The 144,179-nt window shown below is 37.4% G+C and overlaps 1 protein-coding gene and 1 pseudogene across 3 annotated transcripts; one reads left to right on the top strand and one right to left on the bottom strand.

Annotated features, from left to right (window-relative positions):
• Positions 1-8,749: 8,749 nt before the first annotated feature.
• HPGDS (hematopoietic prostaglandin D synthase) lies at positions 8,750-74,315 on the bottom strand. Of its 3 annotated transcripts, XM_054688229.1 has the most exons (7): positions 74,285-74,312; positions 63,055-63,135; positions 62,164-62,305; positions 53,955-54,047; positions 51,270-51,379; positions 35,359-35,457; positions 8,750-9,034 (listed from the first exon to the last, which is right to left on the bottom strand). In XM_054688229.1, exons 2-7 carry the CDS (start codon positions 63,112-63,114, stop codon positions 8,870-8,872), a joined length of 669 nt encoding a protein of 222 aa, XP_054544204.1. In that variant the 5' UTR covers positions 63,115-63,135; positions 74,285-74,312; the 3' UTR covers positions 8,750-8,869. The 3 variants fall into 3 exon arrangements, with proteins under 3 accessions (XP_054544204.1, XP_037385551.1, XP_037385552.1); XM_037529654.1 differs by lacking the exon at positions 63,055-63,135 and having other exon boundaries at positions 74,285-74,315; XM_037529655.1 differs by lacking the exons at positions 63,055-63,135; positions 74,285-74,312 and adding an exon at positions 65,245-65,277.
• LOC119260365 (TSC22 domain family protein 1-like) lies at positions 66,947-67,446 on the top strand (annotated as a pseudogene).
• Positions 74,316-144,179: the final 69,864 nt, after the last annotated feature.

The following is a 144,179-nucleotide window of genomic DNA, read 5'->3' on the forward strand; positions in this document are numbered from 1 at the left end:
TGGGCTTTTTGTTTTGGGGAGGTTTTTGATTACCATTTCAATTTCGCTGCTTGTAATTGGTCTGTTTAGGTGTTCTATTTCTTCTTTATCTAGCTTTGGGTGATTGTAGAGTTGTAGGAATTTGTCCATCTCCTCTAGATTGTTGAACTTGTTTCCATATAACTGTTCATAGTAGTTACTGATTATTCTTTTGATTTCTGCTGTGTCCGTTGTGATTTCTCCTCTTTCATTTATGATCCTGTGTATTTGTGCTTTCTCCCTTTTTTCCTTTGTGAGCCTGGCTAGGGGTTTGTCTATTTTATTTATTTTTCAAAGAACCAGCTCTTGGTTTCATTGATCTTTTGGATTGTTTTTTTTAGTTTCAATTTCATTTATTTCTGCTTTGGTTTTTATTATTTCTTTTCTTCTACTGGTTTTGGGGTTTTTTTGTTGTTCTTTTTCTAGATCTTTGAGCTTCGAGATTAGGTTGTTTCTTTGAGTTCTTTCTTGTTTTTTGATGTGAGCTTCTATTGCTATATATTTTCCTCTTATTACTGCTTTTGCTGCATCCCATACATTTAGGATATTGGTGTCCTCCTTGTCATTCAATTCAAAGAATTTTTTAATTTCTTCTTTGATCTCCTCGTTAGTCCAGTGGTCTTCCAGTAGTGTGGTTTTTAATCTCCATGAGTTAGGAAAGTTCCTTGCCTTCTTTTTATGGTTTACTTCTAGTTTGATGCCTTCGTGGTCAGAAAAGATGGTTGGTATGATTTCAATCTTGGTGTATCTGTTGATGTTTGTCTTGTGCCCCAGTATGTGATCGATCCTGGAGAATGATCTGTGTGCGCTTGAGAAAAATGTGTACTCCGTTTTTTTTTGGGTTCAGTGTTCTATAGATGTCTGTTAAGCCCAAATGCTCTAGGTCCTTATTTAGAGCTTTAGTTTCTTTACTTATTTTTTGTCTTGTTGATCTATCCATTGTTGATAGTGGTGTGTTGAAGTCTCCCACTACGTATGTGTTTTCTCTGATGTCTGTTTTCAGAGAGGACAACAGTTGTCTGATATATTTTGGTGCTCCTTCGTTTGGTGAATATATGTTAATGAGTGTTATTTCTTCTTGAAGTATTGTCCCCTTGATCATAATGTAGTGACCGTTGGGCTCTTTTTATTTTTTTTGAGTTTGAAGTCTGTTTTATCTGATATAAGTATAGCTGTTCCTGCTTTTTTTTGGTCCATTTGCTTGTAGGATTGTTTTCCATCCTTTAACTTTGAGCCCATTTTTATCTTTTGTAGCTAAATGTGTTTCCTGGAGACAGCAAAAGGTTGGGTTTTGTTTCTTAATCCAGGCTGCAACTCTGTGTCTTTTTATTGAAGAGTTTAGTCCATTTACATTTAGAGTTAATATTGATATGTTAGCATCTGTATTTGCCATTTTTTTTGTCTTTCCTTTGATTTTATTTATTTATTCTTTTAATAACTTTTTTTTTTTGGTCTTCTTTCGTTGTTATTCGTCCCTCTGAGGTTCTGGCTTTAGGACTCCTGTAGTATTTTTTTTTGGAGTGGGGGTTTAGTTGTAATGAAATTCCGGAGTTTCTGTTTGTCTGGGAAGGTCCATATTCTTTCTTCAAAGAGGAAGGAGAGCTTTGCGGGATAGAGTATTCTTGGTTGGCATCTGTTTTCTTGGAGTCTGTTGACTATGTCCCTCCACTCTCTCCTTGCCCGTAGTGTTTCTTCAGAGAAGTCTGATGTCAGCCTGATTGGTTTTCCTTTGAATGTTATGTGTTTCTTCCCTCTTGTCAGCTTCATTATTTTTTCCTTGTCCTGGATTCTTGGGAGTTTTACTATTATGTGTCTTGCTGTATTTTTTTTCCTTCGTCATGGAAGTTTGGTGTTCTTCTTGCTTCTTGTATATCAATTTTCAGCTCCTTCTTCGCATTTTGGAAGTTCTCTTCAATTATATCCATGAATATTTTCTCTGTTCCTACATCTCTCTCCTCTCCTTCTGGAATTCCTATAACTCTTATATTTCCTTTCCTCATGGAGTCAGATAGTTCCCGAAGTCTTTCTTCATTCTTTTTCCTTCGTACTTCTCTTTCCTTTTCTGTTTTGGTTCTTTTTATTTCTGTGTCTTCAAGAGTACTTATTCGTTCTTCCATTTCATCTATTCTGCTTTCATTGCTTTTCCTAGAGTTCTTTAGTTCCTCCATTAATTCTTTGATCGCCTGCATTTCTTTTACTTCCCTCTTTAGGGACTCAATTTCATTCTTCTGACCATTGTTTTCCCTCTTTAGGGACTCAATTTTCTTCTTCTGATCATTGTTTTCCTTTATGACTTCTATCACTTTTTTAATCATGGCAATTTTAAATTCTCTTTCTGGAAGGCTCAGAAGTTCTTCCAAGTTGCTGTTGTTGCAATCTGGGGAGTGGTTTTCTTTTTGTGGTGTGCTTCTTTCCTGAGGAGTTGTTAGGTTGCGTGTGGTTCTTCTACTCCCTACTGTCTGTTTTCTAATTTGTCGTATGCGTTGGGACACTGTGTTGCTCGGACTGGCTGGCATCTTGGGTGAACCTCTCCGCTCCCCTCTGGCTCCTCCAGGAGCCATCTCTGGCTTCTGGGGGAGCTTTCTGCTGGTTTTAGGCAGTCTTTACTGAATAAATGTCCCTGTTCTAAAATGGCGAAGCGGGATGCAGTCCCTGCGCCTCCGGTTTCAGGCACACTCTTCTGCGCGCCTGGTCTGCCCCGGCTGTGGGTGCTCGCTCCCTCTGTGGGCTCAGACTGCTGGTCGGAAGGGGCCTGGCGTGGGCTAACTTCCCAGCTGGCCACTGGGTCCTCCAGAAGCCTTCTGCCCTTTTCAAGCAGTCTTAAGAAATTTCCTGTGCTATGGGGTGTTAGTGACTTTTTTTTCTGGTCGCTAGGTGGCGCAGAGATCTCTCCTATTGTCCTTGGGGGGCTGTTTTTTCGCCTCCCCACCCCGTGGGACAGGGAACAGAGCGGGAATGGTAGGGTAAACCTCAACGGCTTTGGGGTGCTGTGTCTGCCTTGTGCCCCACCGTCGTGGAGAACCCACACCCCGAATTTCATGCCCCAGGTCTCAGTTCCAAAGCCCTCAGGTCCAGGACGCGGGCTGTAGCCCAGTTCAGTGGCGCGGGAATGGCGCCTTTTGCACAGCTCCAGTGCCTGGGCGCCTGGTTCCTGCTCACTCAGTGAGGGACTTTCACCCCCGTGAGGAGGGCCTCCGCGCATCTCCCTGCAAGCCTAGGTCGCAGGCGCGGGGACCTGGGCAGCCGCGATCCGCACGCCAAGCGTGCGGCTTTCCCGCGCAAGCTTACCGGCAGCCGGGCGGTGTGCGCGTCTCCCGGGGTCTTTGTTCTTCTCTAATGGCGCCCGGAGCCGTTCGCTCACCGCCGCGGTGAATCCTGCAGGGTTCTCCACAGCTCCCGTTCACGGGGTGTGGTGGCTGCAATAGTTCCTTTCCACTCACAGTCCCGCTTGCTGCGTCGTTTGTTCTTGTTGGCCGTTTTGGTTTGTTGTTTTCCTCCTCTCTGCCGGTCGGAGAGTGCCGACTCTGTGGGCGGGGGAGGGGAGCAGGGTTCTGCGCTTTCCTCCCTTCTAGTCCTCTTTTATGGCCACTTTCTTCTTCGGGTAGTTTGCTGGAGTCACCCGTTTATCTTCCGTGTCCCGGTTCTCACTGGGACCTGCCGCTTTTCCTCCCTATTAACTTTTTTTAATGGGAGATCTTACTCACAGCGTCTCCTCGCCGCCATGTTGCTCCTCACCCCCTAGATTCATTTTAAATATACGGACAAATTTCATACTCTTTTCAATAAAGGCTGGAGCAGTCTACATTAGTAGTATAGGAATGTTCCTTTTTCTTGACAACCTCAATAACACTTGTTGTTACTGGTCTTTTGATATGGTCGTTCTTACTATGTGAGGTGGTGTCACATTGTCCTGTTGATTTATATTTCCCTGATGATAAGTGATGATGAGTATTTGTTAATGTGTTGGGCAGTTATATGGCTTGTTTAGAGAAGTGCCTATTTGTCTCTTCTGCCCATTTTTTGATTGGGTTATTTGTTTTTTTTGCTGAATTGCATGAGTTATCTTGGTTATCAGGTTTTTGTCATATGTATTGTGTGCAAATACTTCCTTCCACTTACAGGGTGTCTGTGTGTTTCAGTGACAGTTTCTTTCTCTTTGCAGAAGCTTTTTAGTTTAATAAAGTCCCAATGTGTACATTGGCTTGTTTTTCTTGCTTTTGGACACAAATCCACAAAGACATCACTGAAACCTATATTGTGCAGTGTTTTGCTGTGTTTTCTACTTTGTCTTTTATGGTTTCAGGCCTTACATCTGAATCTTTTATCCATTTTGAGTTAATTTTGTGTATGATGTGAAATAGTGATCCAATTTCATTATATTGCAAGTGGCTGTCCAGTTTTCCCAACAGTTATTTAAGATGTTTATCTTTCTCCAGTGTGTGTTCTTGGCTCCTTTGTTGTAGATCAACTGTCATATAATTATGGGCTCACAGTTCTATTTCATTGGTCTCTGTTCTTGTTCTTGTAAAATACCATTTTACTCATTATAATTATGTAGTATAGTTTGAACTCTGGCAGTGTGATACTGCTATTTGCAGATTTTTGTCAGGATAGGTTTGGCTACTCAGGCTCTTTTGAGATTCCATATTAAATTCAGTAATGTTTGTTATATTTCTTGGGAGATTGCCATTGAAACTTCAATAAGGATTGTACCAAATCTGTACATTGCTTTGTGTAAAATGGCTTTTTTAACAATGTTAATTCTTGCAATCCACGGGCAGGGGATATCCTTACATTTCTTTGTGTGTTCTCTTTCTTTTAACGTCTTAATGTTTTCCTGTACAGGTCTTTCACCTTATTTGCTCAATACAAGTCTAGGTATTTTTGTTTTCATTACTTCTTCTAGCTAATGATTTATATGTTGGATCACAGCTGGTCATAATGAATTGATTTAGTAACCTGCCTATGCTGAACTGACTTACTGTATCAATTAATTTTTGTAGTGGAGTCTTTATAGTTTTGTATGTATACTATCATGTGATTTGCAAAGAGCAATAGTTTTACTTCTTTTTTCCCAATTTGGATTCCTTTTATATCTTTCTCTTGTTTAATTACTTTAACTGGGACTTCTAATATTATGTTGAATATTGGTGTTAAAGAGCACATTCTTTTCCCTGATCTTTGTGGAAAATCTTTCAGTGTTTTAGCATTGAGAATGATGTTTGCTGTTGGTTTATCATATAGGGTCTTTATTATGTTGAGAAATGTTCCATCCATCCAAGTTTTTTGAGGGTTTTGTCATAAGGGTATTTTGAATCTTATCAAATGCTTTCTCAGCATCTATTAACATGATCTCTTGAGTTTTAGCTTTCCTTTTGTTGATTTGGTGAATTACATTGATTTATTCTCAGATTTGAAACATATGTGTATTCCTGGAGTAAATCTGAGTTGACTATGGAATATGATATTTTTATTGCAATGTCATATTTGGTTTGCTAAGAATTTGTTAAGGATATTTGCATCTATGTTTATCAGGGAAATAGGTCTATCATTCACTTTCTGTGTGTTGTCTTTGTCTGGTTTTGGTATTCTGATTCCAGCAAATGGATTTGAAAGTATTCATTCTTTCTCAGTTTTTTAGAAGCACTTGATAAGGACAGGTATTATTTCATTGTTGAGGTTTGGTAAAACTCACTAGTGAAACCATCTGGTGGGGACATTTTTTGTGTGTGAAACTTTTGATTACTGTTTCAATTTCCTTATATATCGTTGTCTATTTGGGTTTTCTATTTCTTCCTGATTAATCCCCTGATGACTGTATATTTCTAAAAATTTGCCCATCTCTTCTTGATTATTCAACTTACTAGCATACAAATAGTCATGGGATTCTCTCATATCCTCTGTGTTCCTTGGATGGCTGTTGTAACTTTTGAATTTTTTCTTTGACTTCTTCTTTAACACATTTGTACTTCACTAGTGAGTTCTTTAGTTTCCAAATAATAGAGTTTTTTTTCTGCTTGCTTTTTTTTTTTTTTTTTTGGATCTAGTTTGCTAACATTGTGATCAGAAAAGATACTTGCTATGGTTTCAATCTTCATGGTTTGAATGACACATTTTTTGTGATAGAATATCTTGTCTATTGTGGAGAATGCCATGAGAAGAATGTTTATTCAACTTTTTTGGCTTATAGTGCTCTATAAATTTGCCTATTAAGCAGAAGTGGTCTAAATCTTTGTTTAAGGTTATTGTTTAAGTGCTTATTTTTCTGTTGATCTGTCCATTGGTTAATGCGGGTGTTGAAGTAGCCAACCATTGTTGTGTTACCATAAATGTATGTTTTCAGACTGAAGAATAATTGCCTATGTATTCTGATACTCCTTCATTCAATAATATATATTAATGAATGTTATGTCTTCCTCACTACTTTGTGATTTTGATTAATGAGTTCAGTTCATTTACATTTCGGGAGATTATTGATATATGAGAATTTGCTAATGCAATTTTGTTCTTAGTTTTCTGGTTCTATCCATTTCCTTATTCATTTATATATATATTATAATGTTCCTTATTCATTTATATATATATTATAACATTATATATATATATAATGTTCCTCTTTTCTACTTGGAGATCTATTTAGGAGATCAAGTGTTGACAAACTTCTTCAGCTACTGCTTGTCTAAGGCTTTTATTTCTCTTTAATATCTGAGAGAATAGCTTGTAGCATATAACATTCTTGAGTGGTGGATTCTATCTTTAAGTATTTTTAATATGCCTTCTATTCTCTCCTTCCATTTACAAAGGTAGTGGTACCTTTGTAGATTGTCTGCCCCTTCCATTTAGCCACCTTCAATAATCCTTCTATGTCATCAACTTTTGGAAGATTTATAAGTATATGTCTTAGTGTAGGTCTTGCTACATTTGTGTCCTCAGTTTATCTTTTTACATCCTGAATCTCCATTATTTCCTTATTTAAATCTTCATTTTCCATCTTCTCATTAATTTTATTTTTCAGAATATTTAGAAAGAATATTTTTATTCTTTTGTTTTTATAAATTTTCTTGTGTGCCTTTAATCAGGTTTCCTGAGTTTTCTTCCTTTTCTGGAGATTTGTTCTCTCTCTGGTAAAATATTCCCTTGAGGACAAAGGGTGCTGTGTAGTATATTTTTCCATCTACCCATTTTATAACTTTCACAACTCCAATTGTTGACCTTGTGTTTTAGGGAGAACTAAACTACAAATTAGTAGCTGCTGTGTCTGGGGATTAGGTAGAGGCCTGTAAGGATTTGTAACTAGTAAAAATGATATGTGGGGCAGCTTTTGCCTCTGGTATCACTGGCAGCCTTCCTCTATTTTTCCACACCCACCTCTTTATAGTCTGAGAGCCAGGCATTCAGCAACACTTCACAGGATGGGCTCAAATAGGGATAAGAAATGGCCAGCAACATTCTAAACTGTCGTCTTCTCTGGGAACTCTTCTCACACATATCTCTTGAGAGTTAGGAGTTCACTTCCACACTAAACAACCTCCCTCCCCTGTACTAGCACTGGAGGGTAAGTTTGAATTGTTTATTCATACCTTGCAGGAACCTGTCTCCAGGCATCTCTCTCTAGAGGTATAGAGTTGAATTCCTTTAACTTCTTTTCTATGGCTGTCGGGATTAGTCTCCTTTCTTTAGGAGGCATTCTTGTTTTGCCCCAAGTCATAGGATCCTTTGAGGCCAATGCTTTTTTTTGGATTACTTTAGATAATTCTCCCAGGAGAGAAACAGGGTACTTTCTTTTTTGCCATCTTCAAAGTCAGTATCTGAGCATTTGAATTTCTTTTGTGACACAAAATTTTGTCTTTATTTTTTTCAAGATTTATGTAATTATGCATACAAGAGCTAGAGTGCAGGCCAGAGATGCTGGAGGGGGTGCATGAGAGGATTCACCAGAGACAGAGTGGGGAGAATAACAGACAGATTGACTGAAATACACTGCTGAGGGGAGCAGCAGGAGAGACAGGAGAGGTCTGCTGCACCATGTGGGTCACCAACCTGGCTGGACATCTAATTCATGCTGCAGTGGCTGCAGATATCTTCATGGTGCTGATGCTTAACCCCTTGCACCACCAGCGAGGCCCAAATTTTGTCTTTAGACTGCCCTGATTATATGAGTATTTTACAATGATGTTCACTTATAATCTATTATCATTCACAGTCGCAAATGATAAGAAAATATGATCCTTGCCCTCTGGAGCCTTTTGAATACTTAGTTCTTCCATTTGTGTTCAGTTTGAATTTCACTCTAGTGTTATCACTAGATGCACTTTCATCATTGTTAGTGAGTTCCCTTTTTTCAAATATCCATTTTTATAAAATGTCAAGTGGGTTTATCCCTGAGAAACAAGTATGTAATCCAACAACTCAGTTTGCTGTCTTTGCATGAATAACATATTTATCTGTTATATACATAGCAGCAAATTTGTATTTTATACAATTAATTGCAGAAATATAGCAAGGCAACTGAAGTCGAAACCATATCTTTGTGGGGAAAACATGTTGTTACTTATGCATACCATTGTGTCTGAAATTCACACATGTTCGAACAGGTGCAAAGTGAGACCTGCATATATTGTAAACGTTTTTCCTTATTTGTAGATGATGGGAAAATATTCTGAAAAAAAAAAAAGATACTAGAAACTAAATGCTATTTTTCTGTTTATTTTTTTAAACAGAATATGGCAAAGATGAAACTCTTGATGCAAATAGGGAGGGAAGCATGAGTTATGTGGAAGGTTGGGATAACTGTATTTTCTGATGGGAGGAGGTTTGAAGAATCACAAAGTTAGGAGGCAGCAGGTATCACTTAGAGTTTGGTTTGGGGCCTTCGTTGTATCCAGTCAGCAATGGCCGGAATGGCTTGAACATTCTTCTGTAACATCACCAGCCTTGGATGGATGTCCAACAAGTCAGGTTTATAGACCAAAAGTGTGGTACTACAAATTTCCCAGTAGAAATCTGCCCAAGTTACCTGGTTCAAAAAAAAATTTTTTTTTTTCATTTGAACATGAAAGGTGTTATATTTTAATCTAACAATAATTTTAAATTGAGAATTTTTTGTTATTACAATATCAAAATGTGTGCATAATAGAAAATTACAGGTAACCCGTAGTCCAAACACCAAAAAGTTATAATATATTTTATGCAGAAGCTTTTTAGTTATTTATGTTAATTTTTTAAATTTTTTTATTTTTACACAATACGATAAGTTACAATTTAATAGCAACAGGGAATGTAGGTGTGTGGGCATGTTTTTACTAAAGTGGAATCTTACAGTGTGTATTTTTTTTGTAAATTGGTTCAAGCTCTACCTCTCTGGGACAATATTTTCCTTTTATCTAGTAGTCAATGAACACTTTTCAAAAAAATCTCCTTTATAAGACAAAGTAGAATTCATTCCAGGACCATGAATTTCATCTGTTTTGTCCTTTCTTTTAATTCAGAGCAACATTTTTTTCAAGCCATTGAATTATTGAAGACTCTATGCTAGCCCTACTGAATGCCTTATCTTCAGGATGTGTGATTATTTCATATTGTTTACTATGTTCCTTTATACGACAGAGTATAGGGATAGAGTGCAAGATCTCTCTAGAGAGTTCACAGTTTCAAGTTTAATATTTTGGGCTAAGACACATTATATTGCATCTCATTAGAAAACACATATGTCAATAAGTATGTAGCTGGTCAGATTGACCACAGTATTAGGCTAAGGATAGCCTAATTCTACCATATACACTTGTTTTTGTTTTGTTTTGTTTTTTACCCTCCATGACAAGAATCTAATGTGGATGACGTTGGTTTGGCTCCTTATTAGTATCAATTCAAGAGTGAAGTTTAAATATGGATTATGCTTAGTTTTATTTTTGCATAGAATTTGAAAAAGCTGATTGCTACCATTTCATTAACTTACTAAACATCTGTCAGTCATCCCATATTGGTTAAAGGATTCAGTGTTCAGTCAACAAACACATAAGGAGCACTCACTCAGAACTATGAACTAGGTGCTGTGACTAAGGAGCAAAATGTGCAGTGAGTCCCTTCTGTGATGCAACTTTTGTGCTAGAAGCAAGGAGACAATCTTGTAAATTGATAAGGATAATGAAGAAAATGTGAAGTGATGAGAGTAACTCTCAGGTGGCCAGGGAGGGAACATCTTTCAGAGGAGATATTTCAGGTGCTATACCATTTTCCATTTCCATCAATAATGAATAGAAGTTCCCATTGTGCCACATTCTCCCTAACATTTGTTATCAGTGTTTTGGATTTGCCACTTTAATAACTATGCAGTGGTTTCTCCTTATTATTATTTGTAATTCCCTAGGCTCAAATGATAAAAAGCATCCAACCATGCAGCAATCTGGGGGTTAAGCGTTCCAAGTGGTGGAAACAGCAGGTGTGAGTGACTGTATGGGAGGAGCAAACAAAACACCAGTGTGTTCAGAACATTGTCAAGGAGTGAACGCTCAATGTGTTCATTTTTGGCACAAACAGATGGGGTTAGGAGATTGTTTACAAAGGAATTTTAATAGAAAACAAAACAAGAAACTTTTCAGTCCTTAGATTCAATCAACAGAACACAGGAACATTTTAGGAAAGGCTTTTAGGGACCCAACCCCCTGACTGGATATGAATGAGGTGTGTCGAGTTTAGTACAAAGATGTAGCAAGGGAGGAGCACAGGAGGACTGAGGTGATGGTGCACGGGTGAATTGGTGAAGGAAACTCTATGGGGACTACACCTGAGGGGGTGGGGGAAAGCAAATATTGTTTAAATATGAACAATGATGTAAAAAATAAAAAAAAAATAATAAAATTTTTAAAAAAGATTATTTCAACATAGCAATGAGTAATATCATCAAACCTGGAGAGAATTATGTGGGTTGGCATTACTTGTAATTCATGCTATCTTCAAAATCATTAGTTTGTTATAGTTTAAAAAAAGTCATTTGTCTTACAAAGAGTGGCGATCCTTACCTACCCTAAATCAGGTATAAATTTTATTTTCTTGGTAAGACCACTTCATTGGTGGTGGTGTGCTTCTCTATCAGTCCCTAATAGTAATATTATTAATTATCAATATCAATTAATATTAATAAATAATTCATAATTATTAATATCGGAGCTGATATGAATGATTAGTGATAGTCAATACCTATGTCCATTCACTGATTGGGGTTAGGAAATGGCAATTGTTTCTTTTAATCTTTTCTTATTACTCATTAACTGGAATATTTTTAAGAAGACAAACTGTCCATTAATTTGTGTTATCCTAGGGTATAATTAGTATAGGAAAGGCCAGATAATTGCTTTATTCAAACCTTCAGCTTTTTTTGTGTTTGTTTTTACATTCCTGGATTACTAATTTGGCTCCATACTATCTACTGAAAGTGCCCAATGAAGCTTTGGTTGGGGTGTGTGTGTGTGTGTGGGTGTGTGTGTGTGGGTGTGTGTGTGTGTGGGTGCGTGGGTGTGAGTGAGTGAGAGAGCACCTTATATTGTGGTGGTGGTAGTTGTCATAAACTCATGTATTCATTCATTTTGATTTGTTTCAATCCATTGCAGTTAATATTACTGATGCTCAAATTGTCCCATCTTTGAGCAGGGGAAGCCTCTTCAGGTTAACTTCAGAGTTCTTTTGACTGTCTTTGATAATTTATTTGCTTCTGGTATAACAAGGTACTCCCTGTTCATCTTTTACATTTCCTGTCCCACATTGAGAATGAGCCATTTCTCCAAGAATCCCTGATCCATTGTAATGTTTAGAGACCATAATTTGAGTCCTTATTGTAGCCAGAACAACTGGATTGACCATCGTTTCAAGAAAATAAAAAGATAGGATTCTTTTTTAATCTTAAGATAAAATACATTATGAGTTTATGTTACTATCTCTAGGTCACAGTCAGGATTGGGCTGTTTATTGAACCTCACTGATTTTACAGCTCCATCTTCTTTCTCCCATGCTGAAGATCCTGGTTCTTAATGACAACCATGTAATTTCTTATTGCTTTCCCCCAAAATATAGTTATATTACTATCAGAAAAACAATACAACTATACCCAGTCGGTACCACAACACTATCACCACTACATAAAACTGTATATGATTTTTTAGTTTTTATCCTGAGTGTACATCTGTAATAAGATGTTTAGTCAAATTATTGTTTTTATTGGTAATGTTTTTCAAATAGTTCTTCACTAACAAAGGACACAGATACTTTTCTATGTACTCTGCATCAATATGACACAGGTTCATCCGTTTCACTTTGCTTTTGTTTCATTGTGATTGCTTTTTAAAATGATTTTTGATGTCCTTTTATTTATATAAAACATTGCAGTTGATGGTTCCAAAGCTAATCTACAACAAGAGGTTTATTCAAAGAAGTTTAGCTTTTACTCCTGTTCTTACTTATTTATTTCCTCCCTATGGTGAAATCTTTTTCAAAGAGTTTAATAAATTTTTGGCATATCCTTTTATTTAAAAATATATGTAGTATGTAATAAATGTGTATGTACATTTGCTATATATAATGTATGTAGAATATTTATTAAGGTACATATCTATCTGCTTGTATTTACCTTTTTTAATTTTAATTTTGGGATTACATTTTTACCCTTTCACATGTGCAAATGTTCCACTCACATTTTACCAAACCAAACATGGCAATATCCCCTCTACTTCCCTCCCCAACCGCCTTCCCTCCCCTGTTCCTTCTGGTAACCATTAAATTCTTTCACCGAGTTCAAGATTTACTCCTACTGTATTTTACCTGCGTATGTTTTTGGTTATTTATATTCCACACATGAGTGAGACCATCTGATATCACCCCTTCACTTTCTTTTTTATTTATTTATTTATTTAATCTTATTTAATTTTATTTTTATATTCCCCATACAATTGCAATCCTCTTATTTTGACCCAATCCCTCCCCTCCCCGCACCCCAACCCTCATAGAGTGTCTCTGGTTCATAGTTTTTGTTGATTTGATTTTCACTTTCTTATAGTTATTCACTTTCCTGGTGCCTTATTTAAGTTTTCTAGATTCCTGATATGAGTGAGACCATCCGGTATTTTTCTTTTTCTTTCTGGCTTATTTTGCTGAGCATGATCCCTTCCAGCGTCATCCATGTTGCTGCAAATTGCATTTATCTTTTTTGAATGCTGAGTAATATTCCATGGTGTATATGTACCACATCTTCTTGATCCAGTCATCTATTTTTGGGCATTTGGGCTGTTTCCAAAGCTTAGCTATTGTAAATAGTGCTGCTATAAACATAGGGGAGCAGGTGCACTTTGGAGTTGATGTTTCTGTGTCCTTTGGGTAAATACCTAGGAGTGGAATTGCTGGATCATATGGAAGCTCTATGTTTAGTAGGTCCAGAAATCTCCACACAGCTCTCCATAGTGGTTGGACCAGTTTGCACTCCCACCAACAGTGCAGGAGAGTTCCTTTTTCTCCACAACCTCGCCAACAATTGTTGTTGCTAGTTTTTTTAATATGTGCCATTCTCACTGGTGTAAGATGGTATCTCATGGTAGTTTTGATTTGCATTTCCCTGATTACAAGTGATGTTGAACTTTTTTTTATATGCCTGTTGGCCATGTGCATTTCCTCTTCAGAGAAGTTTCTTTTTAGCTCTTCTGCCCATTTTTTGACAGAATAATTTTCTTTGTTGTTATTGAGTCTCATCAGCTCTTTGCAGATTTTTGTGATCAGTCCTTTATCATTAGTGTGGTGTGCAGAAATGTTCTCCCAGTAGGTGGGGTTTCTCTCTGCTTTGGTTATTGTCTCTTTTGCTGTGCAGAAGCTCTTTAATTTGATATAGTCCCAGCTGTTGATCTTTGCCTTCACTATCACTGCTTTGGGTGATGTGTCTGTAAAGATGTCTTTGATGTGCGTATCACGTAATGTTTCGCCTATATTTCCTCCTGTGTATGTTATGGTTTCAGGCCTTATGTCTAGTTCTTTAATCCATTTTGAGTTGGTTTTTGTGTATGGTGTGAGGTAGTAGTCAAGCTTCATTCTTTTGCATGTAGCAACCCAGTTTTCCCAGCACCATTTATTGAACAAACTTTCTTTGCTCCAATGCATAGTCTTTGCTCCTTTGTCAAAGATTAGTTGACCATAAATCTGTGGGTTTATTTCTGGATTTTCTATTCGATTCCATTGGTCTGTATGTCTGTTCTTGTTCCAATACCATGCAGTTTTGAGGATTATAGCTTTGTAGTATAGTTTGAAGTCTGGGAGTGTGATGCCTCCATTCCCTACTTTTTTTCAGGAGAGCTTTGGCTATTCAGGGTTTTTTGTGATTCCATATGAATTTCATCAATAATTGTTCAATTTCTTTGAAGAATGACATTGAAATTTTGATTGGAATAGCATTGAATCTGTATATTGCTTTTGGTAGGATGGCCATTTAATGATGCTTATTTTTCCAATCCATGAGCAGGGGATGTCTTTCCATTTCTTTGTGTCTTCTTCTATTTCTTTTAACAGTGTTTTATAGTTTTCTTTGTATAGGTCCTTTACCTCTTCTGTTAGCTTTATTCCCAAGTATTTGATTTTTTTTTGTTTTGATAATAAAAGGGATGTTTTTTTTAATTTCTTCTTCAGAATTATTGTTTGTGTATAGGAAGGCTACTGACTTTTCGTGTTGATTTTGTATCCTGCCATTTTACTGAACTGATTGATGGGTTGAATTAGTTTTTCTGTGGAGTTTTTGGGGTTCTCTATGTATATTATATCATCTGCAAATAGTGATAGTTTGACTTCTTCTTTTCCTATTTGGATTCCTTGTATGTCTTTCTCTTGTCTTATTGCTCTGGCTAGGACTTCCAGTATTATATTGAAAAGCAGTGGTGAGAGTGGACATCCTTGTCTTGTTCCAGATCTTAATGGAATTGCTTTCAGCTTTTCACCATTGAGAATGATACTGGCTGTTGGCTTGTCATAGATGGCCTTTATGATGTTGAGGTATGTTCCTTGTATCCCAAGAATTTCAAGGGCTTTTATCATGAATGGGTGTTGCACTTTGTCGAAAGCTTTCTCAGCATCTATTGATATTATCATATGGTTTTTATATTTCTTTTTGTTGATGTGTTGGATAACGTTGATTGATTTTCGGATGTTAAACCATCCTTGTGTCCCTGGAATGAATCCAACTTGTTCGTGGTGAATTATCTTATGGATACATTGTTGGATTCTGATAGCTAAAATTTTATTGGGGAATTTTGCATCAGTGTTCATTAGGGAGATTGGCCTGTAGTTTTCCTTTTTTGTGTTGTCCTTATTCAGTTTTGATATTAGTGTAATATTGGCTTCATAGAACATGTTTGGTATTGTCCCTTCCTTCTCAATTTTTTGGAAGAGTTTGTGAAGGATAGGCACTAATTCATCTCTGAATGTTTGGTAGAATTCATTTGTAAATCCATCAGGTCCTGGGCTTTTGTTTTTGGGGAGGTTTTTGATTACCATTTCAATTTCGCTGCTTGTAATTGGTCTGTTTAGGTGTTCTATTTCTTCTTTATCTAGCTTTGGGTGATTGTAAAGTTGTAGGAATTTGTCCATCTCCTCTAGATTGTTGAACTTGTTTTCATATAACTGTTCATAGTAGTTACTGATTATTCTTTTGATTTCTGCTGTGTCCGTTGTGATTTCTCCTCTTTCATTGATGATCCTGTTTATTTGTGCTTTCTCCCTTTTTTCCTTTGTGAGCCTGGCTAGGGGTTTGTCTATTTTATTGATTTTTTCAAAGAACCAGCTCTTGGTTTCATTGATCTTTTGGATTGCTTTTTTAGTTTCAATTTCATTTATTTCTGCTTTGGTTTTTATTATTTCTTTTCTTCTACTGGTTTTGGGGTTTTTTTTTGTTCTTTTTCTAGATCTTTGAGCTTCTAGATTAGGTTTTTTCTTTGAGTTCTTTCTTGTTTCTTGATGTGAACCTCTATTGCTATATCTTTTCCTCTTATTACTGCTTTTGCTGCATCCCATACATTTAGGAAATTGGTGTCCTCCTTGTCATTCAATTCAAAGAATTTTTAAATTTCTTCTTTGATCTCCTCGTTAGCCCAGTGGTCTTCCAGTAGTGTGGGCTTCAATCTCCTGAGGTAGCAGAGTACCTTGCCTTCTTTTTATGGTTTATTTCTAGTTTGATGCCTTGATGGTCAGGAAAGATGGTTGGTATGATTTCAATCTTGGGGTATCTGTTGTTTGTCTCGTGTCCCAGTATGTGATCGATCCTGGAGAATGATCCGTGTGCGCTTGAGAAAAACGTGTACTCAGATTTTTTTGGGTTTAGTGTTCTATAGATGTCTGTTAAGCCCAAGCGCTCTAGGTCCTTATTTAGAGCTTTAGTTTCTTTACTTATTTTTTGTCTCGTTGATCTATCCATTGTTGATAGTGGTATGTTGAAGTCGCCCACTACGTATGTGTTTTCTCTGATGTCTGTTTTCAGAGATGACAATAGCTGTCTGATATATTTTGGTGCTCCTTCATTTGGTGACTATATGTTAATGAGTGTTATTTCTTCTTGAAGTATTGTCCCCTTGATCATAATGTAGTGATCGTTGGGGTCTCTTTTTATCTTTTTGAGTTTGAAATCTGTTTTATCTGATATAAGTATAGCTGTTCCTGCTTTTTTTTTGCTCCATTTGCTTGTAGGATTGTTTTCCATCCTTTAACTTTGAGTCAAGTTTTATCTTTTTTAGCTAAATATGTTTCCTGGAGACAGCAAAAGGTTGGGTTTTGTTTCTTAATCCAGCCTGCAACTCTGTGTCTTTTTATTGAAGAGTTTAGTCCATTTACATTTAGAGTTAATATTGATATGCTAGCATCTGTATTTGCCATTGTGTTTGTCTTTTCTTTGATTTTATTTATTTATTCTTTTAATAACTTTTTTTTTTTGGGCCTTCTTTTGTTTTTATTCATCCCTCTGAGGTTCTGGCTTTAGGACTCCTTGTAGTATTTTGGAGTTTAGTTGTAATGAAATTCCAGAGTTTCTGTTTGTCTGGGAAGGCCCTTATTCTTTCTTCATAGAGGAAGGAGAACTTTGCCGGATAGAGTATTCTTGGTTGGCATCTGTTTTCTTGGAGTCTGTTAACATGTCCCTCCACTCTCTCCTTGCCCGTAGTTTTTCTTCAGAGAAGTCTGATGTCAGCCTGATTGGTTTTCCTTTGAATGTTATCTGTTTCTTCCCTCTTGTCAGCTTCATTATTTTTTCCTTGTCTTGGATTCTTGGGAGCTTTACTATTATGTGTCTTGCTGTATTTTCCCTTTCGTCATGGAAGTCTGGTGTTCTTCTTGCTTCTTGTATATCAATTTTCAGCTCCTTTTTCACGTTTGGGAAGTTCTCTTCAATTATTTCCTTGAATATTTTCTCTGTTCCTACATCTTTCTCCTATCCTTCTGGGATTCCTATAACTCTTATATTTCCTTTTCCCATGGAGTCAGATAGTTCCCGAAGTCTTTTTTCTTCTTCCTTCGTACTTCTCTTTCCTTTTCTGTTTTGGTTCTTTTTATTTCTGTGTCTTCAAGAGTACTTATTCGTTCTTCCATTTCATCTATTCTGCTTTCATTGCTTTTCCCAGAGTTTAGCGCTTCCATTAATTCTTTGATCTCCTGCATTTCTTTTACTTCCCTCTTTAGGGACTCAATTTCATTCTTCTGATCATTGATTATTTTTCCCTTATCATTGTTTTCCTTTATGACTTCTGTCAGTTTTTTAATCATGGCAATTTTAAATTCTCTTTCTGGAAGGCTCAGAAGTTCTTCCAAGTAACTGTTATTGCAATCTGTGGGGTGGTTTTCTTTTTGTTGTGTGCTTTTTTCCTGAGGAGTTACTGGGTTGCGTGTGGTTTTTCTACTCCTTACTGTCTGTTTTCTAATTTTCTGTATGCATTGGTACACTGTATTGCTGGTATTGGCCAGCATCTTGGGCAAACTTCCCAGCTCACCTCTGGCTCCTCTGGGAGCCTTCTGCCAGTTTCAAGCAGTCTTTACTGAGGAAAGGTCCCTGTTCTAAAATGCTGATGTGGGGGACGCGCTCCCCTGCATGCCACGTCTGCCCCGGCGGTGGTGGGTGCTGCTCCCCTCTGGGCTCGGACTGCAGGCCAGAAGGGGCCTGACGTGGGCTAGCCTCCCAGCTCACCTCTGGCTCCTCAGGGAGCCTTTTGCGGTTTCAAACAGTCTCCACCAAAGGTCCCTGCTCCAAATTCCAACGCGGGAACTCGCTCCCCTGCATGCCCGGTCTGCCCCAGTGGTGGGTGCCGCTCCCCTCTGGGCTCGGACTGCAGGCCAGAAGGGGCCTGGCATGGGCGAGCCTCCCAGCTCACCTCTAGCTCCTCTGGGAGCCTTCTGCTGGTTTCAAACTGTCTCCACCAAAGAAAGGACCCTGCTCCAAAATGGCGATGCTGGGGATGCGCTCCCCTGAACGCCCGGTCTGCCCTGGTGGTGGGTGCCACTCCCCTCTGGGCTCGGACTGCAGGCCAGTAGGGGCCTGGGGTGGGCGAACTTCCCAGCTCACCTCTGGCTCCTCTGGGAGTCCTCTGCCAGCTTCAAGCAGTCTCCACCAAAGAAAGGTACCCCTTCACTTTCTGACTTACTACACTTAACACAATACCACGGGGTCCATCCATTTTGCCCCAAAAGCAACTATTTCATCATTTTCAATTTTGTGTAGTATTCTATTGAATACATATTCCATAATTTCTTTCCCCATTCATCTGTTGAAGGGCACTTAGGTTGATTTCATGACTTGGCAGTTTGGACACTGTTGCTATGTACATAGACATACATAAATCTTTCTGTATTAGAGGTTTCATATTTTTAGGATAAATATCTAATAGAGGTATTGCCTGATTATATGGAATTTCCATTTTTATTTTCTTAAGAAATCTCCATATATTTTCCCAAAGAGATTGCTCCAACTTGCTTTCGCATCAACAGCGGATGAGAATTCCTTTTCACCACAGACTCACTCAACAACTGTTAAATTGTTGAATCCATTCTTTTATGTATGGGCCATTCTCACAGTAGTTAGATGGCATCTCATTTGTTTTTTAAACTTAAATTAGTTTTCTTTTAAATGAAGTAATTTTTCCTTTCATCATTATTTATTTTAGATAGTATATGATTTCTCCTCTCAGGTGTGGTTACTGTAGTTCTCCCACCCATAATCCATTGTGTTCTCCCCCCAGTTGTTTTTATTCCTTCCTCACCTCCTGAGTACCTCAGACTATGGTCAGTTTTTAAGCTTTGTCTTTGTCTAATGCTTTGTTTGGTTTCCACATACAAGAGAAACCATGCTGTATCTATCTTTTTCCTCCTGACTTATTTCATATAGCAAAAGCTCCATCCATGCTGCTGCAAATGACAGTTTATCTGTTTTTTTAATCACTAAGTAGTATTCCATTGTGTATACATACCATATCTTTTAGATTCATTCATCTGTTTTAATTTGCATTTCTCATCTATTAAGTGACATGGAACAATATTTCACATAGCTGGAGGCCACCTGAATGTCTTCTTTAGAAAAGTTTCTATAGAGTACACTGGTCAGTTTTTTGATTGGATTGTTTTTTGTTGTTGGATTGTATAAAAACATTGTAAATTTTGCTGATTAACCCCTTGTCAGAGCTTGCTGTGCAAACATTCTTTCCCATTCTTCAGGTTGCCCTTTTTGGTGTGTGATGGTTTCGTTTGAGGTACAAAAGTTTTTAGTATAATGTGGTCCCACTGGTTTATTTCTGCTCTCATCCCAAAAATATCTTTGTGTTAGATGCCCTGGAGTGTTTTCTCTATGTTTCTTTCAAGTCCTTTATAGTTTTGGTTCTTTAATCCATTTTGAATTAATTTTTGTGTACGGAGTTAAGTATTTATCTAATTTCATTTCTTTTTAAGTGTCTATAATGATTCTCATGACCGTTTTTAAAAAGACTGTCTTTTCTCCATTATATGGCTGTAACTCCAGTGTCAAAAATTAACTGTCCATATTTGTGTGGGTTTATCTCTGGACTTTCTAGTCTAGTCCATTGATCTGAGTTTCTGTTCTCGTTCCAGTACCATACTGTTTTGATTACTGTTGATGTTGAAATCAGAAAATTTGATGCCTCTATTTTACTTCTTTTCTCAAGATTGTTTTAGTTCTTCAGGGCTTTTTGTGGTTCCATATAAATTTTATAATTGTCCCATTTCCTTCAAAAAAGGCACTGGTATTAATAAGTATTGCATTGAATCTATAAATTGCTTTTGATTATATGTCCATTTTAATGATGTTATTTCCAGGGACTATCTTTCCATTTCTTTGTGTTTTATTTCCTGTGACAGAGTTATATAGTTTTCAGTATATAAATCCCTAATCTTGTGAAGTTTACTCCTTGGTATTTCATGCTTGTTGGACTGACTATAAATGGAATAGTATTCCTTACTTCCCTTTCTTATAATATGTTATTTGCAAATAGAAATGCAACTGATTTTTGTGGATTGATTTTGTATCCTGCTATTTGACTGTATTTATTTATTAGTTAATTAGTTTTTGGGTAGAGTCTGGGTTCTCTAAGAATATCACTGAATAATGACAATTTCACTTCCACTTTCCAATTCGGATTTTTTTTTTCTTAATGCTTCAGCTAGAACTTCCAGTGGAACTTCAGCTTAATGCTTCAGCTTAATGCTTCAGCTAGAACTTCCAGTGGAACAATAGTGATGATCGTGGACATCCTATCTTGTCTGGATCTTAGTGGAATTTTCAGTTTTTCACCATTGAGTATGATGTTGGCTGTAGTTTGTCATTTATGACTTTTATGATATTTAAATAAGTTTCATTTTTTCCATTTTGCTGACTTATTGGATGTTGAATCTTGTTTAATGCTTTTCACCATCTATTGAGATGATCACATGGTTTTTAATCTTCCTTTTTTTTGAGTGATGACTGGCATTTTTGAAATGTATATGTAAAACCAGCCTTGCAACCCTAGGATGAAAAGTACTTGTCATGGTGGATGATTCCTTTCATATCATGCTGTATTCAGTTTGCTAAGATTTGGGTGAGGATTTTTGCATGTATATTCACTGGAGATATTTTCTTTCTTTGTATTGTCTTTGGTTGTAGAATCGGGAATCTTGGCTTCTTAGAATGTGCTGGGGAGTTTGCCTCCCTCTTTGATTTTTTAGAAGAATGTGAGTAAAATAGGCTTCTTCATAAAGGTTTGGTAGAATTGACTGGAGAAATCATCCGGTCCTGGGCTTTTGTTTTTAGGGAGACTTTTTTTTTTTTCAGTTTTATACCAAGATATTTATTTTATTTTATTATTATTTTATTTTATTTAAATTTTATTTTTATATTCCCCATACAATTACAACCCCCTTATTTTTACCCCAATAACTCCTTTCCCCGCCCCCCAACCCCATAGAGTGTCTCTGGTTCATAGTTGTTTGTTGATTTTGATACTTTCTTTCTTATAATTATTCTTTTTCCTGGTCCCTTGTTTAAGTTTTCTAGATTCCTGCTATGAATGAGACCATCCGGTATTTTTCTTTTTCTTTCTGGCTTATTTTGCTGAGCATGATCCCTTCCAGCTCCATCCATGTTGTTGCAAATTGCATGTGTTTATCTTTTTTGAATGCTGATGTTCCATGGTGTATGTGTACCACATCTTCTTGATCCAGTCATCTATTTTTGGGGCATTTGGGTTGTTTCCAAAGCTTAGCTATTGTAAATAGTGCTGCTATAAACATAGGGGTGCAGGTGCTCTTTGGAATTGATGTTTCTGTGTCCTTTGGGTAAATACCTAGGAGTGGAATTGCTGGATCATATGGAAGCTCTATGTTTAGTAGGTCCAGAAATCTCCACACAGCTCTCCATAGTGGTTGGACCAGTTTGCACTCCCACCAACAGTGCAGGAGAGTTCCTTTTTCTCCACAATCTCACCAACATTTGTTGTTGCTAGATTTTTTAATATGTGCCATTCTCACTGGTGTAAGATGGTATCTCATTGTAGTTTTGATTTTCATTTCTCTGATTACAAGTGATGTTGAACATTTTTTTATATGCCTGTTGGCCATGTGCATTTCCTCTTCAGAGAAGTTTCTTTTTAGCTCTTCTGCCCATGTTTTGACTGGATTATTCTCTTTGTTTTTGTTGAGTCTCCTCAGCTCTTTGTAGATTTTTGTGATCAGTCCTTTATCATTAGTGTGGTGTGCAAAAATGTGCTCCCAGTAGGTGGGGTTTCACTCTGCTTTGGTTATTGTCTCTTTTGCTGTGCAGAAGCTCTTTAATTTGATGTAGTCCCAGCTGTTGATCTTTGTCTCCATTGTCACTGCTTTGGGTGATGTGTCTGTAAAGATGTCTTTGATGTGCATATCATGTAGTGTTTCGCCTATATTTCCTTCTATGTATTTTATGGTTTCAGGTCTTATGTCTAGTTCTTTAATCCATTTTGAGTTGGTTTTTGTGCATGGTGTGAGGTAGTAGTCAAGCTTCATTCTTTTACATGTAGCGACCCAGTTTTCCCAGCACCATTTATTGAACAAACTTTCTTTGCTCCTATGCATAGTCATTGCTCCTTTGTCAAAGATGAGTTGACCATAAATCTGTAGGTTTATTTCTGGATTTTCTATTCGATTCCATTGATCTGTGTGTCTGTTCTTGTTCTAATACCATGCAGTTTTGATGATTATGGCTTTGTAGTATAGTTTGACGTCTGGGCATGTGATGCCTCCATTCCCTTCTATATTTTTCAGAAGAGCTTTGGCTATTCAGGGTTTTTGGTGATTCCATATGAATTTCATCAATAATTTTTCTATTTTTTTGAAGAATGACATTGAAATTTTTATTGAAATAGCACTGAATCTGTATATTGCTTTTGGTAGGATGGCCATTTTAATAATGTTTATTCTTCCAATCCATGAGCAGGGGATGTCTTTCCATTTCTTTGTCTCTTTTTCTATTTCTTTTAACAGTGTTTTATAGTTTTCTTTGTATAGGTCCTTTACCTCTTTTGTTAGATTTATTCCCAAATATTTGATTTTTTTTTGTTTTGATAATAAAAGGGATGGATTTTTTATTTCTTCTTCTTCAGATTTATTGTTTGTGTATAGGAATTCTACTGATTTTTGTGTGTTGATTTTGTATCCTGCCACTTTACTGAACTGATTGATGAGTTGAATTAGTTTTTCTGTGGAGTTTTTGGGGTTCTCTATATATATTATCGTATCATCTGCAAATAGTGATAGTTTGACTTCTTCTTTTCCTATTTGGATTCCTTGTATGTCTTTCTCTTGTCTAATTGCTATGGCTAGGACTTCCAGTATTATAATGAAAAGCAGTGGTGAGTATGGACATCCTTGTCGTGTTTCAGATCTTAATGGAAATGCTTTCAGCTTTTCACCATTAAGAATGATACTGAGGGGGCGGAGCAACATGACGGTGAGGAGACGCTGCCAGTAAGATCTCCCATTAAAAAAAGTTAATAGGGAGGAAAAGCGGCAGGTCCCAGTGAGAACTGGGACACGGAAGATAAACGGGTGACGCCAGCAAACTGCCCGAAGAAGAAAGTTGCCATAAAAGAGGACCAGAAGGGAGGGAAGCGCAGAACCCTGCTCCCCTCCCCCGCCCACAGAGGCGGCACTCTCCGACCCGCAGAGAGGAGGAAAACAACAAACCAAAACAGCCAACAAGAACAAACGACGCAGCAAGCGGGACTGTGAGTGGAAAGGAACTATTGCAGCCACCACACCCCGTGAACGGGAGCTGTGGAGAATTCTGCAGGATTCGCCGCGGCGGTGAGCTCCAGACGCCATTAAAGAGAGACCCCGCCCCCGGGGAGGAGGCCAGCACCAGCACACAGCCCCGGGCCGCCCGGTAAGCCTGCGCAGAAAAGCAGACGTGGATCGGGATCGGGATTGCGGGGAAAGGCGGAGCGGAAACGGGATTGCCCGGAAAAGCAGAGCGGTTGAAAAAGCAGTGCGGTTGAAAAGCAAACGTGGATCCGGATCGGATCGCAACTGCCCAGGTCCCCGCGCCTGCGACCTAGGCTTGCGGGGAGACTCGCGGAGGCCCTCACCGTGTGAGCAGGAACCAGGCGCCCAGGCACAGGAGCGGGATTCAAAAGGCGCTATTCCCGCGCCACTGAACTGGGCTACAGCCCGCGTCCTGGAACTGAGGGCTTTGGAACTGAGACCCGGGGCACGAAATTAGGGGCGTGCGTTCCCCACGACGGTGGGGCACAAGGCAGACACAGCACCCCAAAGCCGTTGAGGTGTACCCTACCATCCCCGCTCAGTTCCCTGTCCCACGGGGTGGATAATCAGCTCCCCAAGGGCTCTAGGAGAGATCTCTGGCACCACCTAGTGACTTGAAACCAGCAGAGGCTCCTGAAGGAGCTAGTGGCCAGCTGGGGAGTTAGCCCACGCCGGGCCCCTTCCAACCAGTAGTCTGAGCCCACAGGGGGAGCGAGCACCCACAGCCGGGGCAGACCAGGCGCGCAGAAGAGTGTGCCTGAGACTGGACGCGCAGGGAGTGTGTCCCACGTCACCATTTTAGAACAGGGACATTTCTTCAGTAAAGACTACCTACAGAAGGCTTCCTCAGGAGCCAGATGTGAGCGGGGGAAGTTCGCCCACGCCAGACCCCCTCTGGCCTGCAGTCCAAGCCCAGAGGGGGAGCAGGAACCCACCGCCGGGGCAGACCAGGCACACAGGGGAGTGTGTCCCCACATCGGCATTTTAGAACAGGGACCTTTCTCCAGTAAAAACTGCTTGAAACTGACAGATGACTCCTGGAGGAACCAGAGGGGAGCGGAGAAGCTCACCCAAGATGCCGGCCAGTCCCAACAACACAGTATCCCAACGCATATGGCAAATTAGAAAACAGACAGTAGGGAGGAGAAGAACCACACGCAACCTAGCTACTCCCCAGGGAAAAAGCACACCACAAAAAGAAAACCAGCCCCCAGATTGCAACGACAGTAACTTGGAAGAACTTCTGAGCCTTCCAGAAAGAGAATTTAAAATTGCCGTGATTAAAAAACTGACAGAAGTCATAAAGGAAAACAATGATAAGGGAAAAATAATCAACGATCAGAAGAATGAAATTGAGTCCCTAAAGAGGGAAATAAAAGAAATGCAGGAGATCAAAGAATTAATGGAAGAACTAAAGAATTCTGGGAAAAGCAATGAAAGCAGAATAGATGAAATGGAAGAACGAATAAGTTCTCTTGAAGACACAGAAATAAAAAGAACCAAAACAGGAAAGGAAAGAGAAGTACGAAGGAAAAAGAACGAAGAAAGACTACGGGAACTAACTGACTCCATGAGGAAAGGAAATATAAGAGTTATAGGAATACCAGAAGGAGAGGATAGAGAAGTAGGAACAGAGAAAATTTTCAAAGAGATAATTGAAGAGAACTTCCCAAATGTGAAGAAGGAGCTGAAAATTGATATACAAGAAGCAAGAAGAACACCAAACTTCCACGACGAAAGGAAAAATACAGCAAGACACATAATAGTAAAGCTCCCAAGAATCCAGGACAAGGAAAAAATAATGAAGCTGGCAAGAGGGAAGAAACAGATAACATTCAAAGGAAAGCCAATCAGGCTGACATCAGACTTCTCCAAAGAAACACTACAGGCAAGGAGAGAGTGGAGGGACATAGTCAACAGACTCCAAGAAAACAGATGCCAACCAAGAATACTCTATCCCGCAAAGCTCTCCTTCCTCTTTGAAGAAAGAATATGGACCTCTCAGACAAACAGAAACTCTGGAATTTCATTACAACTAAACCCCCACTCCAAAAAATACTACAAGGAGTCCTAAAGCCAGAACCTCAGAGGGATGAATAACAATGAAAGAAGGCCAAAAAAAAAAAAAGGTTATTAAAAGAATAAATAAAATCAAAGGAAAGACAAACACAATGGCAAATACAGATGTTAACATATCAATATTAACTCTAAATGTAAATGGACTAAACTCTTCAATAAAAAGACACAGAGTTGCAGCCTGGATTAAGAAACAAAACCCAACCTTTTGCTGTCTCCAGGAAACACATTTAGCTACAAAAGATAAAAATAGGCTCAAAGTTAAAGGATGGAAAACAATCCTACAAGCAAATGGACCAAAAAAGAAAGCAGGAACAGCTATACTTATATCAGATAAAACAGATTTCAAACTCAAAAAGATAAAAGAGACCCCAATGGTCACTACATTATGATCAAGGGGACAATACTTCAAGAAGAAATAACACTCATTAACATATACTCACCAAACGAAGGAGCACCAAAATATATCAGACAACTGTTGTCCTCTCTGAAAACAGACATCAGAGAAAACACATACGTAGTGGGAGACTTCAACACACCACTATCAACAATGGATAGATCAACAAGACAAAAAATAAGTAAAGAAACCAAAGCTCTAAATAAGGACCTAGAGCAATTGGGCTTAACAGACATCTATAGAACACTAAACCCCAAAAAAACGGAGTACACATTTTTCTCAAGCGCACACGGATCATTCTCCAGGATCGATCACATACTGGGGCACAAGACAAACATCAACAGATACAAAAAGATTGAAATCATATCAACCATCTTTTCTGACCATGAAGGCATCAAACTAGAAATAAACCATAAAAAGAAGGCAAGGAACTTTCCTACCTCATGGAGATTAAAAACCACACTACTGGAAGACCACTGGACTAATGAGGAGATGAAAGAAGAGATTAAAAAATTTTTTCAATTGAACGACAAGGAGGACACCAATATCCTAAATGTATGGGATGCAGCAAAAGCAGTAATAAGAGGAAAATATATAGCAATAGAAGCTCACATCAAGAAACAAGAAAGAACTCAAAGAAACAACCTAATCTCGAAGCTCAAAGATCTAGAAAAAGAACAACAAAAAAAACCCAAAACCAGTAGAAGAAAAGAAATAATAAAAACCAAAGCAGAAATAAATGAAATTGCAACTAAAAAAACAATCCAAAAGATCAATGAAACCAAGAGCTGGTTCTTTGAAAAAATCAATAAAATAGACAAACCCCTAGCCAGGCTCACAAAGGAAAAAAGGGAGAAAGCACAAATAAACAGGATCATCAATGAAAGAGGAGAAATCACAACGGACACAGCAGAAATCAAAAGAATAATCAGTAACTACTATGAACAGTTATATGGAAACAAGTTTAACAATCTAGAGGAGATGGACAAATTCCTACAACTCTACAATCACCCAAAGCTAGATAAAGAAGAAATAGAACACCTAAACAGACCAATTACAACCAACGAAATTGAAATGGTAATCAAAAACCTCCCCAAAAACAAAAGCCCAGGACCTGATGGATTTACAAATGAATTCTACCAAACATTCAGAGACGAATTAGTGCCTATCCTTCACAAACTCTTCCAAAAAATTGAGAAGGAAGGGACAATACCAAACACGTTCTATGAAGCCAACATTACACTAATACCAAACCGAACAAGGACAACACAAAAAAGGAAAACTAAAGGCCAATCTCCCTAATGAACACTGATGCAAAAATCCCCAATAAAATTTTAGCTATCAGAATCCAACAATGTATCCATAAGATAATTCACCACGACCAAGTAGGATTCATTCCAGGGACACAAGGATGGTTTAACATCCGAAAATCAATCAACGTTATCCAACACATCAACAAAAAGAAATATAAAAACCATATGATAATATCAATAGATGCTGAGAAAGCTTTCGACAAAGTGCAACACCCATTCATGATAAAAGCCCTTGAAATTCTTGGGATACAAGGAACATACCTCAACATCATAAAGGCCATCTATGACAAGCCAACAGCCAGTATCATTCTCAATGGTGAAAAGCTGAAAGCAATTCCATTAAGATCTGGAACAAGACAAGGATGCCCACTCTCACCACTGCTTTTCAATATAATACTGGAAGTCCTAGCCAGAGCAATAAGACAAGAGAAAGACATCCAAGGAATCCAAATAGGAAAAGAAGAAGTCAAACTATCACTATTTGCAGATGATATGATATTATCCATAGAGAACCCCAAAAACTCCACAGAAAAAGTAATTCAACTCATCAGTCAGTTCAGTAAAGTGGCAGGATACAAAATCAACACCCAAAAGTCAGTAGCCTTCCTATACACAAACAATAAATCTGAAGAAGAAGAAATCAAAAAAACCATCCCTTTTGTTATTGAAACAAAAAAAATCAAATATTTGGGAATAAATCTAACAAAAGAGGTAAAGGACCTATACAAAGAAAACTATACAACACTGTTAAAAGAAATAGAAGAAGACACAAAGAAATGGAAAGACATCCCCTGCTCATGGATTGGAAGAATAAACATTATTAAAATGGCCAGCCTTCCAAAAGCAATATACAGATTCAATGCTATTCCAATCAAAATTTCAATGTCATTCTTCAAAGAAATAGAACAATTATTGATGAAATTCATATGGAATCACAAAAAGCCCCGAATAGCCAAAGCTCTCCTGAAAAAAAAAAGAAGGGAATGGAGGCATCACACTCCCAGGCTTCAAACTATACTACAAAGCCATAATCATCAAAACTGCATGATACTGGAACAAGAACAGACATACAGCCTAATGGAATCGAATAGAAAATCCAGAAATAAACCCACAGATTTATGGTCAACTAATCTTTGACAAAGGAGCAAAGACTATGCATTGGAGCAAAGAAAGTTTGTTCAATAAATGGTGCTGGGAAAACTGGGTCGCTACATGCAAAAGAATGAAGCTTGACCACTACCTCACGCCATACACAAAAATCAACTCAAAATGGATTAAAGAACTAGACATAAGACCTGAAACCATAAAATATATAGAAGGAAATATAGGCGAAACACTACGTGATTTGCACATCAAAGACATCTTTACAGACACATCACCCAAAGCAGTGATAGTGAAGGCAAAGATAAACAGCTGGGACTACATCAAAATAAAGTGCTTCTGCACAGCAAAAGAGACAATAACAAAAACAAAGAGAAACCCCACCAACTGGGAGAACATTTTTGTACCCAACACTAATGATAAAGGACTGATCACAAAAATCTGCAAAGAGCTGACGAGACTCAACAACAACAAAGAAAATAATCCTGTCAAAAAATGGGCAGAAGAGCTAAAAAGAAACTTCTCTGAAGAGGAAATGCAAATGGCCAACAGGCATATGAAAAAATGTTCAACATCACTTGTCATCAGGGAAATGCAAATCAAAACTACCATGAGATACCATCTTACACCAGTGAGAATGGCACATATTAAAAAAACTCGGAACAACAAATGTTGGCGAGGGTGTGGAGAAAAAGGAACTCTTCTGCACTGTTGGTGGGAGTGCAAACTGGTCCAACCACTATGGAAAGCTGTGTGGAGATTTCTGGACCTACTAAACATAGAACTTCCATACGATCCAGCAATTCCACTCCTAGGTATTTACCCAAAAGACACAGAAACATCAATTCCAAAGAGCACCTGCACCCCTATGTTTACAGCAGCACTGTTTACAATAGCTAAGCTTTGGAAACAACCCAAATGCCCAAAAATAGATGACTGGATCAAGAAGATGTGGTACATATATACCATGGAATATTACTCAGCATTCAAAAAAGATAAACACATGCAATTTGCAGCAATATGGATGGCACTGGAAGGGATCATGCTCAGCGAAATAAGCCAAAAAGAAAAAGAAAAATACCGGATGGTCTCACTCATAACAGGAATCTAGAAAACTTAAATAAGGGACAAGGAAAATGAATAACTTTAAGAAAGTGAAAATCAAAATCAACAAAAAACTATGAACCAGAGACACTTTTAGGGGGCGGGGGCGGGAGGGGAGGGATTGGGGTCAGAATGGGGGGCCTGCAATTGTATGGGGAATATAACAATAAAATTTATTATTTAAAAAAAAAAAAAAGAATGATACTGGCTGTTGGCTTGTCATATATGACCTTTATAATGTTGAGGTATGTTCTTTGTATCCCAAGAATTTCAAGTGCTTTTATCATGAATGGGTGTTGCACTTTGTCAAAAGCTTTCTTGGCATCTACTGATACCATCATATGGTTTTTATATTTCTTTTTGTTGATGTGTTGGATAACGTTGATTGATTTTCGGATGTTGAACCATCCTTGTCTCCCTGGAATGAATCCTACTTGGTCATGGTGAATTATCCTATAGATACATTGTTGGATTCTGATAGCTAAAATTTTATTGAGGATTTTTGCATCAGTGTTCATTAGGGAGATTGGCCTGTAGTTTTCTTTTTTTGTGTTGTCCTTGTTCGGTTTTGGTATTAGTGTAATGTTGGCTTCATAGAATGTGTTTGGTATTATTCCTTCCTTCTCAATTTTTTGGAAGAGTTTGTGAAGGATAGGCACTAATTCATCTCTGAACATTTGGTAGAATTCATTTGTAAATCCATCAGGTCCTGGGCTTTTGTTTTTGGGGAGGTTTTTGATTACCATTTCAATTTCGTTGGTTGTAATTGGTCTGTTTAGGTGTTCTATTTCTTCTTTATCTAGCTTTGGGTGATTGTAGAGTTGTAGGAATTTGTCCATCTCCTCTCAATTGTTGAACTTGTTTCCATATAACTGTTCCTAGTAGTTTCTGATTATTCTTTTGATTTCTGCTGTGTCCATTGTGATTTCTCCTCTTCTATTTGTGATACTGTTTATTTGTGCTTTCTTAGGGAGAATTTTATTACTCTTTCCATTTCTGTACTTTTGATTCGACTGTTTAAGCTATCTATTTCATTTTGATTTTGTCTTGGGAAATTCATCAGTTTAAAAATTTGTCAATTTCTTCTTGCTTGTCCAGTTTGTATGCATAGAGACATTCATAACAGGATCTTATGATCCTACGTATTTTTAAATGATCTGTTGTAATTTTGTCTCTTATTTCTGATTATGTTTATTTGGGTTTTCTCTCTTCTTTTCTTTGCAAACCTAGCTAGAGGCCTTTCAATTCTGTTTTATATTTCAAAGAATTGATCCTTGGTTTCTCTGATCCTTTGAACTGTCTTATTTTTTTCTGTTTCATTTATGTCTGCTCAATTTTTTTTATTATTTCTTTCCTTCTACTGATTTTTATATGCTTTAGTTTTTTTGTCTTGTTTTATAATTTTTCCTTTTTTTTGAATGTCAGCTTCAGAACTAGGTAGCTTACTTTCCCACATGAACTGCCCTTAGAGTCTGGTAACTTATCTCTCTACTTTAATTAGTCTCAAGTTTTTTTTTTTTGAATTCTTCTTTGATTTCTTATTTGACCCAGGAGTTTTTCAGAAGCATTTTGTTTCATCTGCACATTCTTTTGGTTTATTTCAGGATTCTTTCTGTGGTTAATTTCTAGCTTTATAGCATGTGATCTGTGAAGATGCTTGATATAATTAATACTTTAATATATTTGCTGAGACATCTTTTATTTCCCAGTATCTATCCTTGAGATATGATCTACTCTTGAGAATTTTCCCTGTGTATTGAAAAAGAAAGTTTATTCATCTCTTTTGGAATGGAAACCTCTGTAAGTGTCCATTAAATTCATGTGATTCAACACTTCATGTAAGGCCTTTACTGCTTTATTAATTTTCTGTCTGGGTGAATTATCCCTTCATATAGTCATGTGTTGAGGTCTCCAACAATAATTGTATTTTTGTTGATATGACATTTAGGTCTGTTATCAGTTTCTTCATATAACTTGGCACAACTACATTAGCTTCATACATATGAATAACAGTTATATCATCTTTTTCCCTTGATCATTATAGACTGTCCATCATTGTCCTGATTACCTTTTTCAGTTAATAGTCTAGGTTATCTTACATTAGAATAGCAGTTCCTGCTTTTCTTTCTGGATTTTTGGCATGTATTACCTTGCTCTAACCTTTTAGTTTATTTTCCTTTGGTTTTAAATGGATCTCTCACACGCAAAGTATAGACAGCTGAACTTTTTCATCCACTATTAGTCTATGTCCTTTAGTTGGTGAATTCAGACTATTTACATTTAGGGCAATTATTGATATAAATTGTATTATCAATCATACTTTTTTAAAAATATTCAATTGTTTTCTTTATCTGTTGTTTCTTTTTTCTTTTGTTTCTCTCTGTTCTTTCTGGATTTCTTTCTTCATCTGTGGGCCTCTGTTCTGTGGCTACCATGGGGATTACCATAGCTTAAATTGCTATGTCTTATGTCTTTATGAGCTGGTGTCAGCTCTCAGATATTAAACTATTCAGGTTATGTCCATTTCTTCCTCCCTTTTAGTTTTTTTGTTGTTGGCTTGTAATATTCTGGCCATTGCTTCTGTTTTTTTACTCCTATTATCATTTTGTTCAGAATTTTGTGTTTCATTTTTTTCTTAGAAAATAACTCTTCAACATTTCTTGTAGGATAAGATTGGTGATGATAAATTCTGTTAGCTTTTGTTTCTTTTCTGGGAAGCCTTTTATTTTATTTAGGATTTATTTATTTATGCATACAAGAACTGGGGTATAGTCCAGAGATGTGGGGGAGTGAGAAGATTCACCAAAGAAAGAGTGGGGGACAGAACAGGTGGATAAACTGAAATACACTGCTGAGGGGAGGAGCAGGCAAGACAGGAAACGTCTACTGTGCCATGTGGGTAGCTCCCTGGCCGGGGATCAAACTCCTGCTGCAGTGGCTGCAGACAGCCTCATAGGTTGCGCCTTAACCCCCTGCACCACCAGGGAGGTGCTGGGAAGCCTTTTAATTTACCTTCATATCTGAATGATAGTTTTGTAGGATAGAGTATTTTTGGCTGGCAATTCTTATGCTTATCCTTTTGGATTGTGAACATTTCCTTCCAATCTCTTCTTGCCTTCAACAGAAGTCAAGGAAAATCTAATTTCTGGTGACTCTGTAACCTGTTTTTTCCTTGCTGCTTATAAATTTTTTCTTTCTTTATCTGAGGAAATGCACATGGTCAACAGGTATATGAAAAAATGTGCAACATCCCTTATAATCAGGAAAATGCAAATCAAAACCACATTGAGATACCACCTCACAACAGTGAAAATGGCACATATTAAAAAAAAAAAAAACTGGCAACAACAAATGCTGGAGTGGATGTGGAGAAAAAGGAACCCTCTTACACTGCTGGTGGGAATGCAAACTGGTCCAACCACTATGGAAAGCTGTGTGGGGTTTCTCAAATTACTAAAAATGGGGCTACCAAATGATCCAGCAATTCCACTCCTAGGAATCTACCCAAAGGACTCAAAAACATTAACTCAAAAGGAAACATGCCCTCCTATGTTTAATGCAGCACTATTTACAGTAGGTAAGATATGGAAACAATCTGAATACCCAAAAGTAGATGACCAGATCAAGTAGATGTGGTATATATACACAATGGAATACTATTCAGCAATCAAAATAGATAAACTCATGCCATTAGCAGCAACATGGATGGAGCTGAAAGGGATTATTCTCAGTGAAGAAGGTCAGAAGGAAAAAGAAAAATACCAATGGTTTTACATATAGGACCCAAATAATGGATTGGGGTGGGGGGGGGAGAAAAAACTAATAGGCAACTATAAATTGGAGACATTCAGCAGTTGTGGAAGAGAGAGGGATTAAAACAGAAGAGGGAAGAGCACAAGAGACTCTGGTGATGGTTCACAGGTGACTTGGTGGTGGGAATTCTACAGGGACAACTCCTGAGAGGAGAAATCAAACATTGTACAAAAATGAACAATGATATAAAAATATATATGTATATTAAAATATTTTTTCTTTATCTTTGATTTTTGGTAATTTAGACTTTTTACATTTTAATTATTTTATTTAAAAATTAGGGTATTCTTTCTGTCTTCATCTTATGGGGATACCAACTACTCCTAAGTTTTCTAAGTAAGTCTGATATTTCTTGTAAAATTCCCTCATTTTTCCATTTTCTTGTTTTTCTCTCTAATTTGGTGGTTTATTCATTTGAGTCTTCTACTTCTGAAATTCTTCTGCCTGTTTGATTCTATATACAGTACTTTCTATATTCTTCTGCATATCATTCAGAGTCATTTTTTGTGATCTTTTAACATTTTCTATATCTTTGGTAAAAAAAAAAAAAACCTTTGTTCCTGGAGATCCTTTTTAAGATTTTGGACCTGCCTATCAGCTTTTGACCTTACAATATATCATTTAGGATTTTCAATATTGCTGTTTTGAAGTCTTTGTCTGGTAGATACTCCATTTTTATATTCTATATATTTTTCTCAAAACTTCTGCTCTTCTCATTTTTCCTTTCCATCTTGTGTTCAGATGTTCCTTGTTTCTTAGGCATGATTATTTCCTTGTTTGCTTCTGTGTGTATATGTGGTTTTTTTAGTTTTAGAGGTTTATTTTCATCTGTTTACCTTAGTAAGGTGGGGGCAGGAGGGGTAACTGGGGCTTAAGTATTAGATCTCAGTTTGAAGAGATCTAATACTTAAGACTAAGTCTTAAGTATTAAGACCTCTACCTCCTCTCCTTTCTCCTCACAGGAAGCTGTGTTCAGCCTTTTAGTTGTTCTAACTTTTTACCACACCTGCTGCTCCTTTCTACTGTGGTCTGTAAAGCTTTAGTTTGTTAGTGTGGGAGCAAGTTCTGGATTACAAGGTTCACTGCACCAGACCATGTTGGGCTTGGAAGGCACATAGCTTGGAACCCACATGTGGTGTGTGCCACTCTGTCTGGTTATGACTGCCAGTACCCACCACTGCCATCCTGTATCTGTGGGGCTACAAAATCTGTGTGCCATTTGTCATTTTCCTAGGGATTCATGAGGTATCTTACAAGTCCTTTTCTCTGCAATGAAGCCCAGCCTGGTGTCTCATTGCTCTCTTCTGGCTGGGAGATAGGGTGGAGTATCCATTTCTGCACCAGAAGATGAATTTCCAATGTCCCAGGTCAGGTTGCACCCACAGAGTTCCCACTGCCCTATGGTTGGACCTGTGCCCACACATGAGCAAAATTCCTCCAGGGAATTTCACAATGTCCCAGGTTGTCCTGACATGACTCACATGGCTGAACTCCAGCCCATTCTGCTGGCTAGGTTATCTACCCTCCCAGTCATGCTCCTTTTGCGTCATCCCACTCCTTCCCATCAGCAACCACCAACCTTAGTTTTGATTTCTCCATGGGAAAGTCCTGGGGCTCGGTCAGTGCAACTTCTAGGTCTTTATTTGAGCTAATATTATTGCATTAATAGTTAATTTTAAGGGAAAAGTGGAGCCCAGCTTCTCTAATCCACCATCTTGTCTATTTGCTTGTATTTTTCAAGATGTAAAACATACTCACAGAGTTCCCGACAAGCCACTCTTTTTTCCCTAAATATGTGTCCAAAGCTTGCAGAAGATGAGGTGCATCAGATGTAAGAAGCTCATTAAATATCTTGTCCTAGGAGAAGGAGAAAATGATCACTTTAAGAAAAAGGAAGAAAAATAAATTATGTGATTTGAAAAGGAATTAGATTTTTCCATCTTTGCTCTCCCAAATGAGTTCAGAAAGAAACAGAGTGTTCTACATGTTTGTTCATTCGTTTCAAATTTATGACACTCTGGTGACTCAGGTCTGACTCTATGAGTCTTACTTAGTCTTCATTATTCATGGATTGAAAAATAAATACTCTGGTCACTAATTTACAATGATGCATGCATGCCTATGTTCATTCAGCACTGTTTACAATTGCCAAGTTACATTCCCACAAGGGGATGGGTGACTTTGGGTTCTTCATTGGGAACTAATTTCCTTTCTCTCTTCTTGCTTTCTATGCACACTAACTCTATTAAAGTTCTTTTCTATTGAGGTTTTATACACTAAGAGTATGTTTTTTCTATGTGGTATGTGGCAGAGCGCATTTAGAGTATGCAGGATTGGAGGTCTTGAGGTGCCCCTCATTCTGCCTGCTAATATCACCATTGAGATATCATTTCAGAGAGGTGTTGGGTTTAGAGAATGGGGTCGAGAGGGACTGAGACAAAGGACTGGTGGAACTGGAAAGGCTGAGACATAAGACAATGATTTTAAACAATATAGGAACAGAAGGAACAAAACAGCTCCCAGAAAAATAGAAGTGCTTTGCTGAAATTTTGCTGAGCTAGCCACCATTGAGAGTAAGATCCAGTTACAGGACAAATAAGGAATAGAAAAACAACCACCCAAAACTTCCTGACCACCTAGTGCCTAATCAATAGTGTGGCATGTTGAGAAACAGGAAGTCAGACAGTATAGAGTTATAGACAGGGGTGGTAAAATGGGCATCCTCCCGTGAACCCCCTCCTACCGTCAGGAGTCATTTCCCCTTGCTTTAATAAATCCACACTTGCTTGCCCTCACATGTGGTGTGGCGGTTGTTATTCCTCAACCGACTTCCACACCCCTGACCCATGAGCATCCATTCTCCTGACAGTGTCTTTGAGTAACTAGAGTTCCCCTTTCAGCGACACATAGCATGTTTACCCAGGAGACAAAGACATTTTCCCAGACACAGGCAAAAGTTGCATTTTAAAAGGACAAGTTTATTAAGAAAAGGAGAAAGATAAAGAGAGACACCTGCATCGTCACAGGTGGGTAAGAAAGTTATTGCTGCTGCTTTGCAAAGGAAAAAGTTTGGGCATGGTGGGGGTGGAGAGTGGGGTGGGGGAGGTTAGAAACACCTGCATAGTCACAGGTGATCAGGAGAGCTGAATCTTGCTAGTGCAGCAATGGAACTAATGCAATATTCTTCTTTGGGGGAAGGCTTCATTCATTTATGGAATTGATATCTATTGTTAATTACTTCTAGGGTGTGACCAGGTTGATTTGTAAGGACTGGTGATTCTCTACAATACCCTCAATCTCCAGTTCTCCACCTCTGGTCTGCCCCTCTGGATATTTTCTATAGTAGTCTGATACTTGCTGAGCAGTTGGTACCTAAAGATTTTTCATTTCTATGGCTGGTTTAATGACTATGTCAATCATTTCTACCCCCACCTTCATTGTCTGGTCTTGCGAACCTTCATACTAAATTTTCTATTCCTAACCTTCATCAATTGCATTTAACATAAATAATTCTGTTGAGTTATTCTGCGCTAGGGCCATTTTGTGTTTTCTCTTAATTGACAAGAGATTTTACTGCCTTGATTATCATTTATAAAACCCACCATCAAGGTGCTCCCATTTGAAATACCATGTAAGGTAATATTGCTAACTAAATAATATCCTGAGAAAAACTAACAGATATATTTTTCAAATTGTTTTTGTGTTTTTACTGGAATTTCTAAATATGTTGTTCATGATCTCTTTCTTGGTTAGAATTTTGTGTTTATATATGAAAAAATTGTCTGGTTTGTATCTTATATATGAAATGTTAGCCAAACTCAAAAATTAAATACATATAATTCATAATCCATAACATTAATACTTAGAAAATAAATGAGTTATAGTAAAATGCAACCTTTATTAAGGTAAGTGAGACAGTGAATAACTACCTCACCAATTTGCTGATTTTTACTACCTGTTATTGTATTTCCTTAGCGAGGTAAATTGGATTAGCACACATTAGTGCCTTATATTTGTGGAGTGGAGTTTACAAAAGCTTCATGTAGGTTTATACATATACATATATATATGCTTTAAAATAGAAGTTTTATTTTATTTTTTTGCCTTTTTCATTAATTTTTTTACATCATTGTTCATTTTTTTTTTAAGATTTATTTTTATTTATTTATACAAGCACTGGGTACAGTCAGAAATGCGGGAGGGTGAGAGAATTCACCAGAGTCAGAGCGGGGAGCAGAGCAGGCAGAAGGACTGGAGTACATTGCTGAGGGGAGCAGAGGGTGCCAGGAAAGGTCTGCGCGCCATGTGGGATCCTCCTGTGGAGGCCAAGGAGCAGCCGGGGATCGAACCGGTGCTGCAGAGGCTGCGGGCAGCTTCGCAACCCAGCTCTCAACCGCTGCACCACCGGAGAGGCCCTCATTGTTCATTTTTAAACAATATTTGCTTCCACCTACCCCCTATGTGTAGTCCCCATAGAATTTCCTTCACCAATGCACCCATGAGCCATCACCTCAGTCCCCTGTGCTCTTCCCTCCCTCCCTCTGATCCCTTTTCCTCTTCCTCCCCTGTAAGATGTCTCTGATTTATAATTGTCCGTTTTTGCTTTGTTGCGTTTTGTGCTGTTATTTTTTTACACTGATGTTTTATTTGGTTTCCCTATATTCCTGCTATAAGTGAGACCATCCGATATTTTTCTTTTTCTTTCTGGCTTATTTTGCTGAGCATAATTCCTTCTAGTTCCATCCATGTTGCTGCGAATGGCATGAGTTTATCTTTTTTGATTGCTGAATAATATTCCATCGTGTATATATCCCACATCTTCTTGATCCAGTCATCTATTTTTGGTCATTTGGTCATTTATCTACTGTAAATAGTGCTGCAGTAAACACAGGTGTACAGGTGTTCTTTTGAATCACTGTTTCTGTGTCCTTTGAGTAGATGCCTAGTAGTGGAATTGCCAGGTCATATGGTAGCTCCATTTTTAGAAGTCAGAGGAACCTCCAGACAGCTTTCCATAGTGGTTGGACCAGATTACACTCCCACCAGCAATGTAGGAGAGTTCCTTTTTCACCACATCCTTGCCAACATTTGTTGTTTGTTTTTTTGATATGTGCCATTCTGACTGGGGTAAGTTGGTATTTTAACGTGTTTTTAATTTGCATTTCCCTGATGATCAGGGATGTTGAACATTTTTTCATACGCCTGTTGGCCATTTTAATTTCCTCTTTGGAGAAATGTCTTTTAAGTTCTTCTGTCCATTTCTTGACTGGATTGTTTATTTTGTTTTTATTGAGTCATGTGAGTTCCCTGTATATCTTTGTGCTCAGTCCCTTATCAGTTGACTGGAGTGCAAAGGTTTTTTTCCCAATCAGTGGGGTGTCTCTCTGTTGTGGTTAATGTCTCTATTGCTGTGCAGAAGCTTTTCAGTTTGATGTAATCCCAGGTGTTTATCTTTTCCTTGACTTTCTTTGCTTTGGGTGACCAGTCTTTAAAGATGTTATTGCACAAAAACATTGATTCAAAAGAACACCTGTACACCTATATTTTCTTCTATATATTTTATGGTTTCAGGTCTTATGTCCAGTTCTGTTATTCATTTTGAGTTGATTTTTGTGCACAGTGAAAGGTAGTGGTCTAATTTCATTCTTTTGCATGTGGTGGTCCAGTTTTCCCAGCACCATTTATTGAACAAACTGTCCATGTTCCATTGCATATTCTTTGCTCCTTTGTCAAAGATCAGTTGTCCATATAAATGTGGTTTTATTTCTGGGCTCTCTATTCTGTTCCATTGTGTGATACCTCCTTTCTCCTTTGTTTTCATCAGTAGGGCTTTGGCTATTTGTGGTTTTTTGTGGTTCCATATGAATTTCATCAGTATTTGTTCTATTTCTTTGAAGAATGTCATTGAGATTTTTATTGGAATAATGTTGAATCTGTGTATTGCTTTTGGTAGGTTGGATATTTTAATAATGTTAATTCTTCCAATCCATGAGAGGGGATGTCTTTCCATTTCTTTGTGTCTTCTTCTATTTCTTTTAACAGTGTTTTATAATTTTCTTTGTAGAGGTCTTTTACCTCTTTTGTCAGGTTTATTCCTAAGTATTTGGGTTTTTTTGTTTGTTTGTTTCAATTATAAAAGGGATGATTTTCTTGATTTCTTCTTCTTCAGATTGATTGTGTATAGGATTTTGTATCCTGCTACTTTACTGAACTGGTTGATTATTTTGAATAGTTTTTCTGTGGAGTTTTTGTTGTTCTGTCTATATATTATCATATCATCTGCAAATAGTGATAGTTTTACTTCTTTTTCCCTATCTGGATTGATTGTATGTCTTTTTCTTGTCTTGTTGCCGTGACTAGGACCTCCAGTATTATGTTGAAGAGCAGTGGTGAGAGTGGACATCCTTGTCTTGTTCCTGATCTTAAAGGAAAGGCCTTCAGCTTTTCACCATTGAGAATAATATTGGCAATGGGTTTGTTGTATATGGCTTTTATCATGTTATGTTCCTTCTATCCCGAGAATTTCAAGGGCCTTCATCATAAATGGATGTTGGACTTTGTTGAATGCTTTCTCAGCATCTATTGATATGACCATTGGTTTTTATTTTTCTTTTTGTTGATGTGTTGGATTTCACTGATCGATATTCGTATGTTGAACCATACTTGTGCCCCTGGGATGAATCCCACTTGATTATGATGTATTATCCTTTTGATGCATTGTTGGATTCTGTTGGCAAGGATTTTGTTGAGGATTTTTGCATCAGTGTTCATTAGGGATATTGCCTGTAAATTTCTTTTTTTTGTACTGTCTTTGTTTGGTTTTGGTATTAGAGTAATGTTGGCTTTGTAAAACATATTTGGTAGTATTCCTTCTTTTTCAATTTTTTGAAAGATTTGTGTAGGATAGGCACTAATTCACTGCTGAACATTTGGTAGAATTCATTTGTGAAGCTGTCTGGGCCAGGGCTTTTGTTTTTGGGGAGTGCTTTGATTACTGCCTCAATTTTGCTGCTTGTAATTGGTCTGTTTAGGTGTTCCATTTCTTCTTTGTCCAGCTTTGGATGATTATGTTATTCTAAGAATTTGTCCATCTCTTCTAGGTTGTTCAATTTGTTTGCATGTAAGTGTTCATAGTAATCTCTGATTATTCTTTTGATCTCTACTGAGTCTGTTGTGATCTCTCCTCTTTCATTTATATTCCTGTTTATATGTGTTTTCTCCCATTTTTTCTTTGTAAGCCTGGCTAGAGGTTTGTCTATTTTGTTTATTTTTTCAAAGAACCAACTTTTGGTTTCATTGATCTTTTGGATTGTTTTTTTTAATTTCTGTTTCATTTATTTCTGCTTTGATTTTTATTATTTCCTTTCTTCTACTGGCTTTAGGTTTTTTTGTTGTTCTTTTTCTAGCTCTTTGAGATGTGAGATTAGGTTGTTTCTTTGAGTTCTTTCTTGTTTGTTGATGTGAGCCTGTATTGCTATATATTTTCCTCCTATTACTGCTTTTCTTGCATTCCATACATTCTGCAACGTGCTGTCTTCCTTGTCTTTCAACTCAAAGTATTTCTTAATTTCTTCTTTGATCTCCTCATTAATCCAGTGGTCTACCAGTAGTGTGGATTTCAGTCTCTATGAAGTGGGAGGGTTCCTTGTTTTCTTTTCATGATTTATTTCTAGTTTGATGCCTTTATGATCAGAGAAGATAGTTGGAATGATTTTGATCTTCATGCATCTGTTGATGTTTGTCTTGTGGCCTAGTATGTGATTGATTCTAGAGAATGATCCATGGGCACTTGAGAAAAATGTGTACTCAGAATTTTTGGAGTGCAGTGTCCTATAGATGTCTGTAAGTCCATGAGTTCTATGTCTTTATTAAGGGCTTCAGTGTTTTTATTTATTTTTTGTCTCGTTGATCTGTCCCTTGGTGAGTAGAGTGTTGAAGTCTCCCACAATATATGTATTTTCTTTAATGTCTGTTTTCAGAGCTGATAATAACTGTCTAATATATTTTGGTGCTCCTTCATTTGGTGAATATATGTTGATGAGTGTTATATCTTCCTGATGTATTGTCCCCTTGTTCATAACGTAGTGTCCATCTATGTCTCTTTTCACTTTTTTTTTTTTTTTGTGGGACCCTCGACGCTGGCCGGGGAACGAACCGGCGCTGCAGAGGCTTTGGGCAGCCTCGCAGCCCAGCGCTCAACCGCTGCGCCACCAGGGGAGGCCCCCTTTTCACTTTTTTAAATTTGAAGTCAATTTCATCTGATATAAGTATAGCTGTTCCTGCTTTCTTTTTTTGTTCCATTTGCTTGTAGGATTGTTTTCCAACCTTTTACTTTCAGTCTGTGTTTATCTTTTGTGGTTAAATGTGTTTCCTGGAGACAGCAGAAGGATGGATTTTGTTTTTTAATCCAGTGTGCTACTCTGTGTCTTTTATTGATGAAATTAATCCATTTACATTTAGAGTTAATATTGCTATGTTGGCATCTGTATTTGCCATTTTGTTTGTCTTTTTTTGTGATTTTATTCCTCACTTTATTCTGTTCTTCTTGATCATTCCTCTGTTGGTTTTGGCTTTAGGACTCCTTGTAGAATTTTTTGGAGTAGGGGTTTTTGGAGTTGTAATGAATTTCTGGAGTTTCTGTTTGTCTGAGAAGGTCTATATTTTTTCTTTGCAGAGGAAGGAGAGCTTTTCAGAGTAAAGTATTCTTGGATGGCATTTGCTGTCTTGAAGTTTTTGAATATTTTACTCCATTCTCTTCTACCCGTTGTATTTCTTCGGAGAAGTCTGAGGTTAACCTTATTGATTTTCCCTTATAAGTTATATGTTTCTTCCCCCTTGCTAGTTTCATTATTTTTTCTTTGTCTTGGAGTCTTGCAAGCTTTACTATTATGTGTCTTGCTGTAGTTTTCTTTTCATTGTGGTAATTGGGTGTTCTTCTTGCTTCTTGTATGTCTATATTCATCTCCTTTCTCATACTTGGGACGTTTTCTTCAATTATCTCTGAATAATTTCTCAGATCCTTTGTCTCTCTCCTCACCTTCTGGAATGCCTTTAACTTTTATATTTCCTCTCTTCATGGAGTCTGATAATTGTCTAGGGGTATTCTCATTCTTTTTCCTTTGCACTTCTCTTTTTCTCTTTGGTTCTTTCTATTTCTGTATCTTCAAGAGCACTTATCCATTCTTCCATTTCCTCAGTTCTGTTTTCAATGCTTTCCCAAGAGCTCTTTGTCTCTTACAGTAATCTTTTAGTCTCTTCCTTTTCTTTCACTTCCTTTCTTAAGGTCTCATTTTCATTCTTCAGTTCATTGATTATTTGTCTCATCTCATTATACTTTTTCATAATGATGATTATTAATTCTTTATCTGACAGGCAGAGAAGTTCTTCTATGTCATTGTTGAGCTCAGTGACTGATTTTCTTTTTGTGGTATGTACTTCTCCTGTGGGCTTGCTTGGTTATTTGTATTTTTCCTTCTCCCTGCTGTTTGCTTTCTAATTTGTTCCTTGCGTTGGGTCGTTGTGCCACTGGTGTTGGCAGGCATCTCATTGGATTGCTCCTTCAGGGATGTCAAAAACTGTTTACCAGACTGAGACCAGCACTGGTAGGCTAAAACTCCACCAGGGTGTTGATGCTGTGGCTATGTTGCTGGGCACTGTCTCTTACGGTTCCCTCCCTCCTTATTTACTCAGTTCCAGCAGGGAATCAGTTAGTTGGTGATTTTGCTCTGGTCACTAGGTGGTGCGAGAGACCTGTACTTGCTGACATGCGCTTTTCCCCTGTACTTCTCTGGGAAATGGAGGAGGGAGGGGAGCACCTCAAAACAGGGCCTGTAGCTCACGCTGGGTGCTGTGTCTGCCCTATGTTCACCTGGTGCTGTGCCCATGGCTGTGTGGATCCCATGCCCTGAATTCTGTGCTCTAGTTCTCAATCTCAGGGTCTCAGATCCAAAACAATGCCAGTCACCCTGTGCAGTGCCCACTGTTATGGTGTGTCCCAGGCCCGAATCCTGTGCCCAGCTCTCAGTTCCAGAATGGGGTCTTGCTCCACACCTTGTTTCCCTTCTTGCCCCTGTCTGTGTGGCCCACCCCCTCTGCCTGAGGGTGGTTTTGGAAACCCTGGCTTCCAACTATTAGGAAGTTGGTGATTTTGTTCTGATCACTAGGTGGCACCAGAGATCTTTCCTAGTATCCTTCCAGAGCTGTGCTTTCTCCCCATGGGACTCTAGGGAACTGAGTGGGGGTGTCGTGGAATGGCTCAATGGTGTGGGGTGTTGTGTCTGTCGTGTGCCATGCATCGTGGGGATCCCACACCCCAAATTCCATGCCCCAGGTCTCAGTTCCGAAGCCCTCAGATCTGGGATGCAGGCGGTAGCCCAGTTCAGTGTCCACAGAAATGGCGCCTTTTGCACCATGCTCCTGTGCCCGGGTGCCTGGTTTTTGATTACTAAGTGAGAGTCATTTACCTCAGTGACAGTTCCCACGTGTCTCCCCACAAACCTAGGTCGCAGGCACGGGGATCTGGGCAGTCATGAAATGCGTATGATCTTCTGCACAAGCTTACCCGCTGGCCTTGGGCTATTTGTAGGTCTCTGTGGAGTCCTTATCTTCCTCTAATGGTGCCCGGAGCCTGCCACTCACCTCCGTGGTGATTCCTGTGTGGTTCTCCACAGTTCCCGTTCACAAGGTGCGGTGCCTGCAATAGTTCCTTTCCACTTGCTGTCCCGCTTGGTGTGTAGTTTTTTCTCATTGTTGTTGTTGTTGTTTCTTTTGGAGTGTGCTGGCTTTGTGGGTAGGGGAGGGTAGCAGCGTTCTGAGCTTTCCTCTCTTTTTGTCCTCTTTTATGGCAACTTTCCTCTTTGGGCAGTTTGCCAGTCCCGCGTTTGTCTTCCATGTCCTGGTTGTCACAGGGACTTGCTGCTTTTCCTCCCTAGTAACTTTTTATGGGAGGACTTACTCCCAGTGTTTCCCCACCACCATGGCGATCTCCTCTCTCTTGTGATTCTATTTTTTACTGAATTTTTTTTATTGAGGTAGCATTGGTTCACAACACTATATATGATTCAGAGGTGAGGGTTCACACCTCTTCAGATGTTTGTTTCTGCATCACACCTAGCAACAAAACATCCACCAACTAAAGTTTGGGATGTTTATTATTTTGACATTATATTCTTGTCACTCGTCTACACCACCTTCGTACATAAGACTTTTTATTGTTAATATTGTCATATTTTTAAATAAAATAGCATAAGTCCTGCTCTTTACACAGAATTTTTTTGAGCTGAGAAGCAAGGGCTCAGAGCCTTAAGGCATTTCTCACAACTCACTCAGCTTAGCTTAGCAGTAATTGGAAAGTTAATGACCAATTTGGCTGTCTAACAACATCCAGAAAGGGAGGGTGTTGAATGGGATAGAAAGTAGCCACTGCAGCTTCCCTAAAACCCAGGTACTTACCTTTATACCTTTGTTACTTTTTCTAATGTTCATTCCCACAACTTAAATTATAAAGATGCCTATGTATATGAAGTATCCCCCAAATATCTGTTCTCTTGACTTCTATTTTAGCCCAAGTTCTCTTTACAAGTTTAGGGAGTCATCTCAGGTAATGATGAAATGTAAATTAATAAACAGTATAATCATTATTATTTAAGTCATTTTAAGAACTACTCGCCAAAATAGCATAATGAAGATTAATTCTAATTATGCATTCTTTTTTCCAGATTTCTACAAAGCATTATTTTTAAGTCTAACTCCCAAAAGTATTTAATACCAGAACTGAGCCAATAACACCCTCTCAATCCTATTCATCCTCCATCCCCATATTGTTCTCAGAAGAGGAAATGGTAAGAGATATCTTGAGTAAACAACATGGCACCAAAGAGACAAAAAGACAAAATGTTAAGTCCCGGGTTTGTCAAGGTGATCAATGGCCAAAGATATATTTTACCTTAACAGTTAAATTTAATTTAACTTTTTAAAAAATTTGAAGTGGAATTTTATAAACCAGTAGGGAAACATAATTATGTGTATTTGGTAGATTTTTAAAATACATGTAATATTGATAGCTAGATTTTTTTGCTATCTTTAAATTTTATCTGCCACCAGGTGGCAGTAATGCAACCCTCCACAGAGTGACTAGGCAGTGAGCTATAAAAATGTATTTTTTATTGTATACTAGCCAGACCCTGCTTATTAATTAGTTAGTCTAGAGCTATCTGCAATATATCCACAACATGTTCTCCCTTCACATGATTTATTCATGGATTTGGATTGTCATGTACTCTGAAAAAATTTTTTGAGGTAATGATATGTAAGAGCATTGTTATTCTAATAAAAATGTAGAATGTTATCTTCACGATAAACATTCAAAGCATATTTTCCTCTGAGAAGTGGCCTCTGTTATGGAGCCCACAGAAAAGCTTAGAACAGAGAAACAGATAGGGAGAGCTGATAAACTGACAGACTGCCAATTAGTAAGGTCTTTGGCATGACAAAGTTTTAGATACTTTTTTTTTAAATTGGGGATTATGTATTAACTTTCCCTGAATTTATAAGGATATGTAAAATGCAGATGCCACCTCTGACAAACAAAAGGAAAAAAAAAACAATGAACACTAAATTATATGACCCAGTATTAATTGTAAAAGCTAATGTTTATTAAACATTTACTACACAGTCATAGGTACTTATGCTACAATTAAATCCCCCCAACTACTTTATAGTAGTTTTGTTGTATATCTAATTTACAGACAAAGAATTTGGGCTTTCAATAGGGAAGTGAGCAACAACTAGTGAGAAGGGAATCCAAATTTAATCTCAGTGGCCTAAGATTCCAAATTGGTGTAAATGGTAATTGGTGTAAATAGCCTAAGATTCCAAAAAGAATTTCTTGTATTTCTATCATCAAAGCTGAGCTTTCATGTAAGGTGTTGCCTAGTGAGAAAAAAAAGTATGTGTGTGTGTGTGTGTGTGTGTGTGTATCCTCACCTTCCTGAGCCTGGCATCAAAGAATCAAACATGAGTACTTTTATGTCCCCAATATCACTACTCAAATCAGATGGTCCTAATTCAATAAATGGTACTTAGAATAAAAAATGCTCAAATAAATTGGTGAGCATACCATTTGTTCTGTGCTATGGCTTTTGAACATCATCAATAAACTGTGCCATGTATTTAAGTATTCATGTATGTCTGTTTCGAGCAGCTGCCGGCACTGTGACATAATACCCTGTACTTAAGAACATGGAACTGGGCCTCCCTGTGGGCCTAGGAGTTAAGTCTCAGCACTATCACCACAATCGCCCACATGGCACCCTGAGTTCAATCCCAGGTCAGGAAGGTGACCCACATGGCGCAGCAGACTTCTCCTGTCTCGCCCCTTCTTCTCCCCTCAGCAGTGTTTTTCAATCTGCCTGCTGTGCTCCCCACTCTGTCTCTGGTGAATCCTCTCACCTCTCCTTCCTTCCCCCACCCCCCACACTTCTGGCCTACACACAGTTCTACAAATAAACAAACAAACAAATAAAATCTTAAAATAAAAAAAGAGCATGGAGCCTGGGTTTGAATTCCATATGTATAAGTAAATAACCTTAGACTAAACAACACTAAATAGCCATAGACAAGTTACAGTACATTCAGTTTCTTCATTAACAAAATGAGGATAACAATAGTTCATCTGTAAAGGATGCTTTGGTAAGGCATCACAACTTAAGAGATAGCACAAACAGGTGACAAGGCTATCATTATCAGTTCTGCAGGCTAGCAATCTTGCTGTGCAACTCCATAACTTACACTGTTTCTCAGTTCTTCATCTGAGAAGTGAGCATGACAATAAGAATCTCTTATCTCATGGAAGGAGATAGAGAACTAGCTGAGAAAATGCAGGCAAAGAGACCAGAGAAACATTTACCCATGGTATTTGATGAACTTAGCTCTATCACTCATTTGACAAGTATTTAATGCCTACTTTGCAAAAGACCCCGATAATTGTGGGGTATACCATGAATAATAAAGATACATTCTGCTTGAGACAAACAGCAAGTAAATACAGTTTAAAATATAGATTGTGACAAATGCTCTAAGAAAACCACCCATTAGAATAGCCAAAAGTTATATTTACAATTCTGGATAAAATTTATGGGTTTGACATATACATATAATTGTTTTCATCCCTAAACCACATTAAATGCTTACTATTGAAAAGATAGAAGGCACAAAGTGGTAGAAAATAACAGAGGAGACAAAAGCAAACGGAATTTGCACCTATAAAACAGATAGATGGATATTGCCTGCAAAGAGCTAAAAACTAGCACTACCTACCCCATAAAACTTTCAATGGTTCAGGAAATGTTGGTTTATCTGGAATTGGGGTAGAGAGTTAAGGAGGCCATAAAATGTGGAACAGAGGGACACTGAAAGTAGTTTTGGCATGAGCGTTAACACCTTCATCTCACCCTGTTAGATAACTGCCTCTTCCCCATCCTCAACACAAAGTTAGAGAATTTAAAGCAGATTACTATATATTTCCTATTATTCAGATATTGGATCTTTTCTCTATTTCCCATTTCTGAGCGTGTTTGTTTTGTTATTGTTGTCTTGTATTACTCTGGGTTGGAAATTATCATATAGAATGTATTGAGTAGGGAGGTGTTAAATGAATATATTCATACTGAAATCTAAATTCTAGCCTTTTTTCTCCTTCTTGTTCCAGAACTTAGGAGTTTATCTCATGCAGGATATTGGAAGTCTTCTCCAGGGATTCTTCATTACAAGAGGAAATACCTAGAATAGTAATATTGGGACAAAGCCCCAAATGATTTAGTGATGTAATGCTGGAAGTCAGCAAACCCTATCTTCATGCTGAGAGTTCTCAGTGAACTTTTTAATTTCCCTACACCTTATCATAGACTATAAAAGGTGTTCTGACCCCTGAGAAAAACATAGACCAAAACAAAGAGGAAAAGAAGCAAACTTAAGTAACCATACAATCAGCAGGAAGATTTTATCTATTATACAAAATGTTTTTTTAGTTTGGATAGCACAGGTTTATAATACAAGGACATGGAAATTATGTGCTTGATTAAAGACTTCAGAACTTCAGGGAAAGGGGAAGCTTCGCAAGATGCCATTTTAGGGGCCTCCCCGGTGGCGCAGCGGTTGAGCGCTGGGTTGCAAAGCTGCCCGCAGCCTCTGCGGTGCCGGTTCGATCCCCGGCTGCTCCCCCGCCACCGGAGAAGGGTCCCACATGGCACGCAGACCTCTCCTGCCGCCAGCTGCGCCCCTCAGCAGTGTACTTCGGTCCTTCTGCCTGCTCTGCTCCCCGCTCTGGCTCTGGTGAATTCTCTCACCCTCCCGCGCCTCTAACTGTACCCAGTGCTTGTATAAATAAATAAATAAATAAATCTTTAAAAAAAATTTTAAAAAAATGCCATTTTAATCATGACTTCAGTCTACGTATTTTCCAAGAATGTTACCATTTCTAAATCAGGAGTGATCCTTGGTGTCTAGAACTACTCTAGTGCTTTCATATGCTGGAAGAATAATTTTATCTCCAGCTTTCACACTAATTGGTTGAATCTCTCCAGACTCTTTAGAGTCTGATTCAACAGCTACTACTGTTGCTTGTCATACTTTCCTTGAGATTTTTTCTGAAAGCATAATACTTCCTTTGGTTATAGTTTCAGCTAAACTCCTTTCAACTAATATTTCATCAAAAAGGAAAGAAAATTCTAAATGCTGGGAGGTTCCTAATGGATGTGAAAAAAGCTAATATAATATTTGTAAAGCAAATAAAACATAGAAAGAGTCCTTGTCAATTTAAAAACACAGTATCAGGCATTTAGAACTTAAGACAAAGATTGATAAAGAAATTTGAGGAATTCTTCAGGAAAGTAACACAAAGAACCAGAGATGGGAAATAGAGAAAAGACCCAATATCTAAGCAAAAATAATTACAACGATAGTAGCATGAAACATAGAAAAGAAGTAGGGAGAACATCATTAGAGAAATAATAGAAGAAATTTTTCTAGAATTAAAAGACACACCTAGGGGCTTCTTTGGTGGCGCAAGGGGTTAAGCACCGCGCTATGAAGCTATCCGCAGACTCTGCAGCACGAGTTCGATACCCAGGCAGCCAGGGAACAACCCACATGGTACAGCAGACCTCTCCTGTCTCTCCCATTGTTCCCCCAGCAGTATATTTCAGTCAGTCTGCCTGTTCTGTTCCCCACTCTGTCTCTGGTGAATCCTATCATCCCCCACACCTCTGGCCTGTACCCTAGCTCTTGTATGCATAAATAAATAAATCTTTATTTTAAAAAAAACACATCTACCAGGTGAAAGATCCTAACATAAATAAAAAGATCATACCAATGCTAATTTTAAAATTTTACAACTCTAGGGCCAAATGTTCTTAGGAGAAAAAAAAAGGTCACAAGCAAAGGTCAGTAATTATGTTGCAGTCTGACTTCTCAACAGCTAGAAGACCAGAGATTAGTAGATACTGAGGAAAAATTACTTTCAACATAGTAATCTAACCCAAATTATGAAATAATTATGATGATTAAATAAGATCAAATTACATGATTTTCTAACAAAGAAAGCCCCAAATATTTTCCTATGCTGAGTTATTGGAGGAGTGCTACAAAAATGAGCCCAGTAGAGGATCAAAAGAAACACCTAAGGTGTAATAAACATTCCAGGATGACAGGTGTGTGCTCAGGCAGTTGCATAAGCAAACCAGATGGAAGCAATGGGCCCCACAGATAGACATACCCATACCTTCGCCATCCTACCCGTCATCAGGAATTCATCATAATTTTAGAATAGTGGAGGATGTGTCCCAGATAAGCGAGGGAGTAAATGAAGACAGAGGTTGTCATCCAGGAAACAGGATTCCAACTCAAGAGAAAGATACTTCTGAGGGGTAGTGATAGGAAGTTGATGATAACTGATGTGCAGAAAACCCAGATGGTGCCGCAAATTTGGGAAATAGAATCTCTGGGCCAGATATCTCCAAGGAAATATTGGAAATAATAATTACCTGATCACCAACATTGGAAATTCATATTGTCAGGCTATTGTATAGTGTGGCAGGTTCAGCAGTAAAAATAAGAATTGAGCAAATGAGAAAAAGCTGTAACTGACTTTGAGCAAAATAAATGAAAAAGGAAATATAATCTCAGCACAATATACTGCAATGCATTGTCTTGCATAATATTCACACAGGCATACTAATGTAAGCAGGAATATTTATTTAACCAAAAACTTTAATATCATTATATATGTATATATATTATTATGTCACTATATATTAGGAATGGGAAGCAAAATATTTAATTATGTAAGAGGTAATTTCTTACATAATTCAATAGAAACTAAAATTAGTGACTCAAGGAATGTCATATTTACATATCTTATAGAAATGTGAAGATGTGTAAACCCTAAAAAACTAAAAGTGTTAAAAACAGGGTAGCACCCAAGGAGGGGTAATGTGAAGAGGTAGGGTAGAGAATGCCTGTACTTCATTTTAGCTTTTAAGTATAATTTGATATTTTAAAGCAATAAATTTATATTACTTTGATAAAAAGGAAATTTTTATAACATATAATAGACTTGTATAAGTATTTTATAAACAGGTATTATATGATTTATGTTAAACTGAGCACATTACTTTTATCTGTTGTTTTTTCTCCGCCCAAGGAAAGCGTGACATGAAATCATCCAAAGTGTCTACAATTGCATCAACTTGACATTGTTCCAATTCTGTTTTTCCAGCCAAATCTATGGAATAGAGAGAAGTCATTTTATGCTCAAGAATATGTTCAATTTAGGGGCCCTTCCTAGTGGCTCAAGGGATTAAGCACCACACTATTAAGCAATCCAAAGCCTCTGCAGCACGAGTTCAATCCCCGGCTGGCCAGGGAGTAACCCACATGGCGCAGCAGACCTCTCCTGACTCGCCCGCTGCTCCCCTCAGCAGTGTATTTCACTCAGTCTGCCTGTTCCCCACTCTGTCTGTGGTGAATCCTCTCACCCCCCGCATGTCTGGCCTGTACCCCAGCTCTTGCATGCATAAATAAATAAATCTTAAAAAAAAGAAAATGTTCAATTTAATCTGCATAGTTTATTTTTAATAGGCAGCATTCATACAATTCAAAATAATATTAAATAGTACCCAGGGGGACTAACTTCCACTCCTGCCTATCCACTTTATCTTGTTCCCCTTATTGATAACCACTTTTATTAGTTTCTTTTGTCTTCTTCCGTTCTTTCTTTATAAAAATTAAAAAAAATAAAAATAGAAGCATGTGAGAATGTATTTCCCACTCAAAATGCACCTCCCAGGCCTCCCTGGTGGCGCAGGTGGTTGAGCGCAGCACTGTGAAGATATCTGCAGCCTCTGCAGTGCTGGTTAGATCCCGGCCGGCCAGGGAGCAACACACATGGCTCAGCAGACCTCTCCTGTCTCGCCTGCTGCTCCCCTCTGCAGTGTATTTCAGTCAGTCTGCCTGTTCTGTTCCCTGCTGTGTCTCTGGTGAATCCTCTCACCCTCCTGCACATCTGGCCTGTACCCCGGGTCTTGAATAAAATAAATAAATCTTTTAAAAAATTTTTTGAAAAAATGATTCTCCCTCATAAATTCTAAATCTCTTTCTTTACATGTACCTTTAGGACATTCTCTGTCCTCTTTCAGCTATAAGGGATTTTTAAGTAGAAGTGCTACAGTTTATTAACTAACCCCAACTAATTATGTGTGTTTCCAAACATTTGCTAATACAAAAACACTACAATAAATAATTTTACATACATTATCATATAACCTTTTGTAAAACTTTTATTGAAATAGCATTGGTTTATACCATTATGTAGCCTTCACATTTACATTATTATGTCAGCAAATGTATTTACGTTGTGTTCACCACCAGAATTGTTTTTCTTTTAACAGACAATTTTTGTCAGGAACTTTTGTTTTCTTCCTAGAAACTATAATTTAAAATAATAAAGTCCTTTTTTTCCCTGCTATTTATTTATTATCATTTTGCTAAGAAATCATTGAACTTTCTAAATAATTTCTCATTGATACAAATTTAAAATACTTCAGTGTGGAAGAATTCTAAAATATATTGCTATTGTACAGCTATATATTTTACTAAAAATCTAGACGCTATATACTGACAATGGGTGAATTCTACTTGAATTAAACTTCAATAAAGCTGAAAGAAAATGCTTTAACGTTTAGATTCTTATGTAACCTATGTTCGTTCTTTGTAACAGTCAAATGTTGATTCTTACGTCTGACCTTGAAATGTCCCATTGAATTGTATCATATATTCTCTTCACTGATTTCCATACTCAAAGCTTCAGCTATCAATATTATGCAGATGCCTCCTTATTCAACACTTTTAGTCCTAAATTCCAGGTTTATATTTTCAGCCTCCTTTTGGATATGTTTCTGTTTATTATTTTGACCCTGAAACTTCCTTCAATAGATCCTAAAATGCAGTCATCACATTATACTTCAAACAAGCTCTTCATTATTCTTTCATTCAATAATTAGTTACTGGGCTCCAACTGTGGTTTGGCCCCCACTGTGACTTTGCAGTGAACAAAAAATAAAATCCCTGCCTGTATGGCACTTATGGCCAATTGGAGAAGACAGATAGACATTGGAAAGGAGTGTAAAGAGTGGGGATTTTTAGTTAGTTTGTTTTGTTTTTTAAAGACAGGAAGAGGAAACAAGGTATGAGAACAACATCTATATCCAAACTGTTGTTTACCTAGTCCTTATTCTTCAACTCAGATACACTGCCCTCCAAACATTCCCATTTCTCCCACATTCCTTCTTGTTCATTAATTTCTGAACTGTTTCAATGACATCCAAATGTGCATCCCTGCTAAGTCATGCTAATCAAATATAGAGTTTGGCCTGGGTAATACTCTCAAACTAATAGCAATAGTTGTTACTTTTCTATAAAATGTCCTACAGTTGAAGTCAAACAGAAAAAAGGTAAATAGTATAAGATATTTTCTTATAAAATGAATGTATAGATACAGAAAACGGGTTTGTGGTTGATAAAGCTGAAGGTAATCAAAAGATACAACCTTCTAGATATAATTGAGGGGATGTAACATGTGGTGGGGTGACAATAGTTAATAATACTGTGTTGTATAGTTGAATATTATACAAATTGTTAAAGTTCATATCAAAAGAAATAAATTTGTAATTGCATACTGATGAATGTTTACTAACATTTAATTCCATTCTCCTTTGCACAATAGTGTTCAATAATTAATGAATAATAAATATATATCATACTTTTTTTAGTTATCAAAATCTTAAACAATAAACGTTTACCTGTTTTTCTGGCCAAGTATCTTGCTATTGCTAGGCTCTGATGAAGGATAAGCCCATCAACTTCCAAAATGGGGATTTTGCCAAATGGAATTGCTTAAAATAAAACAAAGAATTCAACTCCTATTACAAAATCAAGGGTTATAATATTTCCCTTTTTAGTCACAATTGTTGAAATAGATCATGACTTTATTATTTTTTTCTTTTTAAATATAATTTATTTAGATATATTTTACATCATTGTTCATTTTTGTACAATATTTGCTTTCTCCTCTCCGGTATAGTCCCCATAGAATTCCCACCACCAATTCACCTGTGCACTATTGCCATAATCCCCTGTGCTCTTCCCCCCCTTGTTTTGATCCTTCTCCCTCCCCCTCCCATACAGAATATCTGATTTATAGTAGCCTGCTAATTTTTTAATTATTTTTTCACCCAATCCTTTATTTGGTCCCCTATGTTCCTCCTATAAGTGAAACCATCCAATATTTTTCTTTTTCCTTCTGATTTATTTCACTCAGCATAATCCTTTCTAGCTCCATCCATGTTGCTGTGAATGGCATTAGTTTATCTTTTTTGATTGCTGAATAGTATTCCATTGTGTATATATACCACATCTCTTCTCAATCCAGTAGATCATGATTTTTAAAGGCATGAAATTCTTGAACATTTACTCTAAAAGGTACATTAGGCATTCTCTAGTGGAATCTTTATATTTTATGTTTCTTTTAAAAATAAAAAAAGAAATGTTAGAAGACCTACTATAGTATTAATGACAGAATAGGGCTATAACCCAGGTTTACAGTGATACTGTATACCGAAGCATATATTATCTCATATATTTACATATATTTACTACTTAGCTTTTATAAAAACATCATTTTTAAGAGGTTTCATTAAGTTTTGTGACCTCAGCCAGATATCACATTAGTCATTTTGTGAAGTCATACTCTGAGAAGTATGGAAACTTACCATGGAGTTACAATAAGATATCTAGCCAAATTCATATTTGATGAGGGACTATTTGAAGTATATGGTAAGAGAGCAGCATATTTTCACAAATTTAAGACAGACTCATAAATATTATATTAATAATTTATCTGTAAATCCTACTCTTTTCCTTATTTGAACATATCACATTTTGATCAGAAACTAACAAATATTTAGTATAGAAAAAGTTTAAATTGATGATAAAAATAACTAACACATAGTTATAAAAATTTTAATAGCTTTCCCATATATTAAAACAACAAAATCATAACATATTTAATGCTTGGTAAACTACCTTTTTTTTCAATTGGCTTTTAAAATTCAATGAAACACCATCTTTTTTTTAAGATTTATTTATTTTATACAAGAACCGAGGTACAGCCCAGATGCACGGGAGGGTGAGAAGATTCAACAGAGACAGAGCAGGGAACAGAACAGGCAGTCTGATGAAATGCACTGTGGAGGGGAGCTTCGGGCGAGACAGGAGAGGTCTGCCTCGCCATGTGGGACTCTTGCTGGCGGCCAAACCAGCACTGCAGAGGCTGCAGACAGCTTCACAGCATGGCACTCAACTGCCTGCACCACCAGGGGAGTCCCTGAAACACCATCTTTTTAATAGTTGCTTAATATTTCAATGCACTAATTGGTCACTGTTTTCCCAACAAGTGCCTTAATTTTGGATTTATAATTATTTTGGAAAGAGGCATAAGAATAAAGTGCCACTTATAGTCCCATGACCCTAACACAAGTACAGTAAGTCTTCATTTACTGTCTTCCATAGGTTCTTGGAAAATTTGACTTAAAGTGAAATGAGTATAATAAAAGCAGTTCTTTGAATAACATTGCTTTGGTTAATATCAGCTATGTTAAGAAATGATGTTGAAAGAAAAATTATTGAAGGTCCTGATACACTAGAACCAACACTGTAAATTACTTTCAAGTGTCTTTCATATGCATACTGCATAAGTACAGGTGAATATAGTTCATATCAAGAATAAAAATGTCTTAGAGCTATAAAATGCCTGAGCTATTTCATTGAGCAAAACAAAATCCCAAATAAAGCTAACACTAATTTTGATAATTTGTCTGAAACAAAATAAATGATCAAGAAGAAAATCACAATTTTGGGTGTGGTTTTCTTTGTGCTAAGTATTGTGCTAATATTTGACATGTTGATTAGGTCATCTAGTATTTAAAACAACCCTATGAAACAGCCATTAAATAGGGTCTCATTTTAAAAATTAGCAAATTAGGTGAAGAGTTTTATGAGTTTTTTGCAGACCCGACAAATCAGTTTCTTGTCAGATACTTAGTGTGCAAGTATTTCCTTCCATTCAGTAGTATTTCTTTTTGATTTAGTGATAGTTTCTTTTTCACTGTGCAGAAGCTTTTTAGTTTGATGTAGGCCAAAATATATATATTCTCTATGGTTTTCCTTGTTGTTGGAGATCTGCACTGTTTTGCCTGTTTTCTTTTATGTATTTTATGGGTTCAGGCCTTACATTCAAGTCTTTTACCAATTTTTAGTAAAATATTGTGTATGGTGTGAGATGGTGATCTAGTTTCATTTTTCTGCATGTGTTGTCCAGTTTTCCCAACACCATTTGTTGAAGAGACTTCCCTTTCTCCATTTTATACTCTTGGCTCCTATGTCATAGACTAACTGTCCATAAAAGTATTGATTTATTTCTGAGTTCTGAACTCTTTTCCAATGGTCTGTGTGTTTGTTTTTGTACCAGTAACATTCTCTTTTGATTTGTAGGATAGTTTGAAGACTGGCAGTGTGATACCACTATTCTTCCTCTTTTTAATTATTTATTTATTTTGGGGGTCAGGATTGCCTTGACTCTTTAGGGATTTTGTGTTTCCATGTAAATTATAGTAATATTTGTTGTATATCTTTGAAGAATGCCATTGAAACTTTGATAGGGATTGCACTGAACATGTATAATGCTTTGGGTAATATGGCCATTTTGACAATATTGATTTTCCCAATTCATGCAAAGACACTATCTTTTCATTTTTTTTGCATTTTTTTAAATTTTAACAGTGTCTTATAGTTTTCATTGATATGTCCTTCATATCATTTCTTTACCTCCTCCTATCCCCTACATTCACATCTTTTCTTAAGTTTACTAGTAGATATTGAATTCTTTATGATGCATTTGTAAGTGGGATATTTTTTCTCTTCTAGCTCATAGTGTCCATATCTGTCTCTTATTATCTTTTTTAGCAGTGAGTCTGCTTTATGTTATATAGTGTGACCATCCATACTATTCTTTGGGATCCATTTGTTTGTTTGTTTTTAAGATTTATTTATTTATGCATACACAGACTGGGGTACAGGCCAGAGGTGTGGGGGGTGAGAGGATTCACCAGAGATGGAATGGGGAAAGAACAGGCAGATTGACTGAAATACACTGCTAAGGGGAGCAGCGGGCAAGTCAGAGGAGGTCTGCTGTGCCATGTGGGTAGCTCCCGGGCCAGCCGAGAATCAAACTCATGCTGCAGAGGCTGTGGATAGTTTCACAGTGCTATGCTTAACTCCTTGCACCACCAAGGAGGCCCAGGGATCCGTTTGTTTGCAAGGCCTCTAGTGGCTGGCTATCTCACCCCAAATAGTGTTCACAATGTCCAGAAGTTCCAAATAAAGGCCACTTCTGGAACATGAGGTGAAACCACAATAGCTCACAGCAGCAGTCTGAAAGTTGGCCAGATACTATATCAGACAGTGATGGATTCTACAGCACCAGAAGGTGGTACCAGAGAACCAGAGGGTAAGGTATGCTCTTGGAAACCCTGGGCTGAGCCAAATGGTGCACCTTGCAGGTGATGTCAGAACCAGGGCTGGAAGTAGGTTTATTGGCTGAGTCTTAGCAAAAGTCTATGGAAGTCTGGAGTCTACAAAGTCCCAAGGATGTCATCTGCTTGATGCTGCTTTTTCTCCAGAGGCCATATCAGAAATCCTTTTTCTTTCTTAAGAGGTTGGGGGGCCTGGGAGCAGAATGCTTCTTCTCTGAAGGCGGTCTGATGAATGCTACCTCTTCAAAGGCCAGAAACAGAATGAATCAATCTGGCTCTTGCTTTGCCTTATATTCCCTTATACATTCCCCATTTTATAAACCTGATGCGACCATTTTCAATCCTAGACATCTGATTGGACTGTTTAGCACCAATCAGCATCTTTTCTATTTTCAATCTAAATGATTAACTAAGCTTTTGACAAAGTGCAACACCCATTTATGATAAAAGCCCTTGAAATTCTTGGGATACAAGGAACATACTTCAACATCATAAAGGCCATATATGACAAGCCAACAGCCAGCATCATTCTCAATGGCGAAAAGCTGAAAGCATTCCCATTAAGATCTGGGACAAGACAAGGATGTCCACTCTCACCACTGCTTTTCAATATAATACTGGAAGTCCTAGATAGAGCAATAAGACAAGAGAAAGACATACAAGGAATCCAAATAGGAAAAGAAGTCAAACTATCACTATTTGCAGATAATATGATAATATACATACAGATATGATAATACATACAGATATGTAATATACATACAGATATTTAATATACATACAGATATGTAATATACATTACAGATATGTAATATACATACAGATATGATAATACATACAGATATGATAATACACACAGATACATACATACATACAGATATGATAATACATACAGATATGATAATATACATAGAGAACCCCAAAAACTCCACAGAAAAACTAATTCAACTCATCAATCAGTTCAGTTAAGTGGCAGGATACAAAATCAACAGGCAAAAATCAGTAGCCTTCCCATACACCAACAATAAATCTGAAGAAGAAATAAAAAAAAAGCATCCCTTTTATGATTGAAACAAAAAAAAATCAAATACTTGGGAATAAATCTAACAAAAGAGGTAAAGGACCTATACAAAGAAAACTATAAAACACTGTTAAAAGAAATAGAAGAAGACACAAAGAAATGGAAAGACATCCCCTGCTCATGGATTAGAAGAATAAACATTATTAAAATGGCCATCCTAACAAAAGCAATATACAGATTCGATGCTATTCCAATCAAAATTTCAATGTCATTCTTCAAAGAAATAGAACAATTATTGATGAAATTCATATGGAACCACAAAAAAACCCAAATAGCCAAAGCTCTCCTGAAAAAAAAAGAAGGGAATGGAGGCATCACACTCCCAGACTTCAAACTTTACTACAAAGCCATAATCATCAAAACTGCATGGTATTAGAACAAGAACAGACACACAGACCAATGGAATTGAATAGAAAATCCTGAAATAAACCCACAGATTTATGGTCAACTCATCTTTGACAAAGGAGCAAAGACTATGCATTGGAGCAAAGAAAGTTTGTTCAATAAATGGTGCTGGGAAAACTGGGTTGCTCCATGCAAAAGAATGAAGCTTGACTACTACCTCACACTATACACAAAAATCAACTCAAAATGGATTAAAGAACTAGACATAAGACCTGAAACCATAAAATACATAGAAGGAAATATAGGCTAAACACTACGTGATTTGCACATCAAAGACATCTTTACAGACACATCACCCAACGCAGTGATAGTGAAGGCAAAGATCAACAGGTGGGACTACATCAAATTAAAGAGATTCTGCACAGCAAAAGAGACAATAACCAAAGCAGAGAGAAACCCCACCTACTGGGAAAACATTTCTGCACACAACACTAATGATAAAGGACTGATCACAAAAATCTGCAAAGAGCTGATGAGACTCAACAAAAACAAGGAAAATGATCCAGTCAAAAAATGGGCAGAAGAGCTAAAAAGAAATTTCTCTGAAGAGGAAATGCAAATGGCCAATAGGCATATAAAAAAATGTTCAACATCACTTGTAATCAGGGAAATGCAAATCAAAACTACAATGAGATACCATCTTACACCAGTGAGAATGGCACATATTAAAAAAACTAGCAACAACAATTGTTGGTGAGGTTGTGGAGAAAAAGGAACTCTCCTGCACTGTTGGTGGGAGTGCAAACTGGTCCAACCGCTATGCGCTATGGAGAGCTGTGTGGAGATTTCTGGACCTACTAAACATAGAGCTTCCATATGATTCAGCAATTCCACTCCTAGGTATTTACCCAAAGGACACAGAAACATCAATTCCAAAGAACACCTGCACCCCTATGTTTATAGCAGCACTATTTACAATAGCTAGGCTTTGGAAACAACCCAAATGCCCAAAAATAGATGACTAGATCAAGAAGATGTGGTACATATATACCATGGAATATTACTCAGCATTCAAAAAAGATAAACACATGCAATTTGCAGCAACATGGATGGCACTGGAAGGGATCATGCTCAGTGAAATAAGCCAGAAAGAAAAAGGAAAATACTGGATGGTCTCACTCATAGCAGGACTCTAGAAAACTTAAATAAGGGACCAGGAAAAGGAATATCTATAAGAAAGTGAAAATCAAAATCAACAAAGAACTATGAACAAGAGACACTCTATGGGGAGGGGGCGGGGAAAGGAGGGATTGGGGTAAAAATAAGGGGGTTGTAATTGTTTGGGGAATATAAAAATAAAATTTAAATCCAAAGTAAAAAAAATAAAATAATATAAAACACATCAAAAATAAATAAATAAATGATTAACTAATGAATTAAGCTTGAATTTGATTGGTTCATTTAGCTTGCACCTGATTGGTCCATTTAGAATCCTAGAGCCAGATACAAAGGGGGGAATCCAGTCCAGCCTCCACTCAGGTCAGGGCAGGCTGTTGGCTTCAGGGAGCCATGGCCAGAGGTGGACTCGCTGGTGGGATAGAGGGCTCCCCCAAAAGTGGGCTGAGGCTGTCATGCTTCAGTCCCATAAGTTTGCTTTGCCTATAGCTTATGGGTGCTATGGGGATCCCTTTACAATTATGGTACTTCATGCTTTTAAATGACATGTGGCAATATTTATTTTTAACATATCAATTAGCATAGTTTTCTTGTTGTTCCCATTATCTAGTGCAAATTATCTACTTGGCTACAGCATTAAATTGTATTTGAAACTCACTTCTACCTCACCTCTACCTGTGAACTGGGGAAAATCATCTAAACTCTGTGTGCTTTGGTTACCCATGCTATAAAATAGCAATAGGCATGTTGGAGAGTATCAAACAGGTACCAGGTAGTGTTCAAGTACTCAGTAGCGTTTTTCTTCAGTTTTGTGTTCATGATTAACAATAATCCAAAAATAAAATGTGAATTTTAGACATTTCACATAGTTAATTTTTAATTATGTTTTCAAATATTATGGCAAACATCTAAGAATGACTTCCAACTTACTGAGAACCACATACATACGGTTTGTTTAATATAATGATATTTCTAATTCTTCCCATTGTAGCATACCTTCATTCAATTACCAGTCCCATTTGTAAATTTACTCTTTCCTCTGATCAAACAGACCCAGTTTCACTCATGTATCCACCCCCTCATATAGTCCAACACCTCATGAAAATTGATTCCATGTCCAAAATGAGAAGTGGAGTACATACTTCTAAGTTTTTCCCTACCCGCTTTGCTCTTTACTGATTCAAACATGGACACACAACCCAATTTGAGTCCATGAGACATGAGATGTTTGCTGAAGTCTTCTTTGTGCTTCTGGGAACACCTAATGAAGAAGTGTTCTTTTTTTCTTTTCACATATCCATTCAGTGTTGCTGTTCAAGCCTCTGAGGTTTTAACTACAGCAAACATCTTGCAACCAGCCTTAGGACACAGCCAACAGACCGAAGAGGAAACATGAATAAAGCCATCCTTTGAAACTAGTCTTTCTGGATTGTGAGTTATGCAACACAATTCAGTGCCTTATTATTTAAACCATTTTGTGTTTGGTTTTCAAGCAGCATAACTAATCCACTGTAAAAATGTGATAAATATGTATAGTAGCATATGCAATTCCAATTGTCAAAAATATTGACATCAGTGTTCACTCATTTCAGCTCTTCTGGTTTATCTTTATACTCTTTTGCTGTGAGATTGTGTTTCCACCTCTACCAGAAAATTTATGAGTCACATAACATTTACTTAATGCAAAGCTACAAAATTCTCAATGCAAAACTACAAGAGATTTAAAAACCTTTATTTTTCATGTTCTGGAGGAAAGACAAAAGGGTGTGGAAATATATTTTCCCCACATTTTCAAGATCTCTTATTTGTGTGCCTTACCTGATTTAATTTCAGGCCAATCAGCTTGTTCTATTCTGTGGTCATCATACTTTATGTCCAAATATGCAAAAATGTAACGAATAATCTCTCCTCTCCCTCTCATGTTAAAATAAGTGAGTTTGTAGTATGGCATGATGTGATTCTGGAAAGAGAAAAATGGAAGGAGTATTTTAAAAGTCCTGTAGAAATGTTTACATTTTTTTTCTATGAAGGTTTTTGAAGGCTTACACCTTCTTCTTAGGTATTAAAGCATAGCTCAAAATATGTTTTTTTTAAAATGTATTATTTTTTATTGAGATAACATTGTCACACCTCCTTAAATTAATGTACCACAACACACCCACCATCCAAGAACCCATAGTCCACTACCATAGGTCATTGAGCCCAATTTCTTTTGTTCACCATTTTCACACACTTTTACAGTCAGTTTTCTAAGATTTGTATTGGTTTATTTTTGTCTGTCCCTTTGCTGTGTTTCTCCATATTCCACCTATGAATTAAATTATCTGGTACTTCTCTTTCTCTTTCTAATTTATTTCAGTCAGCATAATTTCCAGTTCTATCCATGATGTCAAATGACAAGATTTCATCTTTTTCGATAGTGAGTAGTATTTAATTGTATATATATGTACCATATCTTCTTAATCTACTCATCTGTCATTGGACACTCAGTTGTTTATACAATTTGTAAATGGTGCTGCAATAAATACAGTAGCACATATATCCTTTTGAATTAGTGTTTTGCATTCATCAGCTTTAAGCCTAGTAGAGGAATTGTGGATCATAAGGAAGATATATTTTTAATATTCCCATATTGCTTTCCATAGGGGCTAGACTAGTCTCCATTCCTACTAATAGTGTATGTGAATTCCTTTTTCCTCATATCCTCACCTTATTGCTTCTGGTCTTTTTGATATGGACCATTCTCACAGGTGTTAGGTGGCATCTCATTATCGTTTGACTTGCATTTCTCTGTTGATAAAAGATGAATATTTATTCATGTGCCTGTGTATCCCATGTACCACCTGTATATGCTCTTCAGGAAAGTGTTGATTTAGCTCTTCTGTCCATTTTTTTGATTGGTTATTGTGTTCTTTTTGTTAATTTATATAAGTTCTCTATGGACCTTGAACTTTAACCTTGTCAGATATATGAAGAACAAATATTTTATCGCATTTGGTAGAATGCTTTTTAGTTTTAATCATAGTTACTTTTACGATGTAAAATCTTTTTAGTTTGATGTAGTCCCAATTGTTTACCTTTGCTTTTGTTTCCTTTGTCATTGGAATTGAGTCCCCAGCTAGAGTGTTTTTCTATATTTTCTTCTATGTTATTTATTTTATGGTTTTAGGAATGAAATGAAAATAGAAGCCCGGACTAATTGATTAGAATTGAGAAACCTGAAATAACTCCAAACTTATATTGACAGTTAATTATGACAAAGGAGCCAAATGTATATATTGGAAAAGGGAAAATCTCTTCAACAGATGGTGCTGGGAAAACTGGACAGCCACATGCAAAAATAATGGAAACAGATCACTATCTCATACCATACACAAAAAATTAGCAAAAAAGAATATAAAAAATAAAATTTAAAAAAAAATTATCAAAAAAGTTACTAAAGATTTGGATGTAAGACCTGAAAATAAAATGCAGAGAAGAAAACATAGTCAAAACACTCTATGACTTTGGTTTTAGTGATGTCTTTGGGGACTCAACTCCAGTAGCTAGGGAAACAAAAGTAAAAATTTTAAGTATGTGACTACATAAAACTGAAAAGCTTGTGAATACCTAAAGAAAATATCATTTAAACTAAAAGACACTTTACCAAATGGAAGAAAATGCGTGTACCTCATACATCTGAAAAGCGGCTAATATCCAAGATCTATAAATAACTCCCACAACTCACCAAGCAATAAATAACCCAATCAAAAGGTAGACAAAATAGCTAAATAGAGACTTCTCTAGGATAGACATAGAGATGACCAACAGGCACATGAATAAATTGTCATCATTATTTATCATCAGGAAAATGCATATCAAAAACAACAATGAGATACAACCTCATCCCTCTGAGAATGGCACATATCAAAAAGACCAGAAACAACAAGAGCTGGTGAGGATGTAAACAAACAGAACTCACAGGCGCTGTTTGTGGGAATGCAGGCTGGTTTAGTCCCTAAAAAAGAATACAGAATTCTCCAAATATTAAAACCAGATGTACTATGATTTGGCAAATCCACTTCTAGGTATCTTCCAGAAAAATTAAAAAGCACTAATTTGAATGGGTATATGCAATCCTATATTTATTGCATTGCCAATTAAAATTGCCAATTAATTGAAGCAACCCAACTGCCAAATGACAGATGAGTAGATTAGCAGAATGTGCTACATGTGCACAGGAAATACAACTCATCTATCACAAAAGATGAGGTCTTGCCATTTACAACTGTAGAACTATTGAAGATAATGCTGAACTGAGAAAGAGAAATATTGGATTTCATTCCTAGATGGAAAAATAGAGAAAATAGGTGGAAAATAGAGACACAGAATAAAGAACAAACAAAACTAAACCAAAACAAATGCTACAAGACTATAGAATTGAGGCTCCCTGAGGAGGAAGGTGAAAGTGGCAATGAAAGGGTCGGAGGACTCAGTGGCCTTTTAAAATGGCAATTTTAATAGTTTATTCTCTACTGAAGTTTTTCAAGATTATTAATAGAATATTATATAAAAAGAGAATTTGCTTTCAAGCCTCTGAAGGTGAGGCCTCCCTAAAATGTCCACAACAGGTTTTTTCAATGACATGTCACTTTGCCAAGTGGATTATTTTGAGCAAGTTCAATCCAGGCCCTACAGGTTCAAGAGAAGTTTTTGCCACTTCCTTACTTATCTGGAAGTATAAAATTTTGCAGTTTGACTCAGATTTAGGGTTATCCCCAGAAACGACTTTTTTAAATAATGGAAACTCATCTATATGGCAAACATCTAGTAACAAAGCATCTGGTCATAATCATAAAAGCCCCCTCCCTTTTCCTGAAGTGAAAGCCCCTATCCCATTTCATAGCTCAGAATACATACCCTCAATTAGCACTATTGGTTTTAGAGTCTTCATTCCTGTAGATTGTCCATACATAGGTAATTCAGTTTTCCTACTAATCTCTTTGGACTTAATTTGATGGCTGAATCAAGCCAAGAAGAACCCAGAGAGGCAGAGGATAATTTCTTTCCTGGCTTTATTCTTCAAAGCTACATTCCATCTAAACACACATCATATGAAAGGTCAAACACAAATCATAAAAATCTGGATTGCTGAATGCATGCCTTCAGTTCTTGCATTCTGGCTGTGGAAGAGACACCCTGAAAATAATTGTCTGGTTGCTCTTTTAGACTCCCTCAGGACCCAGGGAATGATGGCGATAGCAATTTCTATTGAATCAATTTCGATGGGCCCTGGTTTTCCATGTCCAGATGTCATGGAGTAGAGGAGGCAAAACAGAGTCACTCTAATCACTGCACGTCCAGCCCCACTTCCATTAGTCAATCCTGTACTCAACCAAGTAAAATGTGGCTAACTCACACGTCTCCATATGTGAGTAAATGTTCTCTCTAAAGAGAAGAATTCACTAAATAATGAAATTTCCAAGATACGCAGCTTCAGATAACTTTGAGGGTGAAATATGCATATAGAAAGTTCAAATTTGGGAACAAAGTCAAGTTCATATCAGTACAGTAAGACTGTTTCTCCTTTTTCTTAGAAATATTAATCTTAGAAATAGGTAATAGCAAAGATATGAGGGCACAACAGTCACAAATGACAAATCAAAAGTAATATATTTCTCTCTCGCTCTGAACAAAGAAAACATTTTCCATAATCATAATCATCTTTGTTTTATACCGTAAAAGAACAATAAATGTCTTCCAAATAGAAAAAGTATTCTTATGCAGCTTTTATTTGAAAAATATTTTGTACTATTTTTAAAATTGATTTTTGCTGTAATCTCAATGTTCTACAGCAACAAAAATTACAACGTTTTTCCTCATAAGCATTATGTGTCTATAGATTCATATCTATCTATTACGAACAATTTAAAGCATTTAATTTTTTTTTAAAGATTTATTTATTTATACAAGCGCTGGGGTACAGTCAGAAGCGCGGGAGAGTGAGAGAATTCACCAGAGCCAGAGCGGAGAGCAGAACAGGGAGAACGAAGAAATACACTGTTGAGGGGAGCAGCGGGCGGCAGGAGAGGTCTGCGTGCCATGTGGGACCCTTGCCTGGGGGCCGGGGATCGAACTAGAGCTGCAGAGGCTGCGGGCAGCTTCGCAACCCAGCGCTCAACTGATAACGCCACCGGGGAGGCCCTAATGTTGGTTTTAACATTTGGTCTTACTTGGTCAAACACCACATAACCAACAATATACACCTGAGTGCTAAATGAAGGTAAAAGGATTGTAGTTAATTTAAAATTCAAGCTATTTTATATTGCAATTCACTGGAGTAAAAAGGACATTAAAAATTCTTAGCATGAGCCAGATAATACTGGAGCCCAGCGGCTGATCTGAGAGGTTTCTCTGCACCCAGCAGTGGGATCTGCATCTTCCAGGGCTCACCAAGCCACCAAGCCTGGTAGCCCGGGTCTTTTTCAAATTAGGGCTGCCGATTTCTATTTCTCCCCCGGCTGCCGAAAGCTAGAAGATTTTTATCTAGCTCAAACCAGGCTATTGGTATTCCCTCTTTTTTTTTTTTTTTTCCCACAAGGGTGATTTTGGCGGCACTTGCATGAAATCCCAATGGTATAGACCAGAGGCGATGGATCTAGGAGTTTACCAACTGAGACATTTTTCCATTTCTTTCTTGTTATCTTTGCTGGGGACTGAAAACGCCGCTATGTGACTTGACAATAGCTCCTCTGGTGCAAGTGTGGTAGCTATTGACAACAAAATCGAGCAAGCTTATGGATAATGGTGAAAAGCCATTAGATGTATGCGGTTAGAGAGGAAGTGGAGGTCCTCAAAGAGCAAATCAAAGAACTTATAGTGAAAAATCCCCAGCTGGAGCAGGAAAACAACCTGCTGAAGACACTGGCCAGTCCAGAGCAGCTTGCCCATTTTCAGGCCCAGCTGCAGACCGGCTCCCCTCCTGCCACCACACAGCCTCAGGGGACCAGGCAGCCCCCAGCCCAGCCAGCGTCCCAGGGCTCAGGACCAACCGCAGAGCCTCCTATGCCTCCTCAGGACCGGCTGTTGCTGTCTGAACTGAACAGATGGGAGATGTACTAGGGGGAATCCACCTCCACAGTCACCCATTTCATTGCTCCCTGCGAAAGAGACTTGAGACTGACATATGCCATTATCTCTTTTTTTCCAGTATTAAAAAACTCATGCTTTTGGCTTGAAGAAATTTCTTAGTTGGGTGAATTAAAGGTTAATCAGAGAATTAGCATGGATATACTGGGACCTCATGACTCAGCTTGGCAGATATGTGAGAAATGGTCTAATTGATGCTGAGGAGCTGCGTGCCTTTCCATCCTTACCCTGCTCCCCAGCCCCACTCCCAGCGTTCTCCCTCCTGCTTGCACGTATTGTACGACATGGGGTCACGAAGCAGTAATGCCCACTGGACTCTCCTCTCTTCTCCCCCATGGGAAACTCGCAGGGAAGGCAATGTGTAATGACTGATGCATAGTCTCACCTACAGTCAGGGGAAGGAAACTATTTATGGTACAGATTGACGACTGTCACCAACATCCATAAAACACAGTACTGTGCCTCTTTCTGAAACAGTGGATGACACAAAACTATTTGAGTGACTAAATGGTGACAGGTAGCTGGGACCCAGGCTATCTTACTACCATAAAGGTTGTTTTGCTAATTGTATATTTGTGTATGTAGTGTAACTTTTGTGCAACAGAGGACTGTAACTACCATTTAGGTTGTACAGATTGAAATTTTGATGTTTCATTGGCTGTCTGAAGAGGTGTGAAGTGTCTCTTACATAGAGACTTACATTAAAATATTACATGAAGAAAACCACACTGAAAGAAATTTATGAATTTGGCACAGTTAAGTCTCTCTGTGTAACCTGAAATCTAGCCGCTGAGTATCTTGAAGTAAATCCTTGCTCACTGAAGCCTTTTGATTGAGCTGGTTGAATACTTTGAAGAATGAGCAGTGCTAGCTAATGAAATGGATTCCCAGTAGGGTCTTCTACGTATTACCTGTATACTAGTTATATGTATATGTTTCTGCGCATGTTCTCTACACAGTTGTGAGGTGTCACTATATTTAACTGTTAAACTTGTCAACTTTCAAGAAAGCATATAAAATATTGATTAAAAAATTCTTAGCATGAGTTGCTAACTATCTGCATGTCTCTGCATTCATATATTTACATCTAAGATTGGCTCAGGTTCATGAACATCTGAGAAATGTTTATCTTTCCTTCTAGAACACCCTTTCAACAGCCATAACTCATTAATGAAGCTGTACTTGTATTATCAAATTCCTCTTGTTACATACATAGTTATATTTTCTGTTGAGAAAAAGTCTATTTTCTTAATTTATACAGCTACAAAATTCCAAATTTAAAGGCTTGCTTTTTAGGATATATATGCATATTTTCATAATAAAAATAATTAAAGGTAAATATAATTGGAAACATACGTTGATTCTAAAAACCTGTTCTATATTTTATGCAGAATCCTGTTGCATAAAAGTTAACAGAAGCAATTCCAAGTAAATGTTTCTTTGGCTAAAGGAAGCAGATAAGGAAATTTACAATGAATGTGGCAATTATAGAGGATTCTGTCTAGAAGAATATATTTTTTCTACTTGTTGCCTTTAACAGATACCTCTGTTATAATAATCTCATTTTGTTAAAGCTTTATTTAGGTAATATTATGGACTAAAAAGATGAGGAAAAAATATATCCCCACCCCTCACCATGAGATTCAGGGAACAACAAGTTCAATGGTAGAGCAGGTGGGTGGCAGAAGGAATAGAATGGCTGTGGAGTTGCCTGCACCACTTAACTATCCTGGGAAGGTCACTAGTTCATTACAGAGCTTTGGTTTCTTCACCTGTAAAATAGTAATTAAAACATTGTAAAGTTTTACAATGTGTAAAGAAAGAAAATAAACAGGGAAAGAAAAGGGGAGAGAGGGAAGGAAGGTTGGTTACCATCATAGCAGAGGTTAGAGTGCAGCTTTGTGTGATTTGATAAGATTCAGTTCCTCAAGTGCATGTTCTTCGGTGCATGTTCTTCTTCAAGCACATAAAAATAAGATATTGTGTGTGTGTGTGGGGGGGGAGAGAGAGAGAGAGTTAATTTGGTTAGTTAGCATTAAAAGTAAGATAAACCTTACCTGAACCAAAATGAACAAACAAAATGCAGTAAGCAGGACCATGAACCCTGAATTCTGAGAGACTTCGGTCAGTCAGGATTGTAGCTTTTTTAGAATAACAGAAAATAAATTCTCTGCACATGATTGGGGGCTGGAGGGATATACTTGAATGTAGGGCCTGGGAGGCTTGTTTTTAAAAGGTCAAATTGCAAGCTTCTAGAAAAAATTACAAAGAGGGGGGCCTCCCTGGTGGTGCAAGGGGTTGAGCACGCACTATGAGGCAGTCCGCAGCCTCTGCAGCATGAGTTCAATCCCAGGCCAGCCAGGGACCTGCCCACATGGCGCAGCAGACCTCTCCTGTTTCGCCCGCTGCTCCCCTCAGCAGTGTATTTCAGTCCGTCTGCCTGTACTGTTCCTCGTTCTTGTCTCTGGTGAATCCTCTCACCTCCCCCTGTCTCCGCATCTCTGGCCTACATCCCAGCTCTTGTATGCATAAGTAAATAAATCTTAAAAAAAAAAAATTACAGAGGAAAAAATATGTCACAAATAATATTAAAAATAAAAAGAACTCATAGCAGTTAAAATAGATGTAAAAAATCATAAGCTAACTATGAATAACTTGACTAAATCTTAACACTTAAATGGAAAAAAAATTATATATATATATATATATATATATATATATATAAACTAGCACAATCAATTCTAAAAGAAACTGAGAGCTGACATTTAACAATGACCATTAAAGAAACTGAATTGGTAATTAGATATGCCCATGAAAGGCCCAGATGATAGTACAGGTTAATTTCATTTAATCTTCAAAGAAAAGGCAATCTTTATCTTTTGTAAGTAGCTTGACAACAGAAAAATGGAAAAAGATCAAAGAAGTTAAAAGATGAAGTTAAGAGGCTAATATCACTTACAACCATAGACACAAATATCCTAAGTAACTTATTAGTTATTCAAATTTAATAATATGTAGAAAGAATAAAATGTAAGGACAAGATAGGTTTTGTCCCAGGAATGCAAGATGTTTCAATCTCAAAACAGCCATCTATATAATATATTAAAATAAAATATTTAAGAGAGAAAAAACATGATCATTACTATCTTATCAATAGATCTTTCCCATAGATCACTCTTTAAAACATTTTTTCAGCAAATCAGGAATACCAGAAAACTTCTTTATCTTGATAAGTCTCAAAAAATTTAGATTTCATACAAAATGGAAAAGGGATAAAAACACTTTCCTTGTTAGGAATTACAAGAACATCACTATTCAACATCATCCCAGTGGCCTAAGTCAACGTATGACAACCACAAATCACATATACATAAAGACTGGAGAGGAAAAGACAAAATTCTCCATATTTGCAGTCAAAATGATTGTCTATATTCAAAATCCAGACAAACCTGATCTTAAATGACAACGGAAATGCTAAGGACCAAAATGCCCAAGACAAATTCAGAGAACAGAAAGTCTTTACACACTAGATTGCAAGACTTACCTAAAAAGCTTGTAATTAAGGTAATGTGATAATTGTTCAGGACTAGACCCATGAAGGCGCATGGAGTCTCAAACAGAATCTCAGATGTACAAAAGATACGCCAATACAGTGGAGACATAAAGATATTAGACTAAAATGGCTCTGAGAAATAAAAATATATATATATATAAAATAGTTCTCCAATTTCACATAATACATAGAAATAACATCCAGGTGCATTACAGACATAAAATTCAACTAGGCTAGGTAAATTGCAAATAACAACCAGGTGAATTTGAGTCCTAAATATGATTTGACAAGCTTAGGCAAATTGCAACATTCTATTTCCTGTTAACTTCTTTCTGAATCCTTCTATTGTTCTTCTGTGTTAAGAATCCAATGTAATTAAAGATGAATATATTTCCTGAAATGATGCAGAGACTGAAGCAAAAAGGTTCATCATGTTTTAAGACATCTTTTACTAAACTAACCATTGGCTTCCTTCCATTCCTAAGAAAGTTCCTGATTCAGCAGATAAATACAAAGATCATTTAGAATTCTGTTTGAATAATAAGCTACATAGATTCTGAAAGAACAGATGAATGAATGACTAATATATAACTTGATTAGAAACTCCCAAATATGAACTTAATATAAGTGTAGCTATTTAAGGTCAAATTCTATTTTAGCTTTTAATATACACTAAACTTATTTAGAAATTAAATATTTTACATGAAAAATAACTTTTTTTTCAAGTTCTAAGTTGCATGCTTTTCTTCTTTCTCCTAGGTTTATATCTCTTTCTACTTTCTGTAACACTAATACATTTCCGCTGTTTTGTTTTGTTTTTTAATACAAGCACTGGGTACAGTCAGAAGCATAGGAAGGTAAGAGAATCCGCCAGAGCCAGTGCAGGGAACAGAACACACAGACTGACTGAAATACACTGCTGAGGGGAGCAGTGGGAGCAGCAGGAGAGGTCTGCGTGCCATGTGGGACTCTTGCCCGGGGGCCGGGGATCGAACCGGTGCAGCAGAGGCTGCAGGCAGCTTCACAGCCCAGCACTCAACCACTGCGCCACCAGGGAAGGCCCTCAGCTGATTAACAACAACAAAATGGAGGAAATCCCAGAAGCAATTTTAATTCAATAATTGATAAAATGCAAATTATTATAATCAAACCATTTAACTCTAAGCAGATATTGTATTCTGTATATTGTCAGGAGAGCACAGTAAAACAATCTAAAAAATTTCTAGTGTTTGTGCCGAAAGTTGAAAACAATCCAAACTCAGCATCCTCGCAGAGAAGATTAATGTTCATTTACTAAGTTACGCATCTTTAAGATTTCAGTAGATACTGGAAAACAGGGATAGGATTTTTGGAGTAATTTTGATAGGTGGAAAACTTATAAATAAGAAATTATCAGCCATTTCACAATTCAATCCAAAACCTAAATGCTATTTATATTTAGTTTACTGGGCCTTCCCTGGTGGTGCAGGCAGTTGAGCGCAGTGCCGTGAAGCTGTCTGCAGCCTCTGCAGCACTGGTTCGATCCCCGCCGGCCGGCAAGGGTCCCACATGGCATGGCAGACCTCTCCTGTCTCACCCGTTGCTCCCTTCAGCAGTGTGTTTCGTTAGTCTGTCTGTTCTGTTCCTCGCTCTGTCTCTAGTGAATCCTCTCACCCTCCCACGCATCTGGCCTGTACCCTGGTTCGTGTATAAATAAATAAATAAATCTCAAATAAATATATATATATACATATATTTAGTTTACTAATGAAATTTTGGTATACATGAGTTCTTACTCTTAACTACAAGGAACTTCAAGCATACTTGGGAATTTCAGATACAGTTTTATAAATACCTGGTATTGGTAAAATAACATTTAAGTTTAAAGTATAAATGCAAAGTCTACTTGTGAATCACCAACAGTTCTAACACTGACCAATATGGTGCAATAGAGCTTAATGCTTGTCCACCCACTATATATAGACTAGTATTTAAAAATGCATAAATTGGATTCAGACAGCAATCACTTGGAACATTGTTTACATAGGAACTTCTTGCATTTGTTGACATTAAATAGCAACACTTTATTATTCTGTAACACTTGGAGACAAAAAATGCTGATTTCCTTCATTCACAGTGTCCCTGGCAATTCCACATTAGTCCTGGAAAAGTTTCCAGACTGAAGTAAAACTGTAGGAGAAATATAAAAACCTTTGCTGACTGGATAAGTTATTGATTTTGATCAACACTGGATATTTAATTTTGAATTAACAAGTTGGAATCTCTATTTTTCTATCAAAGCCCAACTAAATGCAATTTTAAATGGCTGCCTCACATTAAGCTAACACAGGAAGAATAATTTAATATGCTTTGGGGGCTTAAGTTCAAATGACTAGCCTGGCGTAAATCCTTTAAACTATCTTTCAAACTAAATTATGATAGATGCAGTTCTTGACAAAATATGGAGATGTTTCAACAAAATCACTTTTAAGTGCTGAAAAAATATTACAACTAAAATCCCTGAACTTAAAAAAAAGTGGAGAACTATAAAATAAAATGCTACTTCACATATTGTAAACATCACTTGGAAAATTGCTGGAAGATGTGACAAACCCTGATGAGAACAAAATTTTCCCTCTGGTATTGACTGTATTTTCTACTTTAAAATGCACCTGAGAGGGCCTCCCCGGTGGCGCAGCGGTTGAGCGCTGGGTTGCGAAGCTGCCCGCGGCCTCTGCGGCGCCGGTTCGATCCCCGGCTGCTCCCCGGCCACCGGAGGAGGGTCCCACATGGCGCGCAGACCTCTCCTGCCGCCCGCTGCTCCCCTCAGCAGTGTACTTCGGTCCTTCTGCCTGCTCTGCTCCCTGCTCTGGCTCTGGTGAATTCTCTCACCCTCCCGCGCCTCTGACTGTACCCAGTGCATGTATAAACAAAACAAAAACAAATCAAATAAATAAATAAATAAATAAAAACATGCCTCTATTAAAAAAATAAATAAATAAATAAATAAAATGCACCTGAGGACATCTTTTGAGATGTCTTAAAAATCTTCCATACCTCTATTTCTCTGAGAAATTAACATTTGATTTCCATACGGTCACTAATATAGAGAAAAGGTTGGACAAATAAAAATAAGATTAGAATGAGTGAAATAGATGAAATAGATTACAAGACAATCATTAGTCACACCGGATGAGACAGCAGTAAAAATAAAACTCTAAAGTCAAGAGTAAGACTATCTTGTTTCTTATCTTTGTAGAGCTGAGTCGTGTTACTTACTTGTGCTTGCTTCTCTCTGGAGTGTCTAGAGTCTTCTATGGCTTGTATGTCACAGCCCCTTGGGTTTATCTGAGGAGTAAATGCCAATCACAAGCCAATGAGAGGAGAGGAGACTTACTTCCACCCATTTCTTCCTTTATTTCTTACAAAAAAAAAAAAAAAAAGCCTCACATACAGTTCCAGGCTGCAAGAAATTCTGGTTAGCTTGGGGTTTTTATAGGATCTCTGTGCATAAATAAACTAACATGTTTGCATACAGTGGGGAAATTCAAAGTTACAGGTGCTGGTGAGTGCCTGTTGCTGTATGTTCATTTATTTTTAACTCTTACAACAAAGGCACTCCTGGAGTGAGTACAAATAGCTCCACTTCACAGAAACTCACATGGTTTGTTTGCTCACTTCCTTAGGTGTCCTTGGAGGGTCCTTGAATTACCACCCTCTGACAATCTTATCCCTTATTTGTTTTGTTTTTCCATTTCAGTGTATTACAACATAGTATATTTTGTTTGTTTTCACGCTTTCCTCATTGAAAATAAGCTCCGTAATGGCAGGCAGTTGATTGCTTAGTTGAAAATGGCAGGCAGTTGATTGCTTAGTTGAAATTGGGTCCCTGAACTTAAAAAAAAAAAAAAAAAAAAAAGAAAGAAAGAAAATTCTCTACTGCTTCACACATTGAAAACATCACTTGAGAAGTCACAAACTCTGATTTCTCTGATTTGAACAGAATTTTTCCCTATGGTATTGAGTGTATTTTCTATGTTGAAATGCACCTGACTTATTTCACTAAGGAGCACATAGACAGGTGCCTTAAAAAGTGCCTGTTGCTTAGAGATCTCCGAGTGTCAGTTATTGTTAGCACTGTCAGCAATTTGTCCAATGGGAAGATCGCTTTTCTTTTCAAGAGTGTCTGCTAAAGTTTTCTTGCCCTCTGTGGTAAGGCTTTGAGAGAATGCCAGGTTCTTTGTAGGCATGAAAATGTCTTTGATAAGTGAAGCATCCCTGTACATATATGTCCTCACAATTCACATTTTTACAAGGACTCTATAAATTTTCATTGCTGTTAGATTATTTCATTTATATTCATTTCTCAGAAGAGCTGTTGAAAGTAAGCCTTGGGGTAGAAGATTCTAACACATCTTGATAATTTTGCACAAATCAAGAACAAATGTCTAGAATGTTTTAGAAATTCATTTTTTTACTCCTTCGTTAGGGAACTAATCCCAGCTCTAATATTAGGACACTTCAAAGAAAAAGATTCAGTAACATACATGCCTAGGCGTTATTTCACCTCTAGATTATCCACAAAACACTTTAATGACAATGTGTCTTCAATTACCAGAAAATTACATTCACAGGTAATATTTTCTCTTTTTAAGAGCTTTTCACTGTGAAAAATTGTGTTTTTATCTGTTATGGATATTTATTTATTCATTTATGGTAAACATAAGAAATTAAAATTGGTGTAAAAATAGCCTTTAACTAATAGGAGAGAAGTATGGCCTCTTAGCCTCCAAAAAAGATACCTGTAGGCCAAAATCAAGCGTAAATGAAATGGGAGCTATAACCAAATATATTATATTTCACTGAATTTTAGCTTACTAAAAAAAAAAAACAAGCCTTTTTGTCCTCACCTGAGTAATTTTTAATACCTATTTTATAGATGAAGAGACAGAGATATAGGGAAATTAGGTAAATTGCCCCAGAATTTTGAATAGGACAAGCTAGGATTAAAATCTTAACCTTCTGATGACATGTTTAAAATTCTTTCTCCACATGGTGCTTAGTACAAATTAAAAAATCACATATACAATAAATTGCAGTTTTCTCATTTCCTATAATGACTTTCTGCCATTCAACTTGACTGGAGAAAAACAAAGCAAAGAATCATAGGTTAGAGGAGGGGCGACCATTTGATCAAAGGTCATTGATTGCGGTAGCTGTCCTGAGGACATCATTATCTCTGTGTGCCTGATTGTCTTATCTGCAGCTCTCTGCTGTTTCTGCAGTAACCCCCACCCCCATGGGCCACTCTTTTCCCTAAATGTGCTAGTTTAGTCACTTTTGATGCTGCTTAAGTTGCCAATTGCCCACCAGCCACCACATCCCTTTCTTTGCTGAGGTCTCCACACTTCCCTGGCAACACAAGAGGGTGCCTGGGCTCCTCTGCTCTCCTGTCCCCAGAAACCACAGCTTTCCCTTCCTCTGTTTTCTCCTGTCCCCAGCCCAGGTGGGGATACTGCCAAATTTCCTAGTCATTCAACACCTATGAGACTGTGAACAAGCTATTAACCTCTCTTTGCTTGAATTCCTTCATGTTTAGACAGGAAATGCTTCTATAATAAATTTTTATTGAGAACTTCATCTTTGCCAGGTATTGTTCTAGCAGTAGAAGTAAAGCAGTAAACAAAATCACAAAAAAAATCCTTGTCCTCACAGAACATTCTAATGATATTAGTAAAAACTCCTTCACAGTGTTTTCTTTTTTGTTGTTTGTTTCTAAGTTACATTGCACTAAAATATCCAAGTTTCAGGTGTGCAACATTCTGAATCAATAACTATATAGACTGTATTAAGTTCATCACTAAAACTCCAATTCTACCCTTCTCCACATAATTGACACTTTTTACCTGGTTTCCCACCACTCTTTCCCTTCCCCTTTGATAACCACTAATTTGGTCAAATATTCTAAATGTTTGCTTTTGTTTTATTTAGTTCATTCAGTTTTTATTTATTGAGATAAATAAAGTCGCATTTTTTTTCTCCATCCAACTTATTTCACTATGGAGTATATGGTACCTTTAATGCATAGCAATCTTGAGTGTAAGTGATTGTTAATATTGTTAACAATTTGTTAGAAAGGAAGATCATTTGCCTTCAAGGGTGTCTGCTGAAGAATTCTTGGCCTCTCTGCAGTTAGGCTTTGGAAGCAAAAGCCAGAAAGAGAAGCAGTTATCTTTAATATTTGCATAGAAGAACTGGGGTGTAGGCTAGAGGTGCAGAGCATGAGGGGATTCACTAGAGACAGAGCCAGGAGCAGAACATGCAGATCTACTGAAATATACTGCTGAGGGGAGCAGCAAGCGAGACAGGAGAGGTCCACTGCGCCATGTGGGTTAGTTCTTTGGCTGGGGATCAAACTCAGGCCATAGCAGTGGTAGCACTAAGACTTAACCCCTAGACCACCAGGGAGGCCAAGGCAACTTTAATTTTTCACCTCCCTTCATTGTCTCCTGAGGAAAGGAGCTCAGAACCAATGTTCTGCTTAGATGGGGGAAGAAGAAGGAAGGAAGTACAGAGTAAAAACTCCTAGTGGATCATCTCACCACACTATTTGGCCAGTGCAGAAACTTCTTCATGCCCATGGCCTGCATGAACACTCAGTGCAGTGATATTGAATGTGTGACAATTTTTATGATAATGTCCACACAGTCATTTCAAAGCCTATTTAACTGAATATATCCTCACCTTCTCCAATGACTCCCTAATTAGAAAACTCTTGATCCAGTAGTATTTAATTAGCAACTTTCTAACTAAAATCCAACATTAACTCAGAGTCAAAATTTGTTCTTCTTTTCCTTATACTCCAACCTGTGTAATAAGGTGGTTGTACAATACCTCCAGCCTGGAGTCCTGACTGCTCATCAGGAATCAGGAATTGGAATCTTAATACCAGCATCTCCAAGCTCTGGAAATTTTGGCAGATCCTTACTTCTCTCAGCATCAATTTCCTTAGCTCTAAAATGGTGATGTTAAATTCATTTTGATATCTCAGATGGGAAAGGATTAAATGAGATCATATATTTAAATCACTCTGCATTGCTTGTCAAGTGTTTCTGCTTAATAAATATCAGTGATTAGTGCATATTTCTTTAATAATGGAAGGGTCATGTTTTCAAAATAGTCCAGATGTTAGTTCCTCTTTATTTATTTTGGTAAAGAGGAAGTTTCCAAACTAAACCAATTTTTAGCTGTTCTGTTGATGGAGAAAAAGGAAGTCTCCAGGAGAAACACACAGAGCTGCTTTACTCAGCTGTAGGAGTATTTTTCATTTCTTTAATAAAAAGATTTCTTTTTCATAGTCAGTTAATGAGAAACTAAATACATATAAAACAAAAGTATTTAAACCTTAGTCCAGGAAGGCAGGAAATTAGAAACATGTTTCTCTTTTTGCATCTAATCTATTTGGGTAATTGAAATGTGCTTGAAATTCTTCAGTGTAAATGTGTTTCCAGATTTCAACAGTGATAATGCTATTTTCTTCACCTGACTATAGACATTCTGAAAATTAATACTGTAACTATCGGGACTCCCCAGTGACTCAGCAGGTTGAGCGCAGCAGGTTGAGCTCCCCGCTCTGTTTCTTGTGAATGCTCTCACACTCCCACACCTCTGGCCTGTACCCCAGTTATTGTATAAATAAAATAAAATAAATCCTAAAAAAAATACTGTAATTATCTCCAAGATTATAAATGTTCTGCCTAGTCTTTTGACAAGAAAGGATTCCCAGATATAAATAAATAATAATATAAATAGCTAATATTTGTTAACTGCTTCCTATAGACCAGCCATTGAACAAACCCATGGTTCATGGACTTATAATTTTATTTCCTTTCCTAGAACTAGGAAGATTTCCTCTATTATGTCTCTTTTAAGCTGTTTGTCCCTTCTCTCTTTCTTCTCCTTGTGGAATACACAGTATTCTTACATTGGCTTTCCTAGTGGAGTGGGGTAGTTCTCAAAATAAATCTTTATTTTTTTCCTATTTATATCTACATATGTCCCACCTGTGCACTTTGTGTATTACTATATTAAAGGTCACTACACAATCTTTCATTTAATCTATTCTACCTCCATGGGTTTCTCCAGAAGATTTTTATATTTTTTATTTTATTATTTTATTTTATTTTTTTAAAATACGCAAATATAAGTACTTATTTTTTAATTTTTTTATAAACAAGTTTTATTTTTATATGCCCCATACAATTGCAACCCCCTTATTTTGACCCCAATCCCTCCCCTCCCCACCCCCCACCCGCTACCCCCCATAGAGTGACTCTGGTTCATAGCTGTTTGTTGATTTTGATTTCACTTTCTTATAGTTATTCATTTTCCTGGTCCCTTATATAAGTTTTCTAGATTCCTGCTATGAGTGAGACTGTCGGGTATTTTTCTTATTCTTTCTAGCTTATTTCGCTGAGCATGATCCCTTCCAGTGCCATCCATGTTGCTGCATATTGCGTGTGTTTATCTTTTTTGAATGCTGAGTAATATTCCATGGTGTGTATGTACCACATCTTCTTGATCCAGTCATCTATTTTTGGGCATTTGGACTGTTTCCAAAGCTTAGCTATTGTAAAAAGTGCTGCTATAAACATAGGGGTGCAGGTGTTCTTTGGAATTGATGTTTCTGTGCCCTTTGGGTAAATAACTGAGCGTGGAATTGCTGGATCATATAGAAGCTCTATGTTTAGTAGGTCCAGAAATCTCCACACAGCTCTCCATAGTGGTTGGACCAGTTTGCACTCCCACCAACAGTGCAGGAGAGTTCCTTTTTTCTCCACATCATCGCCAACATTTGTTGTTGCTAGTTTTTTTAATATGTGCCATTCTCACTGGTGTAAGATGGTATCTCATGGTAGTTTTGATTTGCATTTCCCTGATGACAAGTGATGTTGAACATTTTTTCATATGCCTGTTGGCCATTTGCATTTCCTCTTCAGAGAAGTTTCTTTTTAGCTCTTCTGCCCATTTTTTGACAGGATTATTTTCTTTGTTGTTGTTGAGTCTCATCAGCTCTTTGCAGATTTTTGTGATCAGTCCTTTATCATTAGTGTTGTGTGCAAAAATGTTCTCCCAGTAGGTGGGGTTTCTCTTTGTTTTGTTATTGTCTCTTTTGCTGTGCAGAAGCTCTTTAATTTGATGTAGTCCCAGCTGTTGATCTTTGCCTTCACTATCACTGCTTTGGGTGATGTGTCTGTAAAGATGTCTTTGATGTGCATATCACGTAGTGTTTTGCCTATATTTCCTTCTATGTATTTTATGGTTTCAGGTCTTATGTCTAGTTCTTTAATCCATTTTGAGTTGATTTTTGTGTATGGTGTGAGGTAGTGGTCAAGCTTCATTCTTTTGCATGGAGCGACCCAATTTTCCCAGCACCATTTATTGAACAAACTTTCTTTGTTCCAATGCATAGTCTTTGCTCCTTTGCCAAAGATGAGTTGACCATAAATCTGTGGGTTTATTTCTGGATTTTCTATTCGATTCCATTGGTCTGTGTGTCTGTTCTTGTTCCAATACCATGCAGTTTTGATGATTATGGCTTTGTAGTAGAGTTTGAAGTCTGGGAGTGTGATGCCTCCATTCCTTCTTTTTTTTCAGGAGAGCTTTGGCTATTCGGGGTTTTTGGTGATTCCATATGAATTTCATCAATAATTGTTCTATTTCTTTGAAGAATGACATTGAAATTTTGATTGAAATAGCACTGAATCTGTATATTGCTTTTGGTAGGATGGCCATTTTAATAATGTTTATTCTTCCAATCCATGAGCAGGGGATGTCTTTCCATTTCTTTGTCTCTTTTTCTATTTCTTTTAACAGTGTTTTATAGTTTTCTTTGTATAGGTCCTTTACCTCTTTTGTTAGATTTATTCCCAAGTATTTGATTTTTTTTGTTTCAAAATAAAAGGTATGGTTTTTTGATTTCTTCTTCTTCAGATTTATTGTTTGTGTATAGAAAGGCTGCTGACTTTTGCATGTTGATTTTGTATCCTGCCACTTTACTGGACTGATTGATGAGTTAAATTAGTTTCTCTATGGAGTTTTTGGAGTTCTCTATGTATATTATCGTATCATCTGCAAATAGTGATAGTTTGACTTCTTCTTTTCCTATTTGGATTCCTTGGATGTCTTTCTCTTGTCTTATTGCTCTGGCTAGGACTTCCAGTATTATGTTGAAAAGCAGTGGTGAGAGTGGACATCCTTGTCTTGTTCCAGATCTTAATGGAAATACTTTCAGCTTTTCACCATTGAGAATGATACTGGCTGTTGTCTTGTCATATATGACCTTTATGATGTTGAGCTATGTTCCGTGTATCCCAAGAATTTCAAGGGCTTTTATCATGAATGGGTGTTGCACTTTGTCAAAAGCTTTCTCAGCATCTATTGACATTATCATATGGTTTTTATATTTCTTTTTGTTGATGTGTTGGATAACATTGATTGATTTTCGGATATTGAACCATCCTTGTGTCCCTGGAATGAATCCTACTTGTTCATGGTGAATTATCTTATGGATACATTGTTGGATTCTGGTAGCTAAAATTTTATTGAGGATTTTTGCATCAGTATTCATTAGGGAGATTGGCCTGTAGTTTTCTTTTTTTGTGTTTTCCTTGTTCGGTTTTGGTATTAGTGTAATGTTGGCTTCATAGAACGTGTATGGTATTGTCCCTTCCTTCTCAATTTTTTGGAAGATTTGTGTAGGATAGGCACTAATTCGCCTCTGAATGTTTGGTAGAATTCATTTGTAAATCCATCAGGTCCTGGGCTTTTGTTTTGGGGGAGGTTTTTGATTACCATTTCATTTTCGCTGCTTGTAATTGGTCTGTTTAGGTGTTCTATTTCTTCTTTATCTAGCTTTGGGTGATTGTAGAGTTGTAGGAATTTGTCCATCTCCTCTAGATTGTTGAACTTGTTTCCTTACAACTCTTCCTAGTAGTTACTGATTATTCCTTTGATTTCTGCTGTGTCCGTTGTGATTTCTCCTCTTTCATTTATGATCCTGTTTATTTGTGCTTTCTCCCTTTTTTCTTTTGTGAGCCTGGCTAGGGGTTTGTCTATTTTATTGATTTTTTCGAAGAACCAGCTCTTGGTTTCATTGATCTTTTGGATTGCTTTTTTAGTTTCAATTTCATTTATTTCTGCTTGTTTTTTATTATTTCTTTTCTTCTACTGGCTTTAGGGTTTTTTTGTTGTTCTTTTTCTAGATCTTTGAGCTTTGAGATTAGGTTGTTTCTTTGAGTTCTTTCTTGTTTCTTGATGTGAGCTTCTATTGCTATATTTTTTCCTCTTATTACTGCTTTTGCTGCATCCCATACTTTTAGGAAATTGGTGTCCTCATTGTCATTCAATTCAAAGAATTTTTTTATTTCTTCTTTGATCTTCTCATTAGTCCAGTGGTCTTCCAGTAGTGTGGTTTTCAATCTCCATGAGGTAGGAGAGTTCCTTGCCTTCTTTTTATGGTTTATTTCTAGTTTGATTCCTTCATGATAGAAAAGATGTTTGGTATGATTTCAGTCTTGTGGTATCTGTTGATACCACAAGACTGGTATCTTGTGTCCCAGTATGTGATCGATCCTGGAGAATGATCCGTGTGTGCTTGAGAAAAATGTGTACTCAGATTTTTTTGGGTTTAGTGTTCTATAGATGTCTGTTAATCCCAAGCACTCTAGGTCTTTATTTAGAGCTTTAGTGTCTTTACTTATTTTTTTCTCATTGATCTATCCATTGTTGATAGTGGTATGTTGAAGTATCCCACTACGTATATGTTTTCTCTGATGTCTGTTTTCAGAGATGACAATAGTTGTCTGATATATTTTGGTGCTCCTTCATTGGGTGAATATATGTTAATGAGTGTTATTTCTTCTTGAAGTATTGTTCCCTGGATCATAATGTAGTGACCGTTGGGGTCTCTTTTTATCTTTTTCAGTTTGAAATCTGTTTTATCTGATATAAGTATAGCTGTTCCTGCTTTTTTTTTTTGCTCCATTTGCTTGTAGGATTGTTGTCCATCCTTTAACCTTGAGTCTATTTTTATCTTTTGTAGCTAAATGTGTTTCCTGCAGACAGCAAAAGGTTGGGTTTTGTTTCTTAATCCAGGCTGCAACTCTGTGTCTTTTTATTGAAGAGTTTAGTCCATTTACATTTAGAGTTAATATTGATATGTTAGCATCTCTATTTCCCATTGTGTTTTTCTTTCCTTTGATTTTATTTATTTATTCTTTTTTTGGCCTTCTTTCATTGTTATTCGTCCCTCTGTGTTTCTGGCTTTAGGACTACTTTTAGTATTTTTTGGAGTGGGGGTTTAGTCGTAATGAAATTCCACAGTTTCTGTTTGTCTGGGAAGGTCCTTATTCTTTCTTCATAGAGGAAGGAGAACTTTTCCGGATAGAGTATTCTTGGTTGGCATCTGTTTTCTTGGAGTCTGTTGACTATGTCCCTCCACTCTCTCCTTTCCCGTAGTGTTTCTTCAGAGAAGTCTGATGTCAGCCTGATTGGTTTTCCTTTGAATGTTATCTGTTTCTTCCCTCTTGTCAGCTTCATTATTTTTTCCTTGTCCTGGATTCTTGGGAGCTTTACTATTATGTGTCTTGCTGTATTTTTTCTTTTGTCATGGAAGTTTGGTGTTCTTCTTGCTTCTTGTACATCAATTTTCAGCTCCTTCTTCACGTTTGGGAAGTTCTCTTCAATTATTTCCTTGAATATTTTTCTGTTCCTACATCTTTCTCCTCTGCTTCTGGAATTCCTATAACTCTTATATTTCCTTTCCTCATGGAGTCAGATAGTTCCCGAAGTCTTTTTTCGGTCTTTTTCCTTCGTACTTCTCTTTCCTTTTCTATTTTGGTTCTTTTTATTTCTGTGTCTTTAAGAGTACCTATTCGTTCTTCCATTTCATCTATTCTGCTTTCATTGCTTTTCCCAGAGTTCTTTAGTGCCTCCATTAATTCTTTGATCTCCTGCATTTCTTTTACTTCCCTCTTTAGGAACTCAATTTCATTCTTCTGATCGTTGCTTATTTTCCCTTATCATTGTTTTCCTTTATGACTTCTGTCAGTTTTTTAATCATGGCAATTTTAAATTCTCTTTGTGGAAGGCTCAGAAGTTCTTCCAAGTAACCGTTGTTGCAATCTGGGGGGTGGTTTTCTTTCTGTTGTGTGCTTTTTTCCTGAGGAGCTGCTAGGTTGCATGTGGTTCTTCTACTTCCTACTGTCTATTTTCTAATTTGCCATATGCTTTGGGACACTGTGTTGCTGGGACTGGTCGGCATCTTGGGTGAATTTCTCCACTCCCCACTGGCTCCTTCGGGAGCCATCTGTTGGTTTCAAGCAGTCTTTACTGAAGAAGGGTCCCTGTTCTAAAATGCCAATGCAGGGACACACTCCCCTGCGCGCCTGGTCTGCCCCGGCGGTGGGTTCCCGCTCCTTCTCAGGGCTTGGACTGCAGGCCAGAAGGGGCCTGGCATGGGCGAACTTCCCAGCTCACCTCTGTCTCCTGAGGGAGCCTTCTGCTAGTTTCAGGCAGTCTTTTCTGAAGAAAGGTCCCTGTTCTAAAATGGCGATGCACGACGCACTCCCTGTGCACCCGGTCTCAGGCACACTCTTCTGCACACCCGGTCTGCCCCGGCCGTGGTTGCCCGCTCCCCCTCTGGGCTCAGACTGCTGGTCAGAAGGGTCCTGGAGTAGGCGAACTTCCCAGCTCACCACTGGCTCCTCTGGGAGCCTTCTGCTGGTTTCAAGCAGTTGTTACTGAAGAAAGGTCCCTGTTCTATGGGGTGTTGGTGATTTTTTTTCTGGTCACTAGGTAGCACCAGAGATCTCTCCTAGTGTCCTTGGAGAGCTGTTTTTTTCCACCCTGTGGGATGGGGAACAGACTGGGAGTGGTGGGGAGAGCCTCAACGGTTTTGGAGTGCTGTGTCTGCCTTGTGCCCCACCGTCGTGGGGAATCCCACACCCCGAATTTCATGCCCCGGGTCTCATTTCCAAAGCCCTCAGGTCCAGGATGCGGGCTGTAGCCCAATTCAGTGTCTGCAGAAATGGCGCCTTTTGCACCCCACTCCCATGTCTGGGCGCCTGGTTTCTGATTACTCAGTGAGGGACATTCACCTCAGTGCGGGCCCCTGCACGTCTCCCCACAAGCCTAGGTCGCAGGCGCGGGGACCTGGGCAGCTGCGATCCGCGCTTGTTTTTCAAGTGTGTCGCTTTTCCACACAAGCTTACCAGCTGGCCTGGGGCTGTGTGTAGGTGTCCGGGAGTTTTTGTTTTTCTCTAATGGTGCCTGGAGCCATTCGCTCACCTCCGCGGCGAATCCTACAGGGTTCTCCACAGCTCCAGTTCACGGGAGCTGAAATAGTTCCTTTCCACTCACAGTCCTGCTTGATGCGTAGTTTGTTCTTGTTGGTTGTTTTAGTTTTTTTTTGTTTGTTTGTTTTTTCCCTCCTTTCTGTTGGTCGGAGAGTGACGACTCTGTGGGTGGGGGAAGGTAGTAGGGTTCTGAGCTTTCCTCCCTTCTAGTCCTCTTTTATGGCAACTTTCTTCTTCAGGTAGTTTGCTGGAGTCATCCGTTTATCTTCCATGTCCCAGTTCTCACTGGGACCTGCCACTTTTCCTCCCTATTAACTTTTTTTTAATGGGAGATCTTACTCGCAGCGTTTCCTCGCCGCCATGTTGATCTGCGCCCAGAAGATTTTTTTAATCTCAAATACTGAGTTGTTTTTACCCAAAATATGTTATTTTCTTATGTAGAATTTCAAATTCTATATTCTGTTGATTATGCTTTTAGGTCATTCATTTGTTTTTCTGCATTTTGTTGGATCTCTTTGATTAGATTTTTGAGTTCTCTTGTATCACTTTATCTTGCTTTTCTGCATTTTCTTTCAGCTCTCTCATTTCCTTTATTTAGCAATATTGAACGTTATCGAATATGAAGATAAAACATTTCATGTGCTGTGGCTGGGTTCTTCAGAGTAGTTCTCTCCTTGTGATGTCACATTTCTTGAAGCCTCAAGGTGCCATATGTTGTATTTTTTTTCTGCCCATTTTGCTCCTTAGATTTCCTTATTTTAAAAAAGTTTTATAGCAAAAATATAGAGTTAAATTCTTTCAACATTTCCAACAGGTGGAGATGTAGTTGATTTGATTTTAATTTTTTGGCTTTTGCAGGTTGCTGGCAACCTGCTCGTGCATTTGCTGAGTCAGAGGGTGAGAGAGGGGCTTGAAGAGACTATGCTACCAGTGTATTATTGCTTTGGGGGGCTTCCTTCATGTTTGTGGCACCATCTATATCCCTCCATTTGGGGTTCTAGACCCAAGACTCAGCAATCTACTCATTCTCAGTGCAATTCATGAAGTCATCCTAGCCCTGAGTGATGGGGCATATGGAATGCATGCTAGAGCACAATCTCTGATCTCCTTAACAGAGATCCTACCTGTGTGAAGCTCCCAGATCCTCTCCCAGTTTTCCCCTTAGTTAGCAGTGTACAGTTACATGCTATTCTCTGTCCTCCTCAGAGCCCCCTGGTGATATGACAGCTCAATAATGTATTCCTAGCACCAGACCATACCCTCTGGAGCACAGCTTCTCCACCCACCTCCTAGTCAACGAATCCTGATTCTCTTCTGTTGCCTCTGATGGTGTGTGTTGAAATCCAATGTCCAAGAGGTATATTCAAGTTTCACCCAAGCCACGAGACTCTGTCGGTATAATGGCCTTCTGATTAACTTTTATTTGTTTTTAAATATTTATTTATTTATTTATTTATACAAGCACTGGGTACAGTCAGAAGCGCGAGAGGGTGAGAGAATTCACCAGGGCCAGAGCGGGGAACAGAACAGGCAGAATGATGAAATACACTGCTGAGGGGAGCAGCGGGCAGCAGGAGAGGTCTGCGCGCCGTGTGGGACCCTCCCTGGAGGCCAGGGCTCGAACTGGTGCTGCAGAGGCTGCGGGCAGCTTCACAACCCAGCGCTCAACCGCTGCGCCACCGTAGAGGCCCCTGATTAACTTTTAGATGATACTCAAGAGTAAATCCTGGTACCACCTCTGTCTCCATCTTGGCCTTATATTTTGCTATTTGGATTTTTTTCATTATTTGAAAATGTATTAATCTGAAGAAGTGTATTTTTGTCATGAAATGTAGAAAATAGATTTTGGAGAATAAAAATATGTCAGAAAATTTCAGAACTCTGTAAGGGAATAAGAAATGCAAACATTGATAGTTGTGCTTGTCATGTACGTGGTATTTAATCAGTGTTTTAATTTGTAAAATCTCAAAGCTAGAAAGCAGAAAATTCAATATTTAAACTAGCTCATATACCTTCAGTGCATTTGCTATTAATCACTGGATTAGACCATCTTATTAATGTCACCCGAATTATCTATATATTTACAGATATAGAAATATATATATAACATATATATGGTAAATGTTATTCTATCAGGTTTCTTCCATTGTCTAGACACTTATTTTTAGAATTATTAAACTTTCTTTAGAAAACAATGAACATCAAATAAATTTCTGATTGAAATCCTTCTTAAGAAGATTTTCTCACTATTTCATTCTAGAAATTGATTTTGTATGTCTTCATATCAAAAATGTAGGGTTTCTGGTAAAATTCTCTCAGGTTTTCCTGTAATTCAAAGAGAAAATTGCTTATAACAAAGGAAATCTGGGCCTCCCCGGTGGCACAGCATTGAGCACTGGGTTGCCAAGCTGCCCGCAGCCTTTGCAGCACCGGTTCGATCCCCAGCCTCTGGTGAGGGTCCCACATGGAGTGCAGACCTCTCCTGCTTCCCACTGCTCCCCTCAGCAGTGTACTTCTTTGTTCTGCCTGTTCTGCTCCCCGCTCTGGCTCTGGTGAATTTTCTCACCCTTCCACGCTTCTGACTGTACCCAGTGCTTGTATAAATAAATAAATCTTTAAAAAAAAAACTGCAAAAAAAAAAAAAAAAGGAAAACTTAGTTCTGCTGACAAGACTGCTGTCCTGTGTCTATGAAGGAAACAGAATTGCAATCCTTAGACCACAGTTATACAAGAAAATAAAAATACATACAGTTTATATAAGTGAAGTAGAAGCAGCTTTCAGTTATTGTGAAATGTCAAAAAAATCCAGACAACAACAGTTATGCTAGAGAACATTTTTCTGGCTTCCAAGATAAATGTTTTCAATATACGTACTTTGGTTCTTCATGATCCTGAACCACATGGAGAGAAAATATCCATTGTTTTCAGAATGCTGGAACGTAACCCATGAAAACTGGAAATTGTATGTTTTCTGGCAGTATGCACATTTCCTTGCTATAAATACTTTAAACAGCCCATGGGATGTAGTGGAGTTCAATTAGAATGAGCACTTTAGTCAGGGGAAAGATTCATAATTACTACTAGTAGTATGGTTTGGAGGAATATATATAATGGTTAAAATTTGTCATATGTGGACACCAAGTGAAAGAAAAACGTGAGTCTGAAAACAATTGGATGTTTCCTAAAAATTAACATAGTTTCTATGACCTAGGTAACAAACATCAGATATAATGGTGCGGTGATTATCACAACTTTGTTTAATTGCTTACCAGGGTGGTTTTGACCATTTGGCTATTTCCTCAAAATCCATTTGATTTTCTCTTGAAATTCTGTTTTCTCTGAAAAAGAGAAAATTTCCTCAATCAAATACTTCTGTGTAATCAAGGAATGAAAGTATACACATAATGATTAATTAACATGAGTTCATCACTCAACTAATAGTTGCATAATTATCAACTGTTTCACACTGGTAATAATAGATATATTTGAAAGACTTGTTCTTTTTTCATTTTTTACAAATATTCATTTTATATGATTTATTTTTTTATAATTTTTTGAGGTAACATTGGTTTACAACACTGTATATGATTCAGTATAAATTTGCATCTTTTCAGATGTATGTTATCACTCCACAGCCACCACCAAGACATCCTCAGTCCCTCTCCTGTCTCCCTCCTCTCTTTCCTCCATCCTCCCCCATCCCCTTTGGTAGTCACAGTGTTACTGCCAGATCTCTAGGGTTTGTTTTTGGCTTGGTATTGTCTGACTCTTTGTTTTGTTTCTCTATTTGAGTAGAATATGTGAGTGAAACCATCTGTTATTTATCTTTCTCCTTCTGGTTTATTTTGCTTAGCATAATCTCCTCCAGTTTTATCCATGTTGCCACAAATGGCAAGAGCTCATCTTTTATCTGTAGCTGAGTAATATTCCTTATTAATTATACATATACACATAGATATTTACACACCATATTTTCTGTGCTTCCTGATGTCTGCTAAGAATGTTTGAAAACATTGTGCAAGATAGTTTTCAGATTTCATTATTATCTATGATAAAAGTTGCTTTATTACCTTACCTAGGTCCTCAGTGAGGGACTGAACTAACTAATCCCGGCTCCCTGTTTTTTCCTGACAACCACCATCCCTTATATAAAAATGCTTTAATAGACAGGTGCATATAAGCCCTTCATCCTGCAAAGTTATCCCTTTATTGGTTATGATATCTGTTTAAATGACCCAATTCACAAAGATTTCATGCAATATTTTCTAAACAACTGGTAAGAATTTCATGATTTTATTTGGAATATGTATTTTTTTAAAAAAGATTTATTTATGCATACAAGACTGGGGTACAGTCCAGAGGTGTGGGGGGGGGCGCAGTGAGAGGACTCACCAGAGAATGAGGAACAGACAGACAGACTGTCTGAAATACACTGCTCGGGGAGCAGCAGGTGAGACAGGACAGGTTGCTGTGCACTGTGGGTTAAGTCCCTGGCCAGGGATCGAACTCGTGCTTCAGTGGCTGCAGACAACTTCATAGGCTGTGTATTAACCCCTTGCACCACCAGGGAGGCCCTGGAATATGTACTTCTTAATACATTTTAACGAATTTAAATTGTGATAGTTTTTGTTCATGAAGTATTGCGTGACTAAACCACTGTAATTTCCAAAAAGACCAGACTAAGGAACAGGTCTTAGATTAATTGAAATTTACTAGTGGCATATATTTTGCTAAGCCCAATTTGAAAAGACAGGCTTTTTTTGCTGCAAATAAATAGAAATTCACATGAGATTATATGTTATACTGACTTAAACTTTATGTTAATATGCTACTGTATTTTTGTAAATGTTCAGAATCAAATTGTTATCTTTTATTTCTTTGGGTATAATGATAATCTTACATCAATTTAAAGTTCCCACTGTTTCCTGTTTTAAAATACAGATTCAAGATAAGTAGGCTCCGAACTACAGTAATGCTGTCTTAATTACCACAGTTCCAGCAAAATGATATTTCTGTTCATGGTTCATTTTTTTCAGTTTTAGCAAATGAAAACAAACAAAACAAAACAAACAAAACAAAACAATTACCCTAAAGCTACTCTAAGATTACTGAAATTTTACTTATAGAATTTCCTCCCCATAGATAGCGGGCATGAATAATAATTGTTAATGTAGCTTAAATCAACAAAGCAAGGCACTGAAAATGCCTAGATGAGTCTTACGACTCCATAAACACAAAAAGGTTTGGTCCCAGCCTTTCTATTAGCTGTCAGTAAAATTACACATGCAAGTTTCCGCATACCAGTGAGAATACCCTTAAAGTCACACGTGACAAAAAGGAGTTGGCATCAAGTACACCTAATTTAAGGTAGCTTAGGACGCCTTGCCTAGCCACACCCCCACGGGATACAGCAGTGATAAAAATTAAGCCATGAACGAAAGTTTGACTAAGTTATACTGACAAAGGGTTGGTAAATTTCGTGCCAGCCACCGCGGTCATACGATTAACCCAAGTTAATAGACGTACGGCGTAAAGAGTGTTTAGGAATATAACAAAATAAAGCCAAGACTTAACTAAGATGTAAAAACCTATAGTTAAAGTAAAAACAAACTACGAAAGTGCCTTTAATACCCTTCTGATTACACTATAGCTAAGACCCAAACTGGGATTAGATACTCCACTATGCTTAGCCCTAAACCAAGACAATCAAGTTAACAAGATTGTTCGCCAGAGAACTACTAGCTACAGCTTAAAACTCAAAGGACTTGGCGGTGCTTTATATCCCTCTAGAGGAGCCTGTTCTGTAATCGATAAACCCCGATAAACCTCACCAACTCTTGCTAATTCAGCCTATATACCGCCATCTTCAGCAAACCCTTAAAAGGAATTACAGTAAGCACAAGTACAGACATAAAAACGTTAGGTCAAGGTGTAGCTGATGAGTTGGGAAAAAATGGGCTACATTTTCTATTTTTAGAATACATATTAATGAACGAAGACCTTTCTGAAACGAAAGGTTAAAGGAGGATTTAGTAGTAAATTAAGAATAGAGCGCTTAATTGAATAAGGCCATGAAGCACGCACACACCGCCCGTCACCCTCCTCAAGTATCAACACCAAACACTATACATAATCTCATGGTAACAAATATGAGAGGAGATAAGTCGTAACAAGGTAAGCATACTGGAAAGTGTGCTTGGATTAACCAAAGTGTAGCTTAAACAAAAGCACCTGGCTTACACCCAGAAGATTTCATTAAAAATGACCACTTTGAACTAAAGCTAGCCCAACTATAGACTAAAACACAACTAACACATAAACATAAAACAAAACATTTACTAACTAAAGTATAGGAGATAGAAATATTTTTAAGGCGCTATAGAGAAAGTACCACAAGGGAACGAGTGAAAGAAAAATTTAAAGTAATAAACAGCAAAGCTTACCCCTTTTACCTTTTGCATAATGAGTTAACTAGAAAACATTAGCGAAGAGAACTTAAGTTAAGTACCCCGAAACCAGACGAGCTACCTAAGAGCAGCATACAAGAGCGAACTCGTCTATGTAGCAAAATAGTGAGAAGACTTTCAGGTAGAGGTGAAAAGCCTAACGAGCCTGGTGATAGCTGGTTGTCCAGAAAAAGAACATAAGTTCGACTTTAATCCATGCAAAACAACACCATGAAAATTATAATGCAGGATTAAATGATAATCTAAAGAGGTACAGCCCTTTAGATACAGGAAACAACCTTAAATGGAGAGTAAGTATAAAAAATAATCATAGTTGGCCTAAAAGCAGCCATCAATTAAGAAAGCGTTCAAGCTCAACAATATTGTATATTGTAATTCCAATAGTTCAACTAACTCCCGAACTTCAACTGGACTAATCTATATAAATAGAAGAAATACTGTTAATATGAGTAACAAGAATTATTTCTCCCAGCACAAGTCTATATCAGATCGGATATCCCACTGATAGTTAACAAACTAATAATAATAAACTAAACATAAAATACTTATTACACAGATTGTTAATCCAACACAGGTGTGCTAAAACTAGGGAAAGATTAAAAGAAGTAAAAGGAACTCGGCAAACAGAAACCCTTCATTTTTAAAAATCAAAGGCATCTTTTTCTTTTATGAAAGAAAAAAGCATTCTAATACCCTTTGAATTTCAAAAGGTAAACTTTGAACTTAAGCCAATGAGCTTTTAGCTTTGTTCTAATTTATTATTGCCTGCTTATAAATTCAAGGAATAAAGATACCAAAATTTTTGTAAAATATCATAGCATTTTGATAACAAAATTCCTGAAAATGTGTTTTTTTTTAAATTAAGGTTTTGCGTTTTTTTCCTGAATTATCTTAAGAGTTTGATGAAATGCTTTATTTATTTATAATAAATAAAAGGCTTTATTTATAATATATGCATATTATTTATGCATATAAGAACTGGAATATAGGCCACAGGTGGTGTGGGGGAGAGGATTCACCAGAGACAGAGCAGACCTGGTGGATCTACTGAAATACACTGGTGCTGAGCAGGGATGAAAAGCTGAAGAAAAGGAGGAAGAGATTGGGAAGGAAAGGACAAGGAGGAGGTATACGGAGGAGAGAGACATGTGAAGAGGAAGCTGTGCTTGCTTCTTGGGCTTGGACTTATACCAGAACTTGGAGGACATGGAAGGAGACACTTGAAAGAGACAGAGACATGGGTGAGAGGCCCATGGAGAAGCTGTCAACGGCAGCCTTTATTTTGACTTGGGTTTTGATTTTGCCCTTTTTCTTCCAGACTTGCCTGATCCCTTCTGCCCTTTCCCCATGGGACCCCACCAGAGGGTGCTTTAGAATTATGGCAAGCTTCTGGGCCTCAGTGGCCCTGCTTTGGGCCAACCCTGTTTGGCTGGGTATTTACCCATGAAGGGATGGATAACTAGGTATTTCATGGGGAAACTTTTTTAAACTATATTTTTTCTCTTGTGTCTATTGCACACTGCAGGTAAATGGTTTCCAGGCTTTTCTGCCCTCCCACCATTAGGATTGCCCTACCTGATGGGGCACCTGCAGTTGTTACATTGTTGTAAGCTGTCTTATTTACTTCTGTGGGCCATGGGAGGAGTATTGAGATAGTCACCAAGAGGAGCAGAAGCAGGAGAAGAGGCAGGAGAGAGAAGGGGAGAAAGAAGGCCAGAGAGAAGCCTAGAGTGAGGCCTACGGCCTCCTGGCCCCATGGCACCCTTGTCTGCCATGTACCCAGTGCCGCACTACATGTAAAAGCTCAGTAAAAGCCGGAGAAAGCCACCAAGGGCTCCAGGACTTTCCTTTACTCTGTGTGCTCGGATCATCAGAAAATCAGCTCCGTCCGTATCCTGCCATTATACACACTAATTGTATTAAAGTTCCTTTCCATTGAAGATCTTATGCACTAAAGTATATTTTGTCATTATGTGGCGAATGGCAGACCCATTTTGAGCATGTGGGTTTGGGGAGCCTGGGGTTCCCCTCAGCCTGCCTGCTAACATATCACTTAAAGTTTTGGTGAATCTCTTTCGCTTTTTGATGTTCACATCTAGTTCACATCCTATTGTAGGGTGTGACTAGGTTGATTTGTAAGGACCAATAATCCTATAAAATGGCCCTCAACCTCCACATCCCTACCTCTGTTCTGCTCATCTAGATACTTTCTATAGTTGTCTGATTCTTGCTACAGCAGTTGGTGCCTAAGGATTTTTCGTTTCTATAGCTAGTTTAAGGACTGTTAAACATTTCTACCCCCACCTCCACTTCCTGATTTTGTGAGCTTCCATCCTAAATTTTCTGCTCTTAGTTAGTCTCCATCTATTGGTCTAGACACATCCGAGAAGTTATTAACATAACAACAGATAACAATTCCTCAAAGGAATGAACCCTTCCCAAAAAGAAGGACACTAAGTCAGTACAATTTCTGCACCAGTAAGATGCAGCTCTCCTACCCACCTCTGACTTGGCAGGTGTTTCATTTTACAACCTGTCTCTTTCAGTGGCAGCTCTTGCTGCCCACTTAAGTCTGTGCAATCTCCTTTCTTTCCTTTCCTTTTTTTATATAATAAACCTGCATTTTTTGATATAACTAAAAGTCTCCGCCTCATGTGGAAACTCTCCATGTGCCTCCAAAAGGAGAAAACTGGTGAAACTTTTCTCAGAGGTAACCCAAGGGCCACATTCTCTGAACCCAACACCTCATCAAAACAACATCAATAGTATTCAGACTGAGTTTTGTTGATTATAAGCCAGTGCACCTACCACTATCCCAGAATGCTTCACAAGTTTTGATTTTAAAACCCTCTGCAATGAGAAAAAAATTCTTCAGGACAAAGTATTGTGTAACATTCCCTACAAATTTAGAACTTCTAATTACTTTGTTGTTTAATTTGATTGATGAACTTGAAATTTAAAGGTCAACTGTAAAATACTTTCAAATATTATTCTTCCCCCGAAGTTGCAGATACACAAATTAAATTTAGAGTTACAAATTAGTCTAAACAATGTGGGTCAGTCTTAGCAAGCATTCTTTATCTCTTTCTATTAGTCATTTCCTCTGAGGCAGTTTTTCTCTGTGCCAATGTATTCTTGGACTCATTTTCCCCTCTTAAAAATTTTTACCCTTTTGAGTCCAGCGCAAACTACTTAATATGATTTCTACCACTTAAATTTTAGCTTAATAATTTTTGTATTCATTGTTAACCTTCATCAGGTAACACAAATAGCATTTTGCATATTTGCATACTGATTATATGTTCCTATTCGTTATTTGAACTGGGCTGAGGGCCCAATTCTCTTGAGAAAGGGATTTGTAGGGAAGAGATTTGGAAGAAGAAATCTTTGCCCTTTAGCCATACCCTGTATTTTTAGGCAGGTTAAATAAAATGAACAGTGTATGAAGAAAAACATCGTAGGGGTGGAGAAGAAATGCCCCCCTACCCCAGGCAGTCATACATCCAAATTAATATCAGACAGAATAGTAGGAGAAAACAAATTTAATTACACACATATAAAGGACCCATAGTGATGTCAATTCTAAATTAAATGGGACAAAATGAGGGTTTTTACCTTGAGTTAAGAAATGGAAAAGTGGTGCCTCCCTGGTGGCACAAAGGATAAAGTGTCAGCACTATGAAGCAATCTGCAGCCACTGCAGCATGAGTTTGATCCCCGGCTAGGGAGCTACCCACATGGCAAGGTAGACCTCTCCTATCTCACTAGCTGCTCCCCTCAGCAGTGTATTTCAGTCAATCTACCTGTTCTGCTCCCCGCTCTGTCTCTAGTGAATCCTCTCACCGCCCCCCCCCCAAGTCTGGCCAGTACCCCAGTTCTTGTGTGCATTAATAAATAAATCTTAAAAAAAAAAAAAGAAATGGAAAAGGGGCATGGGCTTTCAAATGGAGAGAATGGTGATTCACATGACCAGGAAATGGTGACTCATATGATAAAGACCAGATATTCTGTAATTCCGTTTGCTCTGCCATTTAGATACATTTCCTCTGATAGAAAGATTATTTGGCAATCTCCCAATTTGCCTTCTTCTAAGTAGTTTGGGGGAGTGTTGAAAGTTTCTTCTGAGCTTGTAGGGCCTCTATTGACCTTAGATCAAATTAATCCATGTGCTAAAGTGATACATATTTGGAAGGCCTATTCTTGATATTTTAGGGAAAACTATCCTTCAACATTAAAGAGGAAAAATAAATATGTAGAATAAAATACTTTGGAAAACTAGTCTAAAATAAGGGAAAAATCATTGTCATCAGATATAGTTCAGGTGATTTAAGGAAAGGGATGTAGTCTTTGACTATGTTCCAACCTCCTTAGCCTCTAGCAGCAACTGCTTAACTCTTCCCCTAAAACCTGCCACGCGCTTGCCCAATTGGGAAAGGTCAATATTATGAGCCCAGGCTGATCACTCTAGCTCCCTCTTTACTAGCTCCCTCTTTACTAGATCAATTAGCTGTTCATTTTACTTCCACTCCAAATTCATAATATCTGCTAAACCAATTCTTGATAGAGTACTAGGAGGTAAGATTTACAATCCATGTAAAAAGTGCTATAAAATTCAACCATTTTAAAGGTCCACTATGAAATCCAGAAGTGTCTAAACATGATTTACCTGTTAGCCTTTTTCATTTATATCTTTCTTTTTGCATCTCTTTTTCTCCTTCTTATAGAGATGTTTCAGCATTTCACAATAAAAACACATTTTTAGTGCAGAAAAGAAATTCATTATGCAGGTCATGATAAATTTGGTAATTTTAATCTATTATATCACTTTGTAAAATTTGTGATTATATGCCACAGATAAAATGATCAATTTAGCTATGCCATGTATAAAATGATAATAGAAAAAATAAAGAGAATAAAAATTTTAAAATATGTTCGGTCATTTTTTTCTTTTACTCCCTAACAATTTGTTCGTAAATCTTTGTATCACCTTTTAAAGATAATAACTTCCCAGAAGGAGAATAACCGAGTAATTATTTAAATACATTTTAAGTGATAATTGTCATTGCTAGGTTGACATTCAGAAAGGTGTTACAAATTCATTCCTTAACTAATATAAAATAATTTTAATTAATTTATTCTATTCCAACCCTATGGGTAAAAACATCTATAGTGTTTTAAATGAGCACATCCTTGATTACAGAAAAAGTTTGACCATTTTTGATTCTTTGTCATTTTTATTTTGTTGATTTATTCCTAGTGTACTTTGACTATTTTTTCTATTGGGATTCTCATCTTTTTTTTCTTATTGATCTATAAGAGTCTCCTCATGTGTCTTATACACATACTATAGAATTATCCTTTATCCTTCCCCATCCTTGTTGTGGATTCATAACAGATGTATCGCATGTTCCCACTATTTGACTTAATGTTGGGTTATGTGAATTCTTATGCCCACTGTAAGCTTTCTATCAGATAAACCTCTGTATATGGCAGAGCAGACATTCCTGGGGCTTTAAGGAAAGAGGGGGAGCACATAACAGGGAAAGGGTGACTCATATGGTAAAGACCAGATGTTCTCTAGTTATTTGTTTGCCTGGTTAGATATAGGTTTCTCTGATAGATTTTTCTAATGATGACCTTGAAACTAGCTAATTTTCATTTTCTAGGAATTTAAGGGAGCGGTAAACTTGTAGGATCTCAACTGGCTTCACCTTGAAATCCACAGACAAAGTGATATTTGTTAGAAAGGTCTATCTAGACATCTTTGAGGTCTGTTTTGGACATCTTGGGACAATCTGTTCTAGACAGCTTGGGAAGGCTTAGCTTTCACCATCTGACACACTCAAATTTTTTCAGCTATAAGATCATTAGGACAAGTTTTCTTGTTCAGGGTAGCACTATAGGCAGGAACAAGAAAGCCAGGTCTAGGACAATGAAACAGACTTGTTTTTACTTAACAGAGGGGTGTATTTGGGGACATCTCCTAAACATCACAGAAGATTTTGAGAGAGGCTAAAAATCATCAGTCGGATAGGTAAATCTTACTAAATTTTGATAATAATTATTAAATTGATCTCATTTATACTGTCCTGCTGTTGGAAACAAGGATGTGAGTGTGGGAGTGAGAATTTATTCTTTTGTTCTAGAAATATTTCTTCATATTGTTTAAAAATGAACATGATGTAAAAGATATAAAAATGAGAGATTAAAAAAAAAAGAAATATTTCTTGAATGCTACAGAGCACTAGCACTCTTCCAGAAATCAGTGGCATAGGGGTGTACCCTTCCCTCCAGGGCTACACAACTAATAGGACTTGTGAATTTGCAATTCCCTGGAACTCCATTTCCTTGACTTCTTGAACTCTATAATTATTACAGTTCATTTCATTTGTAGATTCTCAATTTCTATGAATTTACCCTTACAAATTAGGTTAAGAATTAAGGTAATCTCACCAACCCTATGGGCAGTTCAGTAAGATTATAACACCTATCTATATTATAACAACTATATCCCAAGCTAAATTCAAAGCACAAAGCACTTCTGCCAACTCAAAAAAGTGAGATACAATTTTATTTAATTCTATTTTGTATCTAACATTAGAGGTCAGCTGTCATCTTGAAATGAAAGATTGGTTATCCAGTGTGGCTAAAGAGAAGGAAATTGAATTCTTGGCATTCAAATGGTAGAGTTTTCTTTTTCTCAGTTTCTTCAGATGTACATTTAAAAAATAGCATCATGATGATAGCAGATCTAAATTATTTGGTAAAATGGAATGTTGAATACTGTACAGAATTTTTATTTTCAATATCTTGCTGAATCTGTATGGTATTTTCCATGATAGGTGCACCAATGGTATATAAAGACTTCTTTCTCTCCACATCCTCTCCAACACTTGTTGTTTCCTTGGAAAATAGCCTTTCTCACAGGTGTGAGGTGACATCTCAATCTTGTTTTGATTTGTGTTTTTCTAGTAATAAGAGATGAAGATCATATCTTCATGCACTTGTTGATAATATGTGTGTCATATTTGGAAAAGTTTCTGTTCAAATCTTCTGCCAGTAGGGCTATTTTCTGGTGTTACCACGCAGAGAACTAAACATAAACAGAAATAGCAAAGCATGCATTTGAACAAATTGAACTCATATGGTGTATTCAGATACACATTCTTTAAAGAAAATGTAAAACAAAAATGTTCTTCAAAAACACACTTTTGAGGAATCAATTCCAAACAACAAATTTGTATATATTCTAAACCTATTCATCCATTGAGGTGATGAAACATTTCTGGTGGTGGATGATGGGAATGGATGTACAACAATATGAAAATACTTAATGCCACGGTACTATCAACACTTAAAAATGGCTACAAATGGTAAATTTTATGTTATATATTTTTTACCACACTGAAAGTATTTTTTTTTTTTTAATATTTATTTATTTATACAAGCACTGGGTACAGTCAGAAGCGCGGGAGGGTGAGAGAATTCACCAGAGCCAGAGCGGGGAGCGGAGCAGGCAGAAGGACGGAAGTACACTGCTGAGGGGAGCAGTGGGCGGCAGGAGAGGTCTGCGCGCCATGTGGGACCCTCCTCCGGTGGCTGGAGAGCAGCCAGGGATCGAACCGGCACTGCAGAGGCTGCAGGGAGCTTCGCAACCCAGCGCTCAACCGCTGCACCACCGGGAAGGCCCCACACTGAAAGTATTTTGAAAAGCAGTTCATACTGAATTTAAAGTCTTAAAAATAGTCTCTAAATTCTTTTTTGGTTTGAGTCTTGAGTGACTACACACCAGTTGTTCTTTAATTCTTTATTCCTGCCAAAATCTTGTCTGAATGTTTTTGGCTTGGTTTTGAAGGATAATATTTATTGTACATATAACTCACATTCTTACCAATTCATTAAAATAAACAAATAAATACTTTTCAAATTGAACTGAGTTTTGAATTAAAAGTCCTATTCCTAACTGCAAGAAAATGCCTATTGTCTTTCAAGCACATGTGCTCAATACTTGTATTTGCCAAAAATCATTCCACCAGAGATGCCATATGACTGCTTTTAATTGAAACATGTTGGACTGCTTTATCCAATGTCCAGACATTGCGAAAAATGTTTACAGAGAAAACTGGTTAGAGATTCAATGTCCATCTTCAAGCCAAATTAAGTTCACTGTTCAAATAATGTTCATTCCTAATCCATTGGGATCAGTGCTCAATATGGAATTGATGGTCATATGAACCAAATTATCATCAAATATTTGCAAAAACATTCTTAGGCCAAGTGACTGTGTGTTTATAAGGCAAGACTGACCCAGGTTTATATCTGTTATAGACACTGAATGTTTTCCAAGATTTTTTTCATGATATAAGCTATTTTGCAGTAAGTCTAGGAGTAATTACTGAAAATTTTGGTTTCATTTGTTTTTATATGAATAGTTTAATATTGCAAATGGTTATAGGTATCTTAATTTAAATATATTTAATTCTGATCAAGCATAAAGTGATAACTATTCAATTATATTCAAATGAAATGCAAGGTAATAGTTCAAGTCTTGGTCAATAATGCCTATATTAAGGCTTCCTCCTCCCCCCCCAAAAAAATACCATATACTTCTTCTTTTTTTAAAAGATTTATTTATATGTGCATACAAGAACTGGGGTACAGGTCAGAGGTGTGGAAGGTGAAAGGATTCACCAGAGACATAGTGGAAAACAGAACAGGCACACTGACTAACATACCCTGCTGAGGGAAGTAGTAGGTGAGACAGGAGAGGTCTGCTGAGCCATGTGGGTTGCTCCCTGGCAAGATCAGGCTCCAACTTGTGCTGCCGGGCTGAGGATAACTTCATAGTGCTGCGCTTAACCCCTAGTGCCACCAGGGAGGTGGCACTTCAGTGTCGTTTATGATATATATATATATATATATAAATTTATAGCTAGTGGAATACTATGCATAATACCACCATTGATAAAGATTCTAGTTAATATTTTAATCAGTTAATAATTAATAACCTCTGATCAAATAACTCACTCTTCGGAACTTCACATTTGACTTATTTTAAAATACAGTGGCCATCTATGTATTTTATGGTTTCAGGTCTTATGTCTAGTTCTTTAATCTATTTTGAGTTGATTTTTGTGTATGGTGTGAGGTAGTGGTCAAGTTTCATTCTTTTGCATGTAGCGACCCAGTTTTCCCAGCAACATTTATTGAACAAACTTTCTTTGCTCCAATGCATAGTCTTTGCTCCTTTGTCAAAGATTAGTTGACCATAAATCTGTGGGTTTATTTCTGGATTTTCTATTTGATTCCATTGGTCTGTGTGTCTGTTCTTGTTCCAGTACCATGCAGTTTTGATGATTATGGCTTTGTAGTATAGTTTGAAGTCTGGGAGTGTGATGCCTCCATTCCCTTCTTTTTTTTTCAGGAGAGCTTTGGCTATTAGGGGTTTTTTGTGATTCCATATGAATTTCATCAATAATTGTTCTATTTCTTTGAAGAATGACATTGAAATTTTTATTGGAATATCATTGAATCTGTATATTGCTTTTGGTAGGATGGCCATTTTAATAATGTTTATTCTTCCAATCCATGAGCAGGGGATGTCTTTCCATTTCCTTGTGTCTTCTTCTATTTCTTTTAACAGTGTTTTATAGTTTTCTTTGTATAGGTCCTTTACCTCCTTTGCTAGATTTATTCACAAATATTTGATTTTTTTTGTTTTGATAATAAAAGGGATGGTTTTTTTTATTTCTTCTTCTTCAGATTTATATAGGCGAAACACTACGTGATATGCACATCAAAGACATCTTTACAGACCATCACCCAAAGCAGTGATAGTGAAGGCAAAGATAAACAGCTGGGACTACATCAAATTAAAGAGCTTCTGTACAGCAAAAGAGACAATAACAAAAACTAAGAGAAACCCTACCATCTGGGACAACATTTTTGCACACAACACTAATGATAAAGAACTGATCACAAAAATCTGCAAAGAGCTGATGAGACTCAACAACAACAAAGAAAATAATCCAGTGAAAAAATCGGCAGAAGAGCTAAAAAGAAACTTCTCTGAAGAGGAAATGCAAATGGCCAACAGGCATATGAAAAAATGTTCAACATCACTTGTAATCAGGGAAATGCAAATCAAAACTACCATGAGATACCATCTTACTCCAGTGAGAATGGCACATATTAAAAAAAATAGCAACAACAAATGTTGGCGAGGGTGTGGAGAAAAAGGAACTCTTCTGCACTGTTGGTGGGAGTGTAAACTGGTCCAATCACTATGGAGAGCTGTGTGGTGATTTCTGGACCTACTAAACATAGAGCTTCCATATGATCCAGCAATTCCACTCCTAGGTATTTACCCAAAGGACATAGAAACATCAATTCCAAAGAACACCTGCACCCCTATGTTTATAGCAGCTCTATTTACAATAGCTAAGCTTTGGAAACAGCCCAAATGCCCAAAAATAGATGACTGGATCAAGAAGATGTGGTACATATATACCATGGAATATTACTCAGCATTCAAAAAAGATAAACACATGCAATTTGCAGCAACATGGATGGCGCTGGAAGGGATCATGCTCAGCAAAATAAGCCAGAAAGAAAAAGAAAAATACCGGATGGTCTCACTCATAGCAGGAATCTAGAAAACTTAAATAAGGGACCAGGAAAATGAATAGCTATAAGAAAGTGAAAATCAAAATCAACAAAAAACTATGAACCAGAGACACTTTTTGGGGGTGGGGGGGGGAGGGAGGGATTGGGGTCAGAATGGGGGCGTTGCAATTGTATGGGGAATATAAAAATAAAATTTATTATTTAAAAAATAAATAAATAAAATAAAATTAAATACAGTGGCCATATGTTATAGTTTCACTGAGTTATTGCCCTTCATTTCTTCTAGCAATTCTGATAGCTTGCATAACTTACTGGTACCAGACATTGTTCATTTTCATATGAATTGATTTATTTAATCCTCATGACATTACTATAGGGTACATATGTATTATAATTATTATCTCTTTTTGAGAAATAATGAAACTGAGGATCAGAACTTATCCACAAAATAATTGAGAGTTTTGGAGTTGAATGCTGGCAGTCTGTCTTTAAAAGTGTTGCTCTTAATCTTAAAATTATAATATAGGGGGCCTCCCCGGTGATGTAGCTGTTGAGCACTGGGTTGCCAAGCTGCCCACAGCCTCTGCAGCGCTTGTTCGAACCCCGGCCCCAGGGAGAGGGTCCCTCATGGCGCACAGATCTCTCCTGCCGACCGCTGCTCCCCTCAGCAGTGCATCGTCAGTCTGCCTGTCCTGTTTCCCTGCTCTGGTTCTAGAGAATTTTCTCACCCTCCCGCACTTCTGCCTATACCAAGTGCTTGTATAAATAAATAAATAAATCTTTAAAAATAAATATAATATAGGAACATCTTGATAAATTTCCTGCCTTTATCTAGCTTCCTTTCTTGGTTTTGCCTCTCTGTACCCTGTGTTCATATAAGTTTCTTGGATTTTGTTTTGGTCTTTACAATACTTAGTTTAATTAATGAAAATTGTAGGGTAGAGGGCAGATGAACATGTTTCTGATTCAGTTGCTTTGTTCTAAGTTGCTGGATTGTGATTTCATTGTCAAATAAGAATTGCTAATGTGACTTTGCCAAGTAGAAATCAATTTTTGCAGAAATTTAATGGAATAAAAGATTATCACATGTTATTACTTACAGAATTATTTATACATCATATAAAGATTATCTAGATGAACACCACAATAAAAAAAAAAGTCCAGCCTCATTTATAATTTGCCTATGCTCAGATTGTGAGTTGGCAGCAAAGCAGAGAGTATGTCTACATCTCCTAACTCCCCATCTGGTAATCTTTTCCTTTGCCTTTAAGAATTCTAATAGTGGCTATTTCACATCATATCTTCACTGTTTTGTAAAACTAACACTTAAACTTTATTCCCTGAATCTGTAAGTTTGGGGATATTTAGCTGATTGAGTTAAATAATGTGAAATAGTGGACTACTCAGAAAATTGATGATAAAAAATTGGAAACTTCCAACAGTTTAATAATGGTCCTTATGTTGAAAACTATACTAAGTGATTATTATACCTTAATGTATTAGATAAAGCAGAGTACTGAAAGTATATGATCACTTTCCTCATTACATCTACTAAGAGTTATGCCCAATGTGTGTTTTTTTGGAAGTGTTCTTTTTTGAGAACCAGAAATGAATGCTTAATCTTTATTTCCTTCTAACATGTGAGGAGAACCATGTCTTATTTATATTTGTATCGCTAGAGCCTAGCTATGTGCCTGACACATAGGAGCTAAGTGCTCAGTAATTTTTCTTTACTGAAAAATTCAGTAACTTTCTCCATTAAAATATTTCTCTTAGGAAAATAAACATATATTTTACCAACCAATTCTCCATTAAACATTGAGTATCATTGGCATTGTGTGTGTGTGTGTGAACAGGGAAATGAATTTTCCTTTTGATTTCCTTGATTGTGTTTGCTTTTGATTATTTTTAGTCTTCCAAAATTCTTAATGACTATCTAACAATGTGGCCACAACATTGCTACCACATTCAACAGACTTAATCAAGTTGAGGTGTCTTTTACTGATCCCTTTATCTTTTATCTTTTTCCTAATCAATTTCTTTATTTTTAATTAATTTATTATTTTTTAAATTTATATATTTTTACATCATTTTTCATTTTTGCACAATGTATGCATTTTCATCTTGGTTATAGTTCCCATACAATTCCCACCCCCCTTCTTCTTTTGATCCTATTCCCTCCTCCACCCCCTCCCCCACAGTGTGTCTCTGGTATATAGTTGATTTTGATTTTTACTTTATTATAATAGTCTTTTTCCTGGCCCCTTATTTAAGTTTTCTAAATTCCTGCTGTGAGTGAGGCCATCTGGTATTTTTCTTTTCCTTTCTGGCTTATTTCACTGAGCATGATCCTTTCCAGCTTCATCCATGTTGCTGCAAATTGCATGTTTATCTTTTTCGATTGCTGAGTAATATTCCATTGTGTATATGTACCACATCTTCTTGATCCAGTCATCTAATTTTGGGCATTTGGGTTGTTTCCATAGCTTAGCTTTTATAAATAGTGCTGCTATAAACATAGAGGTGCAGGTGCCCTTTTGAATTAATGTTTCTGTGTCCTTTGGGTAAATACCTAGGAGTGGAATTGCTGGATCATACAGAAACTCCATCTTTAGCAGGTTGATGAATCTCTACGCAGCTCTCCATAGTGGTTGGACCAGTTTGCACTCCCACCAGCAGTGCAGGAGAATTCCTTTTTCTCCACATTCTCACCAACATTTGTTGTTGCTAGTTTTTTAAATATGTGCTATTCTCACTGGTGTAAGAATTGTGATTTCCCTTGTAATAAGGGAAATGCAAATCAAAACTACAGTGAGATACCAAACAGTGATGGTGAACATTTCATTTGCCTGTTGGCCATTTGCATTTCCTCTCTGGAGAAGTTTCTTTTTAGTTCTACCCATTTTTTGACTGGATTATTTACTTTGTTTTTGTTGAGTCTTATCAGCTCTTTGTAGATTTTTGTCATCAGTCCTTTATCATTAGTGTTGTGTGCAAAAATTTTCTCTCAGTGGGTGGGGCGTCTCTTTGTTTTGGTTACTGTCTCTTTTGCTGTGCAGAAGCGCTTTGATTTGATGTAATCTCAGCTGTTGATCTTTGCCTTCACTATCACTGCTTTGGGTGATGTGTCTTTAAAGATGCTACTGAGGTGTATGGCATGTAGAGTTTCACCTATATTTCCTTCTATATACTTTATGGTTTCAGGTCTTATGTCTAGTTCTTTAATCCATTTTCAGTTGGTTTTTGTGCATGGTGTGAGGTAGTAGTCAAGCTTCATTCTTTTGCATGTAGCGATCTAGTTTTCCCAGCACCATTTACTGAACAAACTTTCTTTGCTCTATTGCATATTCTTTGCTCCTTTGTCAAAGATTAGTTGACTGTAAATCTATGGGTTTGTTTCTGGATTTTCTATTTGGTTCATTGGCCCATGTGTCTGTTCTTGTTCCAATACTAACAGTGTTGATTATTATGGCTTTGTAGTATTGTTGAAGTCTGGGAGTGTGATACTTCCATTCCCCCCGTTTTTTTTTTTTTTTCCAGAAGAGCTTTGGCTACTTGGGTTTTTTGTTGGCTCCATATGAATTTCATCAATATTTGTTCTATTTCTTTGAAGAATGTCATTGAAATTTTTATTGGAATATCATTGAATCTGTAAATTGCTTTAGGTAGGATGGCCATTTTGATAATGTTAATTCTTCCAACCTATGAGCAGGGTATGTCTTTCCATTTCTTTGTGTCTTCTTCTATTTCTTTCAACAGTGTTTTATAGTTTTCTTTGTATAGGCCCTTTACCTCTTTTGTTAGGTTTATTGCCAAGTATTTGATTTTTTTTGTTTCAATAATAAAAGGGATGGTTTTCTTGATTTCTTCTTCCTCAGATTTATTGTTTGTGTATAGGAAGGCTACTGATTTTTGTGTGTTGATTTTTTTATCTTGCTACTTTACTAAACTGATTGATTAGTTTGATTAGTTTTTCTGTGGAGTTTTTGGGGTTCTCCATGTATATTATCATAGCATCTGTGCATAGTGATAGTTTAACTTCTTCCTTCCCTATTCGGATTTCTTGTATGTGTTTCACTTCTCTTATTGTTCTGGCTAGGACTTCCAATATTATATTGAAAAGCAGTGGTGAGAGTGGACATCCTTGTCTTGTTCCAGATCTTAGTGGAATTTCTTTTAACTTTTCAACACTGAGAATGATATTGGCTATGGGCTTGTCATATATGGCCTTTAGGATGTTGAGGTATGTTCCTTGTATCCTGACAATTTCAAGGGCCTTTATCATAAATGGGTGTTGTACTTTGTTGAAAGCTTTCTCAGCATCTTTTGATATTATCATATAGTTATTATATTCCTTTTTGTTGATGTGTAGGATTATATTGATTGATTTCCAGATGTTGAACCATCCTTGCATCCCTGGAATAAATCCTACTTGGTTATGGTGATTTATCTTATGGATACATTGTTGGATTCTGTTAGCTAAAATTTTATTGAGGATTTGTGCATCAGTGTTCATTAGAGAGAATGGCCTGTAGTTTTCTTTTTTGTGTTGTCCTTGTTAGGTTTTGGTATTAGTGTAATGTTGGCTTTATAGAACATGTTTGATATTATCCCTTCCTTCTCAATTTTTTGAAAGAATTTATGAAGGATAGACACTAATTTGTTTCTGAATATTTGGTAGAGTTCATTTGTAAATCCATTAGGTCCTGGGCTTTTGTTTTTGGGGAGAGTTTTGACTACCATTTCAATTTCGCTGCTTGTAATTGGTGTGTTTAGGTGTTCTATTTTTTCTTTATCTAGCTTTGGGTGATTGTAGAGTTGTAGGAATTTGTCCATCTCTTCTAGATTGTTGAGCTTGTTTGCATATAATTGTACAGAGTAGTGTCTGATTATTCTTTTCATTTCTTCTGTGTCTGTTGTGATTTCTCCTCTTTCATTTGTGATCCTATTTGTGGCCGTGTTTTGTTTATTTTTTTATTTCTGTGTCTTCAAGAGTACTTATTCGTTCTTCCATTCCATCTAATCTGCTTTCATTGCTTTTCCCAGAGCACTTTAGCTCCTCCATTAATCCTTTGATCTCCTGCATTTCTTTCACTTCCTTCTTCAGGGACTCAATTTCATTCTTCTGGACATTGATTAGTTTTTCCATATCATTGAATTTTTTTCCCATATTATTTTCAACTTTCAGTTTTTTAATCATGGCAGCTTTAAATTCTCTTTTGGGAAGACTCATAAGTTCCTCTAAGTCACTGTTGTTGCAGTCTGGTGTTTGACTGTCTTTTTGTGGTGTGTCTTTTCCCTGGGGACATGCTTGGTTGCTTGTAATTTTTCTTCTCCCTGCTGCTTGCTTTCTCATTTGTCCTATGCATTGGGACACTGTGTAGCTGGTACTGGCCAGCATCTCTTTGGGGTACTCTTTCTGGGATGTTGGAAATTGGTAGTCCGATTGAGTCCAATGCTATTATGCCAGAAGTCCAGTAGGGCAGTGATACTATGGATATGTTAATGGTTGTTTTCCCAGAAAATCTCCTCCTTCTGCATATGTTTAATTCCAGAGGTGGGTCTTAAGGTCCCACAGACTGCCCTGGAAGTGGCTTGATCTCCCGCTGGGCTCCAAACCACTGGATCCCCCTCTGGGCTCCGACTGTGTGCCAGGCGGGGCCTGGCTTGTGGGAGCCTTCAGCTCACCACTGGATATGGGAACAGTCCTTTCTTAGTTCCACACAGTCTAGGTGGGTTTTGGACACAGAGATCCTTGTTCTAAAATGTTGAGTCAGGAATGCACTTCCCTGTGCCCATGGTCTGCCCTGGCTGGATCCTCCTCTGGGCTCCAACTAGTGGCCAGATGGGGCCTGGCTTGTGGGGGTTTTTCAGCACACCTTTGGCTGTGGGGACAGTCTATTCCCAGTTCCACACAGTCTTGGTGGGTTCCGGACACAGAGATCTTTGTTCTAAAATGGTGAGTCAGGAGGGCACTTCCCTGTGCCCACGGTCTGCCCCAGCAGTGGTTGGATCCTTCTCTAGGCTCCAACTGACTGCCAGCTCTTTTATCTTTAAAAAAACTGATTTGAGAGGCATTTCTCTATTTTTATCTTATCTTTCCAACTCTAACTCTTCTATCAAGTATAGTTTTTGTTCTAGAGAAGAAACAGATATACTTAGCAACATACTCAGTCTCTGAACACTATGGTGATAAAAGAAATGCAACTTCCCATTTCTCATGGGCTGCTCTGAATAAAAGAGTGATAATATATCCTTCCTGAAATTTACATGAAGCTACAATGTAATGTTACTTCGATTAAAAAAAATTTTAAAAAATGCTTCAGCCTTAAACTTTTCAGTTGTCTGAACCAGTAAACTTCATTTATTTTACTTAAAAAAAAAAAGAAATCATAATGTGGAGGAAGAACATTGAGATGCTGAATATGTAAATATTTACCTCACTGAAAAGGCCTTGAGATGAACTTGACAATTTCCTGTCTTTATGCTTAAAATAAAGGAATAGGGATAGGAAATTTTGTAAATGAATATGAAACATATATACAGAAAGAAAACAATACTACATTTTTCTGCTAGATGTTTCATTCTTTAAATTTGGACCATAATTACACTAGCTACAGCAATTATAATCTTAAAGTTAAATTAAAATTCAATTAATTAGACTACATTATGTTTCAAATCTGCTAATAATACTTTAAAGTTATGTTTGAACAGTTGATAAGTTCTTCCTGATCATGATTAATCACAGTTAATATCACAATACAATTCATTTTGTGTCATGATTTTTTTTTAATTTTTTTAAAGATTTATTTATTTATTTATACAAGAACCAGAGTAAAGGCCAGATGCACGGGAGGGTGACAGGATTCACCAGAGACAGAGCAGGGAACAGAACAGGCAGACTGACAAAATACACTGCTGAGGGGAGCAGCAGGTGAGACAGGAGAGGTCTGCTGCGCACCATGTGGGATCCTCGCTGGCTGGCCGGGATTGAACCCACGCTACAGAGGCTGCAGACAGCTTCTCAGTGCTGTGCTCAACTGCCTGCGTCACCAGGGGAGGCCCAATGACTTTAAAAGCACAATTAAGGAAGCCCCCTCATTGGCAGAGTATAGCCAGTGATAATTTCAAATGAACTGCCAATCAGACTTTTCAAGTTTAATAAATATTGCTATCAACATGTACTTGAAGATGTAGAAAGTGATATAGGCTCACATCAAGAAACAAGAAAGAACTCAAAGAAGCAACCTAATTTCCCATCTCAAAAAACTAGAAATTCAACAACAAAAAACCAAAAACAAGTAGAAGAAAGGAAATAATAAAAATCAAAGGAGAAATAATGAAATAGAAATTAAGAAAATAATTCAAAAAATCAACAAAACCAAAAGTTGATTCTTTGAAAAAATAGGCAAAACTTTAGCCAGACTCATGAAGAAAAAAATGGGAGAAAACGCAAATAAACAGGATTATAAATGAAAGAGGAGAAATAACAACAGACTCAGCAGAAGTGAATAGAATAATCAGCAATTACACTGAACAGTTTTATGCAAACAAGTTCAACAATCTAGAAGAGATGGACAAATTCCTAGAATGATATAATCATCCAAAGAAATGGAACACCTAAACAGACCATTTATAAGCAGTGAAATTGAAACAATCAAAACATTACCTAAAAACAAAAGCCTAGGACTAGACAGCTTCACAAATGTATTCTACCAAATGTTCAGAAATAAACTAATGCCTATCCTACACAAACTCTTTCAAAAAATTGAGGAAGAAGGAATACTACCAGAAACATTCTAGGAAGCCAACATCACATTAATACCAAACCCAAACAAAGACAACACAAAAAAAGAAAACTACTGGCCAATCTCCCTAATAAACACTGATGCAAATATCACCAACAAAATCCTAGCCAACAGATTCCAACAAATCATCAAAAGGATCATACAACTTGATCAAGTGGGATTTATTCCAGGAGAACAAGGATAGTTCAACAATTGACAAACAATTAATATAGTCCAACACATCAACAAAAAGAAAAATAAACACTACATGATCATATCTTAGATGCTGAGAAAGCATTCAACAAAGTTCAACATCCACTTATGATGAAGGCCCTTGAAATTCTCAGGATACAAGGAACATACCTTAACATGTGATAAGTCATACATGACAAACCCACAGCCAATATTATTTAAATGGTGAAAAGCTGAAAGCCTTTACTTTAAGATCAGGTACAAGACAAGGATGTCCACTCTCACCACTGCTTTTAAATATAATACTGGAAGTCCTAGCCAGAGCAATAAGACAAGAGAAAGACATACAAGTAATCCAAACAGGAAAAGAAGAAGTAAAACTATCACTATTTGCAGATGAAATAATAATATACATAGAGAACCCTAAAAACTCCACAGAAAAACTACTCAAAATAATCAACCAGTTTAGTAAAGTAATAGGATACAAAATCAACACACAAAAGCCCGTGGTCTTCCTATATCCACACAATCAATCTGAAGAAGAAGAAATCAAGAAAACCATCCCTTTTATAATTGAAGCAAAAAAAGATCAAATACTTGGGAATAAACCTAACAAAAGAGGTGAAGGGCCTATACAAAGAAAATTATAAAACATTGTTAAAAGAAATAGAATACACAAGCAAATGGAATGATATCCCCTGCTCATAGGTTGGAAGAATTAACATTATCAAAATGGCCATCCTACCAAAAGCAATTCACAGATTAAATGCTATTCCAATAAAACCTCAATGACATAAATTTTATTTTTATATTCCCCATACAATTGCAACCCTCTTATTTTGACCCCAATCCCTCCCCTCCCCGCCCCCCACCCCTCATAGAGTATCTCTGGTTCATAGTTTTTTGTTGATTTTGATTTTCACTTTCTTATAGTTATTCATTTTTCCTGGTCCCTTATTTAAGTTTTCTAGATTCCTGCTATGAGTGAGACCATCCAGTATTTTTCTTAGAAATAGAACAAATATTAATGAAATTCATACAGAGCCACAAAAAACCTCGACTAGCCAAAGGTCTCTTGACTAAAAAAGAGAATGGAGGTATCACACACCAAGACTTCGAACTATACTACAAAGCCATAATAATTAAAACAGTATGGTCCTGGAACAAAAACAAACCTATAAACCAATGGAATTGAATAGAAAGCCCATAAATAAGGCCACACATATGTGGACAACTAATCTTTGACAAAGAAGCAAAGAATATGCACTGGAAAAAGGACAGTTGGTTCCTTAAATGGTGTTGGGAAAATTGGACCACCACATGTGAAAGAATGAAAATAGGCTACTCCCTCACACCATGCACATAAATTAACTCAAAATGGATAAAAGAATTGAACATAAGACCTGAAACCATAAAATATATAGAATAAAATATAGGTAAGACACTACAAGACATACATCTCAGTAACATCTTTAAAGATTCATTTCCCAAAGCAAAGAAAGTGAAGGAAAAGATAAACAGCTGGGATTACATCAAACTAAAAAGTTTCTGTATACCAAAAAAGACATTAGCCAAAATAAGGAGGCACCCTAATGACATGCTCTCCATGTAATTGATAAGGGACTGATCACAAAGATGTACAAAGTGCTCACAGGACTCAACAAAAACAAAGTAAACCATCCAGTCAAAAAAATGGGCAGAAGAGTTAAAAAGACATTCTCCAAAGAAGAAATGCAAGTGTCAACAGGTATATGAAAAAGTGTTCAACATCCCTTATCATCAGGAAAATGCAAGTCAAAACCACGAGATACCTTACACCAGCAAGAATGGCATATATTAAAAAAACAAAAAAACTAGCACAACAAATGTTGATGAGGATGTGGTGAAAAAGGAACTCTCCTACACTGCTGGTGGGAGTGCAAACTGGTCCAAACACTATGGAGAGCTGTGTGGAGGTTCCTCAAATGGAGCTACTAAAATGGAGCTACCACATGATTCAGCAATCCCACTCTTAGGAATCTACCCAAAAGACACAACAACATTAATTCAAAAGTATATCTGCACCCCTATTTTTATTGCAGCACTATTTATAACAGGTAAGATATTGAAACAATCCAAATGCCCAAAATATATGACTGGATCAAGAAGATGTGGTATATACACAATGGAATATTATTTGGAAATCAAAAAAGATAAACTCATGCCATTTGTAGCAACATGGATGGAGCTAGAAGGAAATATGCTCAGTGAAATAAGTCAGAAGGAAAAAGAAAAATATCTGGTGGGGGGAAGCAAATATTGTTTAAAATTGAACAATGATGTAAAAAAATTAATTAAAAAATAATTAAAAAAGGAAAAATATCAGATGGTTTCACTTATAGGAGGACTATAAGGAAACCAAATAAGGGATCAGAAGGAAAATAATAACAATAAAAATAAAACAACAGTAACAGGCAACTATAAATCAGAGACATTCTGCAGGGGAAAGGGAGAGAGAACATCAAAACAGGGGAGGGAGGAGGACAGGGTGCTATGGTGATGGTGCACAGGTGCATTGGTGGTGGGAATTCTGAGGACTACACCAGTAAGGAGAAAGCAAATATTGTACAAAAATGAATGATGATGTAAAATAAATATATACAAATTAAATTATATTAATTAAAAATAAATTTAAAAAGAACAAAAAATAAAGTGATAAAAAAGAATTCATAACAGAGTTGGGCATAATAGTAAGTATAACTGCTATAATATCTTGGAGCCAATATCTTATAATACAAAGTATTTAAGAAAGTGAATAATCGTCTGACCCAAATTTCTAAGAATATCTCCCATTGTAAAAGACTAAAAACCTATCCAACTTCTTACACTATCCCCATTGTTTTTCTCCATCTCATCACATCATCCCAGTCATCTCTGCACTCCTTGAATTCATTTTTTCCATTCAACTAATGGTTAGAGAAAGCAATACTATACATCAGAAATTATTCTTTGTATTGTCTAACGTTTATATTATTACAAATTGCCTTAGGGTATATGTGGCAGAAACTGATTTGTTTCTTGCACTTTCATTTCCCTTTCCAGTTCAAATAAGGGGATTAATTTTTCCAGCTTCCCTTGTAGTTTTAATAGGATAGAATTGTAGAAATGATGCACACTTCTTCCAGGTCTGGGTAAAAAATGGTCTCTGCTATCCTTCTTCCTTACTTTCCCTGCCTATGAGCCCACTAAAGATCATCCAGGGGTGGATCTCACAGGTACAGGAGCTCTGAATCAGCTCATGCAAAATATCGGATCAGACTTTGATATAAAAAATAAATCAATATTGTGTTAAATCACTGAAAATTTTGTCTTTAACAATATAGCATAAATCTTTTCTTTTTTAGTTTTATACACTTAGAACATATCATAGTGCCTAGTATATACTAGTTCTCTATAAATATTTGTTACGACAAGGAAAAAAGTAGGTAGTGAAGCCTTGCAAAGATGGGGACCAAATACCATGGTTCATGGGTTCTCACTTGTGTGCTTACATCTGCAAGACATAACTCAGGCTCAGAGTACAGAAAACAACATGGTTTATTTGTAAAAGAGTGAGTGAGATAAAGAAATTGGGAGGAAGGAATGAGTTTCTTAGGCCACAAATGGCAAGTAGCTTTATGTTGGATAGTATCCACATTGTCCAGTAGTCCATAGCAAAGACTTCTTAGGCAAGATGGTATTGTTTGCTCAATGAGAACCTGGAGCTGGTAGCACAGCAATAAGTGGTGAATCGGGACCCAACTCACAGTGGCAGCTGGAGGAGAACACAGGTGGTGCTGCTGAGGTGGCACTGAAACAGCCAGCATCAGTATTCCAGAGGCCAGGTTGGGCAGCACTAGACACCAGACTGGACAATGTTAGAGGCATCACCACCAGGAGGTAGTGCTGAGGGATCAGAAGTGGTAGATATCTCTTAGAGATAGCCAGTGACAGGTCAGCAGTGCCTGTCAGCATGAACAGCAGGCCACAGTGCCAAAGGCACCAGTGTTAGAGCTCTTAGAGATGCCAGGCACAAGCAACAGCAACAGCTTTTTTAGAAATACCAGGCATAGGCTGATAGTGCCTATCAGCAAGTGGTGTCACAAGTAGGGTTGGAGGTCAGGTCTGCAAACGATGATGGAGGTCTCTGGAGCTCAGTGAAGGTCCCAAAGTCTCCAGATAAGTGTGTCTGAAGCTGTCTGATGTATCTGATCAGTCCCTTGTAATGAATGGGCTCATGCTGGTTGCTGCCCTGGCATGGATTCCCTCTAGGGTCCTTACTTTTCAACCCTGATCAATCCATTTACAATTCTAGCTGTTTGATTGCTAACAATTGAGCACAAATTTGATTGGTCCATTTATAATTCTGATTAGTCTTAAAATCCTTGAATGGCACTGGCAGGAACTCTAACCTAATTGGTTCACTTTCAATTCTAGTTTTGTATTCAAAAGTGAAACTTCAGCCAGTGCAGCCAAAGCCAGCCTACACTGAGGTCTATCAGTGTGCTCAGGGAACATGAACTCAAGTGACTAGAGTGCAGGCAACTGTTTGAAGACCACCAGGCTGGTCCACCATGCCATAGGCCTCTCTGACCGTGACTCCTATTGAGGCCGAGTCAGGCAAGTACTGCTGTCATGGGGCTGGCCATCAAGCTTGGCTTGTACAAAGGCATGGCAGAGCAGGGGAGAATTCTTGACTGTACCCCCTTGAACCAGAAACCATGATTTTCCCTTGCAGTAGGAAGTAGAGAAAGTGAGAGGGAGGGAGATATGGGAAAACTGTACAAATGAACTTAACAATTCCTTATTTTATCTGAAATGATTATTCTAAACTACTTATAACTCTTTCAATTTTAAGTCATGTCTTTTTGGGGGGTGGGATAAAGATGACTCTCTTTTCTTCCTCTACTCATTTTTTCTATGTGTTATAGCCTGTAAGGAAATCAAAACCACTTTTAAATGATAATGCTGGTGTTTAGGAACTGTTCTTAGAGGACTGACATAAGATCAACTCTATTTTAAAGGAAAATTAAAATTATTCCTCAGCTTCTCTTCCAGAAAGGAAAGCCATCCTCAGAACTTCAGCATTGGAGTTGGAGGACTGTTATGCAGTAGAAGAGAATAGAAACTCAAGATAAGGCAGGAGATCTTAGGTTAGCTTTGGAGACCCTGCAGTGTGAAGCAGGTGGTGGAGAAGGAGGACCACAGAGCTGTAATCTGGTCGCTTCACGTCTTGTCTTACGTTCACCCATTTCTTTTCATAGATTCTGCATCAAAGTATTACAGGTCAGATGGGTATGAAAAAATCTGATCAGGAGAGGAGTGGGTGGAGGGAGAAAAGGAAGAGAAGTCTCAAAATCAGCAGCGGGGAGGAAATGAGAACCCCTGTCCTCAGCACTCCATAGCAGCTTTTCCTGTGTAAGCGTTATTTGGGTACCTTTATCTAGTTTTAGAATCATGACATATTACAAGATTAACCAGTGGGAAATGGTGCTTCCTTGGAGCAAGATAATACAAGAAGTTAAGAAGAAATTGGAATAGAACAGCGACTTTCAATCTGTAGCCCTCATGACCATACTTTAAAAAAGCCATGCATGTCTTTTTTTAAAAAAAAATATTTTTGCATAGAAGACTGGGGTGCCAGCTAAAGGTGTGGGGGGTTACTGAAATACACTGCTAAGGGGAGCAGCAGGCAAGACTGGAGGTCTGCTGTGCCATATATGGGTTAGCTCCCTGGCTGGGGAATTAAACACAGGCTGTCATGTTGGTAGCACTGAGACTTAACTCCTAGGCCAGCAGGGAAGCCCAGTGTCTTAATTTTAGTATATATGATCAAATGCTCTTTGTTTAAATTCTATAGTTAAAATTATTCTGAGGGCTTTGAGACAGGGCGAATAAACCAAGTAATTTGATTTATATTAAATCTGCCTAAATTTGAAAACCACACAAGTTTGTTTCATTTACAGCTATTTTTCTTATGTTTCTCCAAGATTCCATTGGAAAAAAGCACTGTTATAAGCTTGTTGATATATCTAGGGAGATAGAATCTTCATTTCAAATATATGGCAAAATAAATACATAAAAGTATTGGAAAATAATTTTCCAATCACAAATATTCTTATCAATGTAGGGAAAACACAAAAGAATACTTTATAGCTCTCAGTGGTCTCATTTAAGACAAGAAAATTCTGGTAATCATTTTCTCAACATTTCATTTAAAACAGTTGCTCTTTTTAACAAAGGAAAACATTTTTATGTGACTACAGCATTAGTCATGGCATTCAAATCAATTTATATTCTGATTTGTTAAGTGCTTTTAATATCAGAGTAATCTTTTTGGAAGTCTTGGCAAAACACTTTTAAATACACAGCTCTTTAAACATTTCATATAATTATGTTTTCATAAAACTCATTGTCTCTTTCTGAATAAAAACTTCAGATCATGTATTTGAGGAACTCAAGTGTTCACTGGCATATTTCAGGATATCTTATATGATTTCCTTATAGTTTTCTCAGAAATCTAAGTTTCAGAATCATGAAGATAGATGACATATGTAGGGGCAGGAATGGACAGCAGGTTTTCTATGATCCTATGCAGACAGATGAAGGAGAAGTCCTGGAGTCCTCGGTGGCTTTTTCAGGCTTTTATTGGAATTACCAGGTACTCGGCAGGCAGGGGTGCCAGGGGCCCTGGAGGCTGGCAGGCCTCCTAGCCCCCAGCGAACCTACACTCTATCTGGGCTCTCCAGCCTTCTCTCATGGCCTCTGCTGGTTCTGCTCTTCTGTGACGCCGCCCTTATAAGCCCCAGTCTCAGTCCAGGTGTATCCCACCTATATATGCGCACACCCTACTCCAGGTGCCCACCATCAGGCATGCATTCAGGACCGCAGGGATCCATCATCAATCCTGATGGCGGGAAGGCAGAAAAAACCTGACAATTATCTACCCTACATTCCACCCCCTCAGGGTTTTCTGCCAGACAGTCTATAACAAAATACATCTGCATACAATATAATAATGAAACTCAAATAAATCCAGGCAGGGCACCAACCTAGTGGTAAAAGAAAAGATTATTGGCACCAGCAGATGATCCACCATGTCTGCTGCCGAAGGCACTGCTCATGCAAGGGGGGAACCACTCAAACATCTGCCTTCACATGCCAGGGCCATCAGGCTTCCTGGCCTTCTCCAGATGTGGTCTCGGCCATAAGCTACGCACCGCACCCACCCCAAGGATGCGCTTACTCCTGGATTGGTGATTTTATACTTTGGGGGTAATCGCCCAGCCCTCAGGTTTTTTGTCTGCGGTCACTCCAACACTCTGCTTTCAGAGCCATCAATGTGACACGCAGACCCCTTGCACTCAGGCCAACCCATTGGACATGCACATGGGTCAGGGATCCATGGATACAAGCTCCACATATGGCCTCTTTTGGATCCCCTCTTTGGCTGTGGGCTCCATGTAGAGGCAGGACAGGGCACTGAGCAGGTTTTCTGATCCAGCAGACCGGTAAAGGAGGAGTCAGAGTCCTCAGTGGCTTTTGCAGGTCTTTTATTTAGATTTAGCAGGCACATGGCAGGCAGGGCTGCTGGGGGGCCGGGAGGCTGGAAGGCCTCCCAGCCCCCAGCAAGTCTTCACTCTATCTGGGCTCTCTGGCCTTCTCTTGTGTTCTCTCTGCTGCTCTGCTCCAGTTCATTCTTGGCTTCTCTCTCAGCTTCTGCCGGCATCCCCGTGATGCCGCCCTTTAATCGCAGTCTCTCAGCCCAGGTGTACCCACTTCAGGTGCCCGTCATCAGGCATGCATTCAGGAGCACAGGGTTCCCTCATCTATCCTAATGGCAGGAGGGCAGACAAGCCTGATACTTTTTCCTTACCCTACACTCCACCACAAGCCACATTCCCCACCCATTCCTCAGCTCCTCACCCTCACTCAACAATGAGCAGGGCATCACTGGCCTTCTTCAACATGTTTAAGCTACTTAACAGCTGCTCAGGGCTTCTGAATCTTAGCACCAGCTTTTGCCTTTGTAAGTTGGCTTTTGTTGCCGAGGCCCACTGGCCACCCCCAGGTTCCCATCTCCTGGGGTGCACAAACAATACCATGCACCCCCAGAGTCCCAAAGTCACTAACATCAACCTACCAAAGTTCCTCCGCCTTCTGGCGGGATTGTCAGTCCAAGTCTATTAGTTTTTTTCCTTGGGTCGGCACTGAGTGAGCTCTGAATCGTGGTCCTTTCTTTCCTATGATTCTGCGGCCTCAGGGGTCGTGGGCTGGTCCTCTCGGCCAGGCTCCTCCTCCATGCGAGGTCTCATCCCGCAGCTCCCGGACTTTGGTCACCAGCGGTGCTGCCATGACACCTCCAGCGTTGTCACAGGCTCACAGTCTGCTACTCCTCAGTCCCTCCTGAGTTCTTCAGAGGGTTTCACACCCGTCTGTATCGAATTATCCTGACGACTTCTGCTAATTGTAGCAGCAGGAAGGGCACAGAGCGGGATCTCTATGATCCAAGAAGACGGGTAAAGGAGGAGTCCTGGAGCCCTCAGTGGCTTTTTCAGGCTTTTATTGGGTTTACCAGGTACACAGCAGCCAGAGGTACCAGGGGCCCAGGAGGCTGGCAGGCTGCCCAGCCCCCAGCAAATCTTCACTCCATCTGAGCTCTCCGACCTTCTCTTGTGGCCTCTGCTGGTTCTGTTCTCCTGTGATGCCACCCTTGTAAGTCCCAGTCCCAGCCCAGTTGTACCCACCTACGCATGCCCACACCCTACTCCAGGTGCCTGCCATCAGGCATGCATTCAGGACAAGGATCCATCATCAATCCTGATGGCGGGAGGGCAGAAAAGCCCAACAATTATTTACCCTACAACATATTTCAAGACTACCAGTGGAGAACGGTGCCTCCTTGAATCAAGATAACTCAACAAGTCAGGAAAGAATTGGATAGAGCAGTGATTTTCAATATCTAATCAAAGGAAATTTGAAAATAAGTACAAAGTTTATATGCCCATATGCATATTAAACACTAATCTTATTCAGTATAAATAAAATATCTTGAAAATATGTATTAATATATGTATTAACAATTCTCTAATTTTTGTATATCCTCTTAAGGATAGTGCAATAGCTAAGAGATACTGAACTCATAGTGGCTCTTTCTACCATTTTTCCCCATCAGCTTTTTAAAAAAAAAAATATTTCATGATGTAACATTAGTTATAACAGTGGGTGTGTTTTATGGGTACAAGTTTACAACTCTTCAAATGTTACTAAACCATGCTGCTTTCATGTGGAATGCATAAGACCCATTGCCAAAGTATAGCCAGAGGGAGTGCGTATGGCCAAGAACAGAAAGGTTCTTGGAGGTCCAGAAATCTCCACTTTAATTGAAACAAATAGTCATGACCAGATGTTCCCCATTTGTCAGCAAGAATTGCCATCGTTTCCTTCTACAGAAGAGTATACCTTCATAACAGCTGTAGAGGTTAAGTTCTCAGATGAGTTACACATTGTTGGTTCTATTGACTCAAAGCCCAGCTACACAGGTATAAACCTCATAGGGTCCATCAACTTGTTGGGATATCCAGGTTCTGGTTTCTATTATGCCCTTGTTGGTATTTGCTTGAACTGTTTGAAGACTGTTGAAGCCCCTTGATACCTTCCTGCAAGATAAAAATCTCTTATCAAGTGTTATAGTTAAGGTGAGTTTCTTTGGGCCTGTCCTTTCTGATGGATGGTTTATTGCCATTTATAGATCTACTGTCCAGTCAGTTCAGTGCTAGGTGAATGGACATCAAATGGAGTTGTGCTCTGAAGAATAATATACTTCTTCATTTAAAGAAAGAATGCCTTTTCTATTTGGACTAGTCCAAACTGCTTTTTTATTTGTCATCTGCTTTAATTGAACTAAATATTCATCTAAAATATGTTGAGTCGTGATAGATTTTTTTTTGCCAGATAGAATGTTAATCAACGAGTTTAAAATTTTCAATTAACTATGTCAGCGATCTGCAATGTAGGGCACACAAAAATCTTTCCATGGGGCATGTAAACATGGAAATATTTAAGGAAATCGATTTCTTTATTCTCAGCTTTCTTCTGTATTTTCGATATAGTGAATTTGCCTGAGAATACAACTGTTCAAGGAGTCATGTCAGTTTTCCTCTTCCACCCTAATTTTCACTATATAAAAATGAGGGGAACAGTTCAGTCAATATAGATTTTACTATATGTATTGTGCCAGAGTGTAGATTGCCAAATGTAGGAAAAGTGCAAAATACTGCTGTCAATGAAGTCTCATTTAAGCAAGTCCCTAAGTCCACAGTAGGATTTTACAAATTTTTCCGTCTTATACATATTTCTGTGGATGGTGTTAGAAATGGGATGTTTTGAACTATATTGGGATGTTTTCAATACAGAAATAGTATAGATTAGGAGTTGCAGGAGAGATGATTATTTTTGTATGCAGTTATTTCTTTTCTCTTTTCTCTTTACTCATTATAGGCAATAAAAATATTTTTCATCAGAGGGAGAGTGCAATGAGAACAAAGCAAAAGAGTATCAGTAATGTCTATTAAAGGTGACAACTCTTATTCATCTTGTTAGCAAATTCCATTTTTTGAACTCTTCTCCAATGATGTGGTGATTCTGCCTACCTCAACCGTTAACTTCCAGGTTCATGGACTTGACATTGTCATTTCCGATAGCTGCCATGCCTCTGCAGTCTCCCATCACTACAGGTATCCCCCCTCCAAGAATTGTTGCCATATTCTATGCTTTTCCACCTATTAGTACTATCATTAATTTTTAATATTCTACCAAATGTTTACTCTTTAATTTTTTTTGTATTGAGATAATGTTGTTTTACATCACTTTTTGCATTTTGCAAGTATTGGATAACTCCAGAAATCTTCAGGTGTTATTACTATAGTGCACCCATTACCACAGCACCCATAGTCCTCTACCCTTGTCCATTGTGCTCCCTCCCCACTTTGTCTCACTACCCCTTCCCCCACTGGATTCCCCATTTTTACAGTCTACTGAGAGAAAATATCAGTTCACACATATGTTGTGACTTTTCCCTTCTTAAAAATATCCTCCTTTCAACCTCACACTGAAAACTATCAACCTATTTTGCTCTCATTTCTAATAAAACTGCTCAAAAGAATTATTGATACTTGTTTTCCCTAATTCTTTTTCTCCCATTCTCTTCTTAATTCACAAACTGCTACAAGGCTTTCATCAATCATTACCCAAAAAGTTTATTATAAATTTCATTAATGACCTACACAATTATTAAATTCAATGATCTGTTTCATACTATTTGATTTATTAATATTATTTAATATGTTTCACTGAACTTTCCTCGTTGACGTAAAGTTTCATGTAAAAATTTTCACTCTTGCTGTTTCTCAGTCTTTTTTTTTAAGATTTATTTATTTATGCATACAAGAACTGGGGTACAGGCCTGAGGTGCAGGGGGTGAGAGGATTCACCAGAGACAGAGTGGGGCACAGAATAGGCAGACTGACTGAAATACACTGCTGAGGGGAGCAGGGGGCGAGACAGGAGAGGTCTGCTGCGCCATGTGGGCTGCTCCCTGGCCGGGGGATGGATCAAATTCATGTTGCAATGGCTGCAGATAGCATTGTAGGTTGTGTCTTAACCCCTTGCGCCACCAGGGATGTCCTCTCAGTCTCTTTTTATTTTTTTTACTTCTTCTTTACTCTAACCTCAAAATATTGATCTGTCACTTGGTTCAGTCTTTGATTTTCTACATTTCTCAACACTCATTTCCTTTGTGATCTCACCCAACTACAGGGCCTTAAATAAAATATTCTACATTGTAAATAACTCTCAAATGTTTATTTCCATTCTAGTCTACTATCCTTCAAAAGTCTGAGTCATCCTTAACTCCTGTCTTTTTTTCATGTTTTATATGCAATGCATATGTGACCCACCTTCAAAATAATCCACAGTCAGATCACTTCTCATAAGCCCATCCTGAGATACCACTGTTTCTCACGTGAATTATTCTACCCTTGCTCATACAGTCTATTCTTAACAAAGCAACAAGTATGATCCTTTAAAAATTTAATTCATGTCATTTTATTCCTCTGCTTAAATCCTCAGTGTTCTATCCCCTATCTCACTCCAATAAAAAATTTAAGTTCTAACAATGCCTGCCAGATCCCTTGAGGATTTGTCTTCCCATTATTTCTCTAAATTACTCTTCTACTGCCTAATCCCTTACCCTACTCCAGAAATATTAGCATCTTGAACATGTGTGTAAGTTCCCACACTAAGGTCTTATATAATTTGTTCCCTTTGTCTGGAAAGTTTATCCCCACTTGGCTAACTGTTCCCCCTCTTTTAAGGCATTGCTCTCGTACCTTATTAAAACCAGAAACTGTCCAATCATTTCCTCATAATTTTGCATTCCTAACCTATCATCTCCTCTTTTTTCTTTTTTTCATAGCATATATCACCTTTTCATATACTGTTTAATTTCATTATTATGTTTATTATCTTTTTTGGACTGTAAATTCTTTTAAAGTAGGATCTTGGTTTTTATTTGTTTATTTTAACTGAAATATATACTAAAATATAGGCCAACACCTGTCCATAGATTGTGCTAAATTACAATATTTTTTGAATAAATGAATGAAACAGTCTTTCAGGTATATGCAAGTAAACAATTTTGAAAACCACTGATATTATTACCAGGTTCATGAGGACCCTATAACCCAAATAGCTAAATTTAATCATCAGAAAATCAGTTGGCAAAACGTCAGGAACAACATAATAATAAACAGCATAGCTTTGTAAAAAACTATCCTGTGAGACAAATGTAAATTTTTTGCAGGTCAGAATGAAAGAACTGGTTAGAACAGACAATTAAACAGAATCACTTTTAGAATGGAAACTGTGACCCCCTAGCACACCAAAATACCATCTGGCATGTGTATCATCTCCTTTTAGTGAGTTCCTAAACAGCGAGCTTTCTCTCTTTTGCACATACTATTTTTTCTCTGTGGTTTTGGTAATAATTTCATTTGAGACAGCTCATAGCCACGTTTTGGTGATACACAAATGGAATAAAATACTCTAACGAAATCACGTGGCAGAAGAGGTTAGCATATGCTCTGGTTAGATGGCACAAGTACACAGGTTGCCGTTTTGGGCTATCTGAAGAAGACAAAGAAAATAATGCTTAAGAAACAAAATAATGCAATAGCAATATAGATCAATATATGTGCGTGTGCATGTGCATGTGCGTGTGTGTGTATTGCCCCAAAAGACTACCTATCTAGTGTTATTATTCAATGGAATTATTTCCCTGGGGAAAGGAAAATCAGTCCCTAAAAGTACCATTAACTTAGAAGCCAAATATTTTGTAGAATTTATGCTGAATATAGTTTTTTTTTCCAAATTTTATTTCATGATTGCAATAATGGGCTATAGAGAATAAAGTCAAGAGAATTTCAAAATAGAGTAAGATATTTGTGATTACAATAACATGTCCTAATCAGAAAAAGCACAATTCAGTTTAAAGATTCATGTTTATAAAGTAACCTCATAGAAGAAAAAATACCCTAATAGATGTTTAGTGGTGAACATAATGCTGTGTATGCACACATGTTGATTTGCACTGATGTATACCTGTAACATATACACTACTGGAAAACAATGTTACTTCTAATTTTTAAAATTCAAAACTGTGTAGCTTAGCTAAAAATAAGATAGCAATCACAGAGAAAACAGATTGTGACATATTAGAAATGCTCAATGTTGTTTAGAAGTGAATATATGTGGGTTCCTATGAGCTGGCTACTAGCTGGCCACTCACTGGCAATGGTGAGCTATTTCCTATCTACAAATCACAGCAGAGCATTCCTTGACTACCTGCGCAATATAGCTCGTATCACAAGGCAGGCCCGGGGATGCCTAGGTCGCTGTTGACCTGATTACGTGACTATCTCCATGGTGGTCTCGGGATAACGCTGCCTGTGATAACATCAAATACTTTGCTGACGCAAATGTCTCTGGACATATGGCCACAATGTCCCCTTCCCTGACCCTAGTAAAACTTTGTCCCCCATTCCTATCCCACCCTCTGGACTTTATTCCTCATACCATTGTCACACGATCAACTTTTTCTAGCCTGTGTACTTTCAATAAATGGCACAAGAATTTCAGCTCAAGTAGCAAACCTGCTCCACAACTGCTGTGTCCCTCATTGCGTTCCCACCTCAAAGCAGCAACGAAGTTCCTGTCGCAACAAATATGTAATACCAGGATCTTATAGATTTAGCAGAGAAAAGAAATTATTCTCAACTCTGGTATAAGTATTAGTGTCTTGTATACAATTTATGAGAGACATGAGAAATAGAATTCACAGGCATGAATTAAAATGATTTAGAGTTTGCAAATAGGTCATATGAGGACAGGTTAAATGAATGGGTTTATTATCTAGTAGAAGAGAAGGCTGGGAGTTGACCTCAATCTTCTAATTTATAAAGGAATATTATGCAGATGGTGGCCAGCTGTTCTCCATCTCCACTGAGTACTGAACCAAAGGAAATATGTCTAAATGTTGCCTTGTAGGATTTAGGTTAAGAATAGTTTCCTGTCAGCAAGGGTTGTAAAGTACTGAACAAATTCCAGAGAGACATTATAGAATCTTCTTGCCTGGATATCTCTTAAGAACATAAAGTGCTTTACCATCTGCTGGCAATAAATGCACTGTAGAGCTGCAGAGAAATGAAGAAGGAGAATAGGTGATAACTCAAAAGTCTGTCTTTATGAATCAGTACAACAGATGTGATAGTTCCACCCAAGTAGAATTCCATGTATTTTTGGTTTTTAGGATATTATTTTATTTTTCTTTTGTTTTTGAGAAGTGAAGACAGAGCTTTTGAAAATTTTACTCAAACCAATACATAATTCTACTGAGGTAAGAATATTCCCCTTTACTTTATTTAAAAATACACGTGGGCCTCCCGGGTGGCAGAGGCAGTTGAGCATAGTGCTATGAAGCTGTCCGCAGCCTCTGCAGTGCAGGTTTGATCCTGGTCAGCCGCAGAGACACCCACATGGTGCGGCAGACCTCTCCTGTCTCACCTGCTGCTCCCGTCAGCAGTGTATTTCAATCTGCCCATTCTGTTCCTTGCTCTGTCTCTGATGAGTCCTCTCACCCTCCCGCACATCTGGCCTGTACCCCAGTTCTTACATGCATGAATAAATAAATCTATTAAATAAATAAATAAAAATATAAGAGGCTCTTTTTACAGGTCTCTAAAAACAGTTCAGCTTTGTAGGAATTCTAGACAATTAAATACTTCATTGTTTGTCATCCAAAAGCAGATATTATGAGAGCTGACAATTTTATCCCAGTATTTTTAACACTCTATACATAAAATATTGTTTCTCTTTATTAATTTTTGTTGAATATTACATTAAAGTATCATGTAAGATTCAGGAGTACAGCAGTATATCAATAGCTGTATATACTACATTAAATTCACCACTAAGACTGCAATTCTCTCTTTCACTGCGCAGCTGATCCCTTTTACCCAATTCATCCATTATGCTTCCTCCTTTTCTTCTAGTAACCACTCACTTGGCATTAAAATATAAACTTTTGTTTGTTTCTTTTAGTTTACTCAATTGTTTTATTTCTTTATGTACCACATATGAGTAAAACCATTAAGTGTTTGTTTTTGTCTGACATTTTATTAAGCATCATACACTCTAGGTCAATCCATGTTGTTGGAAATGTCAGGATTTCATCTTTTTTGTTTTTATATGTTTTCTATGTTTGCTTTATTGCTGAGTAGTATTCCATTCATCAATATTTTTTATCCATTCATCAGTCAATGGACACTTTGTTTCCAAATCTTGGTTATTATAAATAGTGCTGCAATTAACATGGAGTTATATTTATCTCTTCAAATAGAGTATTGTTTTTAACAGATCCTAGATCACTCCATGTTAATATGGTGGAAATATTTCAGCTGTCAATAAAACAGAAACTTGAGAACTAACAGAATAACAAGAACCATGGATATTCATATTTAAACCTGTCTTTCACTTTCTCAAGGAGATAGGATAAAACCTAGTTTATATGCCAGGACATAAGAATTTGGCTCTGTGCATCTGCTCTTCTCATATGAGGGAATCAGGCAAGGCAAGTAAGTGTGACACTTATTGTTCATAAATGAATATGAGAAATACTAAACATTTAATGTCCAGTTCTAAAGCTTCTAAAGTGGCAATACATATTGGCTAGAATTATTATTTTTTTTACAAATACATATTTATATAGTTATTAAATAAATAAATTATATAGTTATTAAATAAATAAATATATAGTTATTAAATAAAGTCCAGTTCTAAAGCTTCTAAAGTGGCAATACATATTGGCTAGAATTATTATTTTTTTACAAATACATATTTATATAGTTATTAAATAAATTGGTAGCATTTTTCTTATATATAAATATGAATGACTCATATTTATTACCCTATTAGCATTTTGAGAACTTAATAAGCTGCTATTTCATAGAATATATACTAAATAGGTCAAAGAATAGGCCCAATATCACAAGATTAGTAATTACAGAAGCCAGAACCAGATCTTTCTGCACATTATAAAAGATGGAAGTTCCTTTTCTGGAAGACAATCCATTTTGTGTGCTGCAGTCATTTGGCCTTCTTTGAGATGCCCTTTAGAAAATTATTTTCACAACCCAAATGCCCAAAAATAGATGACTGAATCAAGAAGATGTGGTATATATACACAATGGAATACTATTCAGCAATCAAAAAGATAAACTCATGCCATTTGCAGCAACATGGATGGAGGTAGAAGATATTATGCTCAGTGAAATAAGTCAGAAGGAAAAAAAAATATCGGATGGTTTCAATTATAGCAAGAATATAGGGGAACCAAATAAGACATCAGGGGAAAAAATAATAACAATACAAAACACAACAAAACAAAAACAGACAATTATAAATCAGAGACATCCTGCAGGGGAGGAGGAGGGAGAGGGATCAGAGGGAGGAAGGGAGGAGCACAGGGGACTGTGGTGATGGTGCATTGGTAAAGGAAATTCTATGGGGACTACACCTGGCTGGAAAGGGAGCAAACATTGTTCAAAAATGAACAAGGATGTAAAAAATATATATTAAATAAATAAAGAAAAGAAAAGAAATTTAGTGTCAGGGAGCCACCATTTTATATACTTCCAGTGGGCCTACGTAGTTTATTAATCAATTGTAATAATAACAATATATAGTGGTATGTTTATACAATAAAATACATATCTCAAAATGGATGAAAATCATAAATACAAATGTTGATAACAAAGTAAGTTACAGGGGAATTCATATACTATGATATCATTTATACTAAAACTAAGCAATATATGTTTAGGAGTGATATACATGTGGCAAAAGAGTAGCAACAGGAAGGAAATACCAAAATTATAAACATGAAAATCATAGGTGTTACTGCTGGGATCCAAGGGTTAAGTGTCTATATAGTCTTCAAGAACTTTATAATGTTCTATGTGTTGGGGTGGGTAGTATACACAATTGTCTTTTCTATTAATATTTTATAATATGTATCCATTGAATATACAATTGATTTTCAAAGCCTTTCTGCCTTAGCCTTAGAAAAAGCAATATAAAACAATTGTTTCTCTTAATGTATGTGTCATTTTCTGCCCTTCTAGTTGTTTTAGCTATATGAATAAGTACATAAGATGAAGATACAAAATTCTTTAGAATACATTTCTCATTATATGCCTGAAACTCATTTGAAGTCCACCTGAAAGAATTGTTGATATATGTTGGTGTTTTACTGGTTTATCCTTTTCCTTTCTGGATAATAACTATTCAGCAGCTAAATATTCAAGTATAAACAGAATAAATTGTGTACAGGAAACTGAATCCAAATCTTATATTATACTCTAAGATTTATATTTTTGTTTTCCTTTCCCCATTTTGATACAGAGCCACCTGCTGGCAGTAGAGTGTTAGTTAATCCTGAGATATTTTGAAATGCAATGAGATTCAAGCACACAGGAAAAGTAAAATTAATGAAGCTGTATCTAAAAATGTTTTATAGATTTTTACTGATAGTAAGACTGTAAATAATAATGAAAACATTAATATTAAAATGTGCTATGTAGTTGAGGGAAGGGTATTTTTTCCAGAATTAAAAAAAATAAAAATACTGAAGTAACATTTCATTATAACATTATATAAATTTCAGCTGTGCATCATTATAAACAATGTCTGTGTACACTAGGTTAAGTTCAGCACAAGGTTCAATTCTACTTTTTACAAGAGAATTGACCTGGGAAGGGTAATTTTTAAGCTGAGGAAGATTAAATCAAATGGAAATATTGATGAGAAAACCATTCTATAAAATGCATTCTGTGAGATCCTTGAAAGACAAGGGAAGACAGATAGCTGGGCAGAGAAAGAAAACTGGCCAAGATGACTCTTCAACTGCATCAGTCAAGAATGAGGAGAACGAGGAGTTATGGAGTAACTATCTACAAATTTAACAAACTAGAGAATTGTGAAATAACTCAGAAAGCAAGTTGCCTAGGGAAAGACACTGGGATTTCAGGTTTCTACTAATAACACAGATGAAGTAGGTGAGGGTAAATTTCTGTTGGTGTTGACATGTTCTGTATTGTGATCTTTTTCCCCAATTTTTTTTCTGTTGTTCAAAAAAGATATGGAAAAAGTCAAGAATTCTGATCACATTGAAAAAGTTTTGTGAGAAGACATAAGACAAAGAAATAGGATGGCTTACAACATTGACAAAACTGTTCTTAAAATTGTAGATTATGGAAAATTATGTGAACAAGAAGAAAATTAAACACGAAGAGGATGATACAGAGATGGGAACTAGTCCCTTGCTGAAGGATCCAAAGAGGTCAAGGAATTGTCAAGATAGGAGATAAGATTTTCAGTGGAACCCTGAAATTATCATGAAATTTATATTATTATGTCATTTGAAAATAACAATAGCTTTACTTCTTCTTTTCCAATTTGGATTCCTTGTTTTGCTTTCTCTTGTTCTAGTTCAACTTCCAATACTATGTTGAATAGTGGTGGTAAGAGTGGACAACTTTGTCTTATACCAGATCTTAGTGGAAAAGCTTTCAGTTTTTCACTATTGAGAATGATACTAGCTGTGAGTTTGTTGTAAAAAGCTTTTATTATGTAAAGATATGTTCCATTTATCCTCCATTTTTGAAAGATGTCAGTATAAATGGATGTTGGATCTTATCAGATTCTTTCTTGTTGTCTATTTATTTGATCATATGGTGTTTATCTTTCTTTCTTTCTTTTTTTTTTCTTTTTTTGCTGCTGTAAATTATGTTGATATTTCTGAACCATCCTTGTGTCCCTGGTCTAAATCCCAATTGGTTATGGTGTATGATCCAATGTATTGATGGATTCATTTTGCTAGGATTTTATTCAGGATTTTTAATCTGTCCATTAGGGAACTTGGTCTGTAATTTTCTTTTTTTGCATTGTCTTTGTTTTGTTTTGACATCAGAGTAATGCTGGCCTCATAAAAAGTATTTGGAAGTATCCCCTTTCTTTCAAATTTTTGGAGGACTCTGAGGAATGTACGCATTATTTCATCTTTGTGGTTTTTGTAGAATTCACCTATGAAGCCATCTGGTCCTGGAGTCTTGTTATTTGGGAAAGTTTAGGGGTTTTTTTGTTTGTTTTGTTTTTTTGCCTTTTCATTTCCTTGCATGTGATTGGGTTTGTTCACATTTCTGTTTTTTTTTCTATTTAATCTCAGATGATTGCATTCTAAGAATCTGTGTATTTATTCTCATTTGTTTCAAGCTATTTATTAATTTCTTCTTTGATTTCCTCATTAATGCAGTAGTTTTTCAGTAGTGTGTTGTGCAATTCCCATGTATGAAAGAATTTACCTGTTTTCTTCTGATAGTTCATTTCTACTTTGATGCCTTTATGTTCTGAGATGATAGGTAGAATTTCATTCTTCATAAATTTGTGGATATTTGTTTCGTTTCCCAAAATATGGTATATTATGGACAATGTCCTTTGTGCACTTGGGAAAAATTAGTATTCTGCTTTTGGGAGGTTCATTGTCCTGCAAATACTTTCTTGGTCATGAGGTCTAATTCTGTATGTAAGGCTATTTATTTTCTGTCTACTTGGTCTGTCCATTGATGAGAGTGGGTTGTTGAAGTTTCCTACCACAATGTGAATTTTTCCAATTTTTTTTTCAGAGTATATTTTGGAGCTCCATCATTTGGTGCATATATGTTGATGAATTTCATATCTTCTTCATGTTTTGTTCCTTTAATTATTATAGAGTGTCCCTACATGTCTGTTTTTACCTTTTATAACTGAAAATCTATTTTGTGTGATACAAAGTATGGCTGTCCCTGCCTTCTGTTCTGTACCATTTACATGTAGGATTGTTTTCCAATCCTTTGCTGGAGCCTATGTTTTCTTTGGAGATTAGGTGTGTCTCTCAGACAGAGCAGAAGTTTGGATTCTGTTTCCTGATCCATTTAGATACTCTGTGTCTTTTAATTGGTGAGTTCAGTCCATTTATGTTTAAAGTGATTGTTGATATGTGACAGTCTGTTACTGCTATTTTATTTTTAATTTTTGTTGGTGTATCTCTTTCCTTAGTTCTTTGTGTGTGTTCCTCTTTTCAGTTTCAATGTATAAGCAACTTTCAATAATTCTTGGACAGGTGGTTTAGTATTTGCAAACTCCTTGAGCTTCTTCATGTCTGAAAAGGTCTTTATTCTTCCTTCATATTTAGAGGAGAATCTTGAAGGGTAAAGTATTCTTGGCTGGCAATTTTTATCCTTAAGTATTCAGAACACATCATTCCATTGCCTCCTCACTCATAGTGTTTCCTCAGAGAAGTCTGTTGTTAGCCCCATCAGGGTACATTTATAGGTTATCTGCTTCTTCTTCCTGGCCCACTTCATTATTCTTTGTCCTGAACTCTTTGAAAGTTTCACTACTATGTAACATGTTGGTCTCACTTTATTCTGGTATGCTGGATTCTTAAGTTTCCTGGATTTGTACATTTATTCCTTTTTCTAGGTTAGGGACATTTTCTTCCATTATTTCCTTAAATACATTTTCTGTTCCTTTCTCTCCCTCTTCCCACTCTAGTATTCCCATTATTTTTATGTTGCATTTTCTCATGGAGTCAGATAATTCTCAGAGTTTTTATTCATTTTTTTTTTTTTTTACTTTTTTCTCTCTTTCCTTTTCTACCCCAGTTCTTTGGAACATCTGCATCATCAATTATACTGAATTGTTCTTCTACTTGTTCTATTCTACTTCTCCAAATTTTCCTGAATTTTTCATCTCTTGTATTTCTCTTCTTAAAACTTATAACTTTGTTTTTATCTTATTTAAATCTTCATTCTCTGTCTTCAATTTATTGATTTCATTTCTAAGGACATTCATTTGTTTTCTGAGTTTTCTTGGTCTTCCATTTCTTTGAATTTCTTTATCTTTGCAATACTAAACCCTGTATATTATAAGGAAAGCATTGTTTGCAGGTCTTTGAAGTAGGTTTTTTTGAGATTTATTCTCTATGTTGTAGTATTCCCTGGAGGACTTGTTACTAAGTCTTCATTTTCCTTCTCTCCATTATTAGCTTTATTTTTTTTTTAAAGATTTATTTATTTATTTATACAAGCACTGGGTACATTCAGAAGCGTGGGAGGGTGAGAGAATTCACTAGAGCCAGAGCGGGGAGCAGAGCAGGCAGAAGGACCGAAGTACACTGCTGAGGGGAGCAGCGGGAGGCAGAAGAGGTCTGCGCGCCATGTGGGACCCTCCTCTGGTGGCCGGGGAGCAGCCGGGGATCGAACCGGCGCTGCAGAGGCTGCGGGCAGCTTCACAACCCAGCGCTCAACAGCTGCGCCACCCATTATTAGCTTTATAACCCAGCTGTTATATGTAGGACTTCCTCTGGGCATGAGTCTTCACCCCTCACTGGGGAGGGGTCTCACCTGTCTCAGTGAGCAGCTGGCAGGGTTTCATGGAAGATTGCAGGGACTGTGCTCTGGGTGAGCACAAGCAGATTTTCATGGGGGGAGGGTGGTAGTTATAAGGCCTCTAGCCACTCTGTCACCTCACCCAGCATGCATGTAGAGTCTCACCAGCCTGTTGGGTACTACTGGAATCTCATAGAAGGTTCTGAGGCTTCTGCTGGTCTGGGTGAGTTTTGATAGTGTCTCATAAGAGGTCACAAGACCTCTAAAACTAATACACTTAGAAACATTTTGTAGGTTATGCTCAAAAAATATTTTAAAAAAATTTTAAATCTTCTATTACTATTAAAATATAATCACTCAGTCCTTCCCCAATGGGGCGTTTGCAATTGTATGGGGGAATATAAAAATAAAATTTAATATTAAAAAAAAAATATAATCACTCAGGACACAGGCAAATTTTTAAAGTCTTAAGGATATTTAAAATTATTTAATAATGTCTGTTTTAGTATTACCTTACTGCCAACACAGAGCCTACAGCATAAGGGTTCACAATCAAATGTAGTATTTGGAACAAATTATATTATTTTACATGTATAATAAGAATTTACTGAACACAGTTATGGAATCAATACTGAAGTCTCTATACCTGTGCTTAATATGCAACTCAATCCTGAGAAAGCAAGGAATCTGAAGTCATGTGGTATAAATATACCAGAAATTCAGACATTTTCTGGACACATATATAAGACAATGTGTTCCCAACTAAATATGGCATTATAGTGACAAATATGCCTATAATCTCCTTTTAATGCTATGAAACAGAAGTGAAAACTCTTGGTGGTATTTTATTAACCTTTCATCTTTAAGCAAGTCAACAGTGTTATAGCTTAAGAATAGGCACAGTATAGTAATCATCAAACATGCTAAGATACTAGATCTTAGTTATTACCCCCAACAAACAAAAAAATGACAATTATGTGACATGATAAAGGTACTAACTAGCACTGCAATGGCAAAATTACAATACATAAATATACCAAATGAAAAATAAAAAAAGATAAGTGAAGATGTTCAAGGGAAAAAAACTTATGTAAATGAGGGACACAGCTAAGCAAAGATATACCTCTCCTTGCCATGCCAATTTAATTTAATATTGTAACACTTCAGTATTCAAATTTTCTTTAAAAAATTGCTGTCCACTGAAAATCATCATATCTCAATGATCAGTAAGTATAAAAAAATTATTTTTCTAGTAAATACAATATTATTTTATATTTGCAGTTAAAAATTACCATAAATTTCATACATGTACATATCCTCAACTCTATTAAAATTTTCTTCAAGGGTAAAAGTAATCTTGCAATTATTTTGCAAGTAGTTGTATATAGATGATTTCACAATAGACATTCAACATATTTTTTGTCAAATGTAAAATTCTGTGATAGCAAAAAATTAAACCTACATGAAGATATGATGATGAGATTGAACTAAATGAGAAATATTTTCTTTCTTTTTTATTTGTTAATGATGGGGAATGTACCATGAAAATATCTAGGACACTTGAGGGAAGAGAGAGAGAGAGAGAGAGAGAGAGAGAGAGAGAGAGAGAGAGAGAACATGAACCACTAGAGGGCAGTAGCCACCTCACTTGCCATAACTAAATCATCAATCACAATTTCTTATACATTATTGTTGCTGAATATTTCATACAGCTAATACTTGATAATTTCTTGCCTTTATCAGCAAATATATGTAGTTTCATTGACTCTGAATTCCTGATAATTTAGAGATATACTGTTTAGATATGTGAGAATGAATAAAACATAAAAAATTTTAGCTGTTGTTATTTTGGTCAAATAACTCAAATAAGGGGACACCTTGGGTTTATGAGAGAAATCATTTCACACACCAAGCATTTTTCTATCAGTAAAATTTAGTATGATGCTGATTCAAGAAGCATGGTGTGCCTGTGGAGTGCCTGGAAGCTCTGTGCCCTTTCCCCAGATCTTGCATCTCGTCCATCTAAAGTTCGTCTGTATCCTTTATCCATAAGAAGGTTGTAGTCTGATGCTCATTTGTCAATCCTGTGAAGATCCTTGGCTATAAATATGCCCAGGCAACCTCTAAACTCCTGGTCATGATCTGAATTGCATACTTGTAACCTAGTAGGAAATAAATCTGGCATGGACACTGAACCTTAAGAACCTATACCTGCCATGGAACAGTTTCTATTTCCACTGTGCCCAGTGCTGAGTCAGAAGGCTAATAAGTAGGGAGAATGAGAGATTGGACCAGTATGACATCAGATGAGGATCTTGCCTTGCTTCCAGGAGATAATCTGAAAGATAGCTCAACCAACACTACACCCAGAGGGTCATGTGATATGAAACAAAAGTAGTTCACCTCTTAAACATTGGATGTCAGCACAGATCATAACGCAAGGGGCACTAAAGAAACTCATGCCTCATTAAATAAGAATTTGGTGGAGAGAAATGCCTGAAGACTGTGGTATGTTGCTCAGAAGGCAGCCCTAGAGAGAGAAGAGCTGAACTGTGTAGAAGCACACACCTTTGACTGAAGATAAACAGTTGTGGAGTTGCTGCTATGCTGCCTGCAAGCCAGGTTCACAGTGAAAAGAACAAAATCAGTGTTGTGTTGGATTGTAACTCCCAATCCTCACCCTTTAGGACTGTTATTGACCTAGTGAAATGTACTGAGAAGATGCAGATTGCAGAGATTTAGTCTGGGACCCCAGAGAGGAGGAATACAGGTGGTACCGCAGTCATGACTAAGCCCCACTCCCAAAGATGACATTCAGAACAATGGCTGGAACACTATAGGCACAAACACCCTGAATCAGCAACTCTAAGATCAAGTCTCCTTAAGCCAACCAAAGTTCACGAGGCAAAAATTAAAAATCACATATAACCGTAGCATCAATTGTGAAAATCTACTTGCTACTACAGATAAATTAAACAAAATAGGGAAATCTAAAGTAGCAAAATGGACAGACAAAAATATACATGGCACCTTTGAGACATCAAGGAAATATGTCATCACAAGGAGAGAACAACTCTTCAAAATCTAAACACTAGAGTATATTTTATCTTTTAATCAGATACAAAATTGTAAACTGTCATGATGAAGAAATCCAAGAAGTAGAAGAAACAGAAAAACTGATCAAAGACATACAAGAAAACAAATGATGTGAGAAATAAAATGAATGAACATAAAATATAAATTGAAGTTTTCAAAAAGAAAATAATAGAGATTAATAATGTAAAGATATCAGAAAGGGAAATTAAATTATGAAAAGGTCTAGAAACAGAATGGATCAAATGAACAATTAAATCAGTGACTTCAAAGATATTAATGCACAAAGGACTCAGGTGAAAAATTAAAAAATTGCGAAAAGAAGAATATTATCCACTTTCAGTAGCAAAGCCTACATAAGAATAATGGTTATTGTATCAACCCACAACATGGAGGATTAAAGAGGTTGGATTCCCTTCTCTCCCCCAAAATATCATAAAAAAATAACATTTATTCAAAGGAAGACCCAGATGTTACACGAATAAAGTCCTAGGAATTTTCCATGGAGAACTTGAACTAAAGTCGATGGCTGCTAAGAAGGAGTGGGAAGAAGTGAAGAGGAGCCTGACTGGAGGAGAAGATAACCCAGCTGCAGAATGGACTGGGAGTCAGCCATCCAAAACACAATGGGACTCTGGGGCATTGTAAACGTCCCTGGGGAAATTTTGCTCACCTGAGTGGAAACAGGAATGACCTAAGACATTCGGAAATCCATGACCAATGGGGGTGAGGCAATCTTTCCTCTACTCCCCTCCCAGAAGTGATCAAAGAAGCTGAGCAAGGGTGGACTCCTTTGTGGGCTCCAAAATAGAGAGAAGAACTGGTGATACAATCCACTAATGTATTGGAAAGTACCAAAGCAACACGCAGGTCTTGCAGCCTTGGTCCTGAAGAAATAACTTGGCAGTAGTGGGAGTGGGTTGATGATGGTCATTGCTTACAGCCATAGCCAAAGAATGTGTTATGTCCCCCACTGGGATAACTTATGGCTGCCCAGCCCAACTGAGTCCCATAGTGTGAAACTTGTGGTCCAGGGCTAATTTCCCTCAACCCCCAGGAGACACAAGCTCCAGATAATGACCCAAGGCAAAGGAGCAAAAGGGAAGCGGAGTGGAAAGTTAAGACAACTAAAACACTGAACAGAGCTTACTGTGGAGAGAAAGGGTAGGAGGCAGAGGTGACCATTTTAATTTCTCAAACTGAGATTGAGTCCCAGATTCCACTTCAGTTCTCCACCTCATGCCAAGGTAAACTAAGAAGAGAAACAAAATAAATAAATATGTAATCCCATAGTACTCCAAAAAAAAAAAAAAAAAAAAGGCAACACACTTGCCTAAGAAGCAAGGAGTATCAGAGCACAAGATAGAAAAAGCAAAATAAGAACAACAAAAGTTGTGGGACAAATATAAATGGTACAGAAATAGAGGACCTATCAGATAAGACTTCGAAACAGTAATATTAAAAATGCTAAATGAAATATTGGAAGGTCATTCAAAAGCAGATAGGTAGATGCAAAATCTTACATAGGAGATCTAAGAACAAAGAGAGTTCTTCATTAGAGATTAAAAGTATTAAAAGAACACAAAAAGGGAATTTGAATTAAATGCAGAAAAATATAAAAAATACTTAAAAAATTAAATCCAAAGAAAAAAAGATTCAGAAATAGAAGACTTAAACATAAATCACCCAATCTGAAAAGGAAAAAACTGAGACAAAGGAAAAATCAGTAAACTCTATGAGATATATCAAATTCATTTAGTAGATGAAACTTAAGTATAATGGGTATTCCAGAAGGTGAAGAGAGAGATAAGGGAGCAGAGACCTTAGTCAAAGCAAATAATATCTGAAAATTTCCAAACTGAAGGAATGAATGAAATATGGATGTCCAAGAAGCAGATACAATTTTTTAATGCAAAAGGAGCTATGCAAGATACATCATTATTAAATTAATAAAAATTAAAAGATAAAGAAAAATTTTACAAGAATCAAAGAAAAAGAAAATGACACTCAGAGTAGGCTTTCCTCAGCTTTCTCTTCAGGCATCCTCTAGGAAAAAGAGAGGAAAAAAGAGTTCGCAATCCCAAAAGACAAGAGCTACCACCAAGATGATCAATCCTGCAAAATTAACATTCAAATATGATGGTAAAAAAAGGCTTTTGCAGAAAAACAGAAGGTAATGGAATTTATTACCACCAGATCTACCCTACAAGAAATGTTCATAGGAGTCTTTCTATAAGAAAAGAAAAAAATGTAAAATGAAATGTAAAATTCTGTGTAAAATGACATTTGGAATACAAAACCAGAAACATGAGCCAGAATGGAACGAATCATCAAAACACTAAGATGGAGGAAGAAATAGACAGAAACTGTATAGCTAAATGTCAGAAAGTAGATACCAGCTATAGGGTAAATGGTTTTCAAGCTTTTCTGCCCTCGTCCCACTAGGACTGCATGCCTGATGGGGCACCTGCAGTTGTTATATTCTCATAAGTTATGTTGTTTACTTCTGTGTGCCATGGAGCAGTATTGAGATATTCCCCCAAGAGCAGAAGCAAGAGAGAAGCAGGAGAGAGAAAGCCAGGGAGCCCAGAGTGAAGACTTGCTAGGGACTTGGAGGGCTCTTGGCCTCCTGGTCCCCCAGGACTCCTGCCTGCCCTGTAGCTATCTGGTTCTACACTACATGTAAAAGCTCAATAAAAGCCTGAGAGCGGAGCAACATGGTGGCGAGGAGACGCTGCAGGTGAGCTCTCCCATTAAAAAAAAGTTAATAGGGAGGAAAAGCGGCAGGTCCCAGTGAGAACTGGGACACAGAAGATAAACGGACGACTCCAGCAAACTACCCGAAGAAGCAAGTTACGATAAAAGAGGACTAGAAGGGAGGAAAGCTCAGAACCCTACTACCCTCCCCCATCCACAAAGTCGGCACTCTCCGACCAACAGAAAGGAGGAAAAAAACAAACTGAAACGACCAACAAGAACAAACTACGCATCAAGGGGGACTGGGAGTGGAAAGGAACTATTTCAGCCACCACACCCCGTGAACTGGAGCTGTGAAGAACCCTTCAGGATTCGCCACAGCGGTGAGCAAACGGCTCCAGGCGCCATTAGAGAACAACAGAGACCCCAGGAGATCCACACACAGCCCCAGGCTGGCCGGTAAGCTTGCGCGGAAAAGAGGCTCGCTTGAAAAGCAAACGCGGATCACGGCTGCCCAGGTCCCCGTGCCTGCGACCTAGGCTTGCGGGGAGACACACGGAGGCCCTCACTGAGGTGAAAGGCCCTCACTGAGTAAGCAGGAACCAGGCGCCCAGGCACAGGAGCGGGGCACAAAAGACGCCATTCCTGCGGCCACTGAACTGGGCTACAGCCTGCGTCCTGGACCTGAGGGCTTTGGAACTGAGAACTGGGGCACAAAATTCGGGGTGTGGATTCTCCACGACAGTGGGGCACAAGGCAGACACAGCACCCCAAAGCCGTGGAGGTTTACCCTACCATTCCCGCTCTGTTCCCTGTCCCACGGGGTGAAAAAACATCCCCCCAATGACAATAGGAGAGATCTCTGGCGCCACCTAGTGACCACAAAAAAAAGTCACTAACACACCATAGAACATGGAAATTTCTTCAGAAAAGACTGCTTGAAAAGGGCAGAAGGCTCCCGGAGGAGCCAGTGGCCAGCAGGGAAGTTAGCCCATGCCAGGCCCCTTCCGACCAGCAGTCTGAGCCCACAGGGGGAGCGGGCACCCACGGCTGGGGCAGACCGGGCGCGCAGAATAGTGTGCCTGAGACCGGATGTGCAGGGACTGCGTACGGCACCGCAATTTTAGAACAGGGACATTTCTTCAGTAAAGACTGCCTGAAACCAGCAGAAAGCCCCCTCAGAAGCCAGAGATGGATCCTGGAGGAGCCAGAGGGGAGCGGAGAAGTTCACCCAAGATGCCGACCAGTCCCAGCAACACAGTGTCCCAATGCATAAGACAACTTAGAAAACAGACAGTAGGGGGTAGAAGAACCACACGCAACCTAACAACTCCTCAGGAAAAAAGCACACCACAAAAACAAAACCATCCCCCAGATTGCAACAACATTTACTTGGAAGAACTTCTGAGCCTTCCAGAAAGAGAATTTAAAATTGCCATGATTAAAACACTGAAAGAAGTCATAAAGGAAAACAATGATAAGGGAAAATAAGCAACGATCAGAAGAATGAAATTGAGTCCCTAAGGAGGGAAGTAAAAGAAATGCAGGAGATCAAAGAATTAATGGAGGCACTAAAGAACTCTGGGAAAAGCAATGAAAGCAGAATAGATGAAATGGAAGAACGAATAAGTACTCTTAAAGACACAGAAATAAAAAGAACCAAAACAGAAAAGGAAAGAGAAGTACGAAGGAAAAAGACCGAAAAAAGACTTCGGGAACTATCAGACTCCATGAGGAAAGGAAATATAAGAGTTATATGAATTCCAGAAGGAGAGGAGAGAGATGTAGGAACAGAGAAAATATTCCAGGAGATAATTGAAGAGAACTTCCCAAATGTGAAGAAGGAGCTGAAAATTGATATACAAGAAGCAAGAAGAACACCAAACTTCCATGACAAAAGAAAAAATACAGCAAGACACATGATAGTAAAACTCCCAAGAATCCAGGACAAGGAAAAAATAATGAAGCTGACAAGAGGGAAGAAACAGATAACATTCAAAGGAAAACCAATCAGGCTGACATCAGACTTCTCTGAAGAAACACTACAGGCAAGGAGAGAGTGGAGGGACATAGTCAACAGACTCCAAGAAAACAGATGCCAACCAAGAATACTCTATCCCGCAAAGCTCTCCTTCCTCTATGAAGAAAGAATAAGGACCTTCCCAGACAAACAGAAACTCCGGAATTTCATTACGACTAAACCCCCACTACAAAAAATACTACAAGGAATCCTAAAGCCAGAACCTCAGAGGGACGAATAACAACGAAAGAAGGCCAAAAAAATAGTTATTAAAAGAATAAATAAATAAAATCAAAGGAAAGACAAACACAATGGCAAATACAAATGCTAACACATCAATATTAACTCTAAATGTAAATGGACTAAACTCTTCAATAAAAAGACACAGAGTTGCAGCCTGGATTAAGAAACAAAACCCAACCTTTTGCTGTCTCCAGGAAACACATTTAGCTACAAAAGATAAAAATAGACTCAAAGTTAAAGGATGGAAAACAATCCTACAAGCAAATGGACCAAAAAAGAAAGCAGGAATAGCTATACTTATATCAGATAAAACAGATTTCAAACTCAAAAAAAAAAAAGAGACCCCAATGGTCACTACATTATGATCAAGGGGACAATACTTCAAGAAGAAATAACACTCATTAACATATACTCACCAAACGAAGGAGCACCAAAATATATCAGACAACTGTTGTCATTTCTGAAAACAGACATCAGAAAAAACACATACGTAGTGGGACACATCAACACACCAGTATCACCAATGGATAGATCAACAAGACAAAAAATAAGTAAAGAAACTAAAGCTCTAAATAAGGACCTAGAGCATTTGGGCGTAACAGACATCTATAGAACACTAAACCCCCAAAAAACGGAGTACACATTTTTCTCAAGCGCACACGGATCATTATCCAGGATCAATCACATACTGGAGCACAAGACAAACATCAACAGATACACCAACATTGAAATCATACCAACCATCTTTTCTGACCTTGAAGGCATCAAACTAGAAATAAACCATAAAAAGAAGACAAGGAACTTTCCTACCTCATGGAGATTAAAAACCACACTACTGGAAGACCACTGGATTAATGAGGAGATCAAAGAAGAAATTTAAAAATTCTTTGAATTGAATGACAAGGAGGAAACCAATATCCTAAATGTATGGGATGCAGCAAAAGCAGTAATAAGAGGAAAATATACAGCAAGAGAAGCTCACATCAGGAACAACAAAGAGCTCAAAGAAACAACCTAATCTCAAAGCTCAAAGATCTAGAAAAAGAACAACGAAAAAAAACCCAAAACCAGTAGAAGAAAAGAAATAATAAAAACCAAAGCAGAAATAAATGAAATTGTAACTAAAAAAACAATCCAAAATATCAATGAAACCAAGAGCTGGTTCTTTGAAAAAAAAAATAAATAAAATAGACAAACCCCTAGCCAGGCTCACAAAGGGAAAAAGGGAGAAAGCACAAATAAACAGGATCATAAATGAAAGAGGAGAAATCACAACGGACACAGCAGAAATAAAAAGAATAATCAGTAACTACTATGAACAGTTATATGGAAACAAGTTCAACAATTTAGAGGAGATGGACAAATTCCTACAACTCTACAATCACCCAAAGCTAGATAAAGAAGAAATAGAACACCAAAACAGACCAATTACAAGCAGCGAAATTGAAATGGTAATCAAAAACCTCCCCAGAAACAAAAGCCCAGGACCTGATGGATTTACAAATGAATTCTACCAAACATTCAGAGACGAATTAGTGCCTATCCTTCACAAACTCTTCCAAAAAATTGAGAAGGAAGGGACAATACCAAACACGTTCTATGAAGCCAACATTACACTAATACCAAAACCGAATAAGGACAACACAAAAAAGGAAAACTACAGGCCAATCTCCCTAATGAACACTGATGCAAAAATCCTCAATAAAATTTTAGCTATCAGAATCCAACAATGTATCCATAAGATAATTCACCACGACCAAGTGGGATATATTCCAGGGACACAAGGATGGTTTAACATCCGAAAATCAATCAACGTTATCCAACACATCAACAAAAAGAAATATAAAAACCATGTGATAATATCAATAGATGCTGAGAAAGCTTTCGACAAAGTGCAACACCCATTCATGATAAAAGCCCTTGAAATTCTTGGGATACAAGGAACATACCTCAACATCATAAAGGCCATCTATGACAAGCCAACAGCCAGTATCATTCTCAATGGTGAAAAGCTGAAAGTAATTCCATTAAGATCTGGAACAAGACAAGGATGTCCACTCTCACCACTGCTTTTCAATATAATACTGGAAGTCCTAGCCAGAGCAATAAGACAAGAGAAAGACATACAAGGAATCCAAATAGGAAAAGAAATCAAACTATCATTATTTGCAGATGATAAGATAATATACATAGAGAACCCCAAAAACTCCACAGAAAAGCTAATTCAACTCATCAATCAGTTCAGTAAAGTGGCAGGATACAAAATCAACACGCAAAAGTCAGTAGCCTTCCGATACACTAACAATAAATCTGAAGAAGAAGAAAAAAAAAATCCCTTTTATTATTGAAACAACAAAAAACATCAAATATTTGGGAATAAATCTAACAAAAGAGGTAAAGGACCTATACAAAGAAAACTATAAAACACTGTTAAAAGAAATAGAAGAAGACACAAAGAAATGGAAAGACATCCCCTGCTCATGGATTGGAAGAATAAACATTATTAAAATGGCCATCCTACCAAAAGCAATATACAGATTTAATGCTATTCCAATAAAAATTTCAATGTCATTCTTCAAAGAAATAGAACAATTATTGATGAAATTCATATGGAATCACAAAAACCCCGAATAGCCAAAGCTCTCCTGAAAAAAAAAAAAGAAGGGAATGGAGGCATCACACTCCCAGGCTTCAAACTATGCTACAAAGCCATAATCATCAAAACTGCATGGTATTGGAACAAGGACATACAGACCAATGGAATCGAATAGAAAATCCAGAAATAAACCCACAGATTTATGGTCAACTAATCTTTGACAAAGGAGCAAAGACTATGCATTGGAGCAAAGAAATTTTGTTCAATAAATGGTGCTGGGAAAACTGGGTCGCTACATGCAAAAGAATGAAGCTTGACCACTACCTCACACCATACACAAAATGAACCCAAAATGGATTAAAGAACTAGACATAAGACCTGAAACCATAAAATACATAGAAGGAAATATAGGCGAAACACTACGTGATATGCACATCAAAGACATCTTTACAGACACGTCACTCAAAGCAGTGATAGTGAAGGCAAAGATAAACAGCTGGGACTACATCAAATTAAAGAGCTTCTGCACAGCAAAAGAGACAATAACAAAAACAAAGAGAAACCCCACCAATTGGGAGAACATTTTTGCACACAACACTAATGATAAAGGACTGATCACAAAAATCTGCAAAGAGCTGATGAGACTCAACAACAACAAAGAAAATAATCCAGTCAAAAAATGGGCAGAAGAGCTAAAAAGAAACTTCTCTGAAGAGGAAATGCAAATGGCCAACAGGCATATGAAAAAATGTTCAACATCACTTGTAATCAGGGAAATGTAAATCGAAACTACAATGAGATAACATCTTACACCAGTGAGAATGGCACATGTTAAAAAAAACTAGCAACAACAAATGTTGGCGAGGATGTGGAGAAAAAGGAACTCTCCTGCACTGTTGGTGGGAGTGCAAACTGGTCCAACTACTATGGAGAGCTGTGTGGAGATTTCTGGACCTACTAAACATAGAGCTTCCATATGATCCAGCAATTCCACTCCTAGGTATTTACCCAAAGGACACAGAAACATCAACTCCA

The sequence above is a fragment of the Talpa occidentalis genome, unplaced genomic scaffold, assembly GCF_014898055.3.
Source record: "Talpa occidentalis isolate TD23 unplaced genomic scaffold, MPIMG_talOcc4v2.1 talOcc4.6, whole genome shotgun sequence".
Taxonomy (NCBI): domain Eukaryota; kingdom Metazoa; phylum Chordata; class Mammalia; order Eulipotyphla; family Talpidae; genus Talpa; species Talpa occidentalis.

Bases quoted from the DNA above. Each gene is read 5' to 3' on its own strand.
- HPGDS (XM_054688229.1), bottom strand. From the start codon at position 63,114: ATGAGATGCCACCTAACACCTGTGAGAATGGTCCATATCAAAAAGACC. The intron at 62,306-63,054 runs GTGAGGATATGA...TTCTCTTTCCAG, and splicing joins AAAAGACCAGAAGCAATAAG to AATCACATCATGCCATACTA. The intron at 35,458-51,269 runs GTAATGTGCTCA...TCCTTCTCCTAG, and splicing joins AGAAAAAACAACAGATAAAA to GACAAGATATTTAATGAGCT.